Raw genomic sequence first — 136,022 nt, 5'->3', positions numbered from 1 at the left:
ATGAGTGGGGTAGTTCGATCCAAACTACGGATGGCATAATCATACAATCCTCCTTACAATTTTGCCACCAGAGACAAACTCTTGTCCTACTTACAATTTTTTTCGATTAGTATTCAGTTAATTTCGTGGTTTTGCTCAAATCCGAGTGAAAGATTAGATCTGAAACTTTCGTCTAGTGAAACTTGAAGACTTCTTCAATCACATGCACAATTCGCCGCCACCTTGCCTGACCAACTTCTTCCGTTGAATAAATTGTAGCGATGTCTATCATTTTACGCTAATTATCTTCAATCAAATAAACGTTTCGCCCAATAAGAGATTTAATTACCGCTTCATGACTACGTGAAAATGAAACGTGTTATAGGTTTTTACTTTTTAGTGAAAGTTTATGTAAAGTAAACAATCCGAAACACATTTCAAACTTTTTGGATAGGCTCTCCAATTTCTCAAAGGAAAGTTTAAAATAGGAGAATATAGGATCGAGTAGCCCTTAGCTTGTTATTAGCGTAATTACTGCAATCGGGATAAAATTGCAGGAACTGCGTAATTTTGGCTAGTCTTAAAAAATAAGAGCTCGAACGTTGTTAAATCTGTTATTAAACCATAAAAAGTTTAAATTATACCGATTTTCAGGTCAAAATACGCTAAAAGTGGACAAATATTGATTGATAACTCGTGTTTCTATTTACGAGTATATTTTTGTAATTCATAAAGAATGTTAAAACTTCTCGTCAATTTTTACTATTTTTGCGTATTACGGTACAACTCCTAGATTATTACTTTATAATTAAATACGTTCTGAAATTTTCAAAATTATTATTGAAAATTATATCAATAGGATTTTTATCTACATATAGTCTACGATACATTATTTTAGTACTTCTCGTGATTTTTCTTCAAAAAAAATAGTTATTTATTTTATCCACGCAAAGGAACGAAGTTCGAGCGTTTATTTAAGTGGATAAAATACATAGTAAGACCCGAATGCAATACAATATTTTATCCACAAGCAGACAATAAGTATAAATTAAATCAATAGTTTGGAAAAATTTTATTTTTTATTCTGAAGTGAGCAGGGCTAATCACGAGACGGTTGCTATTTATTTTTCATAAGACCCGTGTGTTTTATTGATATCATAAAACGTCTCCTAGTAGTGGTATTATGACCTAACAATAGACTGGTTGTGGCTAAAGGATTTTTTAGGGTTTAATTTGCGTTCTTTATGAACGTTGATAACTTCAAGCAATTAGAAAAAATCCAAGTGAGCTCCCTGGATTTGTTTGAAATGCATGTTGCATGATTTATTCAGATGCTTGAATTTTTTCACCAAAATTTTTTGCGAGTAATAGAAGCTTCAAAGTTTTGTCACTCGTTATGTTTTTTTACTTGAAATATGTCTGACTTTTAACAATTTGTCTAACAGTTTTTTTGGGTTATAGAAAAATACAATTTTTTTTAGATTATGAATTTGTAACTGATTTTTTTAGGAAAATTTTTACTGAAAAACTGAGTCATAAATAATTCCATCAAAGTGTACAATTTTATTTCTCTACTAGAGATTTGAGAAAAAAGGTGTATTTTTGAGGAAATTGAATAATCTAAAGACAGAATATCAATTCAAAGCATTTAACTAGACAAACAAGAATAAAAATTATCTAGATTTTTATTTCTAAAGTGTTGATTATAATTGGAAGTGATTGATCACTCTGTACATACATTTTTTTAACTTTACATTTAAAACGGGGTATACAAAACCATATTTTGGTGTTTTTCTATAGATTTTTAGGGCTAAAGTGTTTTTTGTTGTTGTGGGTGTTTCTAAAATCCGTATTGGGTTCTAGCCCGGCGCCGGCCATCTGTGACCCTTTCTATCTGGGTTAGGTTAGGTGAGGAGGCCTAGTTATACCTGCGACCACTTTCATTGTTCCAATCACTCTCTCCGCTGCAGAGATACGGGGTGCACTGGACATGTTAGTGCTATGGGCTTCGTCTTGCTGCTGCTCCTCCTGATGTGTGGGTCAATGTCAGCGTTCCAAGGTAGCCCCACAACCTGATCTACCTCTTGGTTAAGTGTGTGTGGTTTTGTGCAGATTGTGGAAGGAGCGTCAGGAGATCCAGACAGCCCCGCGTCGGCGCCCTTGGACGCATCATCCACGGCAAGCAGAGTGTCAGAGGTGCGTGGCCGTGGCAGGTAAGGGCTTTAATCAACACACTTGCGTAATGTGGAAAAAAATTTCAACTGGGTCATTACCATTTCCTGTAAACATCGACGCAAATAATTTATGGACTTGTATTATTCAACGGCGACGACAGACTTATTACGATTTCAACAGGAATTTTTCCGGAAGCCTGACTTTTTTCTCAACGAACAAAATATTTCTGGCCTTTGGTTTCTTAAATATTTAGTGTTTGTTTCGAATTGTTTGTGAAAATTGGTCAATCACAGAGTGTCGCAGCTTAAACTTATCAGGACGATATCTATGCCTCTAATACATGAAATTTAATCGAATCTAAAAAATTCCATATTGTTAGTTCATTAATTACGAAAACATTAAACTCTAGGCTGGCACACGCTGTATACTTCAGTAAGTTTTCCAATTTAATTGACCAAATATTTAAATTAATAACTTTTGCAATAACACTTGCAAAATGAGTTTTCAAATTTTTCTTTAAAGACAGATTAAAAGTAATTGTTGCTTGTCTTTTAGAGTAGCAAATATATACTTTCTTGTTTGTTTGACACTTAGGGTCATTACGCCTCTTAATGGAGACATACATTTGAAATAGCGCATAATAGCAACAAGAATTTCTTCCACATGTAGAAAACCTGTCATAATAGAAGATTTATGTTAGTGCCAATCTCCGTCATGTCAATACATTCTTTATTAGGGAAGGTTTCAACGAAACGTCTGCTTCTGTTATTACTTTGATTGGATTTTATTTCGTAGAATTATTTATTAATTAGTGACATTAAAGTCGCTTGTAATTTAAAAATTAATTTTTTTGATTAGGTCTCTCTACAGTTGTTGCACCCCCAATTCGGGTTTCTTGGTCACTGGTGTGGGGGTGTGTTGATATCCTCCGAATGGTTGTTAACGGCGGCTCATTGCGTCAACAAGTGAGTACTAGTTTCAGTTTTGTTGATTGCTTCCGGGCAATGGATAACCGGATAAGTTTATGTAATAGTTCAGCATCACTTTCAATACAACCTGTTTCGGTTTGTTTCGTAAAATGAAAACGAGTTATCCAACCCATCGAATATTTGAGAGTTTTCTTTCAAGCGATGCCACCGCTTTGCTTCTAATTGGATTATGAATAAATTATCGGAGAGAAACGTAATGACAATTCAGTGTGTTGTTACAACGCATACGAAATTGGAGTCATTATACACTTTTCTTTGTTGGTATTACTAACCTATTAAATTAAGCTTTCTATTAAGATTTAACCGACTTTTTATAATCTTGACTGGTTTTACGCAAAATATTTTATTAAACACGAAAGAAAGTCAATACAATTAATAGTGTTTGGCGATTGAACGGTAATTCACTGACGCTTATTTTTCAATAAAATTCCAAGAAATAATTAACATAAATTATAAATGTTCTTTTAACGACATAATTTGATGTCTTACGTATGTAATATGAACCGTTCAGTTTAAGGAACTCGTAAAAACAGATAATTTAATTTTAAGTAGTTAATACTAGATAATTAAAGTAAATTATGGACACAAGTTGAGCCTGTCATTATTGTCTTGTGAATTATTGTTATCTAAATTGTTTCTATACAGTAATTACAACTGATGCACAATGAGATAAAAAACTAATGATACGGCCGTTTACAATTACACTTTATTAAAATGTTATAATTTTACATCTCATTAAAAACTTTCGTTTATAGTTTTCCCAATTGGATTAATTTTTAATTAAACCCAAGCTGCTAAACGAATAATAAGTTAATAACATTCGTTAAACACTTTTTAAGCTTCCTCGAAATTACAGTTCCTATTGTAAACTTTCACGTAATTTTTAACGATGAAACAAAGCTCATTGTTTAAAAATTTACAAAAAATAATTAAGTGACAATTTGATCATCAGATACTTGTCCTTATTCTACTTATACTCTACTGAAATTATTGTCAAAATTAACAGTTTACTAATCCTTAAACAGGATTTGTACACAAATGTTTTCACTAATGTTATCTGAACATTAGCTTTGTTAAAAAAAAGAAAAACATTTAAAAGGCAGAATTTAGCAAGTTTGTCATCAGAGCCTAATATACTCTGTATTTGTTTTTAAATTATTGTCTTTTGTTGATAGAGGAAATGTAACAAAATGTCACTATACAGAAACAAATCGCTTGTTGAAATCATTCAAATCATTGAATGAGTTGGCATTAAATGAAATAATCAACAAACGCTTTAAGTAATTTGTAATGAATTGCTGAAATTACAAATCACGAATTTAACATTGTAACAATTATTAGCAACAGCATTTAATTAATCGTTTTAGAATGTGGTTAAACATCGAATTTAAATTTATTTGCCATTTAACTTGCTTTACATTTTTAGAATTGTTTTAATTTAACAAATTAGTTTCCGGTGTTTTTGCCGGATTTGAAGGGAGATGATTTCAGTCGTTAAAGTTTGTTTTTATGTAGAAGGGATTTTATTTGCAATTTTTTACGTAAATGAAAACCTACGCAAAATTTTATTATATTTATGACAAATACTTTCTTGGAATATCTTTTATTTTCATCTACGTCAATACACTTTGAAAAATTCCTTTAAATAACTTATTAGACCCAATGTGCTAATTCGGAATAATAAAAAATGTATTGGAATCTTCTGATAGTGTTCAAATATTGTCTTGCATCAACAATGAGAGAATCAAAACGAAATTGTTTGTCATTATTATGCACAAGTCGTAACACTTGACGTCACTTTTAGCGACTTATTTAACCTTCCTTTGGCTGCCCTTTGGACGGCCGTTTTGGGCGACTGGGACCGCGACGTGGAAGAAAAATCCGAGCAGCGCATTCCAGTCGAAGAAATAATCTTGCACGAACGATTTCACAATTTTCAACACGACATTGGTAAGTAGAACTGTTCCAGTCGGAAGATACGGATATCAGCGATTGTTCGTAGCTCTAATGAAACTCTCACGGCCAGTGAAATTAGCAAGAGATAGCCGCGTTCGAGCTGTTTGCTTGCCTCCCAGTCGATTAGCATATAATCAGACCGATCTGTGTATCGCCACCGGTTGGGGCCGGGATGCCGAAGACGGCATGCTTGCAGGAAAGCTGCTCGAAGCGAGAGTCCCTCTACATGACAATGCCGTCTGCCGGAAAAAGTACGGGCATGCCGTGTCGATCCGGTCGGGGCATATGTGCGCTGGGCATTTGGACGGCTCGAGTGGCACCTGTGTTGTAATCTCCCGGAGGCAAAAACCCGACCCGGACTTAACATAGTTGTTTCAGGGCGATTCCGGGGGGCCGCTCCAGTGCGCCATGAGGGACGGCAGGTGGATGCTAGCAGGGATCACGTCCTTTGGTTCCGGGTGCGCCAAACCTGGATTTCCGGATGTGTACACGCGACTGTCTTATTATCTGCCGTGGATTCAATCAAAAACGCGATTGAAGCAACCTTGACTGACACTGACCTGATCTCAGATGTGATAGTAATTGTTCGTGAAAGTAACAAACTTGTAAATAAAATGTATATAAAAACTTTATTACAAAAGAGTACAAACCGTTCTTTAATAAAACGTTTTCACGCGTTTTTTTTATTTACGCAAATTTGCCTCTTTGAAAGTTGAGGAAAAGTGATAAATTAATTCATCAATAAAAATCTGGAAGGAAATTTAATTAACTGCCAAAATGTGCTGCTGCATCTAATTGCTTACACAATCTAGCTTGCTGTTTAAAAATAAAATAAAAGCAAAAAGTAATTATGAATCTCCGAGTAACAAAAGAGTTACAATGCCACTGAAAATTGTGTTATTTAATTGTTTGTTTATAAAATGACTGGACGGTTAGTTTATTAAGACTTAAAGAAACTGACAAATAATAAAAAAATAATAATTTTTTAGTCGTTTTAATTATGACCTTTGGATTACACAAATAATGGATTTTCGATTTATTTTCAATAAATTTATTCATGTTTTAAGTGATGTTAAACTAATTAATTAACAAGTATTTTAAGTCGTTTGTACAGTAATTTAATTAATTGCTGAAATTACAATAAGTCGAAGACTTAACAATAGAATAATTGCTTTTAAAATCAAATTAATGGTTTTATTAGAATGCGTTTAAAAATAGCATTTACAAGTACAGGAGTACTTGATTTCACTGTAATACCGAAAAGTCAAAAAATTATAAAATATAATATTATGTTTTAACAATAATCATTATAAAATTAAGCTAATTTTAGCATTAAGTTTCGTCGATGTTAATGCTCTTAGCATATTTATAATCATTGCACAAATATATTATAAAACTTTTGAGTTCACCTAAATTTTACATTTGCTTTGACATATTTGCATGCATTTGAAATTAATAGTTAATCTTGGCATGAATTTCTAAAGAATTTTTATGATTCGGTGCAAAAACTATAATAATTGTGCGTAATAGGCATCTGCATACTATGACATTTTCGTTTTTTTAATTTAATAATTTGCATATGAACCAGTTTTTTGTTCTGTCATTTAGGTCGTACAGTTGAGCCATTAACAGCTTTTTCAATGTTTTATACAAGGAAAAAGTGAAATTAGTGCTGACTGTGCAAAGTTCCATAATGTTTTTCGATAATAGCTTTTAAAATATAGCTGCACAGGTGAAAAATTTTTTCGATTGGCGTAATTTTAATTGGCCCAACCCCATTTTTACAAAATTAAAACCTACATTTTTTCTCTTGTATTACTATTCAATGCCATTCCTTGACATTGCAAAGTGACAGGAAAGGTACAAAGATCAAATAAAACGCATCATAATTTTTAAAAAACTTTGTTTTAAAAAATCGTCAAAACCATTCTTAAATAACAAAAATACCTAAAAAACTAATAACTCTCACGCAGTATGTACAAATATAAATAATTTCAGTCTCTAAAACGTCACAGACGTTAATAACTACAGGCATTTAATTTATCTACAGTCTAAAATACCCAAAAACATTCACTTTAATATCCTAATATCTGGCTTAAAATAAGGCGAATTTATCGGAATTATAGGAATCGGACTATATTCCCCCCTAAAACTCAACCTCCCGTTCGGTTGTTCTTTCGAGAAGAATAAAGAGAATAAAGCTGAACCTGACATTAAAGCTAAACCACCTAAACCTAACAAATAAATGAGTACTTCTTGTACGACTGGAAGTACGTAAAATAGTACAGTTATCAAAGCATTTATACTCCCAGGGATTTCCCCTAACCGCAGTTGGAGCCAGAACAACGGCAAGTACATTCCGTTAAAAGGCTTCGTTCGGGGATTATACTTTGTTTGGCCAATATCTAGGTTGATCTGTATCCTTAGGCTGGCTTCCATCGCAACACCTAATTCAGGATGTAGCAGGAAGCTTGAGTCATGTTTCTCTTCATCAGGTTTCAAACCTTCAATCTGCTCCAAAAGTAAAGGATCAGAGTTCAGAAAATGCGGTTGCGAAATAGCGATGGGCATGTCGTAATAACAGGGCGAGAGTGACCCCAAACCTTTAGGGAGACAGCCGTCTTTGGGACAATAGCAATGATTGTCGGGATTCTCCTCAGGAGTCGCAAGAAATAGTTTATCTACCTCGAAAGTCATACCTCGGAAACCCGTTTTTGTCTCAGCTTTTCCCTTGTAATTGAAGGGCACAGGCCGGCAAAAGGCCCGTCTGTAGAGTTTCACTGACGTGTTTTCTGGCATATTTGGAGGGAAGACTGTTCCTTCGAAAGCACCTTCGACCATGTTACACCGGGAGTTTTTGTTGTCTTGGTTTTCATCCGTGTAGCCCCAGTGTTTGAGGCCGGGGGAGCCGTTCCAACGATGAATATGATAAACAGACGAACGTTCCTTTTCTGTCAAAAGGGGGCTAGCGAGGCCTAACTCGGGTTGCATATTTAGAGTTACAACATTGGTGGCGTTATCCAAAGCCATGAGTCTATCCAGAATTCCGAAACGATCAAAATTGATCCAGTTTGGAAGGGCTTTGTGGGCTAGAGTCACAAGTTTATCGTCATAGCCCCACAAATATTGCGAAATTGTGACATTGAGGAAGGATTTCGAGTTGAGGGCGTTGCTAATTGTGGAAACGGCAAGGTTTGTGATGAAACCGGAGTCTCGGAGGGATGCCGTGATCCCTAGAAGAGGGATATTGGGGGAGATGATCCAGTCTACGTCTGGGTTTCCGATTGACATGTCAGGTCGGAATTTGAGGTAGCGTTTAGGCTCGAAAGTCATGGTGCCATTAGGGTTAAAAGTTGCGTTTTTATTAAGGAGAATTTCTCTGTAAAAGTTTTGGGTTAGTGCTAGTTGTGTTGGTTTACGAAGAGTCTTACTGGTAGACATAGGGGCCGACTTCTTGAACCTTCATTTTTTCTTTCCCTGATAAAAATTCTTCCGCGTTTGTTACATTGAAGATAAAAGCGTCAATGTACACATTATATGGGGGAACTGACCAGAGTTTGAGGAAGATTGAACCTGGAGCTAAAGTTGCAACCTATCGATTGATTTTTTAATTTTTGGTTTTCTGAATATTTTTTGACTTATTACCTTCTTGATTATAAGCTGTAATGGCTGATAGACAAACATGAGGTACGACGAACAGGTCATAATGGCCCCCAGCATTAGTAATATTAGAAGCCCTGTGAAAAATACTTGGTAAATGTATGCAAAGGAGGAAAAGCAAATTGTTATTGGAAGTCACCTCGAAAAAATCATCTTAGTTCATTGCCATTGGAAGTCAACGTACTTTCTCGATTATATAATGTCTGGTGTTAAGCATTACCATAAAATATTGGTTAAGGTCACTTTTATAATTGGGAAATATGGAATGATTGTAGTGATGTTTGCAAGAATCGGTCAATGCTATTTTGTATTGATTGCAAAGCGAGGTAATGAACAATTTAGTGAAAGACAGCTTGCGGAAATTTTCGGCCTTAAAAATCGGTTTAATTTGAGGATAGTGAACCAGAGATGAACTCTACACTTGAGGTGTCAAGAGATAAACTTTGTCAAATTGGCATGACCCGGAAATGGTAATTTTTGACATTGTTTACATTAGATGGCAAGAAACTGAGTTTCAGGGAATTGCCTTGGCCAAGATACGTTGCAGATACCTTGATATTGACGGTCAGATTGGCAAAGTAACCATGATATATCACTTTATCTTACTTAAAATGCACAGGCTACGTTTCTCTTCAATTTATTTTTTGTTGGTTTCTTTGTTAATTGATATCTGCAACATTCATAAAGATACGCTGGCAATGAATTGAATATTAACCTCAAGAATGTCAACATCATTAATTATTTTCTTTATCAAAGAAAGCCACTAAAAATAACGCCCTTGATTAATTCTTGTTTAGCCGGAAATTTTTCTGAAAAATCGCATCGACACGTGCACATATTAAAAATCTAACAAGGTTTCAAAGTCACACGTGTAGCACTTTGAAACGTGTAAGATAAGTCTTTAGAGCGCTTGAAAATTTTTCAAAATTGATAGAGGACAAATTGTTGTGGCAAAAATCAAACGTGATTAATACAAACGTGTGATACATTTTTATTACATGGGACTACTTAATAGGCTCGGAAGGAAGTTTTTATCTAATGCAGTGGAATATCAATCAAGTGAACAATAGTTCAAGAGCAAAAATTTGGCCGCGCAAAAATTTTGACTCTTAACCATTAAAAAAAAAATGTTTTGGAAAACTGGCAGTGAACCCTTTTTAAAAAAATTGCAAAAGGACTTACGTGAATTAATTTTGTATTTAAATTCCATTTTGGTCACTCACAAATCACAAAACTCCGTATTTAATTCGTGCTACAAAACCGTCGGACTTGAATGGCAAAATAATCCATTGACAAGAGTTCTGGGGGTTTTTAAAAGACGGTAGTCGGCTTACCTATTTATTGAGTGGGAGAAATTGATAGATATGACGTCCGAGGTTGGCGCTTCTCAAGAACTTTACCTGCCCCACCAAAATATTGTCATCGCGTTTTTAATTAGTATTTTTTTAATTATGATACTTTGTACGATTGCACCGACATTTTATTGTGAAAGAAAAACTTTATATAGCTGTGGTGTGAACCAGAAACTGGTATTTTAGAAAGGTGTGCAACAGAAGGTGATCGAAAATTATGCAAGGAGCGAGTGGTTAACCAACGTAACATTAATAAGCGTTTCGATTAGTGCGAAAAACTATTTATTTTCACCGGGATTTCAAACTAACCGAAACCTTCACCTTAACACTGAAGGACTAAGGAAAATAATAGAATTTTTTAAAGAATTTTTTGTTTATGAATGTTAAACTGAAAAAAAAACATATTGGCAGGTGATATGACCAAATATCAGTCTTGCCGTTGTGAAACTAATTTTGTTTTATTTTCTTCTAATGGATTAATGTGACAACCTCAAGCAATCTTATAATCTGGTTATATCTCGATAGTGTGATTTCATAATGTTTAATTTCTCTTTTAAGGAACTGTTTCTATTTGCAAAAATTACATATTGAGCTTGCATCTGCAAGGTTAGAATTTAATTAAATTTTCTCAAACTGATTTTTTGATTAACTACTGAATATTGTCTTCCTTAAGTATTATAATTATTATATCTTTTCATTGCATAATTCCGGTAAAATATCATGTTTTATTTTTCGTATTATATTATCTAAAGCGGAATTAGTTATGCAAATCATTTTATTTATGTTTAAAGTATTCTGGGTCAGATATATAATAAAAATCATCAAATGACTTTCTTTTTAAAAAAAATGACTAGTGTAAAAATAAATGTTAACCAAATTCAATTTCTGAACATATTTACGTGGTGGGAGTTTAAAAATAATTATAAAACAATAAACAAATGATTAAAACTGTAGGAAAACTTTATATAAAAAATAATTTCCTCTACTTAACGTAATAATAAAATGTTAGTTCCAACTTTCTGTTTTTGTAGATAGATTTTTTTTTAAATAACTCAGTGAATGGTTCAATATTAGGTATCATTTAAAACAAATTTTGTTTATTTATTTGTAATTTTTAAACAAATATTAAAAGTTTAGTAATAAAGATTAATTTTTCAAATTTACGTCCGAAGCAGTTAAAAATTAAGGAAAATAATATTAAATAATGCCAAATTTTTAATTTTCAAAATTTTTGTTTCTGTAGTTTTCTAAAACCGAAAATTGTTTTGTGATATAAAAATTTCAATTTTATTGTCAAAGTAAAAATTGCATTAATTGTTAGTTTATTTATAGCATAATTATAAACAAAAGATGTGATCAAAACTGACCTGAATAAGTGAACAATTTTCGGTCTAAAATTATAACACTGATTATGGACTCTATTTTTGTCATCTTTTGTATGTTTTCTGGTACAATTTTTTAATTATTTAATTGTTAGTAAGTTGTTGACAACAGATAAATAATATCAATCGTATTAAATAATATTAACAAGTTTAATAGCAAATGTCGATTTGCCGTATCATTATTAATAATAATAATAATATTTATTTCTTTGTTTTCACTCTACAAACAAATTTAACAAAGCTAATCCAATAAAATAATTTTATTGTTTTGTTTTTCTATTCATTTAAAAAATAATAAGACCTTGCACACACTTACTGTACAAGATAACTTTTTTTTTTCTTTGAAAAAAAATCCGGATGTTGTTCCGATTGGTTTAAAACGATACATTAATTACTATTTCGTCAGGTAAACATTTTAATTTCCTTGGATAGTAAACAAAATAGATTTACTCAAATTTTTGAATAACAATTTCTGTTTGTAAACACGAATTTTGATAAAAGGTGATTGCCCCAAAAATTTCCAATTAACTCATAACAAACGATTTATGAAACTTGGCTATTTTTACGTACTTAAGAACAGTTTTATTATCTATTAAATTTAAAGCTTCGTGTTATTTCTATTGTAGAAAAAATCTTCAACACTCGATAAGCTATAAACATAAATCATTAAATTATCGCTCTGTTATTTTACAATGTTTGATGTTTCTCGAATTGTTTAATTTTTTTCAAACAGTAATAATTCGAAATTCGCGGAAATGAATTGCAAATAAATTTGCGTCAATGACCCACTTTCCCGATTTTCCGAAATAATTTAGTGTCAAACCGGTAATAAAAAAATATGAATAGACAAAAATCCTTGAAGATTTTTGGATTCAACCGTTTAATATGATTGGAAATGTTAATTAAAACAAAGAATATAGTAATTAAAAATCACGGTTAAAGTGCTTTACTTATCTCAACGGCTCAATGCCAGTAGAATTCCGAATAAATCGAGCAACAAAACATTTACTTAATATCCCTTTCGGATTTCAAAAAATTTACTCTTATATAAGCTAATTGATTGTAATTTAAAAGTCATGAGATCGTTGTGTTTTGTAAAGACTGGTTCTTAGCCAAGAGAGCCAGTTGTAAGGCACCGCTTGCTTAATCAAATTGAGTTTTCAATGTCAATGTCACATTCTCTTGTTAGATAACTGATTAGATTTCTTTTTTTGTAAAATTTTGCAAGCAAAATCTTTAGTCCGGCGCATCCACCAAAATTCAACTTTTTTTATAAATTATGTTAATCATGTTTATTAGTACAAGACGTATTTGACGTCAGTCGAGTGTACCTTCTGGTTCTTAATTTGAGCAGTTTGACGGCTTGAAAGTATAAATCATATACCAAGGTTGGTTCAAATTGAGTTAAATAATATCTGAAATAATTCTAAGAAAAAAAAAAGTAAACATCAGAACATAACTTAGTATTAAAATGAGTTGTTTTTGTTTTTTAATTTAGGATCATTAATGGGAATGACCGGTTTCAAATTTTTTGCTTTTCGTGCGTCATAGGCTGTTAATTTTTGTCAAAAGGCAATGATGTTTGTTTTTCTAATATCGCTAAATTAAGTTATGCAGAGAAAAATTGACAATTTTCCAAATTCATTATCATATAATTGTTAACACAAGAATAATTTGTTATAAATTTTATATTCAAATAAGCCAATAAAGTATTTTGCTATTTTTAGTCTTGTACGTAAAGTACAAACTCGATAAAAACAACAAAAAAAATATACAAATGACTTTAATGACTTACACGAATGTGGCACGCATATATTACTACAATTTTTTATTATTGTGATACTTTGGATCTTTTTTTTTAATTGTAATTGTGGGAAATTCTAAACTAGAAATAGAAATAGATAGGGTAGGAAATACAAATATAACGACGACTTTTTCAGTTAGGGATTTTTGTTTTAGCAAACCGAAAGTCAGTTTCTTGGAAATGACAAAAATGTAAAGAGATAGTTGAGTTCCTTTCGAAATTCCCAATCTTCGACCGGTCACGCACATTTCTGCAAATAATTACCTCATGTAAAATATAAATTCGAATGGAAATATTTTGTTGCATCTCGAGTGTCATTCGTCAATAAAATCGTTTTATGACTTTGGAAAAAATCGCGTGAAGAGCGCAATTACGTTGTTCTCTTGTCAATAAACAACCAATTTTATGATAATGATGCGTCAATAATTTTTCAGAAGATAGTGTGACACATGGCTAAAAGCTTGTTACGTAACGGTGCAAAAATACACCTTGATCTAAAACCATTTTGGAGGGTTTAAGCAAATTTTCTAGACCATTGACGTCTTACATTTTTTTTTTTCTCTAAAGAATGTGACTTACAGACACGGATAGCGTTTAAAAACATAATTTACTGGCCCGTATTGCGTCAATCTTGTAACGCCTTTATTTTTTTTGTTGATTTTTAACTGCTAATCTAGCTGTAGCAGATTAAAATTACTAATTATGTAAATAATATATAGTGGCGAGTTTTTGTCAGATTTGGCAAGATGATATAGTGTTGTCTAAGTTTGGACGTCAAACAATTTGTTCTCTGAACGTGTGAAAAGTAAAAAAATGGTCACCATGTTTGTATCTAATTACTTATGCAGTTTTTTGCGAATTTCTTAAACACCTGCGTTTGTTATCATCAAACATTGAACACGTATAGACATCGACTCATTGTTGGTTTTGTTAGTTTATGCGTCAGAGAAAAAAATTTAAAAAAATTAGGAGAAAGCAAAAATATCCCGCTTTACGGACCTTACTTACTATTAATTTTCTTAACTGGTTTTGTAGCAAATTATTTGCGTCATTATCATAGAATATGCGTATGAGACTGTCATCTTGTAAAATGTTAGAATGCAATTATTACGAATTGAATACTTTATAATTACATTACTAATTGAAATAAAATAATCTGTTTACTAAGTGTTGAAAATTATGTCGTTACATGTTAATTTTTTCTAGTTAATATTAATATCTGGTGCAGTTTGATCATTAAGGAATGTAATTGTTATGACGTTTGTTTCAAATATTTTTTTGAAAATAATTTCAATAAATAAGCACATTACTTCCATTTGGTTTTAATACGTGTAGTTATTTGCAGACTAATAAAAATTGATAATTAATTAAAAATTATTTTGAGGACAAGAATTTTAATACCAGATTCTGACGTCTTTCCAGCAACTTAATTATTATAATTTTTTTAATATCACAATTTGCAAATAAATAGTTAAATAAAAAAATATTTTGAAAGTTTTGTCATTCAGAACTTTGCTAATCTGTAATTTACAACCTAGTCACCACAATTTTGGTTCCTTAATAGTGAAATAAGTTAGTAAAAAGTATTCTGCATTTTAGTGACTTACAAATCACATTATTTAAAAAAAAACAATTTTTAACTAATTATTAATTAATTATCTAATAATTTTGATTTCAAGAAAATCTGACTTCATTTAGACTTTAGTAAATTTTAAGTTTGTGAAAATTAATATTAAGATTAATTTTTATAATTAAGAGTTGGTATAACCAGAAATAATATATATTTTATACTTGAATTTGTTTATTGAAAAAATGAAGCGTTTATAGATTTTAAGCTCTTTTCTTGTGATTATTTAAATTTCTGGTATTAATACGGGAAGTTTGTTTAGTGTATTTTCCAACAAGGGACAAGAAACCATCAATGTCTATTTATTTTCATAGAATATAAGTAACAATGTAATTGCTTTGTGTCATTAGTTGTACAAGTATTTAACATTAACCTTGATTTTGAAGACAGAATAATCATATTGTAACAAAGGTTACGCAAATATGTCTCTATTATCTTATCTGTGGACAAGAAAATGCAAGAAACTATTAGCGAAATACAAGGATCTGCGAAAACAAAAAGAAAAAAAACATAACAATTAATGCGTTTTCCTAATGAGACCCACGTGAAAGAATTATTAAACTTTTGTTTATTAATTATGTAAAACAAAATTATTTTTATATCTAAAACACACTCTTTACTGTGTTTTCAGGGTCACAAAACTCATAAAACTTTGCTAAAATTTGTGGATTTTTTGCGTGGCAAAATAAATAAAAAAAATTTCGTATTTGCTAAGCTTTGTTTGATGACCATATTATCGTCACACAGCCAAATTGTTGTTTGTTTCAAACTGTCTAAAAAACTTGTAGAACCTTATGGTTATATTAAATGTTAATTAGTTTCGGAAGTGTCTATAAAAAATACATTCATCATAATATGATGCCAATAACATGTAATAATTCAAAGGGGAATTACACGCTTTATGATAAATTATTGTGTGGTGTTTTAGACGCAATTTAGAAATAATAGCACTTTGTTCGTACCTACTCTAATTTTTCATTAATTTTTTTTACAACGCAAATGGTGTAAATATAATCTCGTTTATTTTATCACCTTTGTCATATTAAATATTTTAATTGTTTTGCTTACAGGCACTAATCAACTCACTTAAATTCTAATTTTTCGTTTAAAAGTTTCATCCTGTCTGCTTCTTGTCACGTAGTATTGTAACTTTAATTACCTTTTCAAAAATTTCAAATTTCATGAGTCACATGCACACGCCTGAATTATCTCGTAAGAGAATTTTAATTGTTCAGTAATTAATTGTACTTAAATGCAAAAATCATGTTTTTTAGAATATATATGATCATTTTTGCCATTCAGCTCTACTTTAATTACATTGCAAGAACATGCAATCAAAATTTTTAAAACACAAGTGAGACACGTGATCATAATTAAATGAGATAATTATAAGGGTAGACTGGGTACGATTGAAACACTTTAGCTTTTATCGTCCATAGCATAGTCATTAATAAATCGAGAGATGATGGAGATATGTTAAACAAGAGAGAGTCTTTTTGGCACTGCTCCACAATATTAAATTAGTCCCAGTGTTTAAAGAGTATAAAAATTCAAATTAACAATATTTCTAATGTTTTTAGGGCGTGCAACTTAAAATATATACAGGGTGATTCACATAACTTTACGACCCTGACGAACTTTAAATGCAACCCATTATACGTTATTCATTTATAACTTGATACTTTTAGTTATGTTTAATTAGCATAAAATCCGGACACCCCTAACATCAATAATTGACACTTCGGTTTTATAAAATTCAAAAATTTTTTTTGATTAAAAATGTATTCTAATGACGAAAGGGTCGAAATGATATTGATTTATAGTGAGTGTCAGAAGAATGCATCAGTGGCAGCCCAAAATTTGGCATCCGAATCGTAGGCATCCGACAGATAAAAAATTTTGACAATTGGAAGTTGAACTGCGCCTAAATTGGTTAAAACAAAAACGCCATAGACGACGGACTGCAACGAATCATGATAACGAAATAAGAGTTATCGAAAACGAGTCTTTTGTGACGCGCATTTAAGTATGTTTACAAAATAATGAACATCAGTTTGGACATTTGTTGATTTAAGTTCTCTAGTTTTTCTTTAGTTTTTTACTATTTCACTCATTCATTTCACTGTTTCTTTACTAAAATAAAAATGTGTTGTTACTGCATTGTAGTCATGATTGGCGTTATTATATTTTTATGAGGGATGTCCAAATCTCAAATAAGTTTATAATTATTAGTCTTTTTGAATCAAGTTATAATTGACTAATGTATTACTGGTTGCATTTAAAGTTCGTCAGGGTCGTAAAGTTATGTGAATCACCCTGTATATCAGTCGTCTTTGACAATATGAATACTTAATAATTATACACTATGTACTTATCAAAACAATATAAATCAATAGCATTTCCTTTTTATAAATTTAATTTGTAATTTAATGTAATTCAATAACGTACCTACTAAAATAGCACTTTGACCAGAAAAAGTATATGAGACCAAACTAAAAGAAAATATTATTATCAATAATGCTACTGATTTTGATAATAATAAATCAAACAAAAATTATTATTAATAAATAATAGTTTTCGGATCATTCAGAATCACAGTTGTGGCAAATATAGCTAAGACCACCTCCTATGCACTCTTCGTGAGTACATAATTTACAACTTCTGCATTATATCCATTTTTCTCCGGGTCTGTTCCTGAATACTACGACATACAAACAAGGCAGTAGCACTCCTTCTCCTCTGATGATGATGATTCATGTTGTTTATTAGAAAATAAATAATAAATAAATAAATAATATATTGTTTCAACCATTCAACCGTATCCAGAAAAAATGTTTCAACCGTCTCCAGCCCCCCTATTAGGTACAAAACGGTAGAAAACAATTTATAGTAACGGTGACAATAATTTCGCATTAAAACTAATCACGCTGCCATATTCTACAAGTTTCATTTCAAACACAAAAAAATACTCTCACTTTAATATAAGTCATAATAAATGCAAATCTCTTCAAACAAAAATACTTACTTTTGCTCAACAAAACACAATATGGCCTCTTATAAAAAATTGCAGGGCGCTGTAAGCAACGCAAGACTCAAGTTTATGTTCGGACCAAGGAGGTTAGATGTACTTATTATTTTGTCCGCTTTGTTCGGCCCTTGCACCCCTTTGTTACCAGAAACATTAACTCTGTTTCAACCGTCCTTTGTTTCAACCGTACCCAGTCTACCCTACTAAACATCCTCCTCATGTGTAAAGTCTAATCCTGCTTTTTTAGATGTAGACGGAAAATAATGCACAAAGTGATAAATAATTGTCGATGAAAAAACAAATTGCGCTCTTATTACACTGAGTTAAGTACAAAATACCTAGTTTTTTTTAACATAATAAAATGTAAATTATAACACCATTATGCTTTACATTGTTGATATTTGCTGTAATTGAGTAAATGCTAAATTATAATAGATTAATGAGTAATAATATTTACTTGTGGGAAAACCACTCATCGCACAATAAATAATTGGTTTAACTATGTAGCAAAGCAAAACTTTGCCGGTGGTTATGCAACCAGTTATACTATACAACTAAGCAATATTTTCTAGTATTTTGGTCATTTTGAATGAACGGTTGTAATAAAAGACACATTTTGTGAAAAATGAAGTTTATTTTATCTAAAATGATAATTGCATACAATTTTGTGTTACCTAATAACGTAAAAACCGCAATTTCAGTTCTAATTACAACAAAAACTCTTAATGACTGGTCCAGTGGTAAAATTGTGATTACTGCGTCGCAACAGCAGTTCGTGTTTTATTTTGGATTGGTAAAAATAGTTTAAATTCGGCTGGAAGTTCATCTTCTGAATACAGTCTATCAGAGAAGTAGACTCTTCTAATTCTACAGTTAGCATGGACTTGGACTCTTAGCGTTTCCACATAGTTGGTCCCATACGCACGTCGTGTGAAATCAGCTACATTGAATTGAATTTGATTCCAGCCCTCGTCTAGTCTCATTGGCATTGTACAAATAAAAGGTTTGACTCTTGTTGTTGATTGATAATTGCTAGCTCTGAACCTGCGTCGTACATTCTTATCGTCTAAAATCTAAAAACTTATTACTAAAAACGGCATCTGTGTGAAATTATGTGTTTACTTGGACTTCAAAAGTGAAATATTTTTTGAGATTTTTCACAATCATGACTAAGTAAGGGAGTTTGATTCCTAAAGTCTTCCTAGGGTCGGCAGGACAAGTGATATAAGTGGTGCTAACGTTACACCCGACGACTTCCAGGACCAAAGATTGGATATCCTCATCTGTGATCCTTTTAATGTGGCCATTTTTTACTTTTTTATCCCAGATTTGAAGCGGCTTGCTACCGATACTGTACAGAATCGAAAGAAAACCACTTTGAAAGGTATTTTTAAACATTACGAGGAATTTTTTGGACAAACATGACTCACAAAACAGAACAGGTTATGTTGAGACATAAACAAAATTTTTGACAGTTGGAAATGGCACTGACAGGTGTAGGAACCAGTAGCAAAATTTGCTAAAACTGTGGCTTCCCGCTTTCAGAGGGCGCGCACGTGGCGGTTTTTTTTGAATTAACAAGCCTTATAACATTTTACGTCTTTATTTGCCGTCACATAAATATATCACAATATAACATTCAACGCTACAGTCTCTAGAAGTGATATGTTTCGATATTGGTTCATTAAACTAAACGCGCAACAAGGTTAAAAATCTTTAAATAAATTATTAGATAAGCGTTTATGTATCACAGTACAACTATAAAATGAATCGAGCGTAAAAACAATTACATGCGGTTTTTATATCAATATCTACAATACTGGCCTAAATCTATAAATATGGACAAGATATACTGGTGCGGGCATCACTGCTTAGTGACAACAGATTAATGTAAAACATTCAGTGACAGTCATAAACAGCACAAAATTTAGCTCGTTATATTGGCGATATGTTGATAAGAGGAATTTTGATATGTACAGTTTTCGTATTTATCAAAATTTTGATTTTTGTTATTGAAGGAAGTAATAATATTAAAGAAAAAGTAAAGCAACAAACGCAACTATGAATATTAAAGCTATTCAGCAAGTTTAAAATAATCTGAAGACACACAGATCAGTAAACGAAATCGAGTCTGGTTACATTCCCTGTACAAGTCTACGTGGAAAAAATATACACTATTTCATATTGCTAATACACGACTTTTCTATTTAATCTATGTACACTAATAAGAACATAGGAACCTACAATACATGAAGAATACTTTTTTGGACTTTTTATCACGTTTGCGCCAACAAATCAGTTCAAAAAGGCTTCTTATCTAATGTGTTAACAAGTATATTACAATTGTTTAGCTAGATTGACAGATGTAGTGATATGCCATTTTAAGGCCATTGGTTAATTAATTAATAAATGATTATTGTTTGTACAGCTACGATTTTTATAGTATATAAAGCATTTATACATAAAGTAATCACGGGGTAACAAACATGCAAGCGTAAACAATGTGACACTTTTTACACACAACAACGAATTTATATGACTATATACTTTTAAAATTCAACTTAAGTCGTATTTTTTTTTAATTTTGAAGCGTAAAGTGCAATCAAAAGCTCGCTCATTAGTATTTCCTATAAAATAAATAACTCTACATATAATATAGCTATTTTCAAACAAGACAGAGTGTATAAATATATCATTTGTAATAAGAATAGTAGATCATATAGAGATCAACATTCGTAAAATTCATAATTAATAACAATAATATTTTTAACTAAATTCCATTTAATACTGCGTAAAATAATCAAGCATTTAAGCAGTTTATTTCAATTCCTAATCTGCTCATGCGTTTCAATTTCTTTCATTTTTGAGCCAATTGTGCTTAGGCCTAGAATTAAAAACTGCAACCTCTTCGAGAATTTGTGATTCTTAAGTGGCAGGTCTTGTGAGTAAAGCCTGCATTAAGTTAAGACTTTCATCTAAAGATTGTGCAAACCTCGAAGTACTCGTAACTTCACTCGACCAAAACGCCGACAAACAGAAAATAATATGATCGGATTTCGGATTGTACGAAGCTCCATAACCGTCAGGTTCCACTGGGCCATACCCCATGAAGCTATCTGTCGATGTTGCAACTTGACTAGTACTTAGAAGAAATTTGTTAGCTAATTTATAAGTGTAATCGGTGAAAATGTCTGGCAGTGAGTGCGCAGCAGTCGGTGAGGTCTCTCTTGCAGCTTCACGCAAGCCTAACAAGTGGATGTCGATGCCTTGTCCGAGGATATTATCGACCATTTCGGTGGTTTGGCGCTTGATTGCCTCTTTCCAAAGTCGGAGCTTTTCCTCGTCGCTGACTAAATGGAAAGTAACTTTTTTGCTATCGTCTTCGTCTTTGGGTTGGGCCATGGCCATGACCCAGGCTAAGGCTTCGGGGCTAGCAGAGCGGATACAGTCAACCCTTCCTAATCGAAATCTACGAGTTGATGCACTTTCATAAGTTGCGGTTAGTTTACCGTAAAGTCTATAATAAGCTAATTGTAACGCAAGTTGGATGTAAACATCAGGGCTGACTTTACAAGATTTGATAAAATCTTTGCCATAATTCGTATATCTGAACACTTGGAAATCTAAGTCTTTGACTAAATTGTCAATAGCAAGAGCTGCTTCCTCGATACGAGAAAAGTCTTTATCGTGTAAAGTCCATTCCAGACGTTCTGGTGGCGGCAAGTGGCTTGATGCTGAAGGTACTTCCGAGGTAACAGGTTGAGAGTCTGCATGTTTCCATAATTTCTCTACTAATTGTATCACTGCAATTCCTTCGGCTTGAGAATGCTCGTAGCACAAACCACAAGCACCATCTCCTGATACTATCAGCTGGATGGTTTTGTCGAACCATCTATTGGCAGTATCACAAGTACTGCCACCACCATGGATCATCTGGACGGCTAAATTTGTCTCGTCTCTGTGTCCAGCACTGTGCCCTTTGCCCCCTCTTTGCAACCGACAATTAAACCCACTCCCTAATCCTTCATCCAGACAAACCACCAGTAACGACCTTTGAATCAAATCCAAATTCCTTCGATTTCTTTCGTTAGCCATCAAATTCTCCCTGGCTTCGGCCCATAACGGCCTTTTCCAAGCCGTCAACAGCCCCACTGGCGGAGGACTCGCAAGACAAGGAGCATCATCCAAAATGTGCAACAACTGTGCACAAATCTCATCCTCACTCAACCTCCCCCGATCCGGTGCTTGCACCGGAACACAATACAACTGACTCCGGCAGATCACAATCACATGTTCCGACTCACTCTTCCCTGGAATCACCTGGCGATCCTTCTTCCTCCCCGGAATTCTGCAAGTCCCCAAAATCCGGTAATACTGAGCCATGCAAAGCGGTTGACCCGGCTCACGTGACGTGGCTTTTTCCACCGGAAGTAACTTCTTATCCAAAAGAGTCTTATGGTCCAGCGCCGCGTCTAGAAGCCGCGCCGTGAACCGGGCCACATCCAGAATCGTGGTGAATTTTCGGGGCGGAAATACCATGCCCGGATTAGAATTCACCGGAAGCGGCGAGGGATTATTCAGATACATGTCGTCAAGCCAGTAGTCGTATGCCTGCGAACAAGAAGCGATAGAAAACGGATTAGACACCCTATTGTCTTAGATAGACAAGGGGTTGGTGCGATTGGTGGTTGAGAAAACGCGTGCGTGCTTCACGTTCCCCCTGATTGGCTGCAACCATTGAAAAATGACTGTTTGCCGGGTTGCAGAATACAATACAAACGGGGGATATACGAGCAATAAAGTTTTGTGATAATCGTAAAAACAAGTTGCCTGGGGATAATTGTTACTGTTAGTTGCTAGACAACCATTATTTAGGTATCACTTTGTTGGTAGCCAACTAAAATATTTTAAAGTGATAAGAAAATGTATAATTTTATATTAAATCGTTTCTTTGTCAATATTTTTTGTAAGTTTACAGAATTGTCCAAATAAAGAACGTTATTTTAAATAAACTTGTGTATGGAAATGTGGATTTTGGCACTCCATCCCGTTTCAATCCAATTATAATTTTTAATCCCTCTAGGGGCTGCGAAATGCGCTGTTTGCTCTTCTGGTCTACCGGGATTAGGCTGTTCCACCGACGTTACAAACTCCGTAGAATGATAAATGGTATCTAGCCATCATATGTTCGAATCAATTGTTATCGTTTTAACATTTTTATCGTTTCAAATATGTATAAATAAATAATAAATCAAGCGTTGTTTGTCATAGGTGTTTGTTATTGAACGTTTTGGTCAGGGCTAAAAGTCTATTTCGTTGTAAAGGTCAACAATTTTTCTTGAGTGATTAAGTTGTGAAGTGGAAAGTGTGAGTGTGACATTCTACATTTTTTAATGTCAATGGGATGACGTACGAGGGATAGGTAATGTTAACTAGCCGAAAGGAGGGTGGAAAATACTACGTTTACTTTCCGAATCGGTGATCAAACAATTTTCATAGCTAACAAGATCAATTCGGCTTGGGGGAAGCTTGGAACTTGCGCTTCGATGCTCAAACTGACACGACGTAATTCCGTAATTGCACCAATCTAGTTTCAAACGAATTTAATTTTCATTAACTCTTTGCTTGCTTTTCGTTATGAGGAAAAGGCTTTTTATTAATTTTTCCTGCAACAAAGACACACAAATTGAAGAGTTTCATAAAACTGCTTTTTGTTGTTGCCAACCTCGACTATTCTCAGTTTTATAATTTTTTTAATTTATTTGTACAAAAAATTGTTTTGGTGGACAATTATTAAATGATTTAAAAGACGACGGCATGAGAAAATCAATTTTAAATTTTAATTCTTTTTAATAATTTACTATTTAATGCAAAATATGACACTCACATTTCAAATGAACAAATAATCGTAAAAAAAAATTACTATGGTAGGTATTTGTTATGAAAAATCCAGCATGTTTCAATTAACACCTCCTAGTTTTGTAGGTCAGTATTTCTGTAACTAATGGATCAAACTACTTCAACCTTAAAACATTAGTAGCCAATTAGATACAAAATTTAAATAAAAAAAGAAAACGCACTCAAATGGAAAAATGTTTTTTAACAATAATTACTTTTGCACGAAATTAAGTGAAATTTGTATTAATCTATACATTTTTATAAAAATGATTTTTATATGATGATTTTCAGGTGTGCTAAATATTAACAAACAATAACAATAAAAAAACATTTACTTTTTAGCTAACAATTCAAATCGCATAACATACAACTCAGACACAATTGAATGTTTTGTTTTTTTTTTTTATAATCCCATTCTATCATTTCAATTTAATATAAGTGAAATGACATATGAAAAGCTATTTTTAACAGCCTCTGTCTGTTAAGGATTATAACGGCCGTGCACACAGAAAAGTCATTATCTTAATTTAAGAATAATAATTGTCTTAACGTCATATTTTTAACTTGAAACTATATTATTTTACCACAATTATTTTTATTTGTATTAAAATAAAACTATTTCTTGACTTAAGCAACGAATAATTTTACTGAATTGTTTTACTTTAAGAAAAATTTTCTTGTTTGAAATATTTTTAGATTCTATTTAATAAAAGTTTGGTAGTTCACGCGGAGAAAGTAAGTTATCTTACTTTAAAAATATTTGGTTCGTCACCTCAAGTAAACAGATTTACTTCAGTCATAATACAGAATTATTCATTTGAAAAAATATCTGAATCAATTGAAACCACACATAGTTAAACTAATATTTAGTAAACTTGCACTGAATATAATTTTTCTTGAACCAAATAATTGGTTTCCTTGACTTTGTTGCTTATGCTCGAGAACCGAGAACAGAGAGACCAGAGTGAGATCCAACGCAGCTCAGATGAAGACGTTTTTTTAAGTTAAATAAAGTTGCAGTTACTGTACAATGGAGAAATTATTGCTAAAATCGTGCAGACTTGACAAAACTGTCATTCAAAAATTTAAAGGTAAATACAGTTGCTTGTCCTAGTGTGAAATTAATTTCACATACCGTATTAATACGGTATAATATTTTAGATGTTGTTACTGAATGGATTGAATAAATGTTTCAGATGAGTCAAATTAAGTATATTTGCTTCATAAGGATGTATTTTTGTTTGTAAGCAGTTAAAAACAATTAATTATTCTTTACACTATACGTACAGCTTATAAGTTGAGCGCATTGATGGGCAAAGAGCAATTCCATTTTCTATAAATGATTTGTGTAGTTCCGTTCCTACTATTATTACGTAGTCTACCGAAAGGTGAATTGTATGTTTCGCTTTCAAAAATACATATTTTGATTTCCTATTAATCTTAGAATGTTTGATTTTTTAATGTTTTAGTTTGACATAATTTTATATAACAGTTGTACGAATGCCATGTTCATTATTTTTATAATAAAATTATCTTTGTAATAAGATTATTGTATTATTTACCCAACAAAATTGAATTTTTCAATCAAAAAAATATTTATTTGAATGAAACTTTACAATTGTTAGCTTCAAATAAGGATGCGTTCAAATTAAATAAATCAGTTTCATAAATTGAATGCGTAAGTTTTTATTTCAAGAAAACAATTTCTTCTTCCAAAAGTTCCATATTTCAGAAGAAATTATTATTTTTTACTTCAAGAACTAGTAGATTTTATTTCAATAATAAACGTTATTTACTCTTAATGTTGTATTTACTTGATTTAAAACTCAATGGAAGTATTTATATTAAATCAATTATGTTTCTACTCAAGAAATGCAGGTTGAGCAAATAATTTCTATTTTGGAGAATATATTTACTTGCGTATATCGAAGATTAAGAATTATTTAATTCGAGAGTATTTTACTCACTGTTAAACAATATTTCTCTGTGTGTGATGTTCGTGATATTGCGATTTATTTTATAAAATCAGGGAAATTACGAAATTTAAAGCTTTGCTGCTCTTTGAGGGAATGGGAGTACGAAGAGCCTGTTACCAAATAACAGATTTGGTTTATCAAACCGCGGCTTCCTCGGTTTACAAAATTCAACCTCATCTGTTATTTGGTGCATATCAGCCTTACGACGTTAATAACTAAATACATAATATTTTAACAACTTGCAGAAAAAAAGTAATTATTGTCTGAGAAACCTCTGTGAAGAGTTTCAGCCAATTTTAAATGAAAAGTTGAAAAGTTAACAAGTTATTTTATGGAAAAAATATTATGAGCTGTTTTTTCCAAGAATAATAAATGTAACTTTAATTTGAAACTAACCATTTTAACATGTTTTGCTCTGGATGTAATTCAAATTCAAGATTTAATATAATATGCATAAGTAACCTACACACAGTTTCTAGTCTGATATAATAATTTATTGTAGCATGTAAAAATAAAGTTGCTTCGGTTCTCTTGAAAAATGTTTACGCTCTCACAAACTGGTACGATGAAAATAATAACTTTAACAAGCTATAATAATAATTCCATATATCATAAACCACAAAAATATTTCCGTAATAAATTTAACACAATTTTTTTAATGTTTAACCTGGCTTTTTATTCTTGTGGTTCAAAATTAATTAAAGTACATAATCATGTATTTAATACTTTTTAATTTTTATGCATACATAATATACTCTTTTTTATATAAATGCATCAAGTAGGTTGTAGAAGTCTAAGTGCATCTTTTATTTAAAGGCTAATTCATACAAAAAGTGTCATTAATGTCATTAAGAACAAATTCAATCACATCAATCATGACAAAAATCTTTGTGTTTGCTATCCTACGTTAATTAACTTGTTAATTTTAATTGTTCTTTGCAACCTGGGGTACACATTTATTTGAAAAAATAATTTTTAGAGAAGATCGAGGTTAGGATTGTTTGAATTTTTGCATGGTTGTAACCTTAAAATGAACCTTTTCAACGATTACTTTGATGCACATCAATATGAAAATGAGTATAGCTTTGAAATAATTAGCAGTTTGAAATATGAATCAATAAATTAAATAGTTGCGTTACTGCGGAACATTATTTTGGAATTAATTTTTTTGTATTGAAAAGCGGGTGTGTTGCTACATTAAGAGAATGTGAAAATGCTAAAATAGCGTTTTGAAAACGGTTTATTTTCAACCAGTGTCAACCCTACCCAATTATCCATTTTCTCTCTCCGATCTTGCAGATAGAGTTGTAGCTGCGTCCCAAGACAGCCTTGTCCTGCAAACTTATCGATGAGGTTTTTCAGTTTTCTTTGTTCTTCGATATTCAGAAGCGGTTTCATTGTGTACTCATACTTGTTCATGGTTTGTTCTAAGTCCGGTATAGGGAGTTTCGGTAGGGGGAGTTCCTGCAATCAAATGAATTATTAAGTAGCAAACATCACGAAAGAAGACGCTTTTCGTTATAACGACCCGTTTTATGTCTCAACATTTTAGAAAATTTCACTGCGAAACGTCACATGTTACCAACCTCATTTTCACATATCTCTCTCTCAACGACCACATGATTGCCATAACGGCTCTACCCCTGACGATTCGCGTAATTCAGTTTCAGAATCATCCATATATTCATAGACGGGGAAAATCGCAAGGGATGCGAACGCAGGGGTTGAAGGGGGGTGAGACACCAATTAACATCCCGTGAATCACTCGTACAACACCGCGCCCAATTAGTCTGTTTGTCTATCGTGATCGAATATTGGTGCATGACTTTTTCAACAAATAGAAATTTTTCATAAATGACAAAAGGTACAAGTGGATACACGCGACCGCTTCGTTTAACCTACTCGTGCTTATTCTAGTGGATACACGCGGCCGTTATATCGATAGAAAAAGGACCTAGCGTGACTTGCATGACACATGGAGTAATCACGCACGTTTTAAGTGGAGGAGACCGCTTTCCACCCCAAAAACGCAAATTGGGGCTTAATTTTCATTTTCTCTATTTTCTATAAAAATGAGACCAGAAATGAATGATTTTAGTGCTTAGTGTATTTTTTACAAGATTGAAATTATTTTTCTTTACTTTTTTATATTATTTATCCGTTTGTAACGTTTATACAGGGTGTCACAGCGAGTTGAAAAAGTCCATTAGTAACCTTTAAATGGTGAAATTAAAAAAAATGTATAGGACATTGATAGATACTAATCTAGTGCATCACTTAAAATTATTTTCAACTATACAGCGTGTCTCAAAAATAAATTACGATACAAACTTGTGTTTTTTTAAATAAAACACGGTATGTTTCTTGGCATTTTTGGATGTAGCCTTTTAAAACAATGTTTTTACGCTAAACATTTTTTAGTCGATTTCGCTTAGTTTTAGAAATAAGACGTTTTTTTTTAACGAAAACATGCACTTTTTAAAAATTCATTACACAAAAACTAAGACAGCTAGAACAAATTTTTTCTTACTTCTGTAAAAAAGAAAGTACAGAATTTGAAGCTGTAGCAATTTTTTAGTGATTTGCATTTGTAAAGATTAATAGCTTAAAAAGTTTGTTAAAAGTTAAATAACTTAAAAAAATTTATTGGAACACCCTATTTTTTATTTTTGTATCTAATAGATTGATAAATTGTCTATCTAATAAAATAAACTTTTAATGTCTAGAATTGATAAATGAAAAGATATTTACAATTCAATATTAATTGTAGCAACAATGCGTATCAATATCTGGGCATTGTTGATACTATGGCAACCATAGTTATTCCACCACGGATCACTTATCCGTTGATTTATCCAGAGATTGTAAAAGTCGTTATAAATACTGAAATTCGAATTATTTTATTGTAAAAATAAAAAATAATGGATTCAGTTTAAGACAAATGTGATTATTAAGTGATATTTCTTTCATCTCTTGTGCAACTGTGCACTTTTTGGTTACTGAAACAATAGTAATTATTTTTTTTAATGTTTAACGTTAAATATCTTTTTGGTTATTGATTGAAACACCTAAAAATGAATAATTTTCAAAAGACAATTTAATATTCTTCTTAATGCAAAAACAATAAATAGGATGTTCCATTTAATTTTTTTAAGATGAACTTTTAACAAACGCCTTCCTTTTTTTATCTTTGCAAATGCGACACACTAAAAAAATGTTACAACTTTATAGCTTGTACCTTCTTCTTTGCGGTAGTAAACAAATATTTTTAGATGTCTTATAGTTTTTGTGTAATAAATTTTTAAAAAGTGCATGTTTTTGTTTTTGTTTTAAAACTAAGCAAAATCGACCAATAAAAGTTTAAAAACATCGTCATAAAAATCTATATCCAAAAACGCTGTTCCATTTAAAGAAACACAAGTTTGTATTGTAACTCATTTTTGAGACACGCTGTATAGTTGAAAATAATTTTAGGCAATGGACTAGATTAGTATCTACCAATGTCCTATATTTTTTTTTATTTTACCATTTAAAGATCATTAATGGACTTTTTCAACTCGTTGGGACAGCTTGTATGTTCAAGGACTTTTCAGTTGGTTGCAGGTTTCCGAATAGGAAGCGGAACGACGACACTTGCCTCCTTCTTGAAGCTATTTCATCTAAAATTCATATTTCACTCTTGAAACTCCTCTGTTTAATATAAAGTTTTTCCCCGATTTTACTTCTCATTCGGCTTAAAACAACTCCGTGGCAAAGCGCAAAGCTTACGCAAGTATCCGACTGTACACATTTATATTACATGAGCATCGTTATCGATCGGAATGAAATATAGAGCGACCGGTGAGAGCAGACAAGGGTCGCAACCCAGTACGAAACAGGACTCGCATCTAGGTGTAGGGCTCTTTTATCTTCATTTGCACGTAGTGGACGACCCGGAAACGTCACCGGGAGATATCGACCTGGAGTAAGAGCGACGGAGCGTGTTTCTCACCTGACGAGCGAGAATTTACAACGTATGGAAGCGTGAAATTAAGCGAGAGCATGTGGGGATTGAGATATGTTTTGACTAATGAGGTTTGGAATTTTTTTTAATTTTTGAAGGGGATTAAAAGGGATTGGGGATAGCGGAAAATTGCGACGATAAGAAAGATTGAAAATTAAATATAGATTAAGAGATGGAGGGACGAGAATTAGATATTGGGGGAGGTAACCCAGTTCTGGGTTGTGCAATATAAATATTTTTAGAGAGTTTTGACCGTTTCATTGAGGTGCTGTAAACAATAGACGGTGCCACTTGAATTGTTAACTGTATTTCTACTAAACTGTATGTATTATATTGTATTATAATTTTTTTGATAAGAAATAAGAATAGAATAGAAAATAAAAATTCTAATAAATGGAAATATTAGTAAAGTTTTACATTTATCTTGGAAAAACGCAGCCCTTACTCTAAAACCTAGCGTACTTTTATTAGACAAGTGAAAATTAGACTAAATGTATGATTATTTTTTTCCTAGATGAGTAACACATTTTATTTTAGCATTTACATGTACAGATTTGCTTTTTTGTCTTATTTAGGATAATTTAGTGCAAATTTTATAGATTTTTTTATTGTAACAGTAGTTATTTATTTTTTGCGCGGTTAAACTGTATTTGACTATACAGTATGTCCCCGGATTGAGTTTACAAGAGAAAAAAATAATTATCTTTGTTCTTACGCCAAAACTGCAAGGGAAAAACATTTTTTGCTTCATCTGAAACGAGCAAATCTGTAATTAAATCTTCATTATTCTAACTGATTAGAAAGAAAAGTTCTTTTTTTTCTTGATTTTGGACATAATTTTTCTCTGCTTTTTAAATCCCATCACATTGGCGGTTTTATTTTTTTGACAATGATGTCACTTTGACAATTTTTTTCGCAAGTTTAATAACAAAAATGTTTGTGAAAAACATGATTTTGATAATTAGCAACTCAAAGAAACAGCTTTATGATAAAAAAACAAAGTCATTTTTAACAAAAACCATCATTAAATTAAATTAATTAATTGTAATTAAATTAAATTAATTGTAAAAATGACATATAGTTGTCAAACAAATAAAACTGCCAATGTGATAGGACTTCAAAGCATAGAAAAAAACTTTTCTTTTTACTGAATCAGAATAATGAAGTTTCAATTATAGATTTGCTCGTTTTAGCAAAAAATGTTTCCCTTTGCAGTTTTGGCGTAAAATAAAAGAAAAAAACATTTTCCTCTTGTAAACTCAATCCGGGGACCTACTGTGTACCATGTCTGTTTACAAAACAATAAGTTGAATTTATTCGGTAAGTACTCAAAGTCGTTGCAAAGTATTTTGTCCTTCTAGTGAGTAAATTTGTTAGATATTTTAAGAAAAAAATTTAAAAAATCAATCGCCAAAAAAATGTTATCATAAGCATTACGAACGTTAATGACTTACTTATCGTTCTTGAATCTTATAAGTAATATGCTATTACTTATTATTTGTCGTTTAGTATTGTTTTACTCAAATTTACCCTTTTTTAACTATTATAATAGGTATCTAGTATTAAAAAAACCTGAAAAAAAGTGTGAAAAGCTGTATTTTAATAAATTTTCTTGATAAAAAAATTTGAAAATTATGTGAGAGAAGTACTATAAATTATTTACCAACTTTACCCATTAAATATTTTTGGTTAAGTACTACTTTTTGGCTGGCTGTTATATTTTTATTTCAATATACTCTAGTTTCCTGAATGTTGACATTTTTACAAACCAAGGACAAACAAGCTCTTAAAGTACCATTAAACATAATTATTATTAATTCAATTTGACATTTATGTTTCTAAAGTTGTAATAGCTGGATGCTTTCTTTAATTAGGAATTCAGACAAAAAACTACTGTGATTCATTAAAGCAGTCTGATATTTTATTCACCATTTCTGCTGTTTACCCACAAGGTAGTGCTTGTTTTCTTAATGACGCACACATCCCTATTATATTTTCGGTTCGTTGAAAGCAACCCCTCGTTATACTTGCGAAACGGAACTTGCACTAAATAAAAAAACAATTTATTATTTATTATCTTCCATTTAAGCTTGAATGAAATTAGAATATTTTACTCGTACTTAAAAATAAATATTGTAACGAGTTTGTTGATGAAAGCGCTCTTTGTAGCACGGATCATATTATGGAAATATGAGAGGATGCGGACTTATGCATTAGATAAAATACGAGGGAGATGCTTGTGGGGGTGTCTCTGGGAAATTACAAGCTGCAGGTGTTGCGTAAAGATTTGAAAATTTCCGGGGTGGATGACCAGACTATAATTCGATGCCTATCAGTAGAAAGGTTAATTAATGACAAACTCGGCACTACATTGCGGGGTAATCCCCATGTGAAGGGTCGTAACGAGAACACGTGTCTGGCGGCCGCAACTGTACACTGAATTTACCCTAAAGGTGTCGAATGAAAACACAAAAAAATTGTTATAACCGAACCCAACTTTCTAATATCGGAAAAAGATCCGATTGGCAGTTAAAGTGAGTTACTGTCAGATCTAATAAAGTGAAGCCTTTTACTTCACCGACAAAGATTCGAACTCTCAATCATCCGATTGAGTTCATATCTGGATTTTCTTTCCTAATACTGAAATTTTTTCGACTCTTTAGAAATTAAAACATGCAATCTTTCCGCTTTTTTGCTAATGTTTGGCAACGGAGGATCATCACTGAGGACTCCCTCGGGACTTGGAACACAGAAATGCCATCTACATATCTGATGTCCCTCGGGAGTTTCCCGTTCTTGTTTTCTGCATCCAGATTAGTGAAATACATTTCGGTTTTTTCTGATCGAAATACTTCGTGAAAGAAACGCGTGCCAGGAATTCATAGGTTTATACAGTTCACGCGTGCACAAAGCACCGACTTTATTGATCGAATGCTGCCCCTCGTCTACCTGCCTCACCGTGACCTCGCCGCAGAGTTAATTTAAGGGCTATTTTTGCTACGGTAGAGTTTCCAATTAGAGAAACGTGAAAATTAAAGCGTTTTGGCCCGATTCAAACAAAAATGAAAATTGAAGATTTATTAAAGCACTCATTTCTATAAGCAAAATTCTCGTTGTAAGGTTGGTAGCGGTGTCAACGACCGGTATACAGAGTGTTTTAGAACTCGCGCCCCAAAGAAAAATACCAAGTAAGATAAGATACCAGGAATATAGAAAATATGTTTAAAAAATTTTATCTGTCAAAACATTTTGACATTTATTTTTGAACATTTGACATTTTTTATGTTTATTTAATGATAATTATTTAGTAAATGTAGAAACACCCTGCCAATAAAAACTACAAATAAAAACATAAAGTCTGAGTCTTTTTAAATGGAAATGTCAAACAGTCTTAACGTTGGCACCTCTAACAAAGTCATTCATGGTAAAGGAAGTTGGCAGTTCCAGTTTTTGATTCAATTAAAAAAAATTTCATTAAACGTCAGCAAAAAAATTCTCTAAGAAAATTTAGAAATAAAAACACAAAAGCGAGGACAAATTGAGTACCGAGAACAGTTTTTGGAAATTTGAAGACGAAAAGTGTGCAAGCAGAAGTCAGAAAAAGACCACCGCTAAAATTTAGACTCAATTTGTAATGCCTTTTTGGGGACAAAAACTAAAAACAAACAAAATTTGTGGGTATGTGGAGATAAGCTGCTAACAATTTTTCCACAAAAATTTTGACTTGGTAATCCATTTAAAGAAAAAACAGATTTTAGCTAAAATTAAGAATAAAACTTGTTTTCTCTTCTAATAACCTGCAGCAAAAAACATGTACAATTATTTTTCCAACAGAAATAAATAGTCAAAGTGTCAAATTTTAAAATTGTTACAGATAGATTTATTTAACATTTTTTTATGTTCCTAGTATCTTACTTTACTTGGCATTTTTTTCTGAAGCACGAATTCTGAAACATTCTGTATCTCAAATATAAATTCAATGTTTTTGCCCTTTTGTTTTATTACTTTTAAACAAATGCTGGCCAGAAGTCTGAAACAAATAGTTTTTTAGCGGGGCAACTATGAAAAAAAATCATTGGACAGATCGTTTTTTAATTTATCGTTGTTATTTATAAAAAAATATTCGGCATATCACATTTTTTTTATAAGACATGCACTTTTTGTAACTATAAATGAAAACTTCGCATTTTTCTACGGTTAGTGGTACCCATAAATGTGGTCAATGGTAAAAAATTGCAATGGAAAACAAGAACACTTTTAAACTAAAAAAACCTAGCTAAAAAAAATCATAAATGCCTCTCCAAAGAATATGAATTTTATAGTGCGCATTGTAAATTTGATATTTAGATGTACGGACACGGAATTTTGGACGATTTGTCATTCGGTTGACATAAAATGTAAAACTGACTTTATGTGCAACTTTTTTTTGATTTTTGTAGCTAAAGAAAAATGACAATAAATCAAAATACTAATAAAAAATAATAACTATATAAAAAACGTACTGCAACTGCTGGCATTATTGTATGTATTAGAAAATCGACGCCAAAAATAAATTTCAACTAAAAGTTTCAAATTTTAGATTCAAACGTCAATCATAATGACACTAAAGCTTGGCTTACATAGATATTTTTTGAACTGACATAACTTGAGGTCGTTAATTTACTGTCCATAATTACATAAATTTGTAATTTTTCCGATTGTACAGGGCGATTCAGATAAGATAATGAGCCTGACGATCTGGCGATGCAACCCAAAAAACAAATTTCATTTACGTTTTAATCTAATTTTAATTACAATTTGCATTTGCAATCCAAGTTATCTTATGTTGCTCTGATGGTGCTTTGACAAGCAATTTATGATTTATAAAAAAACCTGTTTGCCTACCTTTAATGTTTTATTATTTCATACATTTTGTATTGGGTTTACACCAAAAAAACTTCTCTAATTTCTCTATCATTCCGCGAGAACTGAATGGCACTAATAATCGTTCTCTGCACTGATGTCAGAGTAACACAAGATGATAACTTGGATTCAACTGGCAAATCCTAATTGAAATTGGATCAAAGGCATAAATGAAATTTGTTTTTTGTTTTTTCGCCCTGTATACAATTTTTATAAAAATTTAGTTTATGGAATTGTATGTCTTGTTACCCCATACAAAAATTTAATTTCCATTGAAAATGCAACCTCTGAGCTTTATAATTTGTAAATATGTACAACCTAAGAGGTAGAAAGAATAATTATGATTAGATTTTTTTTAATTTAAAAGTCAAAACAATATTTAGCTTTCTAAGAAATTTCTGGGGCAACTTCCACAAATTTTTACTTTTATTATAATTTCTTACCCTACTAATCCAATCCCTGAACGCAGGTAAAGACTGAGTTTGGACCCTGTCTAGGGTGTATTGCTGATTGCTTTTGAATAAAAAGTGCTGAAAACCGACTTGCCCGCTCACTCCCGGACAGCCTTTCAGTCATATTTTTATCTAATGTTGTAAATTTTTCGTGCTGTCCAAATCTTTCATTAATATTATCTTAGTGATATAAGCCTTGTCGGGGAAGCGTCCTATTGTCCTCGGTGTATTATACCACCAGTGAGTTCACAGAGGGTTCAACCCCCCTGCTTTGTGCCCCGCAGTGTAGCGTTATAATAGCATCCGTCTAAATTTGCATTGTGAATTAATTAATAATACACCTAAAGCACGCGAAAGCCTATCGACTCAGCACTATAGTTTTTAAATTATGTGTTGGATAGTGTTACTTTGAAGTTTTCTAAAGCTCAGGTTTGACGAGCTTTTCAACCTGATACTTTCAATAGTTGACACGCCTGATGCAGGCTTGCGACCCGCTGTGAGGTAATACGGGGTTGGAACAATCAGGAAGAATTTCAATACAGTCGGTGGGAAATAGAATGTCAAGTGCAGGTGTGGGAGGACAAAGAATACGTTTGTGTTACCTCAGTGCTAGCCATGGTCGAGTTGGGGGGCACCAGAGACGTCCCGGCTAACCACTTCTTCGGCAAAGATAGAAGCGATTCGCGCCATCCTAAAACAAGCAAAAAATTATATTCTTGTCGACACCCCATAACTGGTTAATTAATGAAGTTCCAGTAACATCGGGCACCATCTCCACTTATAATCGCGTTAATCCGCCGGGGGTGCGTTTAATTGCTGCTAACTGACATTCTTGGGCCTGATTTATAGTCGCGTTAAGCTTTGACGTTTATTGGGATGAGCTTGTCCTTTCGGTGTTTACTCGGCCTAATAATCTCGTTATGTATACTGTTGTCAGCTGCTACCCTTCGAAAGTTTAAAGTGTGACGATTTATTCGCGACGAACTTTGCCATTCTCGTGCTTTAAGGTCACCATGTAAATATTTCGAGCCGGGGAAAATCGACGTGGAAATGTGGTGAATGGTGACAATAAAGCGACCTGACAAAGCAATCAAGCGGAGATGGGGATGGAGACCCCAACAGGAGCAGGAGATTAGCTAGATACATCACGAAGGACAAGACTTGGGATTGGATTCCAGAAAAAATGCTAATGGTGCAAAATTAAGTTCGCACTCGTCTGGCAGTTTCACAATTGAAAAAACTGTTGGCTTTAGATGAAAACCAAATGAACATTTTCTGGTCGTTTAAATTATCGTTTTTTTTTTTGAATTCACATAAGAAAATGGCCAAATATCAACGGGAAAAATGTGTAAATTAAACTCATCTGTGAAGCAGTGAAGCAAAATCAAAACTTATCTTATAGTCAAAGTTATTTTACAAAAGCATATTAAAATACTAAAATATTTTTGTTAATTTTCTTTTGAAAGGTGTGTTAAAAAGAAAAGTGTTATGTAAATTTTTGGTCAAAAAATTAATAATGTAAAAACAGATTGCAAATTATTTGTTTTAGAGTCTAATTTTCATTGCTATAGTGTCAGTTTTATCTTCTCAGTTTTTATAAATAGTAAATTTCTGTATCAAGTACGCAAAATAGGGTTTGGTGCATACAAGATTTTTTTGTTAAAGCTCCCAAAACACGAATTCAGACCTCTTACTAATAAAAAAAAATTATTACCATAATAATCAATTTTATTTTTTAGTCCGCAAAAACTGTTTTTGGGGACTGAGTACCTAAAATAACCGTTTTGCGTACTATTTTATTGAGTCCGGAAAAGACTCATTTTAGGGACTCAAATGAGTCCCTAAAACAGCTGTTTTCAGGAGCGTATACAGAAGAAATGTTTTTTATATCAGATTATTTTGTATTATTTAATTATTTAATTTTTTGAATCTTTCATTTATAATTCAATAATTTCTAAATCGAGAATTTAACAGAAGAATATGTACAAACTAGTTTTTCAGACATTTGGCACCAATGTTTTTTTTTTTCTAACTCGGGTTATGGTTTTTGTGGAAACTTTATTTTTTACACAGAAATTACTTTCGCATCTTTTAATGAAGAGTGTAGAGAAAACCTGCGGTTAATTGTAATTCGATATCCGCAGAAATCGTAGAATCCCTTTTGTTCTTTCGCAATTTGATATTTTTTCGTTTAGAGCGTCTTAGTAGAACCGGTGGCGGTAGAAAGGGATTTGTAGGGATAAAGCCGCGCCTTAAATTGGCTCCAATCTAAGGGCACGCTGAGGTGAGAGAGTCCGGATCGATATTCCCGTAAATCCTGCAGCGAAAGGCAAGCGATGGTCTTGCAGGAACAAGAGCTTGCATCAACAGCAGGAATCCTGGAGGCTCGTTGATGATTATCTCGCACGTTGTTTTTCGTCCTTGTTCGTTCCCTCAAGACATCCCTCTCGTTCTGTATCCTTTGTGTGCGGACAAAGTTAGCGTCGGGAACTTTTTAGCCGGATTCTCCCGGGATTTACCTCAGTCTGGCTACGTGAGACGCGAACAAATAAAAGAAGGATGCACTATGCACCCTTATTTAATTCTTCGGAATAATTGTTTTACTTGGAAATTTCTCTTTCTGCTTGTAGCACTGTTTTCATTCAGGATTGGCATTTTCCGGTTCCCTCTGCATCGCCAGAGGCGTCCGGGGGAATGGAAAACTTGTCTCCATGCCGAGGTCCTGAGGGACTTTGCCCTGCACTCGATCAGCTCAGATAACAGCACTCATGTTCAGCCTTTGTTTGAAACAACTTGCACCATTACAACGCTTTCCCTAACTTTCGCTAATTGCTTTCAGGTCTACGTCGTGAGTAATTGGACACTTTACACGTTGCTTTTCTTCGTTTATATTATTTTTCTATTGTACTTACTATTGTGAGATGTCTTCCGGGATTTTATGCAAAGTATTGATTGGATGTCGTGTCGTTAAATTGACAGGCAGGAACAGGACACCGATTTATATGGGTTGTTGGATCAGTAAGGCAAAAGGCCGGTATTGTTCAAGATCCGGTCGAAGATTTCATCGGAGCTGAGCTATAATCTGGGGATGTAGGCAATTCGGAAACATGTCTTTAGAAAGCCTGCAATCGATCACTTGCCAGAAACGCCCATTTCGGTTACATGTGGCCTTTGGGCACGGAAACTTACCAAAAAGTCGTTTTTGTTTTTTAATTCTAGAAGAGAATGGCTATGTTGTCTTTAGGGCGAGTGTAATTGAGTCACAAAGCGACAAATTGGATGTTGGAAAATCATGGTAAAACATTCTTCCGTCAGAGCTCCTAATAGTTTTATTATGTCGCAAAATTTAATCCATCTGTCCCACAAAACAGTAATGAAGTCATTACATAATATTTTTAAGACTTAATTTAGCCGAAGAAGCGGGAAATTGCTTTTAAAGCGGATAGTCTCGACTCGGTTAAACCCTGTTTATTTCTTTTCTCACTTTTATTACATGTTTAATAATCGTTTTTTGTACGACGAAGGGTAAGTGTCGAGCCAATAACCTAGAAAAATATATCATGACCGTTTTAACTTGTCTCCATCTACCCCTAGCGGATTACCGCGGTCGGGCGTGTAATCCTCACTATCGCGACACGGAATTAGCGTCTGATAACTGTCCCCCACAAATTTCCGGTACCTTTGTCTCGGCTTTATTTGTTTCAGCACAGCATCGCCACCCCTTAACGCTATGAAAATATTTATTTTTACATAAACCAGACGTTTGTCGAATACCTCGAGCAATACACACGTGTCATTTCCCATTGAGAAGGCAATAAAGCTTGGGGGAAGTAGAACAGTAATAGTCGAGACACATTACGGAGAAACTACCCCTCCCGGATAGAAGACGTGCGAGGAAATGATGGTCACATTTCTCCCGAGACTCGTATTTCACGATGAAGTTTACCATCTTGTTTCGCTAACGCATTTACTAATTTCGAGCGAGGAAAAAGGAAAATGTTAGATTTTTTGGCATTGTGTTGTAGTTTTTCGGTGATCCATTTGGATTGGAGTCAGGTTCAGGATCGTTCGACACCCAGGAGAATTTACCCTAACGCGTTCGAAACTATGCCAACCTCGGCTCAAACGAATTGGATTAAACTAATCGATGTCACGGTGATGAATAAGAGTTTTACCAAAAACTGAAAGATGCAGCTATTATAATCTTAAAATTATAATAGCTGCACCAATTTTCGAAGAATAATGCCTACTAACAAAGAGCTAGGTAAATAATACTGATTTGGTAAGTAAAATATATTGTAAATGTTAGGTAAAATAAAAAAAAACAGTTGCACTGAGGATGACCACTTTACGATTGAAACGCATTGTGTTTAAAATAAAAGTTTGGTGTGTTGGGGTCAAATTGTGTTTGTGTTTATAAATGCTATTGGTAGCAGTGTTATGTATTAAAATAAGATTTGCTAAGTGTAAACAAGTGGAACCAGTTTTTATCTTTTGAGTCAACCCAGGGTAAAACCCCCATAACCAATTTATTACTTAAAATCACTCACTGAACAATCCTATCTATGAATAGCCCTCGCACAAGTATATTATTTATTATTGGTTTATACTATTGGTATTTATTATTATATTACTAAATATGTATTCACTGTTTTTATAAAAATATTTGACGTTTAAATACTGTACTGTGCATTTAATTTGCCTACCTTTTTTTGTAACTACTTACTGTTATTTTTATATAGCGTTTTAGCTATTAACATACCTAGTATGTAATGAATGTCAGTTTGAAATCCGAGCAGATAACGAGGATATTAAGACATCTAAGGCTGTTATGACATTATTACATCCGAGGTTTGTTCAAGATTTTATTGGTTTCTGTCGAATAAGCCAAAAATTGGAACAAATTAAATCCAAAAATTGGAACAAGTTAAATCCAAAAATTCTAGGATGTAATGACAGCTGCAGATGTCAGTTTGAAATCCGAGAGAGTTTACAATTTTACAATATCGATATGTCAGTAAAAATGACATATCGACATTGTAAAATTGACATTTCAATATTGTAAAATTTTACAGCAATCAATAAGGTAATGCCATAGTTATCAGACTATTTTTGTGCATGTAACATTGCTCTTAACAGACAGAAACCGATAAAGTATTTTTATCTTACAGGTTGAGTTTTTGAACTACCATTAGTATTTAATTAGTAATTTATTTAATTTAGACCATTGTTTTCGGTGATAGAAATCAAATATTATTCACAAGTGGGATAAAGTACTCACAAGTGAGTAAATTTGACTATTATATTATATTTACTATAATATTTACTATTATATTTTTATAGATGAATATTTTACTTGAATGAAACTTCATTTTTTGGATAGTTGCACGTGTAAGATAAAACGTCGTATATCACACGTGATCAAAATACCATTATGAAACTCGTGAGAAGTGTCAAAATTCCCACTCGCGTATAATGATGCATGTCTATCACTTATAATATAATGTACTATTACATAACGTTAAGTATTTTTACTTAGCGTTTGATTCAATAACTTAGTGTGTAATTAGTTCCCGAAAAAAATTATCTCATTGAAGAAACTAGAAAAATATGGCTTAGAGTTTTGCTGAAAAAAAAAGTTTTTATTTATGAAAAATGAACTAAGAGCTTTAAAAATTCAAAGGAAATATTGTTTGTTCTACATCTGAATACATTTTATTATACATAGAACCTGGCTTTTCTTAACTATGAACGATAAAATATACATCGAATGACATAGACTAAATAGAGCTCTACTTTTGTGTGTTTAACGAGCGCTTTTGAACCTTGTTTTTGCTAAATTGTTTATTTATTTCTTCTTATTTACTCAAAATTACAAAATGTTAAACGTTGGTGAATCGAGGCGAAATGTGTAACTTCTGGAAACTTCGACGTTTCTTTGCGAATTTTAATTGGCCTCTCTTGCCCTCATTAAATAATCACAGTCGGTTTGTCCGCCGTCATCGTCTGAAAAACCTCCAGACTTGTAGTTATTTTATTCTTACACGGTTAGGACTGGGGCCGGCTAACAAAGCCAATCTCGCTGATCCGTGGTCGTAGAGGGTTTTAGCCCTCCTCATGCCCAATTGACTCGGCACCCGCTCGTTCGACAAAGCGCCGCACTTCTCCTTTCATTCAACCGGAAGTTATGAGGAACTCATTGAAATATCCGAACGGAACTTGGAGCACACTTCATCATCTCGTTTATGATGTTAGTTTTCCGGTCGAGGAAAATCTCGCACCTTCCACCAGTTCCAAAATTCGAATTTGAAAGTATCAAAAGGGGAGGATTCTAACGCAACTGTTGTATTGTTGTGATGACAGAAAGCGGAACATTAATATTCATAACGGTGGTATTTCCACCGTGTCTTAGGGGATGGCAAAAGCCTTTCAGTGTTGTGAGGGCGAAATATAAAACATTTATTGCAACGGCTATAAACTAGGAGTTTATTAAATGAGATAATGACTATCAAAGTATTGACTTTGTGCAAACGTTCGAAATTGGTAATAAACCAGCTTTCAGACACTAAATAAACGACATAATCTTCTAATAACATTAGAGACAGTAGTGGAGGGAAAGTCATGTCAATTACAAGAGTGACATTCGTTCTATCATCCCGAACTGCTTTTAATCAGATAATACCGAAATACAGGGCCACAAATCCAATTCATAACCCAGCAAATCTCCATTTCTACAATTCTAATCTTTCTCTTTAATGGAAAACGTGCGAAATAAAATCTAATTTGTCTCTCCCTTGATGTTTTTCATACCTAAACGAAATGAATTTTTCCGGCGAGAAAGTCAGTTTGTGCACCAATTTATCTTTTCAGCCTTGAAAAAATCCCATTGACACATTCAATTTCGCCAAGTGTGTCGTAAAGCCTTGCCATCTTCTATTCAACGATATTTTCTTGTATTTACAAAAGGTAACTCGAAGCTGGCGTAATCTATCGATTATTCGGGTCAGACCCTCGGTCTCTAGAGACTCCTGTTTCTGTTTATAAAGCACCAGCTCGACTAAAAGAACACACAACTTGAGGGTCCTCCACGTACCCTTTCATCTTCTTAGTGGAATGTTGACCAGGCAAGTCCGGCTTTAATTAAATCAGAAAACGGCCGAAAAATTTTATTTTTGATAGTTGATACTTCCCAATTAAGCTAATGTATTCTCGGACAAGGTGGGGCTGTTTCGTTTAATTCATTACGTCGTACCTCTAAACAAGCATTCCCTTGGTTTGCAACCCTCCAATATAGAGAGATAACGAACTGGGGGTGATTTGCTATGCGGTTGCCCTCTGTTATACAATGGAACCGACAGAATTAGCCAATTATCTTGCCCTACGTGCTCTATGTTTTAATTACGATTAAATTTGAAACTTGGAATAAGAGAAAAAAACACAAAATTCAATAACAATTAGTTTAATAGACCCATTCAGATATCGATAAACGGTCAGTACATGTGATTGCTCCTTGGAATAAATATAAGGCTGCAACTGGTTCTAGAAATAACAAATTTATTAAATACTATTACTACACTTTTCTTCAAAATAAAATCATCTGATTTTAGAATCAGTTAGAGCCTGATGTAGTGCTCACAACAGTAAAACAGCACCCTTATACACAGTTTCTTGAAATTATACTTTACATTGAAACAATACAACTATTATTAGTACTAGAGCTAGTATCTACTATTCACATGCATCCTTTTTCCGATCAACATTTTAAACTATCAGTACTTTACAAAACAATGAGATAAAATGGTAAAATAGTCAAAAGTCTAAGATTATATTTAAAGCCAAGTCAATGAGAGAAACCATTACTACCCTCGTTGACTCTAGAGGGATATGGAAGAAGCTGCAGTCGGTAACTAATCCAAAATTCGTTCAAGTTGCATTTTTTTGAATGCCACTTAAATGAATCATTTTCTTACAAAACAAGCTCACAGAACTACTTTAGTAAATATACACAGGCACCTTTACAGAGATACACATTTAATAATGTTTCGATGTAGGTAAGTAAATTCGCGCTATTTGGTCAAACTGAAAGGATTTTAACTATTTTTTTATTGCTTTCCTATAGTTTTATATACTTATATACGACAACTACAAGCATGTTTTAGAAGTTCCAGTTTAAACAAAGTACTAATTATTTTATAAACATACATTATATTTTATTGGATTTTATTTATTAGTTCTCATTGTTAAATTCCAAATTTAATTGCTAAGGGTACTAGACGTGCCCATCACAGTCGATTAATATTTAACTTTGTCGCAGCCATAGTTGCCGTTAAAACAGGGTTTTAGATAAAGATTTTGGGGTGAATATACACATATTTTGAGTATCTACATAGCTGAGCAAATTTTCTGGTTCCCGAACGTATTTATACTAACGGCAAAATAACACTTTCATCATTTTGCACAAATACTATACACAAGGGAATTGACACTATCGAGTCGAGAGCTATACCAATAAAATCCAACTTGAATAATATATAAATTGAGGAGACGGGGGTGTGATGCGGGCTACTTATCAGTGACTTAATTTAGACTATCCTACTCTATAATTAAGTGGCCAGAATTTCGACCTATCACGATATAACAAGCGAATCATTTGATTCTGATATGTATGTGATCTTAGTTGATATAAGTAAAAACATGACAACTCAATTTGAACTCAACTTAAATCCTAGCTCTACCAAAACCTACCAAAAAATCAACAACAACTAAAACCTCTACAAAAAGCGAGATGACTAAGCCTAGTGGGGTTAAACACTGTGCTTATGAATTTCAGCCGATATGTACAAGTTTCAGGAACATCCGGTGTGATATGTACATATAATTAACACACAGGGACACATACACGAATATACAATATACACATAGAGCTTAGAAACCCTGCCTGAAGGGATTTCGTCCTGTTTCGGCTGGCCTAAACGGATTTGAAGGTTGTTCAGGTTGTTGGGGTGGTCTAGGTTGTTGATAAGCCGGTACTTCTTGGTAACTTTGCTGGTAACCTTGATACTGGTCACCTTGATATTGATCGTACCCTTGCTGGTACGTTCCATTTGAATCAAAATTAGTCTCTTGTTGTTTGTACTCGAGATGGTTTTGGATATCACCCGAAATCGGTTTTTGCTCCTGCATCGAGTACGTTTGATACTCTTTGTTTGGAGGATCTGACATGAGAATGTTGGCTTCGTTTTCAAACGGTTTAAAGTCGTAGATATGTCTTAGGTACATAAGTACCGGTGCGTACAACAAATTTGAAAATGCGATACCTACGTTAAGTGCTGTGAAACCGATTGCTTCGACCACTCCTCCTGCGATGATAGGTCCAATAGCGTAAGCAACGGAATATGATATGTCTGCGATTGCGTAAATGCTTCCATAAATGGAAACATATCTGACGTCCACCAGGTAACCCAAGGTGGGAAGGAGAGCGGTGTCTATTAAAGCGACTCCGAAACAAATGCCGCAAATTGGGATCATGAGGAATTTGTATGAGGTGGAGAAAGGGATAATGAAGCAACATAAGCCTTCCAAAGCGAGACCACCTGCTGCCATTAACCATTGGTATTGTGGGTACTTTTTGGCCATTTTGACCGTCAATATGACGCCAAGTACGTGCGGGAAGAACGCGGGAAGCCAAATCATCCCGATTTTCCAGTTGTCGGTGGTTAGGTTGTCTTCCATCCATAAGGAGATTGTTGGTTCTAAAAAGGCTAACGCCACGTTTGACATCATTAAAGCTCCTGAGCAGACCGCGATGTAAGGGTCCATGAAAAGGCGCCAAATAGGCACTGACGGTGGCTTGGCTAAACCTGCCTCTTTGAGTTGGGTTTTCAATGGTTTCATGACTAGGAGTAGCATAAATCCGTCTATGAGTGAGACGAAGGCTAGGATCAGAAATGGTACTTCCTTTCCGGCGAATTGGTATAAGGCTCCTCCAAAGGGCGGCGCTACCAGACATCCGAAACTGATGAAAGCTAGAGCTATGCCTAGGGCTTTTGAACGTTCGTTTTCTTCCGTGAAGCGATCTGCGATCATGGCCAAACCCGAGGTGTCTGCGAAGGCCGAGCCTACCCCTTGGAGGCTTCGGGCGAAGAAGAGGAGGCCGTAACTGCGGCCACAAGCGAACACTGCCGTCGACAGAAACATTATCGTGAGTCCGATCATCATTGGGATGTCGTAGCCGATTCGGTCGATTAGAGCTCCCGAGAAAGGATTGACCATTAACTGGACTATGGCCTTGGATGCGAATAGGATGCCTGTAGCCGAGTCCTGGCCGTGATGGTCGTGCTTGTAGGGAGTACCTGGTGGAAGCGTGGCGTTTCCCGGAACGGTCACTTCGTCGTTGTAGGCACCGATGTATCGCAGATAGTCGGGGATGATGGGCACGATGACCATGTACAGCATGTTGTCGAGGAGGAGGGCGATGGAGACGATCACCAGAATGAGTTTACGTTGGGTGCGCGGTTCTTGCACTTTGGTCCACGCCACTTCCTTCAGCTCACCCCACTCCATGTTTAGGATCGGGATGGTCGTCATGGCGGCCAGAGACCAGCAAGCGGATAGTGGATTGCGCGACGTGGTTACTTAGAGGGGGACGGGGGAGCGCAGTGCCATCGGGTTAACCTGGACATAGAACACAAATTAGAGAGGGCTACAGCCGGGGGCATGGGGAGGCACTGCGCTGACCCCCCGCACCCCGTCTACAAAAGGATCGCGGAGGTAGAAGCGCAACAATATCAAAACACATGTTTTACATTGGGCTCAGATCCGGCGAGTCTAGTGCCCACTTAAATCATTTCACCTGAATCATCTTCACATTAATCGTTTTAAGCAATGTACTTGTAAAGTTTTTATTTTTGTTGGTCTTTCTTTTCTAAAACTTTTCACTTAATGTTTTTGTTCAGAACACAGTTGACGATCAATGAAACACAAATAGATCCTAACACTAAATTATTTATTAAACCACTAAACAATGCATTAAAAACAAAGCAACGGAAAAGTATTAATAATTTTTATTGAAACTTTCAGCTGGAGCACGCTTTATATCAAGGTACCCCAGGAAATCATTAAAAAGATCAGTATTGGTGTTTTTCTGGTAAAACATAGGTCTTAATGAGTTTTATATTGATTATTTGATAATTGTTTTTTGTATTATTGATAAAGAGCCCAAAAGTAATATGGCTGCTTAATTAGCCCTGTTACGTAACAACAATATTGATTTCGGCCATCTTGTCTTATTGACGGCCATTTTGCAACCCAAAAATTGGCAGATATTTAGAACAGTTTTTTGGGGGTGGTTTTTGTCGCAATTTGTTGTTTTTTGTAATTTTTGTCTTACCTGTATCTGGAAGGGCGCTTCCTATCCGGGTGGCGAAGAAACCGCGAATGTTGTTGGCGACACGCGAATCTCCGAGTAGGCCAAGGCTGCCTCCCGGGCCGTGTTGGCCGGCGCGAGTCTCCACGGTGCCGATCTCCAGGTGCACTGTTTGGCTCACTCCCGCTACGTACGACCGCTCCTGAGACGCAGCCCACGCTAGAATCTGGCGGCGTTCGAACGGGATTTTCGGGGGCGGGTTTGTGGCGGGGCACGCGCCCTTACTGCCGCCACACGATTGGTTTCGACGCCAGACGTCACATCTCGACGGCCAATCCTCGAATCTACGTCTTTGTTAATTTATCGCATTGACATTAATACGGGCTAAATATGGATACTGACCTAAAAGCAGGACCTACTCGGGATACCTGCTAATGGTTCTCTACGACTTGAAGACCAACACTAAAATTCCATTCTGAGAAGATTCAGCTTTCAAGAAGTAATCTGACTCACTTCGTAACATCAAGAAGTTATTAATATTTTCTATTGGATCACAAATGGTTGTCAGCGTTAAACTTTGTTGTTTTTATCTAGACATCATTTATTTAATGAAATAATGTTTTTGGTGCGTGAGAATGTCAATAATTGTTAATATTTATATTGGAGCAATTTTGATTTTAATTTGTGACGAATTCTAACAGTAAACCTTTTTCGCAGTAATTATTGATCATATTGATAATGTACATACGTCTTCATGCTTGCTATGGCAACGATAACACATTGGGCCGTTAAAATTGTTGTTATATTACCGTGAAAAAATACGCCATACGTATAGTTTAAAACATTAACCATTGTCAATACACTTTAGCCGAAATTTACATTAACATTTATTTCTATAATTTTTATTATACATTTCATGCTACTTTTACTTTATATTTCACTTTACTTACCTTTTGTTTACTTATATCTATTTCATTAGTAGACTTATGTATATGTTTTAAAGCTTTGGTGCTCTTATCTTTTACATTTATTTGAATTATTAGTAGTCATAATAATAATTAATAAAAAAAATATTGGTTTATTTTTATTACAAAACTTAACTTTTCTTTAAATTTTTTTAACGTACCTTTTGTTTACTTATACTAGTACTTATTGTAATAAGTGTAATAGTGTACTATTGACACAGCTACATTTTTTAATGTTCGCGCTCTTATGCGCTTGCCATCTTTTATAGCTAATTTGAATTAGTATGAAAAATTGCTGATTTTAGCAATGTTTTTAAACTACCTGGTTGAAAACGGGACCTTATGACGCCACATCATGCACCACACCGCCAACCTGAATGTTTTATTTTAATTCAATATAATTGAAGAAACTTACACAAAAATTTTCCAAATTTTATTTCTTGCGTTTTTACAACGATTTTGTACTTTTCTAAGTCTCTTGAACTCCCAAGAATGCAAATGGTTTAATTTTGAAGTTTTTAATTTTTTCGATTTTTATAGAAATTTTAGACGATTTTTGGTTCCCGGGGCAGTTTATTGCTAATAACTTCAGAATTATTGACGCTAGTCCTTTTTGTTTGGTACTGTTGGAAAGCAAATTTAATTTTAATTTTTTAATTTATCATATATAAAAGATAGTATGTAGTCCTACCTTAAAGAGTTAGCAAGAAAATTGCTGATAAATTTAAAAATATTAATTCAACTAAACGATCATGAATTTTGCATTTTTCTCGACGGCAATCGATTTCTCGAAGCACTATACTTATGTACGCATAAAAACATTATAACGTTTGAGGTACAGTTTTGCTGCAATTTACAAAAAAAGAGTAAAAATTTGTTATCTTCTGAAGTTATGTCAACATCGAAAATAATTGAAAGCAAAATTCAAATGTTTAATTTGTTTTTTTTTTCTAAAATATAATTTTAGCTTTATTACCATTACAAAATAATTTTGCCTGATTTTGTTCAAAGTAGGGTTTTAACCATCAATTCAGTTAAAGACAAAAAATTTGTGTGACTCTTTTGGGCTATTTTAAAGTTTATGTTTGTAAATATAAATTTGTATTTTTTTATTAGTATTAATTTGCCATCTTGAATGTTTTTTCATATTTATTTAAATAAATTTGAAATTACTAATTTGAAATAAAAGATTAATAACAAATATTGCTTAATGTATAGCTACCTAGATATTTAGAGATTTTTTGTGTTTATCTAGAATATACCTTTGTGTAGGCATTTTATTTAAATATTACTTAAAAATATTAAAGCTGAGTATACGAGTACCTACTTTGCGTTCTGTTGTTATTTGTTATGATTAATACGTAGTAGCCTGCTTCTGAGCAAAATTGCGAAATTGTATAGCTAGATTTTAATATGGTATGTATGTATTTAAAAAATATTTATTAAACATGTCGCCACTAGGGAAGGAAATCTGTTCGAGAAACCTACTTATTTTTATTTTATAAGACGAATTAAAATTTGCTTATTTGGATAAATAATTGTGGAGAAATTTGTCTTAAAGGCAATTGAAATAACTACTCTGTAATAACAATAATTTAGTGAAAGCATGACAAACCAAACAATAAATTCCGATAATGTCATCTCAGGGTTGATTTTCTTCGATCAATTACTTAATATTCTGGTCCAAGAGTCGTTTACGGTAATCTTATCACGTAAAACAATCGCTGATGTGAAAATAAATCCACTTGAAGCTTAATTTTTTTTCCGAATTAACGTTTTGTGGCACGAAAAACTCATCTATTTTATTAAGTAGTTTTTTTAAGGACATGTTGGTAATAAATTTATTAATCAAACTTGAAGTGTTTTGTCCCTGAAAACGTATCATAAAAAGAAATCCAAACGCATTAACTAACTATGTAGAAAAATAATTTGGACTTTGAGGGGCTGAACACAACAGTTAATTAACCCCGAGGCAGCTAAATTACAATTTTAACAATAATGGTCTGATGTTTGTCCAAAATTGATAAAAACTAAATTTTTGAGGGCAATGGTCCATGTAACAAGCTTTTCCTTCAAGCTCACCTACAGGTGCGGAGAGGGTTGGAAGTTCGGCTGGTCGATACAGCGCCAGCCGTTCCAACATGAATATTTGATTTCGCTGCCACCCTCATGTTGTATGTCGACCTTTGCATCAGATGAATGTCATGAAGATAATACCCAATCCTCGCTTTTTCTCGAAATCAAATCTACACATTTTAAAAGTTAGGAACCTTATTCAAAATGAGGTTTTTGCTCTTTGTCATACATTTTAAAGTATTTTTGCAGACACTCTGGGGGTTGAAATTTGAAATTTTGCAAAAGTTATTGTGTCGAAACAATGGTGTATTTTTATTTAAACGCAATCGTTTGTAATTAAACTGCGTAATCGAGAGAATAAGTAGGTATGTACTCAATTGCTCTAAACTGTTTTTATAAATACTTCTCATACATGTTTCGCAATGACCTAATCAGGTTGTATTGTTGTCGAGGCATTGTACTAGAGGAAGATTTATGTTGCGGGTAGCTAAAGTACAAGAGTGAAGCAATTGGTTCGATTCTGCCTTGACAAGTGCTAAAGATTTATGTGGAATTTTTTTAAAGCAAGTAAAGATCATAACAAATGGAATTTGTTTTGGTTAATGGATATATTAATATTTCCTATGAACAACAAAATAAATACATTCACTTACCTTGTAGTATTTACTTTGAAAATTGACACTAATACGCATTGCGTGTTTTTCAGAAACATCACAAGGTTTTTAATTTAGTCTATTTTTTATCTAATTATTAAATGTTTTTCAACAAAAAGAGAGCAAAACGAAATTGACCTTTAACATGTAAACCTAAATCTGAGTTTATTTCAAACCTTAAATGGGTGTAAACTTTGTAATAAATTCTAAAAAAGGGCTTTTTAAATTTTGGTAGCTCTGTAATATTGTCCAGCCAAAGTAGACAATTTATAGTAGATGCAGTAGTTAGTCACTTACGACCGCTGTCGACCTTGAATAAAATCTAGATTGTAGACCAGTTTTTCTTATTTATTTACGTTTTTCAACAAAGAGGGACAGACACTTCATAAAGTAGATGCAATCAAAGTGTGAAATATTTAAAAAAAAAAAATTTCTAGGTACAATCATGTGTGTAGTTGAACTGAAACACAGTGTGTGAAGTGTTAATTTCACACACTGACGGCATTACACGCACTGACAAAAATATGACACTAAATTTTAAAATATCTTAAAAACCGTAAAAAAAAACGTTTCTATTATGTCTACAAAACTGTCTCGCACAATTAATATAAAAATAACTATTACTGTACTGATTCTACAGGGTGTTTCACACAACTTTACGAGACTTGCGCCTAATGTACGCATTTAAATATACAAAAGTCACAAAACACTAGATACAAAAAATACCCATTTAATTATTTAATTTTTGGAAACCCTTGACAGTAGCTGTCAAACAAATCACTATTGCATTTAATAGTCATAAACTGCAGTTTTTCAGAAACAATTATCATTTGTTCTATCAAGAGACGGCATGAATATATGATTCTAATTTATGTACCTTATTCACTAACTAACTAAAAACGTTGTAATTTTTGAAAGGGTGAACAAACAAGAGAAGATTATCCAATTTTTTAAAATTTGTAATCGAGTTAATATCGGAATATGTATTATTATTGTATTATTACAGGCGCAGGCTTCGTAAAATTATGTGAAACACCCTGTATAATAAAAGTGATATAAATGTCTTATAAAACAAAGTCATTTATATTTTGAATAAATAATAAAATTGTATGGTAACTTTAAGAATTTTTGAGAAGCTTTGTGAAAATGATTAAAAGATATTACGTAACTAATGCTATAAACGCCACTTTAGACATGAGTTTTATTAGGCACGAGTGAAGCGAATGTTTAATGAAACGAATGTCTAGACAAGCTTATACACGTGTTACATACTATGACTATCACAAAAAAATTACTTAAATTAAAAATTAAATTAAAAGACATCTGGAATGACAGAAAGCTAACTTCAGCCTGTGACTAATACGGCAGTTGCTATTAGCAACGTAACTAATACGCATATTAGTCACAGCTTGTGAAGTTGTATATAAAAGGTCACTTAGCGTATAGTGCTTCTGAATGGAATTATTTTTTTTGTGATTTTAATATCACTAAGAGAGAAACTGAGAAAAAATACCATATTATACCACATTTTTAACTGTATTTATTCAATTTCTTTACAACAAGGCATTATATTTCATAAATAATGAGCCATAATGTAAAATTCACGATTTTCTCAAACTAAAATAAATGGAAGTATGTAATAAACTTTTTGTCTGTTTCAAAGAAAGCTGCAAACTTACAGATCGTTACATCTCAAACCGAAATACCGAGCAACTCTTCATCTCTAAATATATTTCCTGTTTGACAGCCGATAAATTTCTCGTTACCCTTCAATGCAAATCCCATTAAAAGTAACTCGATTATCTGAAATTTTTCAAGATAGCTTAACCACTCAATCGCCCACATAATCTCTTTAATTACATTTATAATCTATAACGATGCATTTAGTCCTGTTTGTATGCAAGTCTCGCAACTACCCCCACATCGCCTGTTAGGGACAGAAGCCCACGGCTGTTCATTTGAATTTTCGATCACACCACCCTCAAGGTGAAAGTGATGTTTGGTGACCAAGGGGAGAAGTCTGCAAGTGCCACGCAAATTGCTTCAAATACGGAAAAAATCGAAACATAAATAATGAAATGTTGAATTTAGGGAGGGTTAACTTTAAAACGAGGGTGTATGTTGGGATATGGGATGTATAAGAGTCCTTGATTATACTAAGGACAATCAAGGACGATGTCAAAGAGATGTCAAGTGGCAGTTGAGTCCAAAAGAAAGGGGATATTGTGTTCTTGAATATGGAGAATTGTTTTAGGTTTATTAAGTTATATCAAGGGTATTGTTATTAAATTCTTGTTTTTTTTCTTAAAGTTAACAATTTCTTTTTTCTTTTTTCACGTTAGTGGGTGTTTAATTAAAAATATCACAAGTGCATTATGCGTACCATGGGTCTGATTATCTACCTGTAAAAATAGCCAAGTTACAGCAGGCCAGGTATTGATCCTGCTTCAAGTCACACCCGTTTAAACGCCTCCTGCAGGATCCGCCCTTTCCTGCTGAACTCCGCCTCTTGAAACTTCGATCGTTTTCAACCACAAAGTTCACAAAAAGGTCACCTGACGAATGTTCAACTTTCAAACAGCTTAACGTTATCAAAAAACCCAACGATTTTAGTTGATTTATTGGCGAGGATTTTGCCAATTTTAGAAGATTTTCGAAATGAAAAATAATGGGAATTTCAGAAAATTGAGATTAATTGAAAGCAAATTAATTTGCTTGTAACGAGTTGATAATGTGATGAGTAAATGTAGAGAAGATTATTGCATGTTAATTATGTTTCGTGTTTAAGGGACGTCATTAAGGAGAGTGTTAAACTGAGTTAATTTTTTCTAAGATTTCTGTTTTTTTTTAATCAAAATATAGCTTAAACTTACCCTTCACTCAAAAATCAAAACCAAGAGTAAAGTTATTCAAGTAAATGAAATTTTGCGGTTTAAACTGCTTATTGTGTTAACCGTTAAAAAGAATTTACCTATTGCTTGTGTCTTAAACGGATTTACGATAATGTAATAGCACTGACCTTGCTTTACCAAGTTAGATTACGTCTCAAATATGAATTAACTATGAATGAAACTTCGATCGCCGGTAAATGTACTGGAAAGGGTGTGTATCCTAAGTTTTTCCTCTAACAGTTATTTAGAGCTTCATTGCGTGTTGAAACCAAGCAAAAAGCTTAAAAATATGATAAACTACCGAATGTGGAACACTAGACGCATTTAACATAATTTAAAGTTTTAATTATACGTGACGGAACCAACTTTCTGTTCTAGTGATTAAGTCAATATTGAAGAAGTCATAAAACCTAGACAATGAAAACGTGTGCAAATGTACATTATTGAAAGCAATTTCTTTTGCAGTAAATTTAGATGTCAATGACACTTTTAACGACATGCTAATAATTCTTAAAGCACGCGCCCGCTTGTAAAAAATAAACAATTAAACTTTCTCCCTGAAAAATATTTTCACAAAATCAAGTTAGGAACCGTAACTGGAAAAATTTGGCTTAGACAAAAACTTTTTCAATTAAGAAGAATTTCAGTTAACTTTAATTTTTATGTACCGTAAAAATTGAAAGCTACATTTATACAAAGTTTTCAATAAATCTTGAATCGCAATTAAAATTTTTTGAATTACGTCAACTACAACATTTTTCAATATACAATACATATCAATTTTATCTTGAAATATCTTTAATTTGTTTTTTGTTGCAAAAAATACGACCGATGTGATTTAAAGTAGGAACAGTAAAACGTCGTGCACGACTATGCCATGAATGAGTGTCGTAATAATCCTTACTTCACCCATCCATCCCGTGCAATTTACATTAATTAGACGTGCGTCAAACCGCTCTACACAAGGTGAAAAATTCGCCGCGAAATTCTTGACACAAATTCGGTCGACTGCTTCGGAATCAATCGATAATAAAATCGATCTTGAGTAACATCACAATTCACACGATCTGGGTCATTAATTGCCTATGCTCCCGAAAAATCTCATTTCCCCGACTTTCTCTTCAAAATCAAATGCTCATTACATAGTCATGACAGTAATTACACTGCCATGACAGACAATTGTGATAAACGACACGCTTAAAAAATTATGATTGTGTAACAATGTGACCTTGAGTCGGGAGAAAGCGACCGGAAGATCTTCCGGGACATCTCGGAATTAATTACAGCATTCAGAGCATGGGTGCTTAAAGACTGGAATTTTTGTTTCCACAAACCGACGAGGACTTTCTATTTGCATGCGGGTGATCAATCATACGGTTATTTTTCGAAAAAAATTTAAGCCCTGACCTGAGACTTTATTGCAGTGTTTTATTATTGCAAAGACACCACAAGCTTTTGAAACGCTTACTTAATGTAATTACATAGATTTTACAGCTTGCATTTAAATTAAAAATTAATTACAATTAGAACTAACATCGCTGGAAACTGAAACTAGCTTCCAAGTTTTCTCCTCTAATCAACATCAAAGCTAAATTTACATACACTGAGAACCTGACTTGTTTACATATACAGATGTAATATTTACATAACACAAAGAATTTCTATAATTGTTTTAATGCGATAATATTTAAACTGTATAAATTACGCACCTCCTGTGTAAATATTTTATTTGTACAAAATGTTAGTGTAATGGAAGTGAAGGGTAATACACGGGCTTTCACTCTTCCCCTTACAAAATTCTAATAATTAATAATTTGTAACTAATTAGAAAAATTGCAACATTTTCTCACTGCTCTCGACACCAAATACGAACTATTGTTTTATATAAACAAACTCGAAGCATCGCTACATGTTTGTTAAACAAATTTGTGTCATTTTTTTTCTGTTTTAAGTGGCACAAAGCTGATAAAAAAGAGATAGTTGTACCAGATGCATGCAAGTCGATAAGATGATAACGTCGGAAAAAATGACACCGAAAAGATTTGGAAAAGAACGTGATAAATTGTCTTTACGAATAAGGACTTTAAATTAATCTGATAAAAAGACGGCTTTATTGAGAACGTGGTGAGATCTAAATCGGGACCGAGGGAATTTTTTTCTCAAATTTTTTAGTGTTTAGTGAAATTTGGAAAGGTGTAGGTAGAAATATTTTAAAGACAAATTTTTTGCATCTGAATAATATATGAATTTACTTTAATTTTTACATACTTACTTGTAGTAATCAATAAAAATAAAAATAAAAGTAAAATTTAAACAACAAATTCTCTAGCTCTTATTTTACTTTAATCTATACCGTTAATCTTTGCCCCTAAAATAATTATCACGCAGGATCGTCCTATCATGATGTATTTTTAAAAATACATTACTCATGATATTTACTATAGGTTTATATCTTATTTAGTGGTGTAGTGTGTCTAAACCGCATCTTTGCAAACTTTGCTGTAATTTTTTCTATGGAAGCATTAAAGAAAGCAGTGTGCTAGAACAGAAGCGTTTGTTTGATATCATTTTGAATATGTAGTTCACAAATTTCAAAACAACCTAGAATTTTTTGTTTATTTCACAGAATCACATTGTTTGATCGCTGCAAGATTGCACATTTCCTCCTGGTGCATTAATTGTGCAACTGTGCTAGTAATCGTCCTGTGGTACCATTTTCGCGATAAATTTAAATTGAAATTAGCTCATCGGTAATTGCCTCGCCGTTTCCAACTCATCATCCAGGTAATGATCTCACACTTAAACAGTACCATCTGAGGTCAGACGTACCTACACCTATTGCAATATGAATGCACGAAATACGAATTGAGTAACCTACATTAGTCGAAACGTGGACTTTAGATGTGCAACAAATCGACAAGGCTGAAAACATTAGCTCCCGTTCCGCACTGTAATCCATCTATAGGTTTCATCCTAATGAATTGTAGATGAATCACGAAACTTGCGATAAATTATCTCACCAATCTCTATTGTTAGATGAGTGACAACGCTATTGAGGCATTACTTTCGCTAAACTACAAACATTAAAAGTAACAACGTTGTAACTCGAGATTGGAAGGTCAAGAGAAATTGACAAATCGAAAAATATTACAACACGGGTCAAGTTAATGAACTTGGGGGAAGAAATACCCAAAAGGGCACAATTTTGCAATTTGTTACTACATGAGAAACAAGAGATACCATCGGAACGTGTCGACACTCGAGTTAACAATAGATGATAATTGTAGGAAATTAAAGAGAGTATACTGTTATGTCACTATTATGTCTCTATTAGACCTGATTTCTGGCTCTTGTAATTAGTAACCTTCACTGACTTTAACACTAACCCGGTACTAATTAATTTAGAAAAATATATCGCGTTATTTAGCCTTGTAACGACTTTGTCCTTTATTGAGATGATCTCTTCAATTGATTAAGTAACATATAATTTGATACTTAACTAATCTCTCTTTGATTAATTATTTGATAATATGATTTATTCGCATATTTTTATTGTGTCTCTCAAAATGAATAAACCAAAGTTTGTGTTGATAGTATTTTTTTAACTTTTGGCTTGTTCAAAGTCAAAAAATAAAAATTTTGGTACTTATCGTAGCATCATCGTTTATTTAAACGAATAGAAACTATCTGACATTGCCGACGAGTGTGAGAGGTACCTTCAATATAGGTCCTTCGACAGAGTTCAGGTACCGTCTTAGTTAATCACTTTATCTCATTTTTATCTTTTTAATGACTAGATTTCGCCAGTCTCCGAAAACGTGATTGTCAAAGGCCGCCCATGGTGGGAAAGATACCAACCTCATACTGTTCTACGGCTTCGAATCCCAACTCTCTGACATAATTTCCAGATGTAACAAAGTCGGAATTAGGTGAAATTCCAATTCGGAATTTCACCACTCGATGAATAAATCATTTCAGGATTTATGCAGATGTGATTTTCAACTACAGGGAACCACAGGAATGGGTACGGCAGAAAATAAAGCAATGAGTGATGTTAAAATTTATCCTGGCGTGCCTTACACTCCGTAGGATTTTCATCCTACTTGTAATATTCCGAATTATTTAAATCCTGAAGTTGTGAGAAACTGCAAACTTAATAATCTGAGAGACTTAGACCAAGTATTTGAGTGGAAAGTTCGATTTGTGGAAGATAAAAGTTTTATTTTAGTCCACACAAAACGTGCAACTGAGAATTGTAACGTATTTGAATAAGTTGATTGAGTTTGGGGTTGTAGGGTTTAGGGCTGACTCAGTTAAATACATCACGATTGAAGAGTTGAAACTACTCTTGATCTCAACACAATTTTTTCCGGACAAAACTAAAGCTTTCATCTGCCAAATCGTGTGATTTTGATAAAAATTATTTTACTAAAAACAATATTTTTTTAGGTATTATGTCGTGATCGGAAATGAGGGATACGTAGACCTCGAAATTGTGTTTGAATCGTCTAGCAATAAGTTCGGTCTTCAGTGGCAAAGGCAATTTATCAACTTTGCAAAATTGGGCCCCTGCTTGGGTTTCGTCTTGAAAACTGACTCACTTGTTTTTGTTGACACTCACAGCAGCCAACCGCAACGACCAAGTTTTGACAAAAATCTGAGACAGAACAAAATGCCTCTAGCTTTTATGCTGTCACACTTTTATGGTTCCCCCAGTTTTATTTAGAATTATTATTTTTTGACATTCTCTGAAAATACTCATATCAAATCTCCAATTATTTATTCTGATGGTTTTTGTGAGAATGACTCTGTTTGTGAACACCGGTGGCCTTAAGTGACAAAAATTATCGATTTCAGAAATGTAGTTTCAGGGACAGATTGGAAATTGATGGTCAAATAACAAACAATAGAATGCGTTTTCTCGAGTGATTTGTAGCGTTTGCAAAAACTTGACTGAAAAAATTTAGATTGGGGTAGCTGCTGGTACTTATTGTGATATCATTTCTGAAAATTTGGTCAATAAGACTTGATCCGAAAAGAATTTGGGTGTCGTTAGTAATAAGGAAGTTGCCACTGTTAGTAGACAAAAAAAATTGTTGTTGTAGTGAAAATAAATCGATTAATTTTATTGTACTTTATTTGTAAACACATTTTATATAGCTGTATTGACCTTGTCAAACCATTAATAATTTCATTTATTTAATAATAATTTTGTCATTGAAGCGTCAGTTGAACAGAGAAATAATTTATTTTTTAATTTAACTCAAACGTTGATTCTGTATGTATAGAACTTCAGCGCCAAGCAATTTTATTAAAATTCATGTGATTAAATCGACTTTCTCTGCCAAAAAAAAACTATTTCAATTTTGATTTTTCGTGAATGGCCAGAACACCATTAAACTCTAAAGCTCCCAGCCGAATAAACCCTTTACCGTCACTTTTTACTTTAACGGCTTTCCCGGTGCAATTTCCGGCTTGCAGACCTCCTGATATAACATCACAGTAAATCCCTGGAGGTAGACACGTCTGTAAATCTCGTTCAACATCCTCCCAATTAGTAAAAACTATAAAACCCTTATTTCCACGACAAAACGAAATTTGTTGATCATCGTTTGACCAGAAATTTTCAACATTTGTTCCTGCAACAACATTTCGGAATTCAACCATGTTGTAGATTTCTCTCCATCGGTGTTCACAGATGTAACCATTGGTACAAGTGTTGTCTGTATTAAAGCTTGGAGGAATTATATTACCAGTTTTATCAGCTGGGGGACCTAAACAAGAATTAATAATAACAGTAATAATAAAAAATCTAAACAAAATAACCTTGGTTGAAATCGTTGAAAGCATAACTCGAGATAATCCTGGTCGTACCATATGGGTGTGCCAACATAAATGCAACAGCCATTTTATACTGCTTCGCATTTTTATAAGTCAAAATGTGTTGGTCTTTGTCTCGCTGGGTGTCATGATTGTCAATAAAAGCGACAGCGTCAGAACCATCAATTAGACCCCATGATGGGCCCCAATTGATCAACCATTTTAATTTATCATTTCCCCTAAAAACGTTACTTAACGATTTTCCAAATTTAAACTCGACTAAAGCCCCCAATGTTGTATATTCCTTGTCTGAATACAAAACAATATCATGACTCAAGTAATGTGTTATTTATTTACCCATTGTTGGCACTTCCTGATAAATAAAAGGTCTCAAATTTTCGGCAAACCCAAATTCCGAATTCAAATTTTTCAGATTTGAGTAAATTTCTCTCAAATCTGAGGGCCACATGTGTTTTGCGGCGTCAATTCGAAACCCTGCCACCCCCAAATCAATTAAATGGTTCAAGTATTCAATTATTTTTTCTTTTACGTATTTTTTACTCTGGAAAAAAATTGAACGTTTTGCGAATATAACTGTTGCGTTTTACCTGATTCAAGTCTTTCAAACCCACCAATTCGCAATTTCTTGCATTTTCATTATTATCAAAGTTTGTTACTACGCAATTTTTATTGAAATCATCCGGCCCGTATGGCACTCCTGGGAAGAATTTATGTGTAGCATTTGCAACACTTCCACCGGTCCCAACCCCATTTCCGACCGACATGTGATTAATAACGGCATCAACATATATTCTGCAACATTTCCTTCAAATAAAAAAAATCGAGTCGCTTTTTAGGGTACCTAACACCCACAGCATTGCATCTTTTGACCATATCTCTGAAAGAACTCTCGTTACCGGACCTCGTAATCAATACATAGCTCACAGGCTGGTATCTTTCCCACCAAGGTCGGCCGTCAATTATTAAGTTTTCGTTCGGGGGTGAAACCTACAAAAGGGTAAAAGCCGCGGGATTATAATCATATTTATTACCTGAACGCCGGCGTAGGCTTTGTGTTGGAGGAAGTTTTCGCATTCGGAGGCGATGCTGTCCCATTTCCATTCGAAAAGGTGTACGATTGTGGAGCGGTTGGGGGAGAAATGGGGCGATTTGTATGAGGGGGCTATCAAGGGAAGAAAACACAGACACGACAGAAGTTTTAACATCTTGTGAATATCAGTTGTTTGGGTCATTATCAATGGACAGCAAGATGACCCCAACTTATCTAAATGTTTTGTTGGCAAATAAAAAACTGTTTTCTGACATGATGTGGTCTATCTAATCAAAAAAACGCACTAAACGTTAAAATATTGAAAAATACTTTTTAATTTTTGTGTTTTAGATACTAGTATGATTCATGTTTTTTACATTTGAAAAATTAGTTTAATTGATTTTTAGTTACGCCTCTGGCTGTTCCCATTAACTAAATTTGAGGTTCATGTTTATATTCAAAATTGGAGTTTTTTATTTTAATAATACTTTCTACATTTTAATATTGATTTGTTTTTACCACTGGCAATGCACTTAAAAATGTATCATTTTGAACGCCTCATAAATTCTTTAATTCCAATTATTTTTTATAAAAACATTTTTTATTTCTTGGTGGAAAGATATTTTGAAAATTTGGGCCAGAATTTTCAGTCGTTCATGACACACTTCGCTATGAATGAAACTACAAGAACAACAGTTATTTACTATTCTCTCCGTGGCTGAATCGTAGGCGAAAATAATTACGAGTGTTGAGCGTTAAAGTGCATAATCAATTTCCGCCCAAATAAAGAACGAAATAAATTCCTAAGAAAAGTAAATTTTTGTTTACAGAATAACAGGAAATGACGAGATAATATACTGATTTTTTTTCGGGTTGTCAAGGTTAAAAAATCTCGCTTTTTTATTGATAATAATTGTTATTATATTCGATTTAGTATTGAATGACAAAATACCAATTTGGAATGATTCAAAACTTGCTAAAAATAGTATAAAAAGTAACAAAATATTTATCACTTGATCAAATTTTAATCAAAAAAATGACAAGACGATTAAATATTATTTGTTTATTTACAATTTGGCATTAACATGAATGGCAGTAACCCGTAATCTTCATCAGCTCCGAGGAAAATATTGGCATAGCCATTGTCCCCAACCGTGATGATTTTTCCCGAACAAAACCCATTTTCCACATTTCCACTTATAACATCACAATATAACCCAGCCGGAAGTTCATGTTTTGTAAAAATTGTCTCTAAGATGAATTTTTTACCAAAATCTTGCACTTCTTGGCAAATGAACGGTTTTCCATCATCAAGAAAACTATGGTCGGTATTTAATTTTTTTTAATTTGGAGTAAATTGCAACCAAATCATCCGGCCACATGTATTTTGTTGCATTGATCCGGAATCCTGTTATTTGTAAATCGACTAATTTTGCACTATTATGTTTCTGTTATCGGCAAAATGTGGATCTTTTTGGCACAAAACCAAATTTATAAAACACAGGACGAGTATTTGTTTGACATACATTATGAAGTATCGGACTCAAGTTGTTATTCTATAGCAATTATTTTATACTATTTGCGAGTACCTACTTGTATCAAATTATGATTATTTTTAGATCAATTGTAACACATTGTTTGTAAAAATTAAAAATATTTTGTGATAAAATAAGTGTCTATTTTTTTAAAAGACTTTATCATTTGTAACGTTGAAAATAAACAAATTTAAATTAAATTTATTAGCCAATGAGATAATTGTTTTTTTAATTCTAATTTACTAAAACATAATACATTTATTACAAGTTTATTAAAAATGTATTTTAAGGTTGTATGTTCTTAAGAAATAATAATGACGGTTATCGCTCGGTAACTAAACACATATTCGTAATGAAAAAATTAGATTTTACTGCTTTGATACATAAATAACTATTATTAAATATTATATTCGATTTAGTATTAAATGACAAGATGTCAATTTGGAACGACTCAAGACTTCCTAAAAATAGTAAAGAAGGTCGCAAAATATTTATCTCTCGATCAAACTCTAATCAAGGTTCTTAACAATAAGAGACAAGACTGTTAAATATTATTTGTTTATTTACAATTTGGCATTAACATGAATGGCAATAACTCCGTCATCTTCATTAGCTCCGAGGGAAATATCGGCATACCCATCGTCCCCAACCGTGATGGTTTTCCCCGAACAAGTCCCATTTTCCACATTTCCACTTATAACATCACAATATGACCCAGCCGGAAGTCCCGTTTGCAAATGCTGATTCAAATCATACCCAATGGTAAAAGCAACAAATCCTTTATTTCCTCTTCCAAAAGCAATCTGCTGATTGCCATCTGACCACCAGTTCTCTATTCCCGTTCCTTGAACGGCATTTCTAAATCCAACCATGTTGAAAATTTGCCGCCATCGGTGTTCACACACGTAACCATTACCACAAGTACCATCATCATTGATACTCGGACTTATCAAATTACCATCACCGTCTTGCGGCGGCCCTTGGTCGTTGTTATCAAACGAGAAACTTGACATTAGACGGGTAGTACCATATGGATGGGCCAGCATAAAAGCAATGGCCATTTTGTATGGTTTAGGGTTTTTGTAAGTGAGGATTTGGGAGCCTCCTGTTCTTTGGTTGTCGTGGTTGTCGATGAAGGCAACGGCGTCGAGACCATCAAGGAGGTTCCATTCGGGGCCCCAATTTGCTAAGTTGGCTAATTGGTTGCCTCCTTGGAAAGCGTTACCAAGACTTACACCATACTGGAATTCTATAACAGTACCAAAGCCGGTATATTCGTGTTTGCTGATTGCTTCACCACCTGTAGAGTTTCAAAATTTTGTAAAAGTTGTCCTCTCTAAGATGATTTTGTTACCCAAATCTATCACTTCTTGGAAAATAAACGGTTTTCCACCATCGCCAAAACCATGGGCGGTGTTTAAATTTTTCAATGCGGAGTAAATTGCAGCCAAATCTTCCGGCCACATGTGTTTTGCTGCATCTACCCGGAATCCTGCTACTCCTAAATCGACTAAATGGTTCATGTATTCGACAATTTTGCTTCGGACGTAATCAGAACCCTTAAAACTTCCAATTAACACAAATTATTATTGTTATAAGACATTACTTGATTTAAATCAGCAAGACCAACTAGCTCACAATTTCGGACATTACTAGCATCTTGATAATTATTAACTGAACAAGAGTCGTGAAAATCTCCAGACCCATAGGGTACTGACGGATAATTTTTACCATCACGGTCGGCTTGTGACCCTGCGGTCCCAGTACCACCCATTCCAGTCATGTGATTAATTACAGCATCTACAAAAATCCTGCGCAAAAAAGAAATAAATTTTCCTTAGTTTGTCCAACAATACCTAACTCCAACAGCATTACATCTGCTGATCATATCGGCTAAAGCCGCTTCGTCTCCTGATCGTGTGTTGAGGATATAACTCACCGGTTGGTACCTTTCCCACCATGGTCTGTTTGTTGCAACCAAATTTTCATTAGGTGGTGAAATCTTAAATAATACAAATCAAACCATTTCAAATTAAAACGAAAGAAATTACTTGAACTCCTCCGAAACCTTTCGGTGCTAGGAATCGTTCGCACTCATCAGCGATGTCTGACCATTTCCATTCGAATAAATGCACTATCGTATTTCTGTTATCGGCAAAATGTGGATCCTTTTGGCACAAAGCCAAATTTATGAAACACAGGACGAGGATTTGCTTGAAATACATTGTGAAGTGTCGGATTCAAGTCTGATTGTGGTATTCCATGCCAATTATTTTATACTATTTGAGAGTAGGTACTTATATCAAATTATGATTATTTTTAGATCAATTGTAACAGTTTGTTTGCGAAAATAACAAAGATTTTGTGATAAAACGCGTGACTAATCTTTGTAACAGAGTTAATAATTTGTAACGTTGAAAAGAGACAAATTTAAATTATTAACGAATGAGATATTTGTGTTTTTCTAGTTTACTAAAACGGAATACTTTTATTGAAATGTGTATTAAAATGTATTTTAAGGTTGTTAGTTGTTGTTAAAAAATATTAATGACTTTGTAGTCATTGTTTTTGTAAAGGGACACATTCTAGCCAAAATGAAATGCACTTCACTTAAATGGAAAAAAAACGCAAATTGTCAAAAACAATATTGTCTAATTTTTCAGAGATTTACATAGTGTGAAAAAAGTTATATCCAAAAAGGTTAGAAAACTATCAAAAGAAATGTCGGATTTGGTGGTTTTGCCAGTGCAGTGTCATAGTCAGTGTTAAAAACGAAATGGAAAAACTTGATAGCAGTTTGGAAAATGCCTGATAATTATGACATTGTAAATTGTGAAAAAAACAACATTAAAAAGCTGTCATTTATTAACAGGCCAAATTACATTATAAAAAAAAATCAATTTGCATTTTTTTTGCACTCAAATGTGTAGATACTTATTCTTATTAAAAACAACAACAATTTTTACATATTTTGTATATTTTAGCTTTTTGCCTGAAAAAAGCGTCCAGAAGAAGAAACAAAAAACTGTTTTTCTCTAGCACCAAAGACAACTTCAAATAAAAACATTTAAGCCATTACATTTACAATTAACGTAAATATTATTACAGGGGTCTATAATGGTGTGAAGAAACCAAAAGTGATTTTTTGTTTTAATGTTAGAAAAATAATATTTTTATAATCTATTGTACTGCATCTTTTTGATAGTACTTTTAAATAGCATGTTTATTTTGAATAAAATTACAAGTTGAAAAGATTAAGAAAAATAGAATTTTTCTTTAAATATAAAAATGATCCATAATTCTTTTAGAAAAAGATTTTTTTATTAGCTTTTTAATCAAATTTTACGCTTGATCATTCTATCATTCAATGTGGGTGTGTTAAGTCCGTGATTAATTTGCAAACAATATATTCCAAGTAATTTTTGGATTTATGATTGTATCTTTTGAGATTAAAAATGACACTACATAATATAGTGGAAAAAATTAGATACCTGTAAACCATAAAAAACTTCCACTAATAAAATACATTTACTACATTATCAATTCGAGTTAGATTCATTACAGTAATTAATGATTTGTTCACATTTGAGCATTTGAAATTTTATTAATGTAATAATAACCGTAAATATTTTAATGGATACTTATTCACCTTGTTAAAATAATTAATTATTGCTCTAAGAGGAAGAATTACCTTGATTTGTTGATGAGCATGAATACCTCTACTTAAGTCAGTCGTGCGTGATTTTTTTCAACCATATGTATAAAGACACTTACTTTCGTATTTTGATTTTACCAAACCAAGGTCTACTTAGTGATATTATTAATACATAAAAAATTGTGCTTTGATATTTTGTTGCGAAAGTCGATTGTGTTTAAGAATAACCACCAATTTTGGTAATAACAATTAATGGAACTTTCAAAACGGTTAAATTGCTCATTGCAAAACTCATCAATTTTTTAATTGATAAGGTGGACCTATTTGTGGATTAAAAAAAATCCATGCTTCAAATTTGAAATTTCTTATTATTTTATCTATTGTGTACCTTATCATTACTCAAAAATAAATACCGGTTTAGTCTTGAATTATTTTTGTTAAACTGGGTACGTTTATACTCATTCGACCAAGTCGTGTCAGATTTTAATCAAGAAAAATGAAATTTTTGCTAGATTTTTATACTTATAATTATAAATTATTGTTAAATAATTTTCTATTATTAGATAAGCACTGATCCAAGAATAAATGACTCTTGAGTGAGAAATCAATCGTCGCATTTCGTGATTTTCAAATTTTGAAATCACGTTTTTGCTAACATGGTAATTGTTGTTGTCTCAAAAGGAAAAGGAAGATTCGCTTTTCTGTGACGAAACGTTTTATTTATTGCATTACTTAATAGTAACGTACATACTGTAATTTAATTTCCATTTCGTGCTACCAAAAAAATAATAAAGCAACTCGATGAGAATCTTCGAAATATTTTTTTTCGACTAATTATGCAAAACGATTTTTAATTAATCTTCTAAACTCACTGGAAAGTAAATTAAGCAAATTGTTCCTCACGGTTTTCACCAATGAAAAATTTAATGAGACTTCAATACAAGTTTATACATCCGCATTAAATATTTCAAAAGTGTTAAGTTTTGCGATACGAAAACAAACATTGCACACACTAAACGCTTATTAAGATTATTGTTTAGCGGATCAATAATTACGTTAAAATTTAATAATCGGGTTAAGGTCACAAAAGTTTATTTACTTTCAAACACTCATTGAATTTTCAAAGTCAAAAATTTTTTTGAAATGACGTCACGCCATTGCGAAACAAAAATAAATCATATATTAATTTATTTTGCAAAATTAATAGAGCGAGCTTGTTGAAGCGAAGAGTCATGACTGTACAATAACCCAAGCACGATTTGCATTCCGTACATGTAATTACAATTGAAATAAAATGTCGTAAAACTTTTCTTATCTAATAGATAAGTGCGTACTAAAGGCATAAATTGGCCAACTGGCCTAAAAATTTGTACTCCACGTATTTTTTACATTCAATCAATTGCAATAAAGTGTTTACATAAGAATTGTGTAGGTCTTTTTATCAAGGTCGTAATAATCATCCCTCCAGTTTTTAGACGAGACAGTGCAAGGACTTCTTTTGGAACATCTCCCACACATATCAACCAAGATGTGAATACACTTTCACCCGCCGCAGTTGTGGGGATCTATAAATACCTGCAAACATCTTCATCAACCATCAACTTCACACAAGACATTCTTTCGACCGTTTTAATATAGTGAGTGCAAGTGCGCAAATATGAGTTCATTTAAATTAGTGGTAAGCGCGAAGTGCTTAAGCAGTGCTACAAATATTGGATTTTTTAAAACAATTTTGTAATAATAATTTTATTTCAGAGCTGTACACTTGCACTATGTTGTTTACTCAACGGATCTCTCGGGGGACAGCTCGCTAAGCGTGACGGTACGAATTTCTACAATTTAATATTGCCTCTTAATAGACATTTTAGCGCCTCTATCTGGAGGATATCCTTCTGGCGGCCCGGCCAATAGTTACTTGCCCCCAGGAGGTGCGTCTCAACCCTCGGGAAGCTACGGAGCTCCTTCAGGAGGTTTTGGAGGATCGGGAGGTTTTGGTGGTGCTCCCTCTCAAAGCTACGGTGCCCCTTCGGGTGGCTTTGGAAGCTCTTCCTCGTTCGGTAAATCGGGCGGATTTGGAGGGGCTCCCTCTCAAAGCTACGGCGCCCCAACTGGGGGCTTTGGAGGTTCTTCGTCTTTTGGTAAATCATCAGGAGGTGCACCTTCCCAAAGCTATGGTGCTCCTTCAGGAGGTTTTGGAAGCTCATCCTCTTTTGCTAAATCAGGAGGATTTGGTGGTGCTCCTTCCCAAAGTTATGGTGCTCCTTCGAGAAGTTTTGGAGGTTCATCCTCTTTTGGTAAATCAGGAGGATTTAGTGGTGCTCCTTCCCAAAGCTACGGTGCTCCTTCGGGAGGTTTTGGCGGAAAATCTGGCGGTTTTGGTGGTGCTCCATCTCAGAGCTATGGTGCTCCTTCGGGAGGTTTTGGAGGAAAATCTGGCGGATTTGGAGGTGCTCCTTCTCAGAGCTATGGTGCTCCTTCGGGAGGTTTTGGAGGTTCATCTTCTTTCGGTAAATCTAGCAGTTTTGGAGGAGCTCCTTCCCAAAGTTACGGTGCTCCATCTGGAAGTTTTGGCGGCTCTTCCTCTTTCGGTAAATCAGGATCTTTCAGTGGCGGTTTTGGCTCAGGAGCTCCTTCTCAAAGTTACGGTGCTCCTAGTAGGTCTCAACCTCAAACTAACTATTTGCCACCATCAACCAGTTATGGCACTCCAGTAAGCTCCTCTTCCAAAAGCTCTGGATCGTTCGGAGGTGCTCCTTCTCAGAGTTACGGTGCTCCATCTCAAGGACATGCTCCTTCTCAAAGCTACGGAACTCCAAGTCGTTCATTCAGCCAAGCTCCTTCTCAGAGTTACGGTGCCCCGTCTCAAGGGCATGCGCCTTCTCAAAGTTACGGAGCTCCCCAACAATCTTACTCTGCCCCTAGTCAAAGTTACGGAGCGCCTTCTGGTGGTATTGGACGTGGTCACGGCGGATCTGGTGGCGGTCATGGCGGTTTTGGAGGACAAGGACAAGGTTTTGGAGGTGGTAGGAGTCAACCTTCTCAAAGCTACGGCGCTCCTGCTCCTTCCCAAAGCTACGGAGCGCCTTCCGCCGGTGGTCAACAGTACGCAAGCAATGGAGGATATTCATATTAAAGATTCAGGACCGATTGTACATAGATTTTTAATTTATTAAGGAATGTGCAGTATTAGTACTAACCAGATTTTGTATAAATAAAATGCTTTTTTATTTAGTTTCTGAATTTTATTTTACAACAACTTTCTATAATTTCTAGACTAGTTTTTATATATACATTGAACATTCTGACTTTACGACAAAGGCTGTTATTTTTACTTTTTTAACAGTCTATTTATTGAATATACACAACATACCAAATATAGTTTTTTCCTATATTTCTATATATTACAGCAACAACGGGTGGTCATAACAGTTCGCTACGCTCTCAATGTACATTATTACATCATGTGAAATATAACATTTACCACGAATTAAACGAAAACAATAGAAAAAAGCAATAATGGAATTGATTTTATTGTATTATAATACATTATCGGAGATGATATTTTTGAGTGGCAAGTCTTTAGTCTCTGTGTTTTTTAAAAATTAAACACTTTAAATGAGTTGCTAATTATTGTTCAATCACATTTAACACACCGACTAGAGTTTAAAAAAAAATCACAATTAGAATATACATTTATGCAAAATACAAATAATTTTTTTCTTTGCAAGATAATATGAAAACTTTCAACAAATTCAATAAATACTGTTTTATCCTAAATTATTTACAGTTCTAAAGTTACTTAAGGAGCAACAATGATATGTATTGTTACGTGTAGGACTCAATTCTGATATGCATACGTTCCATTTCTTAACAATTCGATGTTACGACTTGAATACATTTCGTTGAAGACTAAAGAAAATTTAAACTCTCGGAATGAATCAACAGAACCGTCCAGCGGCAATAAAAACATCTAAGTAGCACCTACTGATCTTCTAGTAAAAAAAAAAAAACAGAAGACAAATGATTAATTTCTTCAAAGCGTGGTTTGGACATCTGGATTAGTCCCTGACCTGATTCCTCCTCCACTACTAACTGACCCCCTCAATTTTTCAACTTCGGCCGGCAAAACATCATCATCAGGTTCCAAGGCGGGATTAATCCTTCCATTCCTTTCATCTTTACCCACAAGAGTAGCAGCCCCATATAATTTTCCCATAGCACCAGAAGCCATAACCGACATTTGTTCCCCTTCTTCTGCAGGCTCTCCCACTCTTTCTACATCTTCAGGAATGTTGACAACACAGCGGAAAAAGTCGTACCCTGGAGCCAATCTCCCTGTCTCAAACACCCATTTTGTCCACCATGAAACCCCAATTAAAGTCACTAAAGACAATAGCATCGCTAAAGTTCTGAAAGGGAACAGTTGTCTCTGATTTTCCTCATCCCATCCTGGAAAATGTACAAGCGCATCCAGACCCATCTGAGATTCACCGCCACTCAAACGGACAAAAAATGCAATGAGGTAAGCAGCAAGGCTGCCATAAGTGTTGCAGTAGTTTTTGAAATGGACCACCATCAATAGTTGGGGGAACAGAATGACATAGACTAAATCCGAACACATGGACCTGGAACAGATTTATTTTAAATTTGGGAAAGGATTTGGATGGGAATACACTACCATAAACCGTAAATGGAAGGTATGGTTAGAGCCATGATTGTAGCGAGTACTCCCACGATAAGAATCGAGACTCTCATCACCCAGATAATTTCCATTTCGGATGCTTTTTGTCGGAAGATTAACTTGTAAACGTTTCGTGCAAACATGGAACTTGCGGAAAGTACGCTCGAGTCTGCTGAAGACATTACAGCAGCTGAAACAGCGCCAAGGCCGAAAAATGAAACAAAATCGGGTGTCAAGTATTGTAGCACCATTGGGAGAATCATACTGCTTTCGGCTTCGGTCAAAGGATACGGACCTTTATATCCTGTTTCATTCCAGGCTGAAATAAAGGTATTAGACCGAGTTTAAGATTTCTGAGGGTGGTACCGGTGGCTTTAGCGATTGCGCCGATTAGTACCGGTGGTATGGCCATTAGAATACAACCAAAAGCTGCAACGTATGATAAGAGTTGTGCCCGGCCTGCTGATTTGCTCGAAAGTACTCTCTGGAAGTACACTTGCCAAGGGATTCCGCCGAAAATTAATAATAAACCGTAGTCTAAATAAATGAAATATTCTTCTTTTTTAACAACACCGATCCAATCAACATCGATTGATTCTAACGAGGTTACGTGTTCGTTGGTCCAAGCAAACGGAATACACATCCAAAGTCCGATAAAAATGCAAAATAATTGGATGACGTCTGTGTAAGCAACAGAATATAATCCTCCGAAGAGTGTGTAGAAAACAGCAACGCAAGCACTGAATATTACGCTGGTTCTGTGATCCATATCAATGATGACACTTAATGTGGCCCCGAGCGCGGCTAAAATACCAGCAGCCCAAAAAACTTCCCCACATAAAGCTGGAAGAAACAAGAGTCCCCCCATGCGTTCTCCGAATGAGTCTTGTAGAGGATCTAACATTGTTATATAACCCTGTTTTCGCATCTTATTTGCAAAGAAAATGCCCCCAAAGACTAGACTGAGGGAGTAACCGAAAGGTGCTTGGCACCAGACCAACCCTGTAGTGTATATGATCTCAGCTGTGCCATTGATGTAACCACCCCCAACCCAAGTAGCTAAAAAATTGCGAAGCTACAAATGATGTCTCATGGATTTTGGATTGTGGTACCTGTCATTGTAAAAATGCCTACGAAAAGGCCGATATTCCGCCCAGCCAGCATAACTTCCTCTTCGGAATCATTCCCGGCTTCCTTTTTACGACCCGCCCATATGCCCACTCCCAGGATTAATACGTAAAAAATGATAATGGAGATGACTCCCGCCACGTTAATCATCGTGTCTTAGTGGTACTTTTTACCTTACTCGAAGCACTTAGGCAAGAAAACTCTCACTTATGGGTCTTATGGCCGCAACAGTCACCCCAACGAAGCGAAGTTTTTTGCGAGGGACTGTTTCGTGTTCTAAACGCTAGCCCGCACATGGGCGCTTTCTAACTTCATAAAGCCACAGCACCACCGACGTTTTAAAGACATACAAATTTCTCGCGCTCACGGCTAGGACTGTCCTGGTCCACACCAGGTATTGATCCTCCATGACGTCAACGAGGACGAGGTCCTTATTGGGTGGAATTTACCCCGCTGCCTTCGTCGAAGAGCGCAGATGCCCCATTGGAGATGGGCAAACACCCACTCATGGAGGTCGAAGGGACGATTTCAATCGATATTTCGATTATTTTTGAATACATCAGTTTGGGAAAAAAACTTATTAAATTAATGTCTGATTGAGAAACGAGATAAGCGGATTTGCAACATCAACCAATTAGACACTTTTCACATTCTTTTAATTACTGCAATTAATGAAATTTGCTTTTTTACGGAAGTTCAATAAATTAGAAGGCCTTTCCATTTTTAACATCACGCACAAGAAATACAATAGTGTATGAATGGAGGTGTTTAGTGAAAAATCAATACCGAAAAAATATTTGTAGCATTGGGGTTTAATTTACACGAATTTTTCTTGTAATCTGATTGTGTTTGTGTTAAGGGCAATTTATGACGACTGTAAATGGGTTTTATTCATAAAACCTACGTTTAATGCTAAACTGGAAAATAAGTCGCGTTAGTAGACACAAATGTGAAAATCTTTCCGCTTCAAATTTAAATCGAATAGAAAGATTAAATGTACCATTTGCAAAAATAATCTGAGAATACAAATAAAATTACACAAACAATGGTTTTTATAAGAAAATAGACCAAAAATCTAAAAATGTCATTCTTCTAAAAGACGTTTCAAATTTTTATAGACAATAGAAGTTAATTATGCAGTAACATCACTCTATTTATAATAGAAATTACTATGTACTTGTTAAATAACACTAACTGTTAAAAATCAAATTCGTTTGATAATTCTAATCAAAAATGAACTATGAAAGCAAATATTATAATAATAATAATAATATATTTCAGGTAACTACACATAGTAAAAGAACCGTGTGTAGAGACCACGTCAACAGATACATTAAAATGACAATTGAAGTAGTACTTAAAATCTACAAATTATGGAAAAATTCTTGAAAATTATATATTGTATTTCCCAGTAGTAATTGTTTTACTTTTTCCTTAAACACATAAACATTTGCCATCATTGACAATAACAAATTATTTATTGCAAAAGTAAAAACCAAAATAATGTGTATCAATAATTATTATAACAAAACAAAATCTAATTATAGAAAATGTCGTAAGACAGAAGTATAAATAAGTAAGTAAAACGCTAGGAATAATTTAAAAAATGAAATATATAGTTTAAAAGAAAGAAAAATTAAAAATGCCGAATTACACCTAAGAATGTTTTAGTGTGTTATATTTACTTGTTACTCATTTTTTTAATATGTGCAGTATCGTAGCTAACTTATTAAAAATGTAGAAAGATAAGATGTAAATATTAATTTTTTATTTGGATCAAATGTTGAAGAATTTCCAGTTAAATATTTAATCGTAATCTTTCAATTACGTTCTAGAATATTAAACTACATAAATCGAAAATCAATGATTTCTGGATTGGTGCTTTTTATTTCGATTGTTTACATGAGTTTGTTTCATCAATTTTAAATAAAGGCAATAGCGACATCTGTTTGTAGGTAGTAAAATAAGCTGCAAATTGTGTGCGAGAAATCTAAAGTTAATAAATCAAGAGTTCTTCTAAACTTCTAAACAAGTAAAGTCTGAACAGATTTCTAATTCAAAATTATATAAATTTGATGTTATAATTTAAAAAATTAAAAAATATAGGAAACATTATTTCGATTTTTTATAGGTAAATGAAGACGCAAAGTACACTATAACATCTAATACATAAAATATTGAAAAAAGCTTTTTTGATAAATTTTGTTAGGTATAGAAAGCTCATAATACTTTTATAGAACCGTTTTTATATAGGTACTTTTAACTTTTTATAAGAAATCAATACATATTTTATTTTCATAACTCTTATTGTTCTCTCTTTTTGTATTTCTTGTCGGAAAATCAAGCAATGTATCAAATAAAGAACTTTGGCTTCAAAAATAAAACAAAAATGTTGGTTTTGATATTTATTAAAATTACGACCATGCATCAAAACACAAACAAGTCGATCACAAGTAAAAAAATATTGAAGTAAAAAGTATGTCACATTAATGTCCCTCGAAGATAATTAGTAGCAGTAGCACGCAAACCCTTTGTCCTTATTAATAATTATAAATAATTAAAGTCTACTAATTGCTCTTTGAGAAGTCATAAAAATACTCAGCTCGTAAATAATACAATGTTTTGTACGAGAAAAATCACAGAGACAAGAAATAAATAGATGAAATGAAATGGATTTAAATAAGTCGATGTTTTCAATAAACTCTTGAGAATTTCCAAATATAGAACGGCGTTTGCGAACGTTCGACGTGCCCAATATTAGCCGGAGGCACCGGATTATGAATGAAATTCCGCTGTCCTTGCATCCTCTTCGATTTATTTATTCTCTAAAAAATACAAAATCACTCATTACACATTCGCAAATACACAGTAGCACGAGATGATCAATGAATGATAAAGCAAAGCACCTTTGCCCGTCTTTTCCTGCATTTGCAATTCCCATGATTTGATGAAATGTGGGGGGGGGTGGTACCTACAGGGATTTCTTTAGGCACTTCAATAGGCTTTTCCGGCAGTTTCTCCGGTTCGGGTTTTGCTTTAAGAAGATGCGCAATCGAGCTGAAATTTTTTAACTGAATACAAAACGTTAACGAGAGCTTGACTAACCTGTGAGCTTCCATGCAATAATACTGGACTAAATACCGGCGAGAGCATTGTGACCGGCAACATTCGTCTACTATTTGCCGGCGAAAACGTCTCCTAGCTGAATAAAAACATCACAAAAGGGAGGTTTCGATAAATTGGTACTTACGCAAAGTCGGGTAATTGTAAATAGCACAAAGTTCGGTGAGAGTTTTCACTAATTTTTTTCCACAGAAAAATTCTTTTCGGTCGATGTTTGAGTAGATTTGGTCGACGAGGATCAATATGAAGAAGATTTTAAGCCCGACTTTTGGCACGTTCATTGTAAGTCACCTGGAAGAATAAAATAAAATTTGAATAGAACCAAAATCAATTTATACCCTATTGGTGTTAAATTTCGTTTCATGTTACCATGGAGTCTACATTTCTTACAAAAAGTACCCTTGAAGTTAAAATTATTAATCTAGGGTCGGTATTGTCTGACTAACAATTGGACCCACGAGTTAAAATTGGATAGTAGGAGTGATTTAGATAAATGCGAGTGTCAAGATTTAATTTTCTTTATTGCAAAAACCTTGACTGAATTAACTACAGTTAATTAAAATATTTTTAGAGCGCGAAATAAAAAACTGAAAATTTATCGCTTACCAGTGATTTGATCAAAGTTCAACTGACACTACCTTCGCGGATAACGCACTGACCATCACTGACAAGAACATAGCCACTTTTTGCATGCTACTACTTTCGAAATTAGGGATGATTTGTGGCCGTTTCTGCAATCACAAATTTATAAATAACCCAGTCTGGGATGATACAAATTATAGCATATTGTAAATGAATGATTAAAAAAATTCAGATATAACAAGTTTATCGGCAAGATATATGAAATAACTTATTTATTTAACCTTTCGCGACGCCTAAATTGACACTGGTTTCGGCTTATACCTGCAAATCATCAGGCACGATCGAAATCAACTAATCACTCTTTGCAAAATCGGACAGAAGTTGTGATAAAATCATTACGCTTAGAACTGATAAAGGAATAAATATTTTGTCGAATGATTTTTTGAGTAAAATATTTACTATATTTTAGGTCACACCAACTCCCCTTTACGCCATACTTTGATAATAGTGATTGGTCATTTATTATCAAAATTTGCAGATTACGTGTCTCCCGCATCAGAGATTCTATTATTATTGCCAGAAGACGAGACAGTGGGATAAAGGCATTCTAAAAATGTTTTTTTTTCTAAAAATAATTGAAATAAAATTGTTGTTTAAAAATTGACAAATTAACAAATGATAATGATTGATTTGCAAAATTTTCAAAAATGTTTTGTCAAGTTGCAATAATTATTTCTGAATGAAGCGATTAAGTTTTTGTTAGAATTTATATTTTAATCTTCGTTGCATCCGACAATTTTGTTATTTTCCGATCGATAAATATTATTTCTAATGTTTTATCTCTTACTTAATCGCGTCACTGCTGCATTGACCCAGAAGTTGAAGAAAAATTTCAAGAAAAATCACGCTTTCACGCTTAGATGAAATGTCGTACCTACTTGATAACAATTCTAGAAATAAATTTAAAAAAATATAATCTGTTTTGGCGGAGTGACCTAAGAACATAAATATAAGATTTGAGTAAATCCAGAGGTAAACGAAGTAAATTTCACAACGAGATAAGTTATATTGAGTAAAAAACATTTTTATATCAAAATAATAGGATAAGAGTGGGAGGGTCAATCCGTGGAATTAGTAAACATTCTAATTTTAGAAATATTCTTAAAATTGAGTTAAAGTTAAGGTGATTAGTTCCAAAGTCTTGTTTCACGCAGTGTTCATGTTTCGACCTTAAAAGCGTGATTAAATAGGTGCAAGATTAAATTAATGATTTATGGATCTTTTTAATTATATAACAAATCGTTTTACAAATAACTTCATTATCGGAATCAATTATGCGATATCCGGTTGTTAACGCCACGATTTATCTTTGACTCATCCCAAAATAATCACAAGACAATAAATAACATCCTTGATTAAAATTGCAAACAATTGTATTTTTTTACGGCGAACCAGCAGGAACTCGTCTCTTTACTTCTGCTGTTCCTTTTTAATTTTTATGCCGAGACAGGGCTTTAAACTTTTATTACCTCTAACAACTAATGTAAATCTTGCAGACAAAGCGTCATAATTCATCTTTCTTTTGTATCGATTTTCTAGTAGTTTACAAACATGGCGTTATTAATTATGATGACCCCCTTATTTAAATTTGCATAATGAGAGTAAATATCTGGAAGAGCTTAATAGTTTCAGACTTGGTTATTGCCATAATCCATTAATTATGCAAATTAATTAAGAGTCAATTTTTAGAGAATTATGTTGAGAAGGAGCAAGCTTTCGGCCATCCGCACATATTTTAGCAGTCCAAATGTAAAAAAGTAATAAGGAGACTTAATTTGGTCGTAAAAAATCAAAAACAGATTATTGAAAAATTGTTTATTACCACTACAAAAATTATTCTATTTTAGAAAATGTGTTTAAACTAACTTTAAGAAAATATTTTTTAGGTTACAGAATTGGTAACTAGCGTTTACATAGTTACAAACGAGTTCGGTAGATAAAATTTACCGGCCTAGTCCGATAGGAGGATAGCCTATCTACCGGATTCGTAAAAATGTTGCTACCGGTCTAATACCGTAAATAGCTATTTACATCCTAACCCATCATATGACTCACTACAATTAGGTACATAAATAATAAATAATATCAAATTTTTTTATAACAGTAATTCAATTTTAATCATATTACTTTTATACTAAAATGTTGGCTATTTTTCCATTTTTTGGTTCATTTTTTTATGTTATTATCTTTTTACTTTTCTAATGCTGTTAAAACATTTGATTTCCACTCCTTGAACTTTGAAAATCATATCTCAAAATTTTAGATAATTTTTTTATTATTCAAAAATAGCCATTTAAACAGACAAACAAAATTATGTAACGTTGCTTGAAGGCTATTGTAGATATGATTTTTTATTTTTAATAAAAATAATAATTTCCTGATAAAATTATTCTGATCAGGATTTCATTCTAAGTTTAAGGACAAAACATTTGATAAAAGACTTGCGAAAAAATTTAGTTTAGGTTCGAAAGTCAACAATTTTAAACGCCTCCAACCTTGTTTAACTCATCTATTGACTATTGACTAAGCAAATAAGCACCTACCACAAAAAGCTTTGATCTCTCTAGAGCTAAATATTTGATTTCGGGTATATTTACTTTGAAACTTAAGTAACAAAAGCTCTTCAAAACACGAAACACACACTGTGTAAGCGACAATTTTTTAATAAAAATTAAAAATTAATTAGCAACATCAAAGTACATAATAAAACTTTAATAACTAATTAACTGCACAGCGTGATTTGAATTGATTTACTAGACTGTGATTTATTCTTCTTCTTGCATCGAACCGATTTTGAAGCTTTTCCTGTTGATCCCAACGAAAACCTAGCTTACATCTATGAAAGATAAACAGAATTAAACCCATTGGTAATTCAGCACCCATGAATCCCCTCACGTCCTCACTTTGTCGACTACTTTTTCCAAAGTTCCCATAAACATCGTAATTATTTCAAAGAGAATAAGTGTAAAAGCACTTATAAATTTCGGTATAAATAGCGAGGAAACGCAAGCGCGTGCTTTTATTCGCTTTCAATTCTGCTAACCTACATTTGAACAGTTTGATAAAAGCGCTCCGAGCTTTGAGACGTCGCAAATGTCACAAATTTCGGCCACGTGCTAGGAAGTGGTGTTTTTTTGCTTAAATAGACCTTCACAGGTGCGTGTTTTCCCGCTTATTATTGACGTGACACGTGTGATTGATGTTGCTTTATTATGATTTCCTGCAAGTAAACACTTTTGAATTTCTCTAAGTCGATCAAAGTTGAAATTTTACCGCGAAGTGGTAAACAATCGGTGTCAAAGGGGGACTTTTAATTAAATGTACATCAATGCCAAGTAGTGTCCGATTTCGACCGATAAATTGCTTTCATATTTGGAATTTTATTTTTCAGCCTTCCATTGATACGAGCAGAGCAAAACAATGTCAGGACTGTTACACGAAATTCTCTTTAATTGATATTAAAGCTTACGTTTTAATCAAGGTTTAACCAGTTTTGCATGTCCTTTGAACTACAAACAATACCCTCCTCATAATTAAACTACGCCATAAATTACTAAAATTTTTGTTTCAAAAAAGAAAGCTTTTCCTTTTGATAATAATTAATTAACATTTCGTCTATCGTGATAAGCTTTAACTCAAAAGCTCGTCTCGTAGCTGTCACATTCACGGTCCAACTTTGTGATGAGCCTAAAGTTTCGCTTCTCCATTTATTTTAAAATCTATTTTTGAAGCAAGTGCATAAAATTTTGAGTAAGCTTCATTTTCATGAATCACCAACAATTCGCACTTTTATGTTCGGAATTGTTTTGGATTGAAGGCTCGTTAAAGCAGCCCACCTTGAAGCGAACGGAGGAATTTTAAAGGGCCAATAAATAAAATAAAATACATCGTGACTTAGTAACTTCTAAAAGGAAGCTCAAGTGCATTTAAAACTAACTTTGTTGATAAATACACAATGTATTATTCATTCCCTTAAACTCGTAAATTCGAACTCGAGTCCCATCTCAATTATTTTTTTTACAATATTGATGCGTCACATTTCTTAGCAAACTTATCCAAAAGTTTGATTAGAATTTCCGATTTTTCTTTATGGCGTTGATGAAGAAAACTTTATCGTTTCAGATGTGATGGAAAAATGAACGCGACATCTCCGAAATCATCACTGGCCAAACTCGGCCTTTACCCTCGACCTAAAACTTTGAAAGTCATGGTTTTAGGACAAAGCGGTGTCGGAAAATCAGGTAATTGCTAGAACAAAGTTATTTTTGGATTTGTTTACCACTCTTCCGTTCTAGCGATGGTTGTGCGATTTATTACTAAAAGATACATAGGAGAGTACGATCCAACTCTGGAAAAAGTTTACGCTTTTCACACTGTGATTGACAACGAAATGGTTTATTTTGATATCCTTGATACGGCAGGACAACCACATGTAAGCTTTTTACTCTGTTTGCATATTAAATATGCAAATGTAATTGCTTTTTTTTGATAATTAAGTTTTAAAGAAAAGTTAATTACACTTAGTTTGTAATAATAAAAGTTCGCATACTTGTTATCGCACTGGAAGTAGTCAAGCGCAATCGATTCAAACTTTATTAAAAATGGAATGTTTACAATAATGAGGAATTAGCAGGTGTTATATTATAATTAAAGCATAATATTAACTATTTACAAATATTTGATAAGTTATAGTCAATTTATATGAAACTAAATTGTTTTTTGATGAAACAAAAAATCAATAAATATATTTAAAAAAATTATAATGTAGCTTATTGGAATTTTTACACAACGACATGTAATTTTTGAGGTTCATATCACAGCAGATTACAACGTATAGTGAAATCAGAAATTTGAAATCAGTAACGTATTTGGATGAAATACGTTGATCTACAACAACTGCTCACTTAAATATGGCAGTATGCTGTCAGTGATGGTAAAAATATTGCATTAAAAGTTGCCAAGTTGTAGCTTTGTTTTCAGCTCTTTGTAACACTAAGATAGAAAAAATATTTTTGCCTTTAACGACTAATCAGCAATTGGCATCTTGTTGCCAACAAAGCTGTTTCAACTCATTTGATGATAAAAATTTCGTCATTATTTTATTACATGTAAATAACAAGAACTTGTAATTTATGCAATAGGTATAGCTTTGTTTTTTTATACAATAGCCATTTAATCTCTCTCTCCGTCCTAAAGTGTTTTTTTTACTAAATTTGTTATTGTCGATTTCAAGTTTAGTAGTTAGTTGTAATGATTTCCCGTGACCCTGAGTGTCTGAAAAAAAAACAATTTAGGAATAATTGTTACAATAATAAAAATAAAATTGTTATTTGGGCAATATATCAAAATGTCCAAACCTGATATTAGAGATAAACAACCGTTATAGATTAAGTATCAAGGGATAAGAAGACGAAGCAACGAAGATTTATGAGTGTACTAAAAGGAATTATTATTGAATTTCAACTCACTCAACGAACGAATAAAAGCAATTACATCCGAACGGCAAACACACCTAAGCTTGATTTCACACTAATCAAAAAGGAACAAAATGGGGCATTAGAAAGCAAACAAATTTCGGATAGAAAAATCATTCTGAATAGTTGTAAATACAAGATTTTTTTTTCGTAATTATTTATTCTTCTTGAATATTAGCTCAGTTAACAAGAACAGAATTTTTTACTTTAAACATTTAGGGCTGTATTTGTGTAAATTATTACATATTTGTTAGGCTTAGGAGGTAAAGATTCTAAAAGTCCTCGGCTCTACGAGCAGAGTAGGGCTCAGGCGAGCACCAAGAAGTGTTATTTTATGCTTTCCCGAAACGGTGCGTGTTACGAAAAAAATGGTTTTGTACAAAATTAAAACTTTCTACAAGATGATGGTCTCTGTTTTTTTTTTATATCTCAAATAGTTAATATAGTTTTCGAGACATTCGTTGGCAAATATCATACTATGAATTACGTAATTATTGTTGTAAAAGTTGTGAGCATTGTGATTGGACAGTTTAAGGTCGGCCATTATAATAATGTCAAAAACTAATCCCTATAGATTTTTGGAATCATTCAAAAATTTAATGCATGCAAAAAGATTGAAAAGACCGTCTTGTAGAAAATTTTATAAACATTAATTTCATACATACTCGTATCTACTAATCTTTTTTTTCGAAACACATTTTCGAGATATGAGCGACCAATCACAAAACGGTAACTTCTTGGATCCCCCTTCGAGTCGTTTGTCACAGGGAACCGGGGACTAATATATGTATGTACCTTTTGACTAGTCCAAATCAAAAACTCTGTTCATTGACTGAACTACATACAGAGACATTTTTTTATTAATATACATAGCCCTATGTATAAATTTAAAAAACCGGATCAATTTCATAGGGTTGGCAACCAACATTTCAAGCTCAAAACTAAAATTTTGTGTCAAGTTTGTCAAGAGTCAGTCTTGAAACTTAAAGCGCAGCTTTAAAAAGTCAATACTATTTGTAATACTATGTACACCAAAGTAGATCGGGAGATATGGTCCTCTCGCATGGCCCCCACAATCGCTAGACTTGGCACTTAACGAATTTTTTTGAGGATATTTAAAAACAAATATTTATACTAATGTTCCAATGCAAAATGTAGAAGAGCTGAAAGAACGTATTCGTACAGAATGTAATAATATAGATTCTGAATTTATCAGGAATGCAGTGCGGGGTTTTCAAAATCGCTTGGATTATTGTTTAAAACTGCAAGGAAAGCATTTTGAACACTTGCTTTAATTATTTAATATTTTTTTTTGTTTTGATAAACTTTAATTTTTTTAATTAATATTTAATTACATTTACTTTATTGTTTTTAAAAGTTTGTCTTTTATTTATCGATATTAAAGCCTTTGTAATATTGGTTGCCTATGCCTAGACTAAAGAGTTATGTATACTAATAAAAAAATGTCCCTGTATATGAATTTTAAGTACTTTTATAGTTGTTCTAAATTGTATAAAAAGGAGTGAATTTTGTAGAAAAATGTGATGATGCTGAAGTCATTGTTAAAAAATGTGCATTGCATTACTGAAAAATATCTATAAAGATATTTTTTTAGTCGTTATTATGATTAACAACAAAAAAATGAAAAAATAAAAGGCATGTGATGATCTAAGCCTTTATTGTTTTAGAAAATTAACATGAAGTTTGTTGGGCTTTTTATTATAGTTTGCAAATGTTAGTTTTGAAGTATTTGTTTTAGGAAAGCGAATGCTTGGCTTTGGAAGCGAACATTCGTTGGGCCGAAGCGTTCATTCTGATGTACTCCGTGACCGACAAATGCTCCTTCGACGAATGCTACCGTCTCAAATTCCTCATTAACTATAACAAACGACGCCGTCGTCTCGGCGGCACTTCCAAAGACCCCATTCTCGACGTCCCTGTCGTCCTCGTCGGTAACAAAATCGACCAAATGGAAGACCGCATGGTCACTCTCGAAGAAGGCCAACGCCGTAGCAAAGAAATCGGCTGTGTTTGCTTCCACGAGATTTCCGTCCAGGAAAGCATCGACCAAGTGTGGTCGGTTTTCCGGGACGTTTGCCGCTTTTGGCGCGTACAGAATAAAAATCCCAAGATGAGGAGAAGTGGGAGCGAAAAGGAGCCGATGAGTCCTGATAGCGTTAAGTTACTTTGTTCGGCGGCGGTATCTCCCAGTGGGCTTATACCCAATTGTAGGATTGGGATGTTCAGTCGGAGGTGGACGGAAGTGGAGTTGGAGGAGGAGGATGAGGATGAAAGTAAAGAGAGCAATGCAAGTAGTCCCGGAGAAAATATTCCGTTTAGGGAGAGGGCATCGACGGATGGACATCTACAGCAGAGACCGTGGAGGTGGAGGTATCCTCCTATTGGGTCAGGAGGATCGCAGGATTTAAGTGCCAGAGCTGAGAGGAGGATGAGCATTTCTATGAGAGGGAATAACGCCAGCTATTAAGCAGAAATTCTGCTTTATTGAATGATGCAGTTAGGATTTTTCAGACATTTTAACATCAGTTTTAAAATGTACTTCTGAATTGAGATATTGACTATGAAAGTCTTAGGTGCAACACGTTGTACTTATATTTATTTTGGAATTAAAACGACAATAAGAGCTGGCGAATTTAAGGATAAAGCACTGATTTATCAACTAACTAATGACCACATTTGCTGTGATTTAATGTTCGTCGTAACATAATCAAACAAAATGTATATGTAAAAATATTTATTCTATATTAATGTTTTATGAATTCGTATCCAATATTCATTCCATTGTGATGTTTTAAGGTGTTATAATAAAGATAAATAAAGCAACTCTTTAGTGGTTTATTTCTCGCGATTCAAGATAAGACCAAAGTACATTTGCTTGAGCATTTTAGCTAATTGTCGTAAGATTTATACTTTTTATGTAACATGCTAACATGTACGGTGCGATCAAAAAAAAAAATTAGAGTAGGTGTTGATTAAAGTCCTTCAGATGGCAGTCCTGATTTTTGACATCAAATGTCAGCGAAAACTTTGACAAGTTTGTTTTTAGTTATTTTGAGTGAAATAATGTTCACTTTAGAGCAGAATATTTTTATTGTTGAAAGTTATTACAAAAGTCTAAACAAGACTAAAAGAGTGAATGGTCATTTTCACTTTCAGTGTGTGGAAAATTTCCAGCCAAATTTCCAGCCAATGTGTTGCCAACTGTAGAATATTAATCGTAGCCTACTTTAATTTTTTTTTTTTTGTTCGCATGGTATCATAACTTAATGATTTACTGGTTGCATAACATTCTTGTGCGTTTAGTTGCCTAACTAGTTTTATTCTTTCAACTGTCAAAAATAGGTTGACACGTCGTTGACATTTAATTACAAAAATATTAACATTACGTATTTTGTGTTAAACAAGTGTTTTTTTCTCTATTGAAGTGGTATGAAAAAATTGTTTTCTACATTATATTGTACCTTTGCATGTCTCTTTTTGTTAGCACATTTGTTTCGCTTTTTCTACGCCTTAACCCTAAACTCGTGTTCTCTTACAATTTTGAAATATTCATTCCATTTCCAGGTAAATCTCTACAATGACTACTGTCGAACAGCCCTGTTACACCCTCATAAATGTCCCCACTGATACAGAACCCTACAATGAAATGCAACTCAAAATGGATTTAGGTTCGTGAACCTCTTTTTCAACCCTTTCTTATCGTTCGATTTTAGAGAAGGGTGATGTCAAACAAAAAGTTGAAGCCCTAAAGAAAACCATTCATATGATCCTCGCCGGCGAGCGTTTGCCACCAGGTCTGCTCATGATCATAATTCGCTATGTTCTTCCTTTACAAGACCACACCGCTAAAAAGCTACTTCTCATCTTTTGGGAGATTGTCCCCAAGACATCTCCTGACGGTAAACTTCTTCAAGAAATGATCCTCGTTTGTGACGCTTATCGCAAAGATTTGCAACACCCTAATGAGTTTCTAAGAGGCTCAACTTTACGTTTTTTGTGTAAATTGAAGGAACCTGAGCTTTTGGAGCCTTTGATGCCCTCAATTCGGGCCTGCTTGGAACACAGACACTCCTACGTGAGGCGCAATGCCGTTCTTGCGATTTTCACGATTTATCGAAACTTTGAATTCTTGATTCCGGACGCGCCGGAATTAATTTCGAATTATTTAGATGGGGAGCAAGACATGTCTTGTAAGAGAAACGCGTTTCTTATGCTTCTTCACGCCGATCAGGAACGTGCCTTGTCTTACTTGGCCTCGTGTCTGGACCAGGTGACCTCTTTTGGGGACATCCTTCAGCTTGTTATAGTCGAATTGATTTATAAAGTTTGTCATAGTAATCCATCTGAACGGTCCAGATTTATTCGTTGTATTTACAATTTGCTCAATTCGAGTAGTCCCGCTGTACGATATGAGGCTGCGGGCACTTTAGTCACCCTCTCGACAGCCCCCACTGCTATCAAAGCAGCCGCCAGTTGCTATATTGAACTTATAATCAAAGAAAGCGACAACAATGTTAAACTCATAGTTTTGGATCGTTTAATCGCACTTAAAGACCATCCAACTCATGAAAGGGTTCTTCAAGACTTGGTCATGGATATCTTGAGAGTCTTATCAAGCCCTGATTTGGAAGTGCGCAAAAAGACTCTCAATCTGGCGATGGATTTAGTCTCGTCGCGAAATATTGAAGAAATGGTCTTAGTTTTGAAGAAAGAAGTTGCGAAAACTCACGATGTTGAGCATGAAGATACCGGAAAATATAGACAACTGCTAGTCCGGACTTTACATTCTTGTTGTATTAGGTTTCCAGATGTTGCGGCGACTGTTATTCCGGTTTTGGTCGAATTCTTATCAGACACAAATGAGCTTGCAGCTGTTGACGTTCTGATTTTCGTCAGAGAGGCGATTCAGAAATTTGATAATTTGCAGCCACTTATAATTGAGGTAAGGAAATTGGAGGTTTTGATTCAACAGAAGTGAAAAAAGTTGACGTTTAACTGTCAATAAAAAACGATCACTGGATGCTATAATTTATATTAAAAAATACTGTTATTTATGCAGGGTGTTCGGTCCAAATCGCCCCGGCTGATAACACCTAAACTTACTTCCTTTTTTCAAAAAGTAAATATTTAAGTAATAATATTAATTCTTGGCTTTCTTAATAAATGTATCAAATTTTTCTAGCACATCCGGTGTTGCCGGAAGGGCTACCAAATTTAGTTTTTCAAATAGAACACCTATGTTTTTTTTTTCTCGAAACAATAATAATTGGCATAAAAAATACGGTAAACCACTATTTATTACATTTTGCGTAATACTAATAATCAGAAAACATCTTAAATCTTAGAATTCTATAAGGAAATTGGTCGCGTAACCTAATTTTTAACAGAACATTCAGATTTCCATTTTCTTGTTTTTCACTAAGATCCACAGGTTTTTTAGTTTTAAGAAGCGAACCTGGTCGTCTCATTTGTTTTTGAATTCGACTAAATATTCAACATTTGGGTGAACTCTATTTGGGTTTTTTCTCTATACTGTCTTTCAAGCTGATCTACCAATTCGTCGTAATTATTATCATCCATTATTAAAAAATCTCAATGAGATTTATTAACAAATTAGGCTTTGTCAAAATAACAATTAAACGATATCCAAGCATATTGCTTTTTGCATGAATACCTTGACAAGTAAAATCCGCCTACGTTGCAAAATTTGCTAATAAAATTCTAAAATTTAAATTGTTTTCTGAGTGCATTATGTAAAGTAAAATGTAATAAATAGTTGTTTACCATATTTTTCATGCCAATTATTACTGTCTCGAGCAAAAAAACATAGGTGTTCCATTTGAAAAACTAATTTGGTAGCATTTCCGGCTACACCGAATGTGCCAAAAAAATTTGATGAATTTACTTAGAAAGCTAGGAATGAATAGTATTATTTGAAAATTTAGTTTTTGAAAAAAAAAAAAGTAAGTTTAGGTGTTATCGGCTGGGGCGACTTGGACCGAACACCTGTATAATAATAAAACGTTTTGTAATGCCCACAATGGATTTTTTACGAAACTATAGTAAATTGTTGGTTTTTTGTTCAAAAATAATGAAGATTTTCTTGCTTCTTTTTCAGAAACTCCTTGAAGCTTTCCCTAATATAAAATCGGTGAAAATCCACAGAGCCGCTCTCTGGATTTTAGGCGAATACGCTACAACAGTGGCTGATATCCAGGCTGTACTCAAAGCAATCAATCACACCTTAGGTGAGGGCCCTCTTCTAGAAGCGGAGCAGCGTTTAGTGGCCGGAGACTCCGAAGAAGCCACCCAAACAAACCCAGCACAACCCTCCAGCACTCTCGTGACCTCTGATGGAACTTACGCGACCCAATCTGCATTCAATACTATTCAGTAAGTATCAATCACTTACCTGGATGCCGGTTTGTAAAATTTCTCGGGTTTAGAAAAAGCACAAAAGAGAAACGGCCCCCGCTCCGTCAGTATTTAATCGACGGTGATTTCTTTATCGGGGCTTCCATTGCGTCAACTTTAACTAAATTGGCTCTAAGGTATGGGAATTCGGTTAAACCGGTTGAGAAGAATCGGTTCGATGCCGAAGTTATGATGATTATGGCCGGGATTATTCATTTGGGGAAATCAGGTTTGCCAACTAAAGCAATGACGAATGATGATAAGGACCATATTTTGTTCTGTTTGCGAGTCCTTTCAGACCGGCAACCTACCATCATTAAAGTCTTCACAGATCTGTGCCGACAAGCACTTAACGATATGTTAGTCGCTAAAGAAATCGAAGAAGCACTAAATCAGAAAGCTAAAGAGAAGGCTGGAAATGTTATACACGCCGATGATCCGATTAATTTTATGCAATTACAAGCCGACAAGTCGGGTGAGTTAGGAGAAAATGTTTTCGAAACGTCGTTATCACAAGCTTTGGTTGGTGGTCGTGGTGGTAGCACTGATACAAATACTGGTGTTAATAAACTAAACAAGGTGACTCAACTGACCGGATTCTCGGACCCTGTTTATGCCGAAGCTTATGTCCATGTTAATCAGTATGATATTGTTTTGGATGTTTTGATAGTCAATCAGACGAATGATACTTTACAAAATTGTACTCTCGAGTTGGCAACACTGGGCGACTTGAAACTGGTGGAAAAACCGCAACCGGTGGTTCTCGCGCCGAAAGATTTCTGTAATATCAAAGCCAACGTCAAAGTGGCTTCGACTGAAAACGGGATTATTTTCGGGAATATTGTTTATGACGTCACGGGAGCGGCGTCTGACCGAAATGTGGTGGTTCTGGATGACATCCATATTGATATTATGGATTACATAGTCCCTGCCACTTGTAGTGATTCCGAATTCAGGCAAATGTGGGCTGAGTTTGAATGGGAAAATAAGGTTTCGGTTAATACAACCTTAACCGATCTTGCGGAATATTTGAAACATTTGATTAAAAGCACTAATATGAAGTGTTTGACACCTGAGAAAGCTTTGTCAGGGCAGTGTGGTTTTATGGCGGCAAATATGTACGCGAAATCAATTTTCGGAGAGGATGCACTTGCCAATTTGAGTATTGAAAAACCGTTCAATAAGCCTGATGCACCAGTTACTGGACATATCAGGATCAGAGCAAAGAGTCAGGTTGGTAGAACTGATTGTGAGTTACCAGTTTTAGTGTTTGTTGTTGCAGGGAATGGCTTTGAGTTTGGGTGACAAGATAAATATGACGCAGAAAGGGCAACAAAGTAAAGTTATTGCTGCATAATTTGTATTCTATGATTGTATTAATAAAGTTTTATTTGGAAAAAACTGTTTTGATTTTTCTCTTTCTGTAACGATGTTTATTTGATTACAAATACAGTTTATTAATTACAAATAAATTTGTTGGAAACGAAAATAAAATAAGATAAAAAGTACCATCAGGGAAAAAGCGTTGGTGGTTTATTCTTCTTCTTCCTCCTCGTCGTCCTCTTCCTCTTCTTCTACTTCAACCTCCTCTTCTTCTTCCTCCTCTTCGGGTTCGGGTTCAAACACAGGCTCCTTGATGTCTTCATCGTCATCAGCAGCATGTTTGCCTTCTTCTTCACCTTCAGGTGTTTCAGGATCGCCCTTCTTTTTGCCGGGTCTTTCACCGAACCATTTGGGAAGTTTAGCTAAAATACCAACATTTTAAAATCTGCCTCTGGAAATTTTGTCACAAGCAAACAATCAAGCAAGTCTTACATTTTTGTCTCGAATCGAATTGTCCAATTTTGTCTTTCCAGAGTTTTTCATTGATTTCCTTGGTGATTTCTTCATAACCCTGTTAAAACGTAAAACGCACACTCAGACATTGCACAGTACAGTTTTGTGATTAGAAAAAGGACACGAGACAAGTTATTAATAGAAAAATGGGCACAACAAAAAACGTATATGCCCACTTACTTCTCGACCGGCTTTCGAACTCGCCGACTTTCTCTTTCCAAACTTTTTCCAAAAGTTCCATATTTAGGTGATCAAAACCCTAATAGAAATCATATTTACGGTCACAACGTAACTGTCGGTCCTTTTTTTTACTAATTTTGGTATACTTACACCTTCAAACAATTTTTTCTTGTCGTCGTACGATCTGGTGTCGACACGACGCTCATATTTGGAAGCTACTTGGATCTTAGGCTGAAAAAGTAATCAAACATTAAATCATTTGAAAAGACAAGTTATAAAAACATACAGGGTATTTGCCAGTGAGAGCCTCGGGGTCCAAGCCCTTCTTCAAGGCCTTGTGCCTGAGTTGCTGCTTTTGTCTTTCTTTCAATTCTTTAAGCTAGAAAAAATATTTTATCTCATGTTTTTATTTTACTTTCCTTGCTTACATCATAGTCCTGACGTTTCTGCCTTTCTTCCAAATCATATTTTTCAGTTTCCAGTTTAACGATGCAATCCCACAATTCTTGAGCTTTTTCCCGGAGTTTATCAACACTGAGACCATCAAGAACCAAAGGCTTGATACGAATGGACAGAGAAATTTTCTTTTCTTCTTCCAATTGTTCCTTGGTCTTGTTCCTTTCAAGTTGCGCCGCGCTCAAGTTCGAGGAAGGATCACGTTTGGTGATGGTGAAGTTGGGTCCTTTGTTCTTATTTTGATCTTTCAGGGCTTGCATCATAGCTTGACGTTTCTTCTCGGCTTCTTCCAACCGTTGTCTCTTTTCTTCAATATCACGTTGTTTCTTCTCTTCAATTTCGCGGATACGGCGTTCCTCTTCTTGCTTCTTCCTTTCAGCCATCTTTCTCTCTTCCTCGGCACGACTGATTTTACGCTTGGCTTGTTTCTCCTTCAACTTCTTGAGTTCTTCTTCTTCCTTGGCACGTTGTTTGCGCCATTCCGTGATGTACTCGCGAAGTTGTTCATCTAAGTCGGATCTTTTTTGATCTTGACGTTTGATGAATTCTGGATCGCCAGCTCCTTCCCTGTTTGTTTCGACAAATTAATACATTTTTTAATGAAAATGCAGTTGATGCAAGTAGCGCAAAATGACCATTTCTGCCCTTTTAATTTTGTTTCTCAAACTAGAAATTACGAGTAAATTTAGAGGCCAATTTAAAGCTGTTATGCTTTGGGCTTTTCTCTTCTATTGTGAGTAGACAAAAATTAATAATAGAGCGCATGAAAAGCTGGAAGAGTCGCTGGAAATATCTTCTTCTAGTGGTATTATTGCAGAAAACGAACACAATGCGAAGTTTGACGAAGCCAATCCAAGCTTAAAACGGGTTACTTTACGTATTTAAACATTTTAGTTTAAATAAGTAAAGTTTTAAGCGGTTTTGGACTTACTCGACTTTGGTGGTTGTTGTTGTTGTAGTCCTGTGGGGTACACATCACAAAGGGCAGGGGCGAGGTGAAAGGAAAAGAAAAATTACAAAATAAAAAATATTTTAAAACTGGAACAATTTTCAAAAAAAATTTTGGAACAAACTCTAACTACATCTCAGGTTTTACTCTACCAAACAGTGACTTGGGTTGAAGGGTTTACTTACTTTCTGTAAAAGAAAAAATAGGTTTTTATTAGATGGATATTTGCACAATGGACAATTAGAAAAAAATCAACGCACGGTTCAAGTGCGTTTTTAAGGTAATTGGGACACTTACGTTTCTACAACTTCCTCTTCCTCCTCCTCCTCTTCGCTAAAATATTTGAACAGTTAAAAAATTACCGATTTTTTTACATATCTCTAATAGCCAAGGAAGCCCAAAATAAATAAAACGACAAAAATAAAAATAACGCAGAAGCACCTAATTATCGTCGCTCGAATTAAAAATACTTACGAGTAGACTTCTTCCTCATCAGACATGGTCAAAGGCGTTTAGGAAAAAACTCTGGAAAAACAAACACAGTCAAAACCCCGAACTCAAATGGCGTTTTAAGCACAGGTAAATATATTAAGTATTGCCTAATGTTCTCGAATCTTGGACACAAAACAAACAATTGGTTATATTTAGGTATTGTACCGATCCAAGAATTTTCTAATTTTAGACCCTTAATTGGATTTGAGTCAAATTTTGTTAGGGAATAATTAATTAAAAAGTGTCTTAAATACAATAGGAGTTTTATGTAAAATTTTAACTACTAGTAGTAATGTAAATTATACCAGGGCTAGCGTGTGGCTGTATTTGGCAGCGCTACTTGGACGAGTTATTCTTGGCTCGGACGTCTGCACTTACAGCTCCCAAAATAAATTTAACATAAATCTAGATTTTAACAGTAACAATTTTATTACTCGCAAGAACAATACAAAATTATAAACAAAAAACTAACAATAAAAAAAAACAAAAAAAAATAAAAACGACCATTTTCATGGCTCTATACTAGTACATATAGTAGATTGTCGAAATTGTGAAATCTGGATGCTAACATACTCGCTCTCAAATCTCCTTTTGAGAGGGTGAAAGAGCGCTAGTGTGAAAATTGTGCAATTTTATATTCGTATTCTTTTTTTAAAGAGATTTTAGTATGAGTATTAGCTATGAAAAGGTCTAGCTGTGTAAAAATGTCACTTACAACAAGTGGATGACAAAAAGCGGTCCAGGAGCACCACACAACTCAGGGAGCCCGCAGTGACTGTCCTATCCCCAGGTCAGCTCTACGGAGAAGAGTCCCCTTTTGCGCGCGCAATACACCCACACTTAAGTGTTGCATTTTTATTTAGAAACAGAAATATAGGCGAAAAATATGACACTTGTATGAAATTGATATCTTGTCGCGTTTGTAAATAGAGCTTAATTAAGTGGTAAGATTGATTAGTACATAAAATGTGCTAATTACAAATAGCAATTTACTAAATCTTCATCTCGAAATTGACTGCCAAATTATGTCATTTATCACTGTTGAAACTAATTTTGCACTAGTGGGTGCCAAGAAATTCGCATTTTTTACGTTTTCGAAAATATTTATTTAGGAATACAGGAAAGGAATTTTTTTTGGGTTCATCCTTCTCTTACTCTCCCCTTATAAGGACCGGGCTTAGCCACGATATAGCGAGTAGGGCAGCGCGCAGTCTATTCTTGTTCCTCCCCACTTTTCCAACATAAACTAGAATATCCTTATTTCCAGTTTTTCATTTTCTTCTTACTTTGCACAGAACGAAAACGAGTTTTTTTTAATAAAACAAACTTATAACAACCAAATTTTTATTAACGTTATATACAAAAATAAATATTTTCAAAAAAATGACACAGTCATGGCTTCAATAGCACTTAATATCTGTATTGAATTGCGGAGGACAGTCAAGGACAAATTACTTCCTATTATTTTAAAGCTCAGTTTTGTTTTTACATTTGAGGAACTTTTAGATTATAGTTGCCTATTCACAGCAATTTTAAACAGATACCAGCTACCTACTACAAATATATTATAATTTTTTCTAAGTGAATCGTCTATTAAGGAATAAGGCCACCCAATATTTCAATTTAAAATTTATGTTTATCACCATCTAGAAGTGTTTCTATTCCCATTGACCAAATCAAAGTATTATCGTTGGAAACAGTGACTGCAGACGAAACGCCATCATATGTATTTGAAGTACTTACTAACCCCCCAAACTCCAATTTTGATTGGTCTAGAAAAACAAAGTCAATAAAAACAACAAAAGTGTTCCATTCGTACTTAGATTCCATTTTAAACCCGTCGTTGTGGCATACGTTGGTGATTTGAGGGGGATTAAGGCACACCATTCATTGCTTTTCCTCAATTTTGAAGGAATTTGAATTGTGTGATCCCCGTCTGGTAATAACCAGGTGATTGAATTTGATGCGACTTGATAAACTTTAAGTTTTTTTAGAATTTTCGGTGCCTTACAAAGAGTATTAATGTTAGCTATGATTTGATCAAATCTTCCACAAGTATCTGCAATGACAAAAACTGACTCAAGCTAAAAAAAATAATTAGAAAATAATATGGCCATAAAAAATTATCTGTACTTGTAGATTTTGTGCTATGCAAGTGTTATTCAATTCGATTAGGGCTTTAGTGAAATCAGTGTTGTTCTGATCGGGTGTTTTAACAACTTTTGTTACTTGATTTTGTGCAAAGTAATCTAAAACATCTTTTGACAACGAATCCATGTCTCCGGTAATTAGGTCAGGCGGGTGAACCCCCTCGTAATCCAAATGGTGTGATTTCAGCCACGACAACCACCTACTAGTGCCCCCATCCACCGTTACCCTAACTTTAGCTAAAATCCTATTTACTTGAGGAGACTAATTTTTCGCTACTTAAATCACTACCTTGGTTCCACAAATTGAGCAAAATGCTTGGAGGCAAGTTAAATTCGGTATTTAAAATGAGAACAGCGTGACCAGCGCTCGGATATGAACAAAATAAATCTTGACAAGGGTTCCATATCTCACTCGTACCCCCGCGATACATTTTCTGGAAAAATTAGGTCATAACAAACAGGGCACAAACGGGTATCTCACAGATAAACTGTAACACATTACAAGAATTTTTTTACGAATTTTTTTAATTAGGCTGTAAACATAACCTAGAAATTGTGACATTGACAGATAAACACGTGGACAACTTAAAAGCACAAATCACCACATTAAGAAACAAAAAAGTTTTTTTTCAAAAAAATCTAATTATTGGAAATACATATTTGACTACGAGACTTACCTGCAGCTCGTGTATACTAGATGTTAATTTTTTAAAGGCTGTGTTGTATATATTCGAAGACTGTTGATTAGATATATTACAAGTATTTGTAATTGCCCCCCCACTCAAATAAATAATTATTGAGTTGATGTGTAGGGATAATGTGATAAAATGACCTTTATACTTGCAATTGCGCACTTTTAATTTTTTTGCTAAATTTGAATTTATTTTTTGTTTGGTTGGCTACATACGTTGTGATGTCATTTTTTTTTAGTAACGTCAAATAAAATTTTTGATTTTTTTGAAATGAACATTTTTTGGACAAAGTAAGGTCTAGTTTTCGTTTATTGTAAAATAATAAAGAGCAGTTTGAATTTGAATTTTTATTCGTTTCACATACAAAAAACTATCAATTTTTCTGTATATTTAGGAACACGAATTTCTCAAACTCTAGACCCTTGCAAAATGAAAAATGGTGAATATGAAGTAAGAAAGTATTTATTTGTATGACATGAACACAAACTTACATCTCCTAAGTTAAATGTAGTATTTACGTACTAAAAAACTTAAACCTAGTCACAAACGAATATGTTTAAGGAGAAGGCACATTAAAAAAACATTACTCAAAAACTAAAAACTGGAGAAAAAACAGCTCATTGCAGCTGAACAAACTTGGAATTTCAATAACAAATTATTTAGAATTTTAAGAAATTTGCAAGCGTTAGCCTGCATCATCAAACATGTGCCCAACAATATTAAAACACATCATCGACACATAAGTCTCTTCTACACCTACAACAACACTTAGACAGGTTGCGAGTGCGCCCCCTTCTTCCCGATCAAACTCTTGTGGATGTGTGGAATGACACCTCCTCCGGCGATAGTGGCCTTGATCAAGCTGTCCAACTCTTCATCCCCTCTGATGGCCAACTGCAAGTGTCTCGGGGTGATTCTCTTCACCTTCAAATCCTTGCTGGCATTTCCGGCCAACTCCAAAACCTGCAACATAGACAGTCCCAATCTAGACCTAACCTAGAACCCTCTCACCTCAGCTGTCAAATACTCCAAAATCGCGGCAGAATACACAGCCGCGGTGGCCCCTACGCGTCCATGGCTCGTAGTACGGTTCTTCAAGTGACGATGGATCCTCCCAACGGGGAACTAAACAAAATACCGGGGGCGGATTAACCTAACCTCTAAGGTTGTTCAGGGGCGCAGAAGTCCCAAAGACACTCACCTGGAGTCCGGCACGCGCCGAACGAGACACCGCCTTGGCTTTTGCTTTGCCCGAATCTTTGCCTGCTTTGCCACCAGCCTGAAAACAACACAAAAAATAGTGACGAGTGATAAGCCGCACAAAGTGCGTCCTGACATGGGGGGAACTACAAAATTGAAGTTTCGAGTGTGAAACAAAGGTTTTTGGGGTAAATTTCGATAAAATTACTCACCATTTTCGTTTAGACGCCACTAACGCTTTCGCTGCACAACTCTTACAACGGCTTCTCACAACGTAGCCCGCCAAATGATAAATTTTAGCCAACGAACGGTGAGAGTTGGGGCACGTGACCTGGCTTGACCAATGACAGGAAAAGTATGATGCGGCTAGATGTGATGTCTATCGATTGGGCAATGGGGAAAGCTTGGCTTCGGTTTTTTAACCTTGAAAAATTCAAATTTGGAGGGAAACGGATAAATAATTATTTATTAATATTTATTGTCTAAGAAAATTGTTTAATTTGAGTTTCCGGGTTTAAGTTAAATAGCACTTTAAAAGTTTAACAATGTTGAAAAATATTGCCTAATATTGAGCAAGTTGTAGCCGTTTTTAACACGCGTTTAAGTTTTCTCAACCGCTTTCAAATTTTCAAAATACACAAACAGCATCCACAAATATTTTAAAAGTGCTGGAAAATGCTCCTACTAAAATGCTATGTCGATTCTACACCAACTTCACTTAAAAAGCGATAGAAAAATGACGGCTTTTTTATTTTTATTTGAAATTTGAAGGGTATACAAACTACATAAACCTACAATTTTTGAATATTTTTCAAGGCGTTTATATCAAATTATGTGTATTGTCCTTAGCAGATTACATTTAACAAACGCAAATCTTGTAAAATTGCACAAATTTGAAGAATGCATTTTGCAAAAGTTGTTCAATTTTGATACAATTTTGTGTATTGTTGATTGCCTAGCATTGCGGTTTTTTTCTATTTACAAGACGATAAAGAAATTGTTTAACTACGAGTGAAAAAGTTAAGTTAACGAGTGGACTTTTTTCAGGACTAAATAAACAATTTTTATCGTCGTGTATAATATTTCGTTTTATTTTGTTCACCTATCAGAATTTCTTAGTCACTTTATTTCACTAGACGATAAAAGACTACTTTATCTACTAAAATTAGTTGATAAAAGCACTCTTTAACATTGAGTACAAAATAAAAGGTTTAAAAATGCGATCAAAAAAAGCGATAACGCGATGATTAAAGTCCTTCAGATGACAATCCTGATTTTTGACATCAATGTCAGCGGAAACTTTGACAAGTTTGCGTTTTATTCTTTTTGAGAAAAATAATGTTCACTTTAGAGCAGAAAATGTTTATAGCTGCATAAAACGAAAACGGTAAATGGTCATTTTCAATTTCAGTTTGTGTGGAAAATTTCCAGCCAATGTGTTGCCAACTGTAGAATTTAATCGACGCCTACTCTAGTTTATTTTATTTTTGATCGCACGGTATAACTTTTATTTTGTACTCAATGTTAAAGAATGTTTTTATCAACTAATTTCAGTAGATAAAGTAGTCTTTTATCGTCTAGTGGAACAAAAGTAATTTTTATCCACTGTTTATATTCCACTTTTATTATACACGACGATAAAGATGCTTATCGAGTCGTGAAAAAAGTCACTCGTAAATTTAACCTTTTCACTCGTAGATAAACAATTTCTTTACCGTCTTGCATAAATAGCTAAATATTCATACATAAAATATTACTAGTTACTCCATAGAAGTCGATTTTTTTATTTATTTATTGATTATTCACTAGTCGATTCGATTCTTCCCACAACTACAGGAAGAAATCTAAGAGCTTCTTTTTGGATTCTTACAAAAATAATAAAACGCAAGTTCTAAAATCAAAACTACTAGGTATTTATTTTGCATTAATAGCATTTTATACAAAAATACGATAAAAATAAGGCAGTGTTATTCACAATAAATCCATCTATAAGTACAAATAAAATTTACAAAAACTCTTCGTTATCTATGACCTAGTTAGGACTTTAGCACCATTTAATTCTGCATTAGAGCGCCACAAAACCTAAAATTATTCCTCAGCATCGTTAATCTCTTCACACCTATCTTCAATTTCGTCTTCGTCCAATTCCAAGCATTTGGCCCATTCTTTGATGTTGATTCTATGGTCATCGTTGACGTCACACGAGTTTAAAAAGGGGGCTATGCAGTGCTCGAGGGCCATCAAAGGAGCTCGAATGGGGAACAACTCGTGACGAGAAACGGACCGGTCTGGAGGATAGCCATCCAAGTCGCAGAATTTCCAAATCGCGGCGTTTGTCCAGCGACGAGTCATGTTGGATTCGGCCTCGCGTTCCATCTTGAGGTAATGAGGGGTCAATTCGGACCTGTCGGCCAAGTCTCGCATGATGTTGAAGAGCCAATCGCGCATTCGGCGAGGGAAATCGGCCATTTCTTCTTTGGTACATTGCTAAAAAAATTAAATAATTACAAGGGCCGAAATAATAAATTGCAACAATACTTTCATCTCGCGGCACTCGCCGTAATACTCAATATGGACATGTTTGTATTGCTCTCCTTTACATTCCGGGTCACCCCTATCACACAGACACCTCTGTTGATAGACAGCGCAGTCTGAACTCCAAGTTTCGTTATGGTTGGAGCAGACTTTTCGTCGAGGTTCGGTCTCAACGGGGCACGTGGGGATGCAAACGCACTGGGGCTCGCCCTCAGAGTCCACTTCGCACACCCTCCCAGCCCCGCAATGCACCTTAATGCAGGGATCTGCAACTCTATGTGAGAAAAAAAAAAACAATCAGAGATTAATTACCAATGAGAGGGACGCGATTGTCAATAATTTCTTCATCAGTCACTTCCGGTGGGGCCTCGATGTCATTTTTTTCCAAAGTTTTACTCGTATCGGCTGACTCGGTCTCCTCAAGTGCGGGTTTGCGATGCTTCCTGTATTTTTTGTGTTTTCTCTAATAAAAGGAATTAGAAAAATGTGGTAACAATTTGTGTGACTTACAATTTTCTCGGTCAAGCCCTCAGTGACCAGAAACACGACGAAAATTGTCAAAGTCAAGTGAAGAAACTTCATTTTGCCTGAAATTAACAATGAAAGTGTCGCGTAATTGAGCACATCTATTTCCATCGACTTTATGAACACATGGTTTAATGTTTAAAACAGTAATCCTTCCGAAATGACATCATGGTTTACATTTAAAGCCTACGCAAAATCGATCAGATTAGAATCCAGACATAAAAAAGCAAAATTTGATCTATTTAGAAAAATTTTATCGGTTCAAAAAACTTGTGCTAAATGATAAAACAAGGACAATGTAGGAGGAGAGAATTATCTCTTTTGCCTCATCCGCTGGTATATCAACAGGAAATAATTTAATTCATGGCAAAATTAGGTGTTTAGACGCGATTCATTTACAGTTGTTTAAAATTATAGTTAAGTCTACGCGATTCATTGAACTTCCTGGAAACTAAATAAAATTGTTTTGCGTTGATGTATAAAACGCAGATGATGTAATTAAGTAATACAAACACAGCTCTTTGTTGGGTTTGGTGGTTTTAACAAGAATTTTTGTTTTGATTGTCTTATCATTCTCGGATACGTTAGAATCTAAAGATAATTTTTAATCAAGGACGGCCCAAATAATAACGATAACCCCTAAAGACTTAAAGAAATACAATTTAAATTCATTGAACAATTTATAACATTTGAAGTCAGCACTATTTTTGCCTCGCAGTTAATTCAAGAGTTTGCTAACATTACAACAATAAAATGAAATTGAGTCAAAGTTATTTTAAGAGCAATAAATTAAACAATGCCAGACTTTAACTAGGAAAAGCTCATTACGTCATATTTCTTATTAAAAAAAAATAGCTGCAACAAATTGTTCCTTACAATTACACCTTGAAAAAAAAAATGATTCGCGCAATCTCGCTGAGTAAAATTTTAACATTTAGTTACCTAAGCGAGTTTGGAAACATAAGTAAACAAAACAAGGTAAATAAAAGCTGGCAATAAAAAACTAAATAATTCTCTTGTTTATATATTTTTTTATTGAAAATAATCCTTTAATTGGCTTGAAACTAAAGAAAAAGCAATTAAACCCATATTAACTAATACATACTTACCAGTTTTTTGATATGTGGCCGCCTTCGAGCACCACACCAACTGGAATAACGAATAAATTACTCCAAGCAGCTAAAGAGAAGCATCGCCCACAAACCGGAGATAAATTCCCTCAAATCCCACTCTCTCGTCTCTTTTCTCCCATCATAAATTTTAAAACTTATGACGTGGATAAAATTTAAATGAGACTTAAGCTGAAGTTTAACATCTGGGCGACCCATATGCGTTTTTATAATCAAATAGCGCTTTGTGACATCAGTTTAATTAATAGTTGAAACAAATGTTAAGTAACTGACGCTTTGGTTATTGAGATGAATTAAATAAGCCAGATTTTTGAGTTCGTATGGTAAAGTTTGGGAGATATTGGGTGACCCCGTTACAAGATGCGGAATATTTATTATTGTTGTTAAATTTCATAAGTATTTCATTTGTTTTTGGAAGCATTTGGTCTAATTTGTTTAAAATACGAGTTTGTTAGAAATAGAATTTTAATTCCAACAGGTATGCAACCAACAATATGGCTGTTTCATTGGCGATTTTTTCAGGTTGAAAAATGTTTTGAGTTAAAAATGAAACACTCAGATTGCTGTAACAATTTCCTTTAATGTTACTAATAACAATTTGACAATATTACAGGAACGACAAACTGAAAAGATCCTGAAAGTTGAATTGTGACTAGTGGAACCTGCACAAGTCTTAGTTTAGCGAAGGAAGAACTTTGGTTAAAACGGTGTCAAGTGTATTTTTTGAGAGAAAAGGTGATTTATCACAGGGAAAAAGGAACAAATACTGTAACAAAAATCTAGGGAATTAAAAAAGTGAAACTAAGCCTGTAAATAACATTCCACTTTTTCACCAGACAAATTTATAAAAATTAACAAAACGCTTTCACATGCTACCTTAAATAAAATGGGGAATACACCCTCTATTTATTTACATGTAACTTGAACTTAACATGGACACAAACACTTTAAAGCATTTAACAAAAATTATGGCTGGGTGACTGATTAAAAATTTTGATAAAATCAAAATTGGTTAGCTGCAAAAGATAAAAACTTTCTATTGTGTATAATAAATCAAGTTGCGTTTGACGTTGGATACAACTTGAATAAAATAATTTTCGAAAGAAAGTACTTAATGAACCTTAAAAAAAGATAAATACTTAAAAGTAACTGAAAAAATACAATTGCAAAAGTTCTTAATTATGTTTAGAACCATATGAATAGGTGACCTTAGAAGCTAAATACACTAAATTTTCTACTAATTTCTTTAATATCATACTCACATAAAAAGACTACTTTTTATTCAAATCTTTATTTATGTACATTTCCTATATAATGTACATTTGGCATTAAAAAATAAAAAATAAGGGTCTAGTAGAAAATTTAGTTACGAGTTAGCAGCTACTAACATCAACATGCATACAGCTGTTAGGTTATGTAAAATAATTGTAACGTATGACCCGTGGTGACCTGCTTATATTTAAGTTCAAACCATAAAACTGCTCGAAACATTGTTTTTTATCGTTACTCAACCTCCGAACGATACCATTTTTTTATCAACCAATCGCATTATACAACACAGCCAATAAGTACTTGAAAAAGAGAACTATTAGTATTGATTGGTGGATATCAATTCGGACATTGTCCAACAACCCTAAACAAGAGGAAAAAGAAATGGTTTGATGTAAATATGCAGCTAATGAACCACTATTGGCACTAACGTCTTGATCCGTTCTTGAACACTGTACACGTCCCATTCACAATTCGTTCGCGCGAAGTTCACTTTATGATACGACAAAGACATATTAGCGACGATTGTACGTGTTCGGACCTCGATTCGGGGGTCCTCCGCCTCTATTATAGTTGTTGGTCCGATTCGGTATTATACCCGATTGACTCCCTCCCGTTGCGTTGTTTCTATTGGCTCCTCCCAGACCCGGACCGCTCCTACGAGGACCGGAATCGCGCGAACGATTATCATTGCTACTTGGACGACCGCTTCCGTACGACTGACGATCCTTGGTCTTCTTTTCTTCAACGTTCAATTGAGTGCCGTTTTTGTCATCTTTCGGGTAATAAATCGGCTAAAAACGACAAATTACCAAACAAACAATCAAGAATTATAACTACCTTTGCAGCTAAGCAATTTTGAACACCACTTTGTGTTTCATAAGTAATAAAACCGTAATTTGGTGGGGCACGACCGTTTGGAAGTGTTGCTTTATTGGCTGGTTTTGTGTGAACCCTCAAGTCGAGAATTGAACCAAATTCAGAGAAAATCTCTCGTAACTCTTCCTCGGTCGCATTGTGGGGCAAATTTCCCAGAAACAGTTGGTTTTGATCGCCGAAATTGTTTCCTTGAGGTCGTTTCCGATCATCTGTAAAAATTAAAATATAATATTTTGTAACTGAAGATCAGATAAAACGTACCTTCTTCGTTAAAAGAAGGCCGACCGGGGGCTCCCCGAACCGAATCTTGTTTCTGAACTCTTTGCTGGTTAACCCTAGGTCCACGGTTCATGTTATTACGATTTCCTAGACCTCCTTGTTCTCCCCTGGGCCCCATATTCGGCTAAAACAACAAATAAATATCTAAAAAAACATAATTATTTTAACAATTACCGGTGATACAGCTCGTGGTTGCTGAGCCGGTCCTGAAGTACCCATTGGTGGATTATTAAACGGTACGTTGTTGCCAGATTTTAACAAATTAGCGTAGGTTTTAGGTTCATTAGACGCCACTATAAAAAAAAACAGAAAATAAAAAAGATTTATCAATTTTCTCATAACATACCCGGCTCTTGGTTCAAATCTTGTTCATTTTCCTGCTCGTTCACTTCATTGTAATTAATTTCCGGTTGCTCCTCATTCTGGAGTTCATTTTGGGCTTCCTCGACCGGCGCCGTTGGATTCAACGGTGGTACAATCGTCGATGGTTGGATATTGGTGATGGGTGTCGGAATGACCTGTCCTTGAGCTGCGGCATTGACATGGGGCACAGGTCCAGGTATTACGCTGATATCATCCGGATGCACCGCTCCATTAACCTGGGGCACCGCTGGCGGAGCTAAAACATGGGGTTGCTGGTGATGGGGTACCGGCGCCATATTAGCCTGCATGGGTGTATTAGTCGGATTGTAGTAGTTGATCGGCGCTTGATTCATCTGCTGGACATCGTTCAAAACTTGACACTCTTGCGGAGTCTCGTCTTCCGGTTCAGAGCGGTTTTCCGGTTCGCATTCCTCATCGGAGATGATCTCGTCCTGGTATCTGAAGATGTCATTATGAACGTAGTACTTTTTGGGACTTTGGGCGGCCAATACGAAGGTTTGAGTGAAACGACGCATCGGTTGACCGGCGTTGGATAACTCGCCGGTCACTTGGACGACAACGCCTTTGCCGAGAGTGGCTTGAGAGTCAACCTGGGTGATCTTAGCATGACAGTCGTGGAAATTCAGTTGTTGGATTTTTTGGTGGATTTGTTTCTGGCCGATGACAGGGCTGGTTTCGCGATTCGGTGGGTCCAAACCGCCATGAATGAAAGAAGAGTTTTGGTTGTAAAATCTAAAGGAATTACAGGAACTTTTAGCTTTCTTTACACGTATTTTTTTATTTTATATACTAGTAAAACTTCTCAAAAATTGAAATTTTATAAACTCAAATCTTAAATAAAACTAAATACCAAAATAAAAAAATCAACTGCAGCAATTACATCACAATAGATTGCTTTATATTTTTTCAACACTAATATTTTCCATTAAAAAATAATAATATACAATAAGATAAGTTGTCTCTTGAATATTTCTGAATAGATATTTCAGAAAAATAGACACAAGTTATCGAAAGTGTAATTCTATGTTAGTACCTAACAATAAAAATTGGATAACCATTTATTTATTTATTTTTTAGTAGTCACAATTATAATAGAACTTTGTTTAAAAAAAATCGTTTGAGAAACCCGACTATAATAGTTATCTTTGTTACAAGTACCTAAAACACAGTTTTTGCAGACGAATTGTCGCTGTTCTCGGACGAGGTGAAACCGAGTCCGCAAAAACGTTTTAGGTACGTGTTACAAACATTTTTTTATTAAAACACTAATTCACACCTCTTATTAATTAAAAAATTTCGCCACAATAGTAAAATTTAATTTTTTAGTTCGGAAAAACAGTTTTTGGAAACTGAGTACCAAAAATAACCATTTTACGTACTACTTTATTGAATCCGGAAAAGATTCATGTTAGGAACTCAAATGAGTCCCTAAAACAGCTGTTTTTGAGAGCGTATACAAAAAAAACACAACATTTTTAATTATTATTTAGGTTTACTGAATGCCCACAACAGATTTGTTTTCATGTGTGTGACGTAATATGTTTCAAAGGTCATTCTTGTAAAAATGCCTCACCTCGAATTGAAACTCAGTAAAGTGTAATTACCTACGCTTCAATTAATTTTTTCAAAGTAGGTGCATAAATAAATTAAATCACTGTTATGAAATGTAGTCCTTATTAGTGTTTTGATAAAAAGAATCTCACCTTCGTGACCTTGTTTAAAAGTTCACCGTTTAACGTATCTCAAGAACACTTTCATGTAATTATTATACCGGGAAAAAGTTAAGCAAACTAAACTATGATAATTTTTTACTGCATTCAGTTTTTGACAAAAATAAAACTTTAAAATGCTTGCTTTTTGTAAATGAATAAATAATGATATTGGTAAATAAAATTTTCTTTGATCTTTGAATAGTTAGTTCATGGACTAAATTCGACGCCTATGAACAATTAGCCAATAAAATGATAAGAAATAAACATGTTGGTATGAAAACTTAGTTGTAACAATAATTCAGCATGGGTGTAGATTCAGTTTATAATTTATATTTACTATTTTGAATTTTCGAATATTATCTTTCTTATAGCTCATAAATTGTTACTATGCAGTAAAACTCAGACATAAACCAGAAAAAAATAAATATTACAACTAATTTCATTTGAAAACTTTACCAATCGTTCAACGTTTGGTTAAAATTTGCATATTTAAAATAGTCGTTATCACAGGGGATTAATTATGTGTTTGGGTAATTTTTTATGTGGAAAGTCGTACTTACCGGTGTAGATGAGCAGGGGCCTTGTTCAGCAAAGTGTAGTATTGTCGAACGAATTCCCTTCCTACACTTTGGGGAGATGGGGGAGCCTCCATTACCATTCCTGAAGAGTTATTTACAACTTGAGAAAACGTGTACCAGCAAAGACGCCTGAAAACGGCAAAACTACCAGCATACCTTAAGAAATACTTGTAATAATTCGGAAGAAATTGTTTTTTAAATATGATAGACAAAGGGATTCCATAATTATTACACACATGGAATGTAGATAACGAAATTTTCGCGCAATTGTCCCTTGTGGGCCGTTCCAGGGGTCGAATTTCCTCCCATCGAGGTGTTAGAAGTGAAATTCGAAGGCAAAGAAGTGAACGAATAGTCAGAATAGGGTGAAAAAACCGCAATTTCTGCACGGAGAGAAAATGGATCATTGTCCATGTCGAATCCAGGAAAACCGGGTATGTGGTAATGAACCGAAAAGTGGGAAGAAAGTCGCGCTTATATTCACTTACCTCTAGATAGTCTGCGAAGCGAGCTAGGGAAGTATTTTCGGTTAAAGTTATTATTAACACGATTGAAATATGATTGAATTGCACAAACGCCGCAAAACCACGGGTGTAAACTTCATAAATTGGCAACTTAGTTACAATTGTGGACACTACGAGCGACAGCGCCAGTCAAGGACGTTTTTTAATCTAGAACCCGGGTAATACTATATCAGTGCGCATGCGCCAACGGAAGTACCCTGTATTGATTTGGCGCCAATTTTAAAACCAAGAAAATATTTTAGCACCTTAAATCTTAAAACTAATAGGCAGCCGAAATCTTCAAAACTGTTTTGAATGAATTAACACAAATAAAAACCAGCATTTCCAGTAAAAATGTACTTTATTTTCAAATTTTATAGACCACAATAACGTCGAACTGTCACATTAGAAATTTAAAAACTTTATAAATTAATAAGGACACACAATATAATACATGTAGAGGATATACCTGAATGATAAAGTTATGTACACAAATTTTTTATTATTAAATTGTCATACAGTGGAGGAAGTACATGATGCCTCCCTACACAGGATTACATAAACTTAGTATCTAAAATTACACTATTACTTAAATAAAAAAAAATGTTAACATAATACAGTGAACAAATTTACTTGGCATTCCTGACGTTTAAAAAAATAAACGGCTTTCTTTATGCATTATAGAAACTAAATGTTCTGTACAAATTCGATACGAAAAATTGACAGATGAGAAGTGGAATGATCATAATCAAATCAAACGAAATATCAAAAAAAATTGAGAAACATCTATAAAAAAGTAGATGATCAAACAGGTTATCAGTCAGACCAACTCACATACCTAAACGTGTACTCTACAACTAAATCTAATAAGGTTGATGCCTTTGGTTACGGCCGCCACCGCCGCCGCCACCACCACCTCGTTGTTTACCACCCTGATAACCCCCGGATCCACCTGAAAAGAACAAGCAGTATAAAAATTTAATTAGTGATAAATCCTACTCACTAATAAAACTCAAAATATTCTCGCCACCTGCGTTGTTTGTTTGCCAGTTTGTTCTTCAAAATACTTTTTATAAATACTGTCATTTTTTTTTAAAAGATATAAATCACTTCATTTTTATTTAAATTAGAATGCTGCAACCCTACAATGGTCATTTACTAATTTTTTTAAAGATTAGTACGTGACGCAGTGAAAAAATACACAATGGTCTTACTGATTTTTTTTTGGGTAAACGCAGGTTACGACTATTGCTACATTAAAACAAATCTTTTTACTAAAAAATCTAATTTGAATTTGAAACAACACACAGTAACAATAAATGTAACATGATCAGTATGTACCTTTTCCGCGCGCACCACTGCGACCACCACCATATCCTCCGTCATAGTTACCATATCCATAGTCTGCATTCACGTAAACAAAAAAATATCAGTTAACGGTTTTCTACTATAAGTACAACCAAAGGAAGTTAAGAGGACATGTTTTCCTTCACTACATTATCTAATAAATTTTGTGTTGTGTTGCAGCTTCAAATTTAGTTTATTTTGTGTAGGTATGGATGGAAAGCACATTATGAAATCATTTTCAACGAATGCTTTATTCAAGCTCCAGTTATTTCACAATGTATTTCCGTAAAAGGTCAACATGCAATAATAGGGTTTAGGAACAAAACAGTTGTTGACTATACGTAAATATATTATAGTTTGTTTTATGCAGAAGACAATCTGTGAATATCACAGGGCCTTCCACTAAATATAATAACATTATGTCGGTAATGCAGATTGCATTAAACAAAGGCACTGACTTATAAACAACGATAAAACTAATGCCTGTAGGAGTATTTACCATAGTTGCCATAATTGGAGTAATCGTAGCCACCATAGCCTCCATAACCGCCGCCGTAATAGTCATACCCACCCCCGTAACCATCATAACCGCTTCCATAACCTTGACCATAACCGCCGTATGCACCATATCCCTGGTTCCAATTCTGGCCTCCGTAGCCTCCTCGGCCTCGCCCTCGAGTACCCCCACGTCCAGGCATCATCCTGCCCCCACGCATACCTCCCATGGCGTCAGGTTTTGGCGTCGCTTTTTTCACGTCAACCTACGCAACACCAAATGAATGAAATTACAGATTTTTTTTAAACATTTTAAATGAATTACCTCTTTGTCTTTGATAGTCTGTTTAGGTGTCTTCAATAACTCGTTAACAACTTGTTCCGATTCAAATGTGATAAAACAGAAACCTTTCCTTTGATTCTTGGTTTTGTCAAAAGGCATTTCAACTTCAATAATAGTGCCGTATTGGCTGAAAAAATTTTTGATATCGTCGTCAGATAATTCATTAGTGAGTCCTCCAACGAAGATTTTCCCATGTCTTGCTTTGGCTTTCTTAGGATCGACTTTCTTATTGTTGATAATGTGTTCACCAGCGGCTACAACCTTGTCGATAGCTTCAGCATTGTTGAAGACGATAAAAGCAAATCCTCTTGATCTACCGGTATTTGGATCAGTTTTTACATTAATACTTTCTATTTCACCGTATTGTCCGAAGTGATCACGAAGCTCCTCTGAAATAATTAGTTTGGCGTAAAAATTAAGAAACACACATTGGCAAATTGTTTTGTTTTAAACGAAAGATCAGAAAAGTAGGTGTCTTCAATTTTAATCAGAAGCAGAACTGACTTTTTAAAATCATCATAAAAAAAAAACAGTTAAAAATCATTAAAACTCATAATTAATTATGCAGTCATAGAAAAAAAAAAGTGGTCAATGACCAACGTTAAAAGGTATTTTAATGATTCATCTGTTGCGAAATTTTAATTTTGTTAAATTGATAAACTCTTGACCTTCTATTTTTGATGCTATTAAGATGTGATAAATAAAATGTATACTCACTGTCGGTTGTTTCCCAACTCAAGCCTCCAACAAACAATTTTCTGTAAATAATAAAAATATTGAATTAGTAGGATTGTCACCCAGGTTGGATCCTAAGCATTACTGGTAAAGTTTAGAATAATGCTTATTAATAAAATGACTACTTTAATTATACAACAAATGTAATAGTAAACAGCAATCAAGTAATTAATCCTAGTTCAATCAAATGGATCTGCAATCTCAAAAGTAATCTGGAAATTTTACATTTAGGCAGAAAAAATGATAGTAAAGTTTTGTAAATATATAAAAAAACATTGAACAAAATTTTTAATGGGACATAATGAAAGATCCCAAAACTTAAATATTAACGTTGAAATTACTAAGTGTCTGGCAGAAGATGTGCCCAAGGATAAATACCATGGGTCCCAGCGATCCGCGTCCTGTCGCCCCATCATCCATATAGCGGACGAAGCCACCTGGAGAAAAGGAAGCATGTTTAAGTGGGTAAACTTGGCTTGGTAAACCTGGCATCCTACACCGGTCCCGATTTTAGAAAAAATTAATTTTTGCTCAATTTTTCTATCGGAAAGAATTTAAAAAGAGTTCGATTCTATCCACTGAAAAGTAAAATTTACACAAACATAGACCGAATTATGCTGAAAAGTAAGAAAAACAGGACTTGGTCAAAATGAGTTTGAAGATTCGAAATTCGCGCCAATTCGATCATCAGACGCCATTTTCTTCGGTTTGGGTGTTACAAGGCCGCCTTACACAAACGCCAAATCGGAACTTTACAGTCAAAAATATGGAAAAATACAAGTTACACGCTTTCACTTACTGCTAAAAAACATGTTTGGAAACAAGAAATTCGATCATATTTACAGGATGGCCACAATTAAACTAAATAAAAGAGACGCAAAAGAGCCGGCTTCACTACTACCAATCTATAATAATTCATACAAAGGTATCAAAAATTTGAAAAATACGACTTACCTGTCGTCGTCTCGACCTGGAGCATCAGCACTTCCACTGTCGGCTGGAGGAGCGTCTCCCGAACCATTTTGGCCGTTCACTTGATCGCCCTGATTTTGCAGGAAATTTTGATCGGCGCTCACGTCTTGTGAAAAATCTTCACCGTTCTCCATTGGACAATCTTGATTATTGGCCATTATTATTGTTTATTTACAAATTCACAGTCAAAAAATTCAAATTCACAAACACGTCCACCTCCACTGAACTCAAGAACAGAAGAGAAAGATGTCGAAAGGATGAGGATGACGCCAACGCTCGAATACGCCGCCGATCGTTAGTTATTTCGGTCTTTTGGACCAATCAGAAGACACCATTTGCTCAAACGAGCACTACTTATCAGCGCGGAGTAAACAACAAAGAAAAGCGACCAATAGCAAAGCGAGGATGCGGAAATACACCTTAATTGTCCATGGCGCTAAATTCAAACACTAGATTTATACATTTTTTTTCTAAAACGTAATTTTTTTAATACAAAATACAGAATTGAACAAAACAAACAAAATAAAAATACTTAAAATAAAAAATCAGTTAAAAATAATTTGAGTTTCTGTTGCAACCTTCCATTAATCCGTTTAAATTTATCTACCTGTAATAGGGGTAACATCCTCTGACAATAGCCTCTAAAATTAAATTTACCTGACCCTTTTTCTTTGTTACACTGCACTTGGAAACAACTGAAAATAAATTCCGACAACGAAAATCACCAACGTTATGAATCAGTCATTTTTTGACAATCTTTAAAATTTAAGTTTGTCCATTTGTGTGTAGCAAAAATGCATTGCAAAGTATACCAGATTTTCTAACATTCGCAGAATAAATCTTCTTTTGTAGCAAATAAAATTAGGTGATGTCTGGCGCACCTGTAATAAAATACGAGCAGCGGTCTTTCGGACAAATCTAAATCTTTGGGAGTATTTCTGTCATCTCGATCCGAACAAAAATTCAATAATTTCTGGTTTTCACTTTCTACATTTGTCAAACATAATATTTAATCAAAATTTTTAGAGTCACAATTTATTTCTGTTTTCACCGGTCATTTACAGGCAATTATTGGTCTCTCGGACCAAGAAATTTCAGAACTTGCGGATTATTTTAGAATTCAGGATGGTCGAATCTTGTATACACAACTGTGTGAAGTTATTTATGATAGCGGTAGAGTGTTTGACTTTCCAAAAGTAAAATTCTTGCAAAAATTATTTTTCAGTGCCCGATTTTTCACAAAATGCCCCCTTAGTAACAGGTCTTGAATGGGAAGACCCTCTTCATGTCAACAGGTTGAGCATAAGTGAAGAAAGACGATTAAACCTCCTTTTAACTAAAATAGCATGTGTTGTAAATATGAGAAATTTGCTGCTGAGGCCTTATTTCCAAGACTATGAACTTGTGATTCTAATTCGAGCCAAAGTTTTCAAAAATAAATAAAAATTTTCAGATTTCTAAAAACAACGGAACTGTAACAATAGGTCATTTTGCTCGCGTTTTAGACTATTTAAAAATTCTAGTCTCGCCAGACGATTTTACGTTATTGCTGAAAAAATATCTGAAGGACAGTTACACAGTAAATTATGTTGCTTTTATTGCAGCAATCGACGAAATTGTCAAATACCTGGACCAGCACGGAGTCATGGATCTTAGTGGAGTAAGAATGACCTACCCAAATATTCTAATCCTCTGTTTAGGATGTCCTAAGTCTTTTTCCGGGAAGAATAATAAACGCAGAATTACCTAAACTTCCCCGACCCGAAATTGGTAAACAGTTAGCTGCGAGTATTTTCGGAAAACAAAGCATCTTTCATTCCGCGTTAAACGAACCGAAACAAACCCAAGACTTAGTCACCACAATTAAAAGAATTCAAAGACATGTTTTAGAAAACAGGTTAAGAGTGTCGGAATTTTTCAAAGACTTTGATGCTTTAAATAGTGGCCGTTTGACTGTGTCACAGTTCCATCGAGGGCTTGACATGTTGGGAATCAGCGGAATTCAAAGACTTTACTTGTCTTTACCTGAAATTGAAGCTATAATGATACAATATCGCGACCCTTGTGACCCAACTAGAGTCTGTTGGAAGACCTTTGAAGACGACATTGACCAAGTTTTCACAACGAAAGAACTTGAAAAGTATCCATGTTTGTGTGTGGATGTACCACCGCGTGAAATCGTCGAATTGCCCCGAATGGGGGGCAAAGACTGGCAAAAGGTCAATCTGGCGTCAAGAGAATTGTGTGAAGAAGCGGTTGATAAAGTCAAGCAAAGGGTGACAAAAAGACGAATCGTGTTAAAGCCATCATTTAGGGACTATGACAAGTATTTGAATTGTTTTTGCAATACAGTTTATTTACAAATTTTTGTTATTTAGACACAACAATGGATATGTTTCGAGGTCACAAATGCGTCAGTGTTTGTTATCTAATGGTATTTTATTGTCCGATGAAGAATTATACGCCTTGGAAGAACGTTTTAACAATGAAGTTGGGTTTAATTATTTCTGGTTTTTGAAAGAAGTTGAGCCGAAGAGCTGTGAGGACCGGTGTCCTGGTGCTATCCACCATGAGGTTTGTGGTGAAGAATACATCAAAAAACCGGTCCCTCGAGCCGAGCAAGACATTGTTTTGATTATGGCCAAAATCAAAGGCAAGGTTGTGCGTGAGAGAATCCGTGTTATGGAGTTTTTGCGTGATTTTGACAAATGTAATCAGAATGTTATTTCTCGTGAGGATTTCAAACGAGGATTGTCGGTGTGTCGCTTTGATTTGACGGAAAATGAAATGGAAACTCTGATGGAAGTGTTAGTTGTTGTTGTTATAGCAATGACAAGAATTTTATTGCATTTTTTTCTAGATTTGCATCACCTTTACGACGTGAGTGTGTGGATTATCGCCGGTTTTCGGACGTGGTTGAGGAGGCTTTCACCCAGCAAAGCCTGGAACGAGCTCCTTTGATTGTTCCTCTCCAACATATTCCGACTCGAGATGGCGAGCGGAATTTCCTCAATTTTGATGAGAGAGTTTTGCTGTCTAGTGCAATGAATAAGTTATCGAAAAAGCCCGAAATGGAGCTTAATTTAATTCAAATTTTTCAAGTAAGCTTTTGTTTAAAGTTTTCGCTTTGTGGCTCCGATAATGGTGCATGGCTTATTAAAAGTTACGACCTGGAGTGTAAACAACCTGGTTCTATTATCCCATAAAATATCTTATAAAAGTTTAATTAGTTGTTATATTGTTTTTTTTTTTTAGGATTATGACAAGACTAACTGTGGGACGGTTTCGGGTGAACATTTCGAAAGAGCTCTGTCGCTTCGGGGTCTTCTTAATATTATCACCAGACAAGAATTCGATGCTGTTTGTAAATGTTTCAGTTTTGAGAGAGGGATGAGGGACGAAATTGACTACAGAGCGTTCATTAAAGGCCTCAACATACTCTACAATATAAATAAATACAAACCTTTCTAAGAATATTTCTGTATAATATTATTGGGAGCAAATATATTTTGTTATTATTCGATTTTGTGGCTGATTATTCCGTTTGGTTGTTTTCCGATGGCGTCATTGTAAGTGATTTGTCCCGGGAGAGGTGTGCAAGACCATTTTGTTGGGTCTTGATGCAATAAATGAGCCAAATTAGACTTTGGGATCAAAATAAAATTCATGTTGGGGCGGAATAGTACAATAAAAATAATTAATCGTGGATGCTATATTTAGGCAACAATAAAGTCTTGTTGAATAATTGATTTAATTGCAGTTTTTAAGGTTCTGAAAATAGAGTTAAATGAGATGAGAAGTGTGTAAAATTGAGTGTCGATAAATCCACGATAGCAATAAATATGTGATTAGAAGTGTCAACAATGGAGCTGAATCCTCAGGTAAAAGGTTCTAAGAAGTCGTAAAATAGCCTCCGCAAAATTTATAGCATCAATTGAAAACCACTGTTTGTTATTCAATCTATAAGTAATTCTTGTAGGACGAGTTTGTTAAAGTTTGGCGATTGCGCATTCTGGAAAATATACAAATGGTGAAGGCGCCGGGTTGTTCTTTACTTCTTTACCAGTCCGTCGATGTACACCTAATTGAAACACTTTTCCACCAACTTTTGTTTTAAACCTTAGTGTAAAAACAAATAGTTTAACAAATTCAAGCTTGTTAACAGATTTTTTTCTGTCTTCAGATGTGGCTTCCGGTTTCAACAATTGCTGCGCTTTGCGTTCTTCTTGATATGTCCGATACCACTCGATCCGAAAATGAACTCGAACTTGTCTTCAGAGACAGGTAAGTAATTAAAAAAGTGATAAATCAAAAAAAAATCTGTCATAAATGCCCACGTGTGCGAGTAGTGAGTATTATACTTAACTTTATTTTTCTCCAAAGTCAAACAACAAATTTATTGCTTTTATAGTAATAAAACATTAATTCAGGTTTTAATTGCCTTGTTTATTTCTATGCTTTAGGAACAAAATTTCAATCCAATCTAGGTAAATTAGTCGAATAATTGAATCGACCCTCCACAAAACTAATTATTAAAAATAAATCATTTTCTTCGTAAAATAAAATTATTTCCCTAGATCACAATCCGACTGGGAGGAAGCTTGGCATAAAGAGAAATATACCCGATGTCGTGAAACTCTAATCAAGCATTTATACTGGGCTTGCGAGAAGGATATTTATCGTTTAACTCGACGAAGCGACCAAAATGGATTCAATAATTACATCACCAATGTGGATGAAGGTAACAAAAAACTAATTTATTTCGATTTCAAATTTTGTTTAGAATTTCCATATTTGGCACCGAAAAAAGCAAAAAGGTTGTTGCGTTTTCGAAGAGGTGTTAATCGACGTGCTGGCGCTTCTATTACTTCAGAGTGTTGCAAATCTTCGGGTTGTACTTGGGAAGAATATGCCGAATATTGTCCAACAAACAAGAGATACACTTCCTATGTTTAATGCTTTCGGTATTTAATTGCATTTTGGTTAAATTCAAATTTATTTAATGCATCTACCTATGTAATAATGTTTGAAAATATAGAGAAATGCAAAGTTGGGTTGTATTATTGGTTGCATAGGCACAAAACGCCATACTTTTTATTGGAACTTTTTATTTGGTTTCGTTTGTGTAACATTAGTTCTTGTGAAAAAATTGATATAAAATCCTATCCACGAGTAGATAATTCCTACTGAACAATACAACGATGTGAGTAACAAAGGTAAGTAAGGTAATTTAGTGCCGAGGCCTAAAAACTGGTGTAAAAAATTCTCATACACAAAAATAACACTTAATCCTAAAATATAAATACTTTCAAAGCAATTTAACAGAGGAAATGAATAATTATAGATGGCAAAAGGATAAACTTTGGACAAACTATGAAAAGTGTAGATGGAATATAACAGTAACAATAAGACTTTAATCACAAGTAGAGAACTAGGAAAAAGAAGTGGGAACAAAGAGTAATGTCCCACGATTCCTAATAAAATAAAAGTTTTGGCGTCACTTAAATCCATTATTGATAAAATGCTAAAAATATTGTTCTTATTAAAATTTTTATCTGTTTTCTCCTTACCTCAAAGGAATGATTGCCATCAAAATAGCTTTTTCATGTACATGCCATCCAAATAAAAATGACGACAGTGCACATAAAACAATGCATCTTAAAAAATTCGATGGGTGTTTATTAAGAGTCCACAGTTTTATTAAGGCTGGTAACATCATCGCTCCTGTCAAAATCATTGTTACCAATGGTGTTACATTTGGCAGGACTTCGTGTGAAAATTCTTGCACTAACCCCCCAGTCATTGAAGCAACAGAGCTTTTCTTAGCCAAAAATCCCATTTTGGACACTAAAAGCTCGATTATTTTGAGTTAAAATGACTGCTTTTGACTCACTTAGCAGAAATGCTGCTTTATCAATGGTGTTGTAAAGAGCCCAGAAATTGGGGGCCCAATATGCGTGACACAAGCCCCTTTTAAAGGGAAACATTCGTGTAAAAACTTGTCCTAGCTGATCGTAGAATGGTAAAAACGTTGCGAAAAATACAGCCAAGACTGTGGATCCTAACATAATGAAATGTTTGATTTGGAATTTTGAAAGTTTTTGATTGAGACAATAGTTTTTGAGAAAGAAAACGAAATAAGCCGGTGCTAAATAAATGTAAATGTGTTTCATGTTCAAAAGAACTGTGTACCAAAATCCCGATAATAAATATCTTCCCTGAAATAATTTATATGATTTGTTATCGTCACGTTTTATAGTAAAAACCTGAATTGCGTATGAGATGGAAAGCAAGAGGATGCCATACAAAATACCATTGTACTGAAAATGTATGTGATCCACCATGATCAAGCCACAGTTTGTGATGAGTAAAATAGGAAGGACGACATCCGTCTTCCAGCTTTTCTGAATAGAACTGCAGCACCTTAAACCCCACAGTGTAAATACCATCAAAACTATCAAAAATCTTACTTGTGCGTTCCATAAGAAAACACTAAATCAGTCAGAATTACAGACAATCTTTGAAACAAAATCGTCTCATCAGACGCATAGTTCAGATTTTGTACTATCAACATATTCTTATCAAAAAGAGACGCTATTAAAGACAACAAATATTCAAAATAGGCAAAAAGGGGTGGATAATCAAGAGTCCACTCGGACGTATTTTCACAATACCATTGTTTTAAAGGCAAACTGTAGGTAATTGCCATCCAGTTTCTGTGAACTTCGAAGTCTGTAGACCGGCTAAAAGTCGATTAAGTTAAGTTTAATCACAAGGTTGAACAAGACTTACTAAGCCGGGATTAAGAGTAACTTGAGACATGACGTGAGAAAAGTAGCCGTGAAAATCATTGTAAGGATGGAATCTTTGGAAAGTGTGTACCACTGGATGTTATCATATCACTATCACAGAAAGTTATTGGAACGACTAGATGTTGAGGTTATGTAACTGTCAACATAACATGTGTCAGAAAAACATAATGATTTGTGGCGACATCTATTGGCCACTTGTTTTTTATACAGTTTTTTTTAACTTTCATAATTTCAAAAAAGAAATACAAATTTGGGGAACTTAATCATTTTTTGCATACATTATAATGTTTAATGTAAAGTTATTGTAGTTCTGATGATTTTTTATTAAATTGGTTTGATTGCCTTGTAGGGATCTGTATTTTTTTGCCGTAAACCGCATTGATTTTAAATTATTACCGCTTTTATTTGATTTTTATTAAAATTACCAGATAATGTATCAAATAACAAATGACCCAAAAAGTTTTTGTTCTTAAATAAATAGGTCAAAGTTATTAATCTATTTTAATTTCTCACCCACGTAAACTTGTAAATGAATGACTTACCCATTATTCTTCCAAACCAAATAAGTTGCGATTTTAATTACTTTTAATTAAGTTTTATTTATTATTTTTAAATATGAACCTGATTCTCTATTTCTACGTTATATTGAATTAGAAATTATAAATTTAATCCAATTACTTGAAGCCCCATTAGTTGACTTTTAAGGCTTCATTATGCTTTAGTTTGTTAGTCATTGTTGTAGTTTCTTGCTAACTAGTCGTAGTTAGAAGATGTGTGTGTGTTTTTTACTGTGTGTTTTCTAATTAGTTAAAATAGCAGCAAAAATGGTATGTCTAAAATTTGAATTTCATTTAAAACAAATCGATTTTCATTTTTTTAGGACGTGATAGCCTTTTGCCGCTTTGGCTATATTTTAATCTTAGGAACTTTTTTCTTAATGATATGGATTTCTTTAAGTGGAGCGCGCGAAATTGATTTAGTGCGTTACCCTTCATGTTATTTTAATACACTTTGTAAATGTTCAAAAAGTGGTCCTGATTTAGGCATAGTTAGGTGTCAAAATAATCACTTGCCCAGAATTCCAGAAACTGTAAATATCTCAAAAGTGTTTATGCTTCATCTAGAAAATAACAATTTAAAAGTTCTTGAACCCTATTTTCTGCAAAGTACAGGTATATACTTTTCAACAAAATTAAACAAAAACAATTCAAGCTTTTTTGTCACTAGGGTTGTATAAAATTGTAATAAGCAAGAATCCTCTATCATACATTCCTGATGAAACATTTCTGGGACTTGAAAGGTCGTTATGGGAATTAGATTTGAGTCACAATCAGTTAACACGTGTCCCAAATCGCTCAATACGATATTTGCGAAAACTAAGATATTTGGATTTGAGAGGAAATAGTATTACAAGAATATCTCCTGAAAATTGGAGAGGACTTGAAAATTCTCTAACAACATTGATTCTCACCGATAATTACATTACTCATTTACCAATCGACTCATTTTCTGGTTTACCAATGGTGGAAACAATCAATTTGAAAGGAAACAATTTGAAAGAAATCGATCCTTCGGTTTTCAGAGATGGCATGGGTCGATTATCTAATTTAATTCTAGCCGATAATCAACTAACTTCAATTCCTTACCAAGCACTCTCATTTTTAAAATCATTAAGAGAATTAGATTTGAGTTATAATAAAATTAATATAATGCAACCAGCACTAGAAGTGGGTGTACAAAATGCAAATTATAATTTTCTCTTCAATTTGGATTTGTTAAGACTTGATTATAATCAAATAACGATGTTGAAAGCTGCTTCGTTTCAGTATTTTAATGTTTTGAATAAGACTTACCTAGATGGGAATCCTCTTAGTCTTGTTGAGGTATGTAAAAATTTGGAAGTACTATTTTTTATTTTTATATATTTTTCAACAGGAAAATGCATTTCGACAGGCGAAAATCAAAGAACTATATATGAGAAATTGCGGCTTGAAAGAAATATCACCGTTAGCCTTTTCCGGTTTGGAGAATTTTCTCGAAATTTTAGATTTATCGGGTAATCATATTTCGTCTCTTTCTGACGAGATTTTCCAAAGACTGGTGTTGTTGAAAACATTGTCATTGCGGGAAAATACTTTAAAGAAGTTCAATGCCATACAATCACTAAATGGAGCTCGGTTTTCTCTTTACCATCTCGATTTAAGTGGAAATGAGAATGCCCCAATCTCACTTCAAGAGCTAAAAACTTTTAGAAATTTGAGAATTTTATCACTGTCTCGCTTATCTCAACCGAGTCTTTCTTCGGAAGATTTCCGCGATTTTGGGACTGATTTAGAAGAGTTACATATTACTTATGGGGGACTTCAAACAATCAAAAATAATGCTTTCAAATACGTCCACGCTTTAAAGAAATTACAATTTTCTGATAATATAATTTCAGGCATTGAAAACAATGCTTTTGTTGATGTGAGTACGAGTGGAATGTGTAATTTTAACAAAAAATCATAAAAACCGTAGATTGGTGACTCGTTACTCACCTTGAAATTAACTCATGCTTTATCTTCATCGGTCCAAAACCTCCCAAGTGACGCTATAAAAATTTTAAACCGACTGGAAGAACTCGATTTAAGTAATAACCGACTTAGAAATGTCCCAGATAATTCGTTTCATTTTCTAAAAAATTTGAAACAGCTTCATTTACAAGACAATATCATTGAAGTTATCCACAGAGGGACATTTCAGGTATTGAAACGGCACAATAAACAATAAATATAAATGTGTTTCAGGGAGACATTCACCGCGATTTGACTGAAATTTACCTCTCGTTTAACAGCATTCGAAATGTTCAACAACACACATTTTCTGATTTAATCCAACTCGAGCAAATTCATTTAGACGACAATAAAATCGAAAGTTTAGAAAGACGCGCTTTTATGAATCTGAAAAGTCTGAAACGACTGAATTTGAAAGGAAACAAAATCGCCTCTATAGCGTACGAAAGTTTTCAGAATTTGCCCGAACTTGAAGACTTGGATTTGGCTTATAACAGTATCAGTACTCTAGATTTTAACATTTTTGACCAAGTGGGGTCATTAGGAATGTTTCATGTCAATATGAGTCACAATAAATTAATAAATTTGGCCGTCGCTGCTTCAATACCGTTTGAGCAAGACACAGGTAAAAAAACTTCTAACCAAAATTTTATTTTTACGTTATTTAAAACAGTTTGTGTTTACTGTACAGGTTTTGGTGGTTTACAAAACATTAAGGTCTTAGACTTATCATTCAATAACATCACTTCAGTGGCGAAACAATTTTTTAGACCAGTTGAATTATCTCTAACTCAACTTTACTTCGGTCATAATAAACTTTTAAACGCAACTAAAGAACTTTTTGGAAATATGCCACACTTGCAAATTCTTGATTTGTCACACAATTCTTTATATGAATTGGACTTTGATACTTTCAGAAATACGAAAAAGCTTCAGGTGTATATTAACGAAATTTTTTAAATATTTTTTTTAATTTAAGTAATTGTAGTTGCTTGATACGTCGCATAATCGCATTTCTGAGGTCCCGAATGACTTGTTTAAGTTCTTGGGTAACTTGAGGATTGTTGATTTTTCTCATAACAGACTGAGATCTCTACCTGACAATTTATTCAGAGAGACAGGTCTTGAACGTTTGGATGTTTCACACAATTTATTGGCCAAGTTACCATTGACAAGTCTCTCAATTTCTTCAGCTGAAACTTTATGCGAGTTGGACTTGTCCTGGAATAGTATTTCGTCTTTATCACACGGTGGACAATTGTCACGATTTAAAGTATTTTTTTGTTTGGGTAAATAAGGAATGATTAATTTCATTTTTAGAGTCTCTCCTGGTTGGATTTATCTTATAATCGTTTAGGTCAAATCGATGCTGGGACTTTCAAAGGCATCCCAAGACTAGCAAGTCTTAATTTGGGTCACAACAGCCAACTCACCTTAGAAATAAACGGTTTGAGTTTCCAAGGATTAGAATACACTCTTCTTCATTTAAATCTAGACAACGTTTCGTTGTCTCAAGTTAATTATATTATCAACTACTTGAATAATTGTCTAAATGATGTATTACAGGTGCCAACATTATCAACACCTAATCTACTTTCACTATCACTTGCTTTTAATTCTTTGCCAACTGTTGCACTTGAAATAGCAGGGAATATATCGTCACTACGTTATTTAAATTTGGATTACAACGACTTGAGTGCTGTCCCAATAGTGACACACTCATTGACTGAATTGAGGTATTTATCAATGGAAGGTAATCCCATAACAACTTTGAGCAACACGAGTTTGCTAGGAGCTGCGAATCAGTTAGAAGAACTCAATTTAAAAAATATCGATTTGAGTGTTTTGGAAGTAATAATTGTTTTTAGTGACTGTTTAATTCTAAATGAGTTTTGTTTAGTTGGGTGCGTTCTGCAAAATGCAACCGTTGAGGACACTCAGGATTGGTATTTACAGCAATATTAAAAATTATAATATACCCACAATTTTGCAATTTAATGATGGACTTAAGAATCTAGAAATTCTTGTATTTATAGACGTAGTTTGGACTAACTAAAAATTGATTTAATTAATTTTTAGGTGATCAAAGACACAGATACTTTAGATAATGAGATGCGAGGGGCTTGGCCTTTGAAATTACAAAACCTGACTTTAACCGGAAGAGGCTTAAAGAAAATCACCGGAAAAATGTTTCAGGTTTTTGACTCCGACTAATCTTGATTTTTATTATTTTAATTTCGTAGGGGATTCGAAGTCCGACTTTTCATCTTACTCTTTGCAACACCAGCGTTATTAAAATCCCTTTTGACGTTTTTCACAATATGTTGCAAGTGAGAAATGTGAGTGTTGACGTTAGGGATAATCTCCTTTTGAAAAATTTACAAAATCCGTCAACTGGGTCTAAACCCGGCAAACCTAGATCGGCTTTTTTGATTGATTTGAAACTGATGGGTGGAAAGTGGTCTTGTGATTGTGATTTGGGGTATTTGTGATTTTTGCAATTTTTGTAAGTTAATTTAATTTTCTAGATGGGTCGAAGTGTGGGAGCGGAAACGGCGGCAATATTTGTGTCCTAATGTTGCTTCAAGTTTTAATTTTGAGGAATATAATTGTAGACATACTGATGATGGTCTTAGGAATACGCTCTGTGCGAATAAAAATAACCGGAGTTTGGTTGAAGTTCTTAAAAGTGATATTGAGTGTGGTTGGAGTAAAGCTTCAATGGAAAAATTGATGATTTGGCTTGTTATTTTTTGCCAGATTGTTCTAAACATGGTTTAGGATACGTCTGATACCTTATGTGTTCGTTGTTGCACATCCTCGAGTTTGAAACGAAGAAATTAATTTAGATTTGTTTTATTTGGTAGGTACATAATATAATCCCTGAGCAACATATCTAGTTAGACTAAAATAAGTATGTACATTGGATTTGAATGAGAAAAAAATGGTATTTACAAAAAAACATGTACGTAGTTAAGTACTTTATTGTACACTTTTAAATAAATTATAAATAAATATAGTACCCAAATAAATAATGAAACTTTTTGCCCGGGAGTGTCTACTCTATCTCTTTGGCGATACATAAACTTTCACAGTTTTTTCACACTAGTTTGATTCACGACTGTTCTCGTTGCTGGCTTCATTCTGAATCAAGTTTATTGAACTTGGCGAATTGCTATTGCTTGTGTTTAAACTAGCCGAAATCGGTTCAGGAGGTATGAGTCCTTCTTTCATTCGCTTCTTTTGCTTCATTCTTCGATTCTGGAACCAGATTTTCACTTGGGTTTCGTTGAGTTGAAGAGCTGAAGCGATTTCGATTCTTCGTGCTCGAGTTAGGTACTTGTTGAAATGGAATTCTTTCTCAAGTTCGGTCAGTTGTTTATTGGTGAAGTTCGTTCGGCCCGTGTTGAGACAGTTGAGACTTAGCATGCTGGAGGTGTTGGAGCCCAAGCAAGAGTTGCGCGATGCTGGGTTGGGGGTGTCCAGAGATGATGGGTTGCTCGTGGTTGGGAAGTCGGCAGGCGGGATTTTGGGTACTGAAACAAATGTTTCGTGGAATGTAATGTAATCAACGTTGAAAGCAATAATAATAAATTAAATTTAAAATTTGCTTTCTGGGCAGTAAAAACTAAAAATAACTTTGATGATTTGACTTTTTTCTAATTTTGGTTTTACCGTTGCAATATACAGGGTGTCACACGAGTAAAAATGAGCCTGAAAAAATTTTTGAAGCAACCAACATTACATTCCAAAGATAACGTGGATATTAAAATATTTAGTTTTCATAAATACATAGTGACCAAACATCACTTAAAGTCATTAAGAAAAGTCAATTTGACTGATAGAAATTTGGCACAAGTAAAAATACGATTATTATGTTTAACTCATTAAAACGAAATATTTTAATATCCACGTGATCTATGAAATATAATGTAGGTTGCTCCAAAAAAATTTTCAAGCTCATTATTACTCATGGGACACCCTGTACAGGTTTAGTTTTCATTGTCGTTAAGATTTGAATGAGAATGCGGTTTATGAAACATGTTTTTGCCCAAGTTGGGCCTGTAGGAGGAGCAAGATGTCGAAACAAAGGTTTTAATGAAATTAATATTCGTTTTTCTTCCATAAAGATGTTATCATTGGGTTGACATGGAACGGTCTGACACATTGTGACTGCTTCCGTTTCACTTTTATTCGCCTATCTACCTTGCAAATATACATGCATTTTGCATTTAGATTACGTAGGTACTATTTACTTAATATTCATAATTATAATTCAGTTGTAATCGATACTAATTTCCATACTCGTAACTGCTTAATTTAATTCTTTGTTTACAAGTTGTTCTAATTAATTGTTAAATCAGTTTTTTCGATATCGAGTTTAGTGTCTTTTCTTCCTACTAGACTTAATGGAATATTAAAGCTACTGGTACAGTAGATAAAAGCTGCAAAAATATGCGAATATGAATATGTTGTGCTGTCAAGCAGGATTGATCACTCTGTCCCCATAGACTTGTGTTGTGCTAAGCGAAACTGAACAACGATAAAACCGTAGAAAGTATGCAATACGATATAGTAGAGAGCGTGACTATTTGTGAAAATTTCCATCCACTCAGGAAAATTAGACGTTTGACGTCATGTAGCAAGCTAATTCTGTTTTGTTGCTTGACCAGCTGCCGGATTAAACGATTGACCATTTAGGGGAAAGGGTGAAATTGCATTCGGTCTGCAAACAATTGCCAGACTTGGGTAATTTTTTTTCCCGATGTGTGGAAGCTTTTCAAAGTCTGCGAATTCAGCTCGGAACTAATAAACGAAGACAGATTGGTTTTCTTATTAGCTGCTTGCATTCAGCCTCACATTCACCTAATTGAATCTTTCCCTCAATTCATCTTGTTCGCTGGCTTTTTTCAGCGGCAGCCAGATATAGCTAATATCGAAATTGTTTAATTAAATTTAGGAAAAGTTGGTGTCCCAAACTCGTCTCAAAAGATCAAACAAATCGTTCCTTTTCGTCCATTACAGAAATTGCAGCTTGAAACTCGAACCTCCAATACTTTAAAGTGGTTTAATTCATTATGGGAAAATATTGAACATTGAAAGCAATTCTAGACAAACATTTTCCAACCAAACATTTCTTCCATTATGATCAATTGAGGAAAAAGCCAATTTAATTCCACTTTTGTCACCTTATTCTACTACTAATTATATCCGTTTGATGGGACTAGCTCTTTGTGAGGGCATCTCTTTATCAGGCGTGATCACGCTACCCTCAAACACGCACTCAACTCACGCATTCAACTAAAAAAATCGGTACTTTTCGAAATAATTCTTGAGTGGGTAAATGAGATAAGCGATAAGAGAACCAAATGTCGCTTCCTCTGAACTGACAGGATCCTCGAATCGAGTCTCTCGATGCGATAAAATTCATTTTCGTACAGTTTTCTTGTTTTTGGCCGGTTTATAATTGTGTTAAGCCCATGTCATGTTAAAGTCCGTCATCAATAATTACCGCTGTAGCGTGTATTTAACACCGCCCTGTCACAATAGATTAATGAATGTCTCCCCAGACTTGCCCCGTCTTCAGCTTAATTCGAAATTATCAAAACCGTTTCGGCAATTAGAGACACGTTTGTATTTTGCAATCGAAAAGATCAATTTCTCGACGAAACATGATACAAAAAAGTTTAAGATATCCGTATCACTAGTGTCTCAAAACTGACAGCTTAACCAGTCGTGGTAAATTGGTCCAATGAGCAGGTTGTTGCTTTTTAGATCGAGATAAGGCCGTTTGCGTTTCAGAGAGCGACGGAGTCAAAACACTGATGACATCCGAATTAAAATTGTGATAAATCTGAAATTGCTTAATTCGAAGTATGTAATAGGAGGGATTAGGGGATTAAACCTGGTTTAGCGCTTAAATTTCTTAGGACTTAACGAGATTAAATGCAAAAGTGTCAATGTGATAAGAGAACAAGTGATGCATTAAATTTTTGATTTTGTGACACTGTAATCTTGGATTTCGTTTGTTGTCATGTGTGCAAAAAGTTAAGTATGAATAATTACTTCTATTATAAATATGACGAGATTTATGGGAATTAACAGATCTTTTGTTTTTTTAATTTTTTTAAATTTTTGTTTATTTTAGATACTTTGTAAACTAAGTACTGTATCGGTAAAATAATAGTTTATTATATTACAAATATGTAGAAAAATTAATTCTCATGTATTTGCAAACATGTATTACGTTTGTAAAAAGAAAACTAAGGAAATAAAAAATGAGTTTATACACTTACTCTTACTTACAAACAAATTTTAATCATTACCATTAGAACTTTCGCTTTTTTCTAATAATTTTTGAAAATTTTAATTTTGACAATCTGATAAAAAAGCTTATTATAAATAGTTTCCATATTTTTTATTTTTTTTTAAACGCGTCCTGTTTAAAACGTTGTTTTTCTAACAATAACGGTCTATTTGTTTGTGTGTTAATAATTATTTAAATATGATTTATTTTTGCATTATTTTTTATTATTGCTTTTGATCAGAGTTTATTTTCATTACCCTTTTTGTATTTTTGTGGCAAATTAAGGAGGAAAGGGGTCGGTTTTGCCCCAAAATCTGATACTAAACCTGAGGCAATATTGCGCATCACTCGAGCAAAACTAAATAAAGATTTAATGGATTTCGTCCTCGACTGTTTGTTTTAGTTGCAGTGATATTCACCCTCTAACACATTGGCGTGCGTGACCTGCCCTGAGTTAATATTTGAAAAATACGTGACTTGCGAAATTTGACTAATGAATGCAACTTTTCAAAGATTTCTATCTATAATAAATAATAGAAGCTCATTTATAAAACTTTTGGTAATTAGCTTGTAAAAATTTAATAACGGAAATAATAAAAGTGATAGATTGCTTTTGGTAATTTATATTTTTTTGTAAAAATTATCTCCGGCACTGTTAAATGCTTCCAACCAGATGATGAGGTAATAGTAAATACAGCTGATGAAAAGTCAACAGAAGTGTTGACAGAGCCTGGCTTGATCAGAAGTCTCTAAAAGCCTTGTCAAAGATTTTTACAAGGTCACAATTGTCATTTCTGTGCCAGCACATTTTTACGTTTCGATCAATAGAATTGCCGTCAATCTGAATAATTTTTATTCGTTTTTATCGCTTCTAATGCATGGAATCGTAATTATTTTGTAATTTTGTTCGAAAACTGATTTCGATGTCAAACGATTTCAAAACATATTGATACAGTATTGGTTTTATGTGGGATTAGATGATTAGATAAAGCGGATTACTAGTGGCAAAATTATATGAACTTAAGGCTTAAACTAATACAATATACGTCAAATATTTTTTATTCAATGATTTATTATCAAGTTTTAGATAATGATTTGTTTATATTTTGTGCAAGGTGTCGAAGACTCATTTCCAATGATTTTAATTGATTTTCTCAAAAGCAATTTAATAAATTAAGGGTTGCTCGACATTAGTTTTACTAGGCCAATTATAGAATACTGTACTAACATTTTTTTCAATATTAGGTATTCTCTAGAAAGCTTTTAGTAGAACGCTCGTATCAGGTCGCGTGGATCAGAAAATGTCGAGATCTCATCAAAGTGGCCTTTCAAATTTGACATCGGTCACATGTATATATTAGCCATATATTTTTATTTACATACGGGTGAAATACCGCCGGCTAAAGAACCCTTATTTATAATGGGCCATTTTTTAGGTTTTAAATTGCTTTTACACTTCTGATTCCAACTATATACCGGGTGTTTCACACAACTTTACGAAGCTTGCGCCTAAACACCCAAATATACAAAAATCACAAAACAGTGGATACAAAAAATATAAATTTTATTATTTAATTTTTGGAAACCTATGACAGTAGTCATCATGTCAAACTGTGTTATTACAAGTCATAAACTGCAGTTTTTTAGAAACAATTATTTGTTCTATCACGAGACGGTATGAATATGATTCTAGTTTATCTTAATCACTAACTAACTGAAAACGTTGTAATTTTTAAAAGGGTGAACAAACCATAGAAGATTATCCAATTTTTCAAAATTTGTGTATATGTATTATTGAATGCATCTTCATGCGCAGGCCTCGTAAAATTATGTGAAACACCCTGTATGACTAGTTAGCAAAAATATTTTAAAAATTTAATCTTATCCATGTTTTATAAAAAGTTATTTATAAAAATAGTTTATCAATGTTTTTGATTAGCAATAAACTTGTGTAGTAAATCAAAACTTGCTACTGCTAACTCTGTATCTAAAGATTTTAAAATTTTTTACATGTATTTAATAAATCTGAAGTTTAGTTGTGTTTAAAAACATCTTATGTATTTACTAGAGGTACATACCTACATATTTATTTTTTTCTGAATTATTTATTTTTTTCTTATTTCATTCTCATAATGAAATGAAAGTAAGCTAGAATGTTAGAGAAATACTTGTAGAGAGACAGTTAAAAATGATTTATAGAACTGTGTCAGGTAAAGAATAAATCTAAAAACACCTTCATTTATCTTCATTACAAGTTTGATATGTTGACAATTCTAACAAGTAATATATGCAGTGTGTAAGTAGGCAGATCAGTTAGAAATCTTGTTTGAATTTAACTTCTTTGTTTAATTATTTTATTATTATATTTTATTTTAATTAGGCACACCTTTAATTTTATAAATTAAAAAATCAAAATCAAACAAAGTAAATGTTGCAACTTTTTAATCTTATTGTATGTACAGGATGCGCCAGAACTCGCATCAGGTAAGATTTCAGGAACATGGAAGAAATGTTAAAAAAATTCTATCTAGGTATAAAAATGGAGTTTAAATTTTGCACTTTGTCTCTATTTATTTTTTTCAAATTTTTGTTTGATTTTGGTGTTACATTAATTTTTATTTATTGTTACTGGCGAGGTTGCTATATACTTGTTTATGTTTTTTTTAAAAAGTCACAAAAATATTGTGAAACATTTTTACTTCATTTTCTGTGCTTTGTATATAATAAATGTATTACAAAACTACTTTCTGAATTTTGCATCATTCTTGAAATTAAAATGTTTAAATTTTTTATTATAAAGTTAGTACTGAATAACTTTAGTCTTGATTTTGAAATTTTTATTGATGGGTCGTTTATGTTTCCAAAGTTCTATCAAGTGCAAGTTCTGCAACATTCCGTTTCCTGTGATGTGTCTCAGTTTTTTTAAGTTTGTTATTTGAAAATCTTACTATAGTTATTATTTTTCTGATTTAAATTTTTTACTTTTTTTATTTAATAGTAGGGTAAATCCAAAAGAGATAGACCAACAGTATAGATGGGCTTTTGAACTTAGAGTTTTTCTGGCGCTCCATAGCAAAATGTAAATCCTAATGTTTTAAGTTACTGTAAGAGAGCGCTAGGAAAACGCATGGGTCTAATACAAAATTATGTATAAGCATTTTACGCACAACTTTGATCAGAAAATATAGTGGCTTGCATACACCTAACAGGTGTTTATTTAAATTTGGCGTCATAGTTGGCGGTGATTTGAGTGTGTTGCGAACGGATCACAATTATTAATACGTCCCGCAAGGTATCAAATGTCAGATTAATAATTTTCAATACGATGGCTTGTTTACAATCAAACTTTCATGGATATCTTTGACACCACATTTAAAAAAACACCCGTTACAATCATCTCAGTTTAATGGTGGCAAGTTTAAGCAAAAACATATTAATATGATGTATAGCTCAAATTATAACCAGTCTTCTACTCAAAGTTGTGCAGATGTAATTTAGTAATTTATCTCTTTTCTCGCATCGGAGAAAGATGGACCACCGTTATTGAAGATAGTTTTTTTTGGTAATTTTTAGTGGAAGCATGCTTACAATTTACATTAGAAAAATACAGAGTGGAATTTTTAACTGGAATAAAATTCATAATTTGAATACAAGCGATTTTTATAAAAAATCCTGAAAAAATCTTATAAGATTGGTTTTATTTTTTATCACATAGGTTTTGAAAATGATCAGAAAATAAATAGTACATTGTATTCCTTGCAAAACGACCTTTCAAACGAGATATCATTTCTCAAATCATTACATTTGAAAAAAAAAAGTTATGTGGCTGTGCATTTTAGAAAGCAGATAAACAAAAACCATAAATGTCAAATGATGCACAAGGAAAAATAAAAATAGACCTGTTTCTGGATTTTTTACAAAAATTGCTTATGAATTTTATTCCAGTTAAAAATTCCACTCTGTATAAAGAAACGTACGGTAAAAAAATACAAAACATTGTAACTGCAGTAAAAAATGGAGGTAAACGAAGCTACTACAACAATTATTATCACACCAAAGACAACATTTTTAAAGTTAGTGAACTGAATTCGCAAATGATGTATACAAGGTGATTCTTAAATAGACCGACAAAATTTTATCCTTAATAGTATCAAATGAGAACATGCTGGAAAAAATATTTAAAAAATTCTTTGTTTAAACGTTCTCCACATAAAATTTATTAAAATTATTTTCGAAGTAAAGCGTACGCCACTGATGTGTTAGCACAGGTAGTGGAAACCATGGTATTAACGTGATGAAAATGTACTTGATCATTACAACAATTCATAAACGCCGTAAGTGGCACGGATCAAGGGCGTTTTGCCCCTAAAAGGTATAAACGTAAAAAGGGTACAGTTTGGCTCCATTTATCCTTAGAAAGCTGTGATAAATTTTGTCGGTATATTTAAGAATCACCCTGTATAAATAGATACAGATGCGTCAGCAATAAAGAAAACATTGTTACGAAAAAAATATATTTAAATGGAAAGTATTAGTGGTCAGTCTCAACCTCACAATGTGGAAGAGATGGAAAAAATATAGTAATTTATAGTGTTTTTTGTTTTGTTATTTTTATAAGTTGTCTAAAAGTCCATGCTATTAGAAAGTACATTCGTAGTTTGAATTGAAATAAAAATCATAATTTTACAGCAGGTTTTTCAAAATGTGGTCTACCTCTCCTGGAGTTACCCTACAAGTTAAAATGTCATCAAGATGTGCGATTACCGCTGTTATATCTGTAGTAAAGTTTTGTAATTAGCTTAATTCTATTTAAAAATAGCGCATTGTCATCGACTGAAACTTTGGGAATAATTCAAGTGGCTGGGTTTTAGTTTATTTCCTGAGGCTCGCATGTCAGATACGAGGTCCGTGCCGTAGACGACAGGCACGCAACTCGCTTCGAGTTAACTGACCAACAACCCACGCGCTGTGACTACTGTCACACGACTTTTTTCTACGATATGCTCAATTTCAAAATAATAAGCAAGTTGAATCCGAGCGAGAAAAATTGCCACGACGTGTGTGCATAAGCCCAGAAAAAAAACAATTCTTTTCGCGCTATGCACAATGTGGGATATCGTAATTAAATGTGAGAAGAAGTGTAATTAAGCGATGAGTGTAACACCACAAATTGATCGGGGTGTCATGTGGATACAAAGTACGCAAGGGGCAATTTACGTAAGGGTCAAGTGTAGTTATCACCGACCGAGATCTGACATGGCATGCATAATCGATTTCACTAAATGAAATTTACAAGGAGAACAAGAATGTTGGAATAGTCATGCTTGCAACATTGTATGGTAGCGAGAGTCGTAAATTAGGGAGGTTTTTATTTCGCGAGAAACGTGTTTCACTTTACAGCGGATTAAACGCACTGATGTGCGTTATGGGTTTGAAAAGGTTCAGAATGCAATTTCCTATTAAGATGTTCTTAATTTGCAACTGCATGATGCGACTGGGCTTTGAATATTAAAATCTAATTTTATTGGTGGAGTTTTGGCCAATAATAGGCATTAATTTGAGATTTAAAATTGTAAGAATCATCTACTTTGAAGTCTATGATGGGTTAAAGGATTTAGGCTGTATATAAAAATGCCATATAAGGTAAGATACCAGGAACATGCAAAAAATGTTAAAAAAATTTTATCTATAAAAATTTCGAAGTTATGAGAGTTTAAAGTTTGCACTTTGACTCTATTTATTTCTGTTGGAAAAATAATTTTCCAAGTCTTTTTGCAATAGGCTATTAAAAGAGGAAACAAGGAAGCTGTAGATTGTAACTTTATTCAATGTTATTTGTGGCTTTTATTGGCAAGATTTTTGTACCTTTACTAAATAATTGTAAAAAAACATATACAAGATCATCAGAATCATTAAATAGGCATAAAACATGTCAAATGTCAAAAAATAAATGTCAACATTTTTTGACAGAATTTTTTAAACATTTTATTCATGTTCCTGGTATCTTACCTTACTTGAAAATTTTCTCTGGGGCGTGAGTTCTAGCGCACCCTGTATTTACCTACTGTACCTTTATTTACATTCAAAAAAGGTGTTTGTTAGAACAGTTCTACAGTTCTACCTGGATAAAATTTATTATTGTATTTGCACTAAAATGATTTAGTCTGGATCAGTATTTGATTAAATGTGGATTAATTAATTAGCAACACTACTTTATATTGATGACTTTTGTAATCAGTTTCAGCAAGGTAGGGCAGAATAAAATCAGATGTAAAAAATAGTTTTTGTTTAAATTCACATATGTTAATAGATTAGCAATAACTAATAAAATTAATACATAAGAGGTGTGAATTCGTTTTTTGGGAGTTTTAACAAAAATATGTATGTATGTTGTTTGTAACAACCTAAAACGTTTTTGCGGACTCATCAGCTCTTCCAGACTTGGATTTGCCTCGTCTGGAGACAAGAACAATTCGTCCGCAAAAACTGTATTTTAGGCACTTGTAACAAAAATAACTAAATTTTCCTTATTTGAATGTTTATAGTTTCTGAGGTGTAGAGGGTTTAGTAACACCAACTGTAAACAAATATGATCTCTCATTAGATTAGTTCTTCAAAATCTATACTCCAAATAAGTTAAAAACGGCAAAAACAGCCACAGAAAAAAATGTCCTCATATTAAAAAAAATAATAAGGTTAAAATTTTGCAACATTTTTTGGTCGAATATAACACCAAACTTCATTACCACATCACCGACTATTAGCAATGTAAACTATGCAATAAAATAGTCCAATGATAGGTAAATAACTATTATTTGTCACTGTTGAAAAACAGATGAAACATGTAACTCTTAATGAAAATAAAAGAAAAAACTTTACATCAGCTTGTTTGTATCTACAGGTAGAAACTTTTTTTGCCAATTACGATAGAGTAAGAAAATATAATTGAAAATAATGACCTCTGTAGGTTATTGTTATATGATACTTCTTAATCACATATTTAATAATAATTTAGTTTTTAAAAATTATTTGATTTTTCTATCTAAAATTTATTTATTGAAACCAAAATTCGTATAATTTATTAGTATTATTATTATTCAATACATATAAAATAAACAATAAAAAATACGAATTAAAAAAAAATCAAAATTTGTAAGCAACATATTACAGCACATTATGAAGAGACCTATTTTTGAAGTATGTCTACTGCTTGGTTTATCTTACCTATTTTCTTTTGGAGTGACCGAAAAATGATGACCAAAGTCCCCAATAGTACAGAATAACTATTTTCTATAGTATATACATATTTAGTTTTGAGAATATTTATAAATGTAATTTTTAAAGGTATAATGAATCTAAATAATAAATCACATCGTTGAAATTCTCTTGAACGCGCAAACATATAGTCATTCTTTTTTGTATTTTCTCATATGTAGGTATAGTATTTTTAAATATTTTAAGTTAAATGTAAAGTAGAGTTGTAAATATTTGTACAGCGTTTTATGACGAAGGCAATAAAGAGAATATTTTTAATATTATGTTTTATTTAGAATTTTATTTAGACAAAGACAACTATTTTTTTTGAATTTGTTCATTTTATAATAATTTTCATTATACCAAATAAATTAAACAGTTTTTTTCAAGCTATACAAATTCTAATTGCAAAATAACAAAAATAATAAAATTTAATTTTGAATAATGATATTTTGATGAACTTATCACGTAACTTCTATCCAAAAACATGTAATTGTGTTACAGTAATTATTTTTCTCACCTACAGATGATAATTGTTTGATATTAATAACAATTGACATTTGTTTTATTAAATTATGAAACGCATAATCTATTTTTATTTCAATTATTGTCAAAATTAATAAAAATAAGTCATAAACACTTAAAGTCAACAATATTCCAGTCGCTTTGCGTCGCTAAACTAGACTACAATAAACAAATGTAACGAAACATTTCCGCTGTAATCAACAAGATAAAACTCGAGATGACAATCATTTTACAATTTTTACAAAATTAAACTATTTTATCTATTTACTCACCTGTTGGTTTTGGTACATTCCTTTTGACTTGCATCCACTTATACGTTGGTAACACTGGTTGTGGTTGAGGAACCGAATTCAAATTATGCATAACGTGTTGTCTCATCCTCCCATCTCCCTGTAATGTTTCCTCTTTATACCTCTGGAGATGTTGGTACTCCATGCAGGAGTTTGTGGGTGTGTTAGTTGCCCCAATATGATACCCGGAGTCAACCTCCAATTGGTACTTGTTTTCGTGGAGAAAATGGTGTTGGTGTCCATCACCCACTTCCTCATGGTGTCTTAACAACATGTTTTCATGGGTTCTTTGATACGGTTCGTTGTAATTTTGATGGTTGATAGGAGGGTAGTTTGAGTTACCATAATCTAAGTTTGTGTAACTTAATCCTGTCTCTGTGTTGATTATGGGATTGTCTTGAGGGATAGCCTGGTGATGATAGTATACTTCTTGGGGCGACGGTGGTGTTTCCTCCGACCCGGTGTATCCATATGGGTCTTCGTAGTGGTAATTGGAGTAGTGTGGAGGCATTTGCTGGGCGTTTGGTATATCACTGGGGTAGTTGTAGTAGTTATCGGATGGGTATGTCCCATGTTGACTGTGATGGCCGTACATCCCAACGTCCATCATCATCATTTTCATCAAGTCGGCACTGCACACACGTCACATGGCAAGCACTCGATTGTTTATGCTGTTGCACGGCAGACGGGATATGTGTCAGAGGGAGGAGCTTGCTTCTGCGCGCTTTGAACGATCGACCAATGAGGGAACAGCCACACAAAGATCATTTGATGCTGGATGAGGGATTGGTCTGGATCCAGCCATCATTGTGCCGTTTTATAAGGGAACATTTCAATCCCAGTGAATGGTACAAGTGTCAGCTACTGTGTGTGACATGACAGCTCGCCTTGTATTGTTCGCATGTGGCGTTTCTAATGGGCTGGGGCCGAGATCCTTATCGACTTATTCATATTGAGATGCTGGAGAAGAAATTTTTGAATGATTTAAGAAAAGTTTGATTTTCGAAATGTAATAATTTAATAATTTACTGAGTGGTGGCAAGATGGGACTTTGGGGTCTTTCCCGCTGTTAAGTTGAGAGGGAATAAAAAATTTACGGTTAAGTATATTAAAGTGAGTCCCTAATGCATTTTCCATAAAATTGAAATTATCAGAGCCTATATGTTAGGAACAGTGTTAAAATCAACTAAAGGAAGAGTGTTTATATTAAATGTTTAAAACTATTCAGATGAAGTCAAGTTGTAATCTTATTTCATTAATTATTTATAGGTCAGGTAGGTATCAAAGGTTATTACAATTTTTTCCTTAGTTTTTTACAGATTAATTTTTATAATAATTTATTAAAATAACTTAATAAATAAATAAAGAAAAAAGAAGTGCTGTTTAAAAAATGTATTTTTTTTAAATCACTTCAATGTTTTTGCTTACCTAATTACCTGTATAAATTGAGGCTCTATTTCCTATAGGAAATTATTATTTATTTAACAATCCAATCTAAATAATTTTTATGGACAAAGGTTTAAATGAAGTCTGTTTAACCGGGGCATATTTCTGTGGATACAAAATTTGCAAAAAACTGCTTATAGGTACCTACAGATTTTTCATTTTCTTACCAAGACATTGAAAATCAGGAATATAGCGGAATTCTAGTTTGATTTTTTATCTCAGGTACGCATTTGATAGTTTTTTCAAAACTACCCTAAACCAGTCAGTATAAATATACCTACTGCAAATGCATCAACATCACGAGCGCGATCAAGTTTATTGGTTGATTATTTACTACTACCAACAAAATTTATGAGCCCAAAGATCACACATCATCAAATTATGGCTATGTATCTTCTAGAAATATGTATAAATGGGCCATCTTTTCTTTTCCATACTTATTATATTTGAATTCCAATACATTTAATCTCGACCAAGAGTTATGCATCATAACGTATGCTGATGGCAATAAATACGAATTAAATAGTATTAGTGATAAATTCTACCTGTTGAAAATGAAGTGTCTAAAATTCAGAAAGTGTTCAAATCAAAATGATTAAGTAGCTTCTTATTTTTTTACACATGGTGTATACAGTAATCTGTCACATACCTAGGCCCTACCGCTTTACGCCATAATAATTTCAACCTTGTCTATATAAAATCATTACGAAAATACAAGCCTGGGTTATTTCTCGTCTATGGCCATCTCTTCTAGACTTACCTTAAGTCATATTTTTGTTAAAAACAAGGCTAAAACCATGTCTATAAGATCATTACGAAAACACAAGCCTGTTTCTCCTCTATGACAATTTCTCATAGACTTGGGTACTCTATAAGTCATATTTTTGTTAAAAAAGGTTAAAAAAGTAATGACCCAAAAACTGGAAGAGCTTCATTGCCAAAGGACATGTATAGCTTTTACAAGACTTTCATTTACACTATCATATCAATGAGTGTATTTTTGTCTCTTAAACATGCAAAGTTTCATAATAATCGAATAAACGTTAGCATCACAAATATTTCTAAAAAATAATTTTTATACCGATTTTTGGAATTTTTTTTTATTTTTTGAGGTGGGTTATAAACACTGTGCTATCTATTCTCATTTGTAGAGGGGTATTTGTGTTTAAAATTATGCCATAGATTTTTAATTCACCTGATATATATTTTGTAATTGTTAACAAAATAAATGCTTATTTGTGTTAAGTTTAACAAATATTTAATGAATACATATTATTTAGCAATTTAATAAATAAAGTAATTATTTAAAACTAATTACACAGGGCGACAAAAAAAAGTCATGTCGTGACAACTTGACAAATTATATATCATTTTGTTCGTCTCAGTTATTGCATTTAACATCACTCGAAAGTGATGAGAAAGCATTTGCTGAAAACATTTTCAAAAAAAAAGTTCAGAAAGCTAGAACAAAGTGAACTAATCGAAATCTGAATCGACAGTATTTGATTTGAAAAAGATTTGCCTTATATTTAAGGCTAGTGCCTTAAACTTCTAGATCCTCTTTGCTTTGTGGTCATTTTTAGAACAAAAAACTCTTTATTTACTTTAATTAGTACGCAGGTACTCTTTGTTTGTTTTAAGTAAAGAATCATTTTTTGTTTATTCTAATTAGAACAAAGAAGGTGCAATTGACCATTTTTAAGCAAAAGAAGAGTCTTAAAACTAATACTTTTATAAAAATGCAATTTTAAGTAAGATTAACATGCATTTTTCATACTCGTATATGGCGCAATGCTTGATTAGTAAACCTTAACTTCAAAAAATCATATCTTGAATACTACTCCGTATATTCTTTTAAAAATTTGGACTTCAACTAATAAAAAGATGCTCTACACGATAATGATGATGAAAAAAAAATTACTCGTATCGGGTTTTTCTTAGATTATTTAAATTTACTTCGAACTTCTTGGAACACTCTTTGAAGAAAAGTTCGCCAATGTTCAATTTCAAATTGCAGATCATTCTAAAGGGCAAGTCAATCCCTTTAGAATGGTCTTTATTTAAAAGAAATCGGCCTACTAGTTATTGGGTAATGATTTTTTAAAGTATTTTAAATTTATTTAAATTAGAAAAAAAATATTTAGTGCAAAGTGCTGTGTGGACTTTTTGAAACTTATTTTAATGCATTTGAGTTGTCTCACTGAGACGAACAAAGTGATATATAATTTGTCAAGTCACGACATAACTTTTTTTGGTCGCCCTGTGTTATTAAATATCAAGGATTAAGATTATAGCTATAAAGTTTCTGATAAAGATTATTATTAAATAAAATAAAATAGGTAATAGCTATTTATGTACCAAGTACGCAAGGACGAATCTTTATTAATGACGAGGCGACGGAGGAGTCTTTAATGAGAGGAGTCACCTAAAACCTTTTGCGTACGTGGTGCATACAAGATTTTTTTGTTAAAGCTCCCAAATCACGAATTGACGCCTCTTACTAATTAAAAAATTTTTG

At 33.7% G+C, this 136,022-nt stretch overlaps 22 protein-coding genes, 1 long non-coding RNA gene and 1 other non-coding gene across 40 annotated transcripts; 8 read left to right on the top strand and 16 right to left on the bottom strand.

Moving 5' to 3' along the window:
* Positions 1–1,935: 1,935 nt before the first annotated feature.
* LOC123007470 (chymotrypsin-like elastase family member 2A) lies at positions 1,936–5,778 on the top strand. Its single transcript, XM_044402784.1, has 6 exons — positions 1,936–2,038; positions 2,092–2,192; positions 3,013–3,119; positions 4,948–5,093; positions 5,146–5,426; positions 5,478–5,778. Exons 1-6 carry the CDS (start codon positions 1,981–1,983, stop codon positions 5,646–5,648), a joined length of 864 nt encoding a protein of 287 aa, XP_044258719.1. The 5' UTR covers positions 1,936–1,980; the 3' UTR covers positions 5,649–5,778.
* Positions 5,779–6,985: 1,207 nt separating this feature from the next.
* Positions 6,986–10,231, bottom strand: LOC123007469 (scavenger receptor class B member 1-like). 2 transcript variants are annotated; one of them, XM_044402782.1, is made up of 5 exons: positions 10,160–10,174; positions 9,942–10,093; positions 8,745–8,836; positions 8,531–8,691; positions 6,986–8,478 (listed from the first exon to the last, which is right to left on the bottom strand). In XM_044402782.1, exons 2-5 carry the CDS (start codon positions 9,967–9,969, stop codon positions 7,170–7,172), a joined length of 1,590 nt encoding a protein of 529 aa, XP_044258717.1. In that variant the 5' UTR covers positions 9,970–10,093; positions 10,160–10,174; the 3' UTR covers positions 6,986–7,169. The 2 variants fall into 2 exon arrangements, with proteins under 2 accessions (XP_044258717.1, XP_044258718.1); XM_044402783.1 differs by lacking the exon at positions 9,942–10,093 and having other exon boundaries at positions 10,094–10,231.
* Positions 10,232–18,566: 8,335 nt separating this feature from the next.
* On the bottom strand, positions 18,567–19,428 carry LOC123007513 (cilia- and flagella-associated protein 20). The gene is made up of 2 exons (XM_044402860.1): positions 19,075–19,428; positions 18,567–19,025 (listed from the first exon to the last, which is right to left on the bottom strand). Exons 1-2 carry the CDS (start codon positions 19,348–19,350, stop codon positions 18,705–18,707), a joined length of 597 nt encoding a protein of 198 aa, XP_044258795.1. The 5' UTR covers positions 19,351–19,428; the 3' UTR covers positions 18,567–18,704.
* A 127-nt stretch (positions 19,429–19,555) lies between these two features.
* LOC123007483 (vesicular acetylcholine transporter-like) lies at positions 19,556–46,756 on the bottom strand. 3 transcript variants are annotated; one of them, XM_044402802.1, is made up of 4 exons: positions 46,573–46,756; positions 35,786–35,874; positions 27,093–27,290; positions 19,556–22,563 (listed from the first exon to the last, which is right to left on the bottom strand). In XM_044402802.1, exons 2-4 carry the CDS (start codon positions 35,798–35,800, stop codon positions 20,878–20,880), a joined length of 1,899 nt encoding a protein of 632 aa, XP_044258737.1. In that variant the 5' UTR covers positions 35,801–35,874; positions 46,573–46,756; the 3' UTR covers positions 19,556–20,877. The 3 variants fall into 3 exon arrangements, with proteins under 3 accessions (XP_044258737.1, XP_044258738.1, XP_044258739.1); XM_044402803.1 differs by lacking the exons at positions 35,786–35,874; positions 46,573–46,756 and adding an exon at positions 27,413–27,661; XM_044402804.1 differs by lacking the exons at positions 19,556–22,563; positions 27,093–27,290; positions 35,786–35,874 and adding an exon at positions 42,633–45,857.
* Positions 46,757–56,744: 9,988 nt separating this feature from the next.
* On the top strand, positions 56,745–58,428 carry LOC123008195. 2 transcript variants are annotated; one of them, XR_006412929.1, is made up of 4 exons: positions 56,745–56,879; positions 56,931–57,062; positions 57,112–57,312; positions 57,583–58,428. It is a non-coding gene; the product is annotated as an uncharacterized LOC123008195 (long non-coding RNA). The 2 variants fall into 2 exon arrangements; XR_006412928.1 differs by having other exon boundaries at positions 56,931–57,312.
* LOC123008192 (alpha-amylase-like) lies at positions 58,233–60,228 on the bottom strand. The gene is made up of 6 exons (XM_044403874.1): positions 60,006–60,228; positions 59,816–59,961; positions 59,562–59,766; positions 59,311–59,515; positions 58,960–59,262; positions 58,233–58,907 (listed from the first exon to the last, which is right to left on the bottom strand). The coding sequence occupies exons 1-6, from the start codon at positions 60,204–60,206 to the stop codon at positions 58,489–58,491; spliced, it is 1,479 nt and encodes a 492-aa protein (XP_044259809.1). The 5' UTR covers positions 60,207–60,228; the 3' UTR covers positions 58,233–58,488.
* Positions 60,229–62,083: 1,855 nt separating this feature from the next.
* Positions 62,084–63,795, bottom strand: LOC123008193 (alpha-amylase). Its single transcript, XM_044403875.1, has 5 exons — positions 63,591–63,795; positions 63,396–63,541; positions 63,146–63,350; positions 62,894–63,098; positions 62,084–62,839 (listed from the first exon to the last, which is right to left on the bottom strand). Exons 1-5 carry the CDS (start codon positions 63,762–63,764, stop codon positions 62,103–62,105), a joined length of 1,467 nt encoding a protein of 488 aa, XP_044259810.1. The 5' UTR covers positions 63,765–63,795; the 3' UTR covers positions 62,084–62,102.
* A 2,986-nt stretch (positions 63,796–66,781) lies between these two features.
* LOC123008194 (pro-resilin-like) lies at positions 66,782–68,426 on the top strand. The gene is made up of 3 exons (XM_044403877.1): positions 66,782–66,872; positions 66,950–67,016; positions 67,063–68,426. The coding sequence occupies exons 1-3, from the start codon at positions 66,852–66,854 to the stop codon at positions 68,325–68,327; spliced, it is 1,353 nt and encodes a 450-aa protein (XP_044259812.1). The 5' UTR covers positions 66,782–66,851; the 3' UTR covers positions 68,328–68,426.
* Positions 68,360–71,367, bottom strand: LOC123008191 (high-affinity choline transporter 1). The gene is made up of 4 exons (XM_044403873.1): positions 70,988–71,367; positions 70,242–70,934; positions 69,873–70,194; positions 68,360–69,819 (listed from the first exon to the last, which is right to left on the bottom strand). The coding sequence occupies exons 1-4, from the start codon at positions 71,151–71,153 to the stop codon at positions 69,228–69,230; spliced, it is 1,773 nt and encodes a 590-aa protein (XP_044259808.1). The 5' UTR covers positions 71,154–71,367; the 3' UTR covers positions 68,360–69,227.
* Positions 71,368–73,405: 2,038 nt separating this feature from the next.
* LOC123007739 lies at positions 73,406–75,034 on the bottom strand. Of its 3 annotated transcripts, none has more exons than XM_044403163.1 (6): positions 74,990–75,034; positions 74,733–74,857; positions 74,254–74,417; positions 74,109–74,205; positions 73,979–74,060; positions 73,406–73,828 (listed from the first exon to the last, which is right to left on the bottom strand). In XM_044403163.1, exons 3-6 carry the CDS (start codon positions 74,405–74,407, stop codon positions 73,697–73,699), a joined length of 465 nt encoding a protein of 154 aa, XP_044259098.1. In that variant the 5' UTR covers positions 74,408–74,417; positions 74,733–74,857; positions 74,990–75,034; the 3' UTR covers positions 73,406–73,696. The 3 variants fall into 3 exon arrangements, with proteins under 3 accessions (XP_044259098.1, XP_044259096.1, XP_044259097.1); XM_044403161.1 differs by having other exon boundaries at positions 73,910–74,060; positions 74,990–75,027; XM_044403162.1 differs by lacking the exons at positions 74,733–74,857; positions 74,990–75,034 and adding an exon at positions 74,465–74,604 and having other exon boundaries at positions 73,910–74,060.
* A 2,769-nt stretch (positions 75,035–77,803) lies between these two features.
* LOC123007607 (ras-like protein 3) lies at positions 77,804–83,080 on the top strand. The gene is made up of 4 exons (XM_044402992.1): positions 77,804–77,924; positions 78,891–79,009; positions 79,064–79,200; positions 82,002–83,080. Exons 2-4 carry the CDS (start codon positions 78,904–78,906, stop codon positions 82,728–82,730), a joined length of 972 nt encoding a protein of 323 aa, XP_044258927.1. The 5' UTR covers positions 77,804–77,924; positions 78,891–78,903; the 3' UTR covers positions 82,731–83,080.
* Positions 83,081–83,568: 488 nt separating this feature from the next.
* LOC123006924 (coatomer subunit beta) lies at positions 83,569–88,097 on the top strand. The gene is made up of 6 exons (XM_044401848.1): positions 83,569–83,690; positions 83,828–83,931; positions 83,977–85,205; positions 86,382–86,656; positions 86,710–87,910; positions 87,960–88,097. Exons 2-6 carry the CDS (start codon positions 83,841–83,843, stop codon positions 88,032–88,034), a joined length of 2,871 nt encoding a protein of 956 aa, XP_044257783.1. The 5' UTR covers positions 83,569–83,690; positions 83,828–83,840; the 3' UTR covers positions 88,035–88,097.
* LOC123006925 (troponin T) lies at positions 88,082–91,402 on the bottom strand. 4 transcript variants are annotated; one of them, XM_044401850.1, is made up of 10 exons: positions 91,306–91,376; positions 90,573–90,623; positions 90,396–90,431; positions 90,284–90,286; positions 90,081–90,110; positions 89,122–89,716; positions 88,980–89,072; positions 88,844–88,924; positions 88,694–88,772; positions 88,082–88,422 (listed from the first exon to the last, which is right to left on the bottom strand). In XM_044401850.1, exons 2-10 carry the CDS (start codon positions 90,596–90,598, stop codon positions 88,211–88,213), a joined length of 1,155 nt encoding a protein of 384 aa, XP_044257785.1. In that variant the 5' UTR covers positions 90,599–90,623; positions 91,306–91,376; the 3' UTR covers positions 88,082–88,210. The 4 variants fall into 4 exon arrangements, with proteins under 4 accessions (XP_044257785.1, XP_044257784.1, XP_044257787.1 ...); XM_044401849.1 differs by lacking the exon at positions 88,694–88,772 and adding an exon at positions 88,493–88,571; XM_044401852.1 differs by lacking the exons at positions 90,081–90,110; positions 90,284–90,286; positions 90,396–90,431 and having other exon boundaries at positions 91,306–91,402.
* A 518-nt stretch (positions 91,403–91,920) lies between these two features.
* On the bottom strand, positions 91,921–93,545 carry LOC123007484 (thiamin pyrophosphokinase 1). Of its 2 annotated transcripts, none has more exons than XM_044402806.1 (5): positions 93,418–93,545; positions 93,030–93,174; positions 92,724–92,977; positions 92,410–92,674; positions 91,921–92,362 (listed from the first exon to the last, which is right to left on the bottom strand). In XM_044402806.1, exons 2-5 carry the CDS (start codon positions 93,169–93,171, stop codon positions 92,214–92,216), a joined length of 810 nt encoding a protein of 269 aa, XP_044258741.1. In that variant the 5' UTR covers positions 93,172–93,174; positions 93,418–93,545; the 3' UTR covers positions 91,921–92,213. The 2 variants fall into 2 exon arrangements, with proteins under 2 accessions (XP_044258741.1, XP_044258740.1); XM_044402805.1 differs by lacking the exon at positions 93,418–93,545 and adding an exon at positions 93,222–93,330.
* A 331-nt stretch (positions 93,546–93,876) lies between these two features.
* On the bottom strand, positions 93,877–94,978 carry LOC123007082 (histone H2A.V). Its single transcript, XM_044402116.1, has 4 exons — positions 94,845–94,978; positions 94,634–94,711; positions 94,444–94,557; positions 93,877–94,395 (listed from the first exon to the last, which is right to left on the bottom strand). Exons 1-4 carry the CDS (start codon positions 94,845–94,847, stop codon positions 94,201–94,203), a joined length of 390 nt encoding a protein of 129 aa, XP_044258051.1. The 5' UTR covers positions 94,848–94,978; the 3' UTR covers positions 93,877–94,200.
* Positions 94,979–96,524: 1,546 nt separating this feature from the next.
* On the bottom strand, positions 96,525–98,885 carry LOC123007516 (SPARC). The gene is made up of 5 exons (XM_044402864.1): positions 98,802–98,885; positions 97,678–97,754; positions 97,480–97,630; positions 97,171–97,433; positions 96,525–97,119 (listed from the first exon to the last, which is right to left on the bottom strand). The coding sequence occupies exons 2-5, from the start codon at positions 97,747–97,749 to the stop codon at positions 96,721–96,723; spliced, it is 885 nt and encodes a 294-aa protein (XP_044258799.1). The 5' UTR covers positions 97,750–97,754; positions 98,802–98,885; the 3' UTR covers positions 96,525–96,720.
* Positions 98,886–99,382: 497 nt separating this feature from the next.
* On the bottom strand, positions 99,383–104,571 carry LOC123007515 (ras GTPase-activating protein-binding protein 2). Of its 3 annotated transcripts, none has more exons than XM_044402862.1 (7): positions 104,412–104,571; positions 103,906–104,052; positions 101,596–102,365; positions 101,424–101,542; positions 101,232–101,373; positions 100,932–101,179; positions 99,383–100,885 (listed from the first exon to the last, which is right to left on the bottom strand). In XM_044402862.1, the coding sequence occupies exons 2-7, from the start codon at positions 104,001–104,003 to the stop codon at positions 100,607–100,609; spliced, it is 1,656 nt and encodes a 551-aa protein (XP_044258797.1). In that variant the 5' UTR covers positions 104,004–104,052; positions 104,412–104,571; the 3' UTR covers positions 99,383–100,606. The 3 variants fall into 3 exon arrangements, with proteins under 3 accessions (XP_044258797.1, XP_044258796.1, XP_044258798.1); XM_044402861.1 differs by having other exon boundaries at positions 103,906–104,005; positions 104,412–104,560; XM_044402863.1 differs by having other exon boundaries at positions 103,906–104,067; positions 104,412–104,547.
* A 340-nt stretch (positions 104,572–104,911) lies between these two features.
* LOC123007327 (RNA-binding protein squid) lies at positions 104,912–108,586 on the bottom strand. Of its 4 annotated transcripts, XM_044402561.1 has the most exons (7): positions 108,301–108,586; positions 107,329–107,369; positions 106,594–107,000; positions 106,273–106,534; positions 105,768–105,830; positions 105,265–105,378; positions 104,912–105,212 (listed from the first exon to the last, which is right to left on the bottom strand). In XM_044402561.1, exons 1-6 carry the CDS (start codon positions 108,474–108,476, stop codon positions 105,290–105,292), a joined length of 1,038 nt encoding a protein of 345 aa, XP_044258496.1. In that variant the 5' UTR covers positions 108,477–108,586; the 3' UTR covers positions 104,912–105,212; positions 105,265–105,289. The 4 variants fall into 4 exon arrangements, with proteins under 4 accessions (XP_044258496.1, XP_044258495.1, XP_044258498.1 ...); XM_044402560.1 differs by having other exon boundaries at positions 104,912–105,378; positions 108,301–108,585; XM_044402563.1 differs by lacking the exon at positions 105,768–105,830 and having other exon boundaries at positions 108,301–108,585.
* On the bottom strand, positions 107,068–107,136 carry LOC123008333. The gene has a single exon (XR_006412949.1). It is a non-coding gene; the product is annotated as a small nucleolar RNA snR61/Z1/Z11 (small nucleolar RNA).
* Positions 108,587–109,019: 433 nt separating the features above from the next.
* LOC123007325 lies at positions 109,020–111,841 on the top strand. Its single transcript, XM_044402558.1, has 9 exons — positions 109,020–109,124; positions 109,171–109,294; positions 109,345–109,491; positions 109,544–109,722; positions 109,772–109,978; positions 110,019–110,644; positions 110,697–111,125; positions 111,179–111,419; positions 111,574–111,841. The coding sequence occupies exons 1-9, from the start codon at positions 109,113–109,115 to the stop codon at positions 111,787–111,789; spliced, it is 2,181 nt and encodes a 726-aa protein (XP_044258493.1). The 5' UTR covers positions 109,020–109,112; the 3' UTR covers positions 111,790–111,841.
* A 542-nt stretch (positions 111,842–112,383) lies between these two features.
* Positions 112,384–113,274, top strand: LOC123007069 (probable insulin-like peptide 7). The gene is made up of 4 exons (XM_044402099.1): positions 112,384–112,443; positions 112,502–112,602; positions 112,896–113,059; positions 113,102–113,274. The coding sequence occupies exons 2-4, from the start codon at positions 112,502–112,504 to the stop codon at positions 113,272–113,274; spliced, it is 438 nt and encodes a 145-aa protein (XP_044258034.1). The 5' UTR covers positions 112,384–112,443.
* A 138-nt stretch (positions 113,275–113,412) lies between these two features.
* LOC123007067 (probable dolichyl pyrophosphate Glc1Man9GlcNAc2 alpha-1,3-glucosyltransferase) lies at positions 113,413–115,288 on the bottom strand. Its single transcript, XM_044402097.1, has 6 exons — positions 115,111–115,288; positions 114,789–115,061; positions 114,585–114,741; positions 114,212–114,536; positions 113,889–114,165; positions 113,413–113,842 (listed from the first exon to the last, which is right to left on the bottom strand). The coding sequence occupies exons 1-6, from the start codon at positions 115,167–115,169 to the stop codon at positions 113,413–113,415; spliced, it is 1,521 nt and encodes a 506-aa protein (XP_044258032.1). The 5' UTR covers positions 115,170–115,288.
* Positions 115,289–115,861: 573 nt separating this feature from the next.
* Positions 115,862–120,708, top strand: LOC123007065 (chaoptin). Of its 2 annotated transcripts, none has more exons than XM_044402096.1 (14): positions 115,862–115,957; positions 116,011–116,302; positions 116,358–117,013; positions 117,066–117,596; positions 117,648–117,872; positions 117,917–118,307; positions 118,374–118,618; positions 118,671–118,955; positions 119,003–119,197; positions 119,249–119,533; positions 119,583–119,708; positions 119,762–119,878; positions 119,926–120,164; positions 120,211–120,708. In XM_044402096.1, the coding sequence occupies exons 1-14, from the start codon at positions 115,955–115,957 to the stop codon at positions 120,461–120,463; spliced, it is 3,843 nt and encodes a 1,280-aa protein (XP_044258031.1). In that variant the 5' UTR covers positions 115,862–115,954; the 3' UTR covers positions 120,464–120,708. The 2 variants fall into 2 exon arrangements, with proteins under 2 accessions (XP_044258031.1, XP_044258030.1); XM_044402095.1 differs by having other exon boundaries at positions 118,356–118,618.
* LOC123007068 (homeobox protein Hox-B1b) lies at positions 120,649–132,709 on the bottom strand. Its single transcript, XM_044402098.1, has 2 exons — positions 132,041–132,709; positions 120,649–121,218 (listed from the first exon to the last, which is right to left on the bottom strand). Exons 1-2 carry the CDS (start codon positions 132,678–132,680, stop codon positions 120,788–120,790), a joined length of 1,071 nt encoding a protein of 356 aa, XP_044258033.1. The 5' UTR covers positions 132,681–132,709; the 3' UTR covers positions 120,649–120,787.
* Positions 132,710–136,022: the final 3,313 nt, after the last annotated feature.

This window comes from Tribolium madens, unplaced genomic scaffold (genome assembly GCF_015345945.1).
Source record: "Tribolium madens isolate multiple individuals breed KSU strain unplaced genomic scaffold, Tmad_KSU_1.1 Scaffold_3;HRSCAF=73;Tcas5.2_LG2, whole genome shotgun sequence".
NCBI classification, from domain to species: Eukaryota; Metazoa; Arthropoda; class Insecta; order Coleoptera; family Tenebrionidae; genus Tribolium; species Tribolium madens.
The sequence above is the reverse complement of the archived record's forward strand: the minus strand, read 5'-3'. Positions and strand labels throughout refer to the sequence as shown.

Excerpts from the sequence above, each read along its gene's own strand:
- LOC123007470 (XM_044402784.1), top strand. The coding sequence starts at position 1,981 with ATGGGCTTCGTCTTGCTGCTGCTCCTCCTGATGTGTGGGTCAATGTCA. Across the intron at positions 2,193-3,012 it reads GAGGTGCGTGGCCGTGGCAG|GTCTCTCTACAGTTGTTGCA; the intron begins GTAAGGGCTTTA and ends TTTTTTGATTAG. Across the intron at positions 5,094-5,145 it reads CAATTTTCAACACGACATTG|CTCTAATGAAACTCTCACGG; the intron begins GTAAGTAGAACT and ends GATTGTTCGTAG.
- LOC123007469 (XM_044402782.1), bottom strand. The coding sequence starts at position 9,969 with ATGGAATTTAAATACAAAATTAATTCAC. Across the intron at positions 8,837-9,941 it reads TAAATACAAAATTAATTCAC|GGCTTCTAATATTACTAATG; the intron begins GTAAGTCCTTTT and ends TATTTTTCACAG. Across the intron at positions 8,692-8,744 it reads TACAGCTTATAATCAAGAAG|GTTGCAACTTTAGCTCCAGG; the intron begins GTAATAAGTCAA and ends ATCAATCGATAG.
- LOC123007513 (XM_044402860.1), bottom strand. The coding sequence starts at position 19,350 with ATGTTTAAAAATACCTTTCAAAGTGGTTTTCTTTCGATTCTGTACAGT. Across the intron at positions 19,026-19,074 it reads ATTTCACTTTTGAAGTCCAA|ATTTTAGACGATAAGAATGT; the intron begins GTAAACACATAA and ends ATAAGTTTTTAG.
- LOC123007483 (XM_044402802.1), bottom strand. Across the intron at positions 22,564-27,092 it reads GAGAGAAAATGGATAATTGG|GCATACGACTACTGGCTTGA; the intron begins GTAGGGTTGACA and ends TCTTGTTCGCAG.
- LOC123008192 (XM_044403874.1), bottom strand. The coding sequence starts at position 60,206 with ATGACCCAAACAACTGATATTCACAAGATGTTAAAACTTCTGTCGTGT. Across the intron at positions 59,962-60,005 it reads AAGCCTACGCCGGCGTTCAG|GTTTCACCCCCGAACGAAAA; the intron begins GTAATAAATATG and ends ACCCTTTTGTAG. Across the intron at positions 58,908-58,959 it reads TTTCAACGATTTCAACCAAG|GTCCCCCAGCTGATAAAACT; the intron begins GTTATTTTGTTT and ends ATTCTTGTTTAG.
- LOC123008193 (XM_044403875.1), bottom strand. The coding sequence starts at position 63,764 with ATGTATTTCAAGCAAATCCTCGTCCTGTGTTTCATAAATTTGGCTTTG. Across the intron at positions 63,351-63,395 it reads TGTAATGCTGTTGGAGTTAG|GATTTTTGTAGATGCTGTAA; the intron begins GTATTGTTGGAC and ends TTTTTTGCGCAG. Across the intron at positions 62,840-62,893 it reads CCAAGAAGTGATAGATTTGG|GTGGTGAAGCAATCAGCAAA; the intron begins GTAACAAAATCA and ends GAAACTCTACAG.
- LOC123008194 (XM_044403877.1), top strand. The coding sequence starts at position 66,852 with ATGAGTTCATTTAAATTAGTG. Across the intron at positions 66,873-66,949 it reads TGAGTTCATTTAAATTAGTG|AGCTGTACACTTGCACTATG; the intron begins GTAAGCGCGAAG and ends ATTTTATTTCAG. Across the intron at positions 67,017-67,062 it reads ACAGCTCGCTAAGCGTGACG|CGCCTCTATCTGGAGGATAT; the intron begins GTACGAATTTCT and ends TAGACATTTTAG.
- LOC123008191 (XM_044403873.1), bottom strand. The coding sequence starts at position 71,153 with ATGATTAACGTGGCGGGAGTCATCTCCATTATCATTTTTTACGTATTA. Across the intron at positions 70,935-70,987 it reads AGGCATTTTTACAATGACAG|CTACTTGGGTTGGGGGTGGT; the intron begins GTACCACAATCC and ends GCAATTTTTTAG. Across the intron at positions 69,820-69,872 it reads CCTTCCATTTACGGTTTATG|GTCCATGTGTTCGGATTTAG; the intron begins GTAGTGTATTCC and ends AATCTGTTCCAG.
- LOC123007739 (XM_044403161.1), bottom strand. The coding sequence starts at position 74,407 with ATGAACGTGCCAAAAGTCGGGCTTAAAATCTTCTTCATATTGATCCTC. Across the intron at positions 74,206-74,253 it reads TTACAATTACCCGACTTTGC|CTAGGAGACGTTTTCGCCGG; the intron begins GTAAGTACCAAT and ends GTTTTTATTCAG. Across the intron at positions 73,829-73,909 it reads GCAGGAAAAGACGGGCAAAG|AGAATAAATAAATCGAAGAG; the intron begins GTGCTTTGCTTT and ends TGTATTTTTTAG.
- LOC123007607 (XM_044402992.1), top strand. The coding sequence starts at position 78,904 with ATGAACGCGACATCTCCGAAATCATCACTGGCCAAACTCGGCCTTTAC. Across the intron at positions 79,010-79,063 it reads AAGCGGTGTCGGAAAATCAG|CGATGGTTGTGCGATTTATT; the intron begins GTAATTGCTAGA and ends CTTCCGTTCTAG. Across the intron at positions 79,201-82,001 it reads ATACGGCAGGACAACCACAT|GAAAGCGAATGCTTGGCTTT; the intron begins GTAAGCTTTTTA and ends TATTTGTTTTAG.
- LOC123006924 (XM_044401848.1), top strand. The coding sequence starts at position 83,841 with ATGACTACTGTCGAACAGCCCTGTTACACCCTCATAAATGTCCCCACT. Across the intron at positions 83,932-83,976 it reads GCAACTCAAAATGGATTTAG|AGAAGGGTGATGTCAAACAA; the intron begins GTTCGTGAACCT and ends GTTCGATTTTAG. Across the intron at positions 86,657-86,709 it reads TCTGCATTCAATACTATTCA|AAAAAGCACAAAAGAGAAAC; the intron begins GTAAGTATCAAT and ends TCTCGGGTTTAG.
- LOC123006925 (XM_044401850.1), bottom strand. The coding sequence starts at position 90,598 with ATGTCTGATGAGGAAGAAGTCTACTC. Across the intron at positions 88,925-88,979 it reads CTCTCACTGGCAAATACCCT|CCTAAGATCCAAGTAGCTTC; the intron begins GTATGTTTTTAT and ends TTACTTTTTCAG. Across the intron at positions 88,773-88,843 it reads AGAAAAAATTGTTTGAAGGT|GGTTTTGATCACCTAAATAT; the intron begins GTAAGTATACCA and ends GATTTCTATTAG.
- LOC123007484 (XM_044402805.1), bottom strand. The coding sequence starts at position 93,302 with ATGTCACAATTTCTAGGTTATGTTTACAGCCTAATTAAAAAAATTCGT. Across the intron at positions 93,175-93,221 it reads TAATGTGTTACAGTTTATCT|AAAATGTATCGCGGGGGTAC; the intron begins GTGAGATACCCG and ends TAATTTTTCCAG. Across the intron at positions 92,363-92,409 it reads GGGTTTAAAATGGAATCTAA|ACCAATCAAAATTGGAGTTT; the intron begins GTACGAATGGAA and ends TTGTTTTTCTAG.
- LOC123007082 (XM_044402116.1), bottom strand. Across the intron at positions 94,558-94,633 it reads CGGCGCGTGCCGGACTCCAG|TTCCCCGTTGGGAGGATCCA; the intron begins GTGAGTGTCTTT and ends TATTTTGTTTAG. Across the intron at positions 94,396-94,443 it reads TGGAGTATTTGACAGCTGAG|GTTTTGGAGTTGGCCGGAAA; the intron begins GTGAGAGGGTTC and ends TCTATGTTGCAG.
- LOC123007516 (XM_044402864.1), bottom strand. The coding sequence starts at position 97,749 with ATGAAGTTTCTTCACTTGACTTTGACAATTTTCGTCGTGTTTCTGGTC. Across the intron at positions 97,631-97,677 it reads AGGGCTTGACCGAGAAAATT|AGAAAACACAAAAAATACAG; the intron begins GTAAGTCACACA and ends TCCTTTTATTAG. Across the intron at positions 97,120-97,170 it reads GCGAGTGCCGCGAGATGAAA|CAATGTACCAAAGAAGAAAT; the intron begins GTATTGTTGCAA and ends TAATTTTTTTAG.
- LOC123007515 (XM_044402862.1), bottom strand. The coding sequence starts at position 104,003 with ATGGTAATGGAGGCTCCCCCATCTCCCCAAAGTGTAGGAAGGGAATTC. Across the intron at positions 101,180-101,231 it reads GCCTTCTTTTAACGAAGAAG|ATGATCGGAAACGACCTCAA; the intron begins GTACGTTTTATC and ends TAATTTTTACAG. Across the intron at positions 100,886-100,931 it reads AAAATTGCTTAGCTGCAAAG|CCGATTTATTACCCGAAAGA; the intron begins GTAGTTATAATT and ends TGTCGTTTTTAG.
- LOC123007327 (XM_044402561.1), bottom strand. The coding sequence starts at position 108,476 with ATGGCCAATAATCAAGATTGTCCAATGGAGAACGGTGAAGATTTTTCA. Across the intron at positions 107,001-107,328 it reads GAGTTGGGAAACAACCGACA|AGGAGCTTCGTGATCACTTC; the intron begins GTGAGTATACAT and ends TAATTATTTCAG. Across the intron at positions 105,379-105,767 it reads CAGTGGTGCGCGCGGAAAAG|GTGGATCCGGGGGTTATCAG; the intron begins GTACATACTGAT and ends TGTTCTTTTCAG.
- LOC123007325 (XM_044402558.1), top strand. Across the intron at positions 109,723-109,771 it reads ATTTCCAAGACTATGAACTT|ATTTCTAAAAACAACGGAAC; the intron begins GTGATTCTAATT and ends AAAAATTTTCAG. Across the intron at positions 111,420-111,573 it reads ATTTAATTCAAATTTTTCAA|GATTATGACAAGACTAACTG; the intron begins GTAAGCTTTTGT and ends TTTTTTTTTTAG.
- LOC123007069 (XM_044402099.1), top strand. The coding sequence starts at position 112,502 with ATGTGGCTTCCGGTTTCAACAATTGCTGCGCTTTGCGTTCTTCTTGAT. Across the intron at positions 112,603-112,895 it reads GAACTTGTCTTCAGAGACAG|ATCACAATCCGACTGGGAGG; the intron begins GTAAGTAATTAA and ends TTATTTCCCTAG. Across the intron at positions 113,060-113,101 it reads CATCACCAATGTGGATGAAG|AATTTCCATATTTGGCACCG; the intron begins GTAACAAAAAAC and ends AATTTTGTTTAG.
- LOC123007067 (XM_044402097.1), bottom strand. The coding sequence starts at position 115,169 with ATGATTTTCACGGCTACTTTTCTCACGTCATGTCTCAAGTTACTCTTA. Across the intron at positions 114,742-114,788 it reads TTTTCTTATGGAACGCACAA|GTGCTGCAGTTCTATTCAGA; the intron begins GTAAGATTTTTG and ends GTGGGGTTTAAG. Across the intron at positions 114,166-114,211 it reads TAAAGCAGCATTTCTGCTAA|TGTCCAAAATGGGATTTTTG; the intron begins GTGAGTCAAAAG and ends TCGAGCTTTTAG.
- LOC123007065 (XM_044402095.1), top strand. Across the intron at positions 119,198-119,248 it reads ACAACGTTTCGTTGTCTCAA|GTGCCAACATTATCAACACC; the intron begins GTTAATTATATT and ends GATGTATTACAG. Across the intron at positions 119,534-119,582 it reads TCGATTTGAGTGTTTTGGAA|TTGGGTGCGTTCTGCAAAAT; the intron begins GTAATAATTGTT and ends AGTTTTGTTTAG.
- LOC123007068 (XM_044402098.1), bottom strand. The coding sequence starts at position 132,680 with ATGAAAATGATGATGATGGACGTTGGGATGTACGGCCATCACAGTCAA. Across the intron at positions 121,219-132,040 it reads GAATGTACCAAAACCAACAG|TACCCAAAATCCCGCCTGCC; the intron begins GTGAGTAAATAG and ends CATTTGTTTCAG.